Genomic DNA, 144,179 nt, shown 5'->3' on the forward strand with positions numbered 1-144,179 from the left:
CGCATCTTCATCAGCACCATCGACGAGATCTCCTCAGCAGAGAACTGCTTCTCCTCGCCCTTGTAAGTGACGACAATCATCGGCTTGTCGCCAGGACCGGGAATCACCTTAAACGGCCACAATTTCATGTCACCCTGCACTGAAGGATCACTGAACCTCCTTCCAATCAAACGCTTGGCATCTACACAGAGCAAATTATCACAAAATAAACAGCATTAGAAACAATTCTACGCCAGGCTAAACAAATCTAAACATCAAAACCAGATCAGAATCCAAAATTTTACCAAAAACAGTGTTGGTGGGGTTCATGGCGACTTGGTTCTTGGCTGCATCGCCGATCAAGCGCTCGGTGTCAGTGAACGCAACGTAGGAAGGAGTGGTCCTGTTGCCTTGATCATTGGCAATGATCTCAACGCGGTCGTGTTGCCAAACACCAACGCATGAGTAGGTCGTCCCAAGGTCGATTCCGATCGCCGGACCTTCACCTTTTCCGGCCATAGTCGCTCTCTAGAACACTCGTGCTGATCGAAAATCTTTACAGAAAAGCTATAGAAAGCACACAGAAACCTTGAATTGCAGGGAATTGAGAGAACAGAGAGTCTTGTGGACTAGAAGGATTTGATGATTGTAGACTCAGAGGGACAACGCGCGGTTTATAGAGGACTACCTCGATTTCGAGAATGTTCGTGGCGGGGTTTTGGAGCCGTCGGATCGAAGTAATTGGACGGTTCGGGATACTTCCCCTAACTGCCTTTTGGCAAACTCCCGCTTTCCGTCGTCGGACTTGTGCTTCCGGGTGGTTCGAGAAATTTCGCGACTCGTCTGTCACGTGACGCGCCGGGGAATCCAGGCCGTCCATATGTTAGAATCAGAAGCCTGTTTCGCGTCAGCATTGTGTATGTCACTATTTCCCGCTTCTACGCTTACGTCCGCTGAGGAGAACGGAAAACTGCGTAGTTAGTTTTTTATCAAAATATTAAAAAAAAAATAACAAAAAACACAAAAATTGAAAAATTTTACGAAAATATACCCAATCGACTTTTCAAAAATCGATTTGGGTTTAAAAATAAAAAAACTAAAAAAAATCATCAGTTGTCATTGTAGTTAAAAAAAAAAATTTAGATTGTCGCCAACTCTTGTCAGTGAAATAAGAAGAAAAACAAAATGGGGGAGTGGGGGACAAGGCTGACACACACGTCAGCTGCGTCAGTGGGAAACCGGGAGGGAGGGGAGAGAGGAGAGAGAGGCGATGAGGGGATGTCTGCATGCAGGAAAAAAAAAAAGGGGGGGGTGAAGGAACGGATCATTAATGGGTGTTAGGAGAGGGGAGAGAGGAGAGAAAAGGGAGTGGCAATGAAGAAATATGGGTTTCGTCGAAGTAACTCAGACCACACACTATTTTTGAAATATCAACAAGGCAAGGTAACAATATTAATTGTTTATGTTGATGATATGATTATTACATGAGATGACAAGGAGGAAATTTCCAAACTATAAGAGCAATTGGCCACTGAATTTGAGATAAAAAAATCTAGGAGGGCTGAAATATTTTTTGGGAATAGAAGTTGTTAGATCAAAACAAGGTATATTTATTTCCCAACAAAAATATATTCTAGATCTACTATGTGAAGTTAGAATGTTGGAATGTAAGCCAGCAAACACTTCAATTATTCAAAACCACAAACTTAAAGAACACCCAAACCAAGTTCCAACAGATAAAGGACAATACCAGAGATTCATTGGCAAGCTTATCTATCTCTCACATATTCGCCCAGACATTGCCTATGCAGTAAGCGTAGTAAGTCAATTTATGCATTAACCTAGTAAAGTCCATATGGAAGCAGTAATCTGAATATTACGATACTTAAAATCATCTCCAGGAAAGGGACTGTTGTTCTCAAAACAATAATCATCTCAAGATCAGTGGCTATATAGATGCAGACTGGGCAGGAAATGCTACAAATAGACGATCTACTTCAAGATACTTTACATTTGCTAGAGGGAATTTGGTCACTTAGAGAAGTAAGAAGCAAAATGTGGTAGCACTATCAAGTGCCAAAGTAGAATTTCATGGGATGTCAAAAGGGCTATGCGAACTTTTGTGGCTAAAAAGACTTATGTCTAAACTAGGTTTCACCCCTACCTTTGAGATGGATCATTTCTGTGATAACAAAACCGCCATTTCTATTGCACATACTCTCATACAACATGACCGGACCAAACACGTGGAGATTGATAAACACTTTATCAAAGAAAATTTAGAAGCTAAAATAATTCGGTTTCCATTTGTGAAGTCTAAAGACCAACTGACAGACATTCTGACAAAGGCAATATCAAACAAAGAATTCTACAACTCACTAGACAAGCTACACGTTGAAGATGCATTCATTTGAGGGGGAGTGTTAGCGTGAGTTTTAAATTAGGGAGATTATAGATACAAATCCCTTCAATCAAGGGTCATAGAATCCCAACCATAATCCTAACCTTAAGCTTTGTAAATTACCAAAAATAGAGAGTAAACTATCTCTATTTATACTTGTAATATTTCTGAGGTAAAAAAAAAAAAGAGGAGTGACCTTTCTCGTGGATGTAGGCTGGAGTCAACCGAACCACGTAATTATCACGTGTATTTTCTTCTTGTTTTAACAAGGTCCATAAATGCAGCAGGAGCATTAGTCAATCCGAAAGATATAACCAAGAACTCATAGTGGTCATAACTGGTTCGGAAGCAGTCTTTGGAACATCCTCTGATTTGATTTTCACTTGATGATACCTGGATCGAAAATCGATCTTGGAGAAGACATGTGTTCCTTGAATTTGGTCAAACAGATCATCAATATGGGGTAGGAGATATTTGTTCTTTGTCGTCACTTTATTTATTTCCTAGTAATCGATACACATCCTCATCAACCCGTCTTTCTTTTTCACCAATAGAACTAGTGCTCCCCATGGTGACACACTAGGTTTGATGAATCCTTTATCCAACAACTCCTATAACTGTTCTTTTAATTCTTTCAACTCTACTGGACCCATTCTGTATGGAGCCTCAGAGATTGGTGTCGTCCCTGAAAGTAGATCAATGGCAAACTCAACTTCACGAGTGGGAGGCAACCCAGGTAAATCCTTGGGAAATACATCAGAGAATTCCCTCACTATTAGGATATCTTCAAAATTTAATTCTCCCCCTGGTGCGTCCTTCACACAAGCTAGGTATCCCTAGCATCTCTCAAGGAGTAGCCTCTTTGTCTGAATAGTGGACAGAATTTGTCCGAATAGCCTCTCTGTGTCACTCTTACTTTACTGCTTTCTAGTGCATGTGGCGTTGGTTAAATTGCTTCATTTAAATATTGGTATAATTACTTTACTTGCACTAGATTGTCCTTAAGGTTGTAAATATACTGGTGTTAGAACATTTACCTAGGGATTAAATTTAAAAATACCAATTCACCCCCCTGTTGGGATCACGGTAAAGCTAACAATAACATGATACAATTTTAGTATTTTCACAATCCAGTTCTAGTATATACGATACAAAATGTGACGACCTGCTTATTTTTCCTATTATTTTTTTTATCAATATCATAATTCCCAGCTCAGCAGATCATAGTACACCTGGACCCATGGGTACCAAGGATAAATCAGAACACAACACAGAAGCCTAAGCAGTAGGAAACATATAATCATAGTATTATAAATACAAAACATCCATCTCATTACACAAATACCAGAGTCACTACTTTCACTGTAATCCAGTATATACATCCCCAAAAATAAAATCTGGGGACAATTCCCACAAAAACCTAATCGTCCCTACAAGACTTACCCTTCAGAAAGGGCGGGTAACTGCTCTAGATCAGCGGGGCTTTTCCCTCTCTTCTATCTAGGGCTCCTGAAAAGTTTATAAAATTTAGAGGTGAGACACCTCTCAGTAAGGGAAATAAACTAATACTAGTGTGTGGCAACATGAGTAAACTGTGTTATACATATCCCACACAGAACGTATTCAGTAACTATTTTGTCAAATCTGGGAAAACATATACATATCAAATCATGGCATAACATATTGCATTTTCATAAACATATCTCATCTTATATAGTAATAATAACATAAAAACATTCCTGGTAGGTTAGATGACTGTTGTTATGTATTACCCCCACATGACTGGGTTGTGTGGCCCGAAGGCGGGACCTGACAATGGTTGACCGACCATTGCCAAGTCAAACATACAGTCTGTAAGTCTGATGGGTTTGCTTAACCTGGTCCGTACACCAGGGGCGATCACACACACTTCTTAATAACCACATCGACCATCCAATCTCACACCACTCTGTACAGCGGCGTTAACACAAAGATCTTAATCACGAAGACCATGGACACATAGCAACGATACCGTGCAAGTGCTAGCCTAAACCAAGCCAACTAGGTTCTGATATCATATAACATATACTAAAACTGTGATACATAGATATCTCATATCATTTATTTTCACATTAATCATATCATTTTGCGTATAAATGTGTATCATGAAAATCATCGGTCTGTACGCCGGTATTACACATTTTATCATAGCTCGGCCCGTACGCCGGAAAATCATAGCACAGCTTGTATGCTGGCAAATCATATTATAGCACAGCCCATACGCCAGTAAACATATCATAGCATAGCCCGTATGCTGGCAAATCACGTCATAGCACAGCCCGTACACCGGCAAACATACCATAAAATCCTGGCCCATACGCCAGTTTTCCATCATAAAAATCCGTATCATAATCACATTTCCAGAAAACAGTATCTCATAGTCATTTCTACTCATGCCACACTAAACAAGTTTTCCATATTCAACATACGATCATATTCAACAATATTTCCCAAATATAAATCATATATCACATATAAATATATTTATTTTCCAGGAACCAAATGCTATATATATATACATACATTTTCTCAAAAAGAACTAACTTAGTTTATTCCCTTACCTGACCACTGAGAAAGCCCCCAAAATATTCTAGTCTAACTCCCATAAGATTTCCTAACCAATACCCTGAACATGAAAACTCTCAGTATTAAACTTCAGTATTTTCATGCATGCATCATTTCCTATAATTTTCGCAATACCAAATATGACTTAAAAAGCCTTACCTCAACTCAGGGATGATTTCCAACTCGCTTTCACCAACGATCCGCTCTGGCAGATTTGGAGAGAACTTCCCCAAGAGCGTCGTGGTGACTTCGGTTTGTCGATTTGGCATAAAACTGGCCCGGAATCGAAGAGAGAGAGAGAGAGAGAGAGAGTGTTGTAGAAGAGATAGAGAGGGGCGCTGAAAATGAAAAAATATCCCGATTTTCCACTATTTATACTACCAGATTCGTCGACGAATCCTTCAGTAAATTCGTCGGCAACTCCTTGTGTTCATCGACGAAATTCAGACTGCTCCAGAACCTTTTTCGGTATTTTCTCGTCGACGAATCCCTATATTCGTTGACGAATTTCCTTATGTACTTGTCGATGAAGCCCTATATTCATCGACGGGTTCAGGCAATTCCTTGAAATTATTATTATTATTATTATCCCCAATTATTATTATCTCCAAAATGCGATGTCGTCGACGAACGCTTATTGCCTCCTTCTATTTTTGTTTTCATTTCTCTCTCTCTTAGTATTTAAATATCATTATTTTCCTGGTCGTTACACAAAACATACGGTCAGTGTCGTCACACTTTTCAGTCGAAATCGTCTGCATTACACAGAGCACCCGATAACCTGGCATTAGCCGAAGCCCCACACTGATATCGCTGCTAATATGGGTACCAATAACTTGGCATTAGCCGAAACCCCACAGAGATATCGTTGCTAATACGGTGTCAACTCACACCCATCGGTAACCAACCGGAACAATAGGTGATATTTCACTCCCTCGAATATAGATTCGGACACTCTTGTCCACGGTATTTAGCCGAAACATGACGTTTCACAAAACTTGGAATAATTTGGAACTCATGTTCCTATACCTCTCAACTTACGGCAATTAGCCGACACAGTTGTTTTACAAAACTTGGAACATTTACATACAACAGTTCATTCCACACTTATTTGGTATGCAACAAATCATATCATTTTTATTTCAAGAATACAATTTAATACAAATATAGGTACGGTCATCTCAATATCATAGTTTTATACAACATACGATTTTCCAACAAAAATAGAGATGATGCCCAAAACCCCCAAATTTTCCCAAAGCAGTAACCCGAAAATCCCATATTTTCACTTGATAGATTTTCCCAAATAAGTAGTCAACTCATACATACAGTCGTAAAACTACATGTTCATTGATTCTGATTTCAAAAATAACTTATATAAATAGAATCTCCTTACCTTTTCCCAAATACTAAAAACCCGAACTCTAAGGCTCCAAAACTACGAACCGAGTTCCCAAAACCTAAACAATAAAGAACAATACTTCCTTACAATACTATTCTCTACAAATCTACCGCAACATAAACGGATTCAGAGCCTTACCTTGGTTTTGGGCTAGAACCCAAAAATCCCTGAAACAAAGATTTGATCCGCTATCCTTGAAGAGATTCTCCTCTTGATACACGTAGTAATGTCGGATCGTTGATTCCGACAACAGACGGCCCGAAATCCTAGAGAGAGAGAGAGGATGTGTTCGAGTTCTAGAGAGAGAGAGAGAGGATTTTGATTTATTAATCATTAAGCAAAGCTAAAAGATATTTATAAACAAGTTGACCAGGTTAGACTCGTCAACGAGATGACGTCCTCGTCGACGGGCCGCAGAAGGAAGTTCGTCGACGCCAAGATGGGCTTTATAAACAAGTTGACCAGGTTAGACTCGTCAACGAGATGACGTCCTCGTCGACGGGCCGCAGAAGGAAGTTCGTCGACGCCAAGATGGGCTCGTCGACGAGCCTGAGATTTCAGAATTTTTTAAAATCTTTCGGCATCTCCTCGTCAACAAACTACTGAATCTCGTCGCCGAGTTAAACAAGAGGCTTGGTCAATGAGAAAGGAAGCCTCATCGACGAGCCCTGCTGATTTTTACCTTTTAAATTTTCCTTCTCTTTTCTTGTTTATTTAATACACCTATCTCGGGTCGGGTTCTTACAGCATGTATTTAGAGCTTAAATGCGTACATATCTGCTTGTATTTAGAAGCATTTTATATGTACAAAAATGATTTTTAATGTATCGGTTGGGTTCATCCCATTAATTGAACTAGGGAGTTTCAGTCCCGTAAGTGAGACCAATTGGGTTCAGCTCATAATTTGAACTGGGGAGTCTCAGCCCCGTAAGTGAGACAAGTTGGGTTCTCCATAAGTGAGACAAGTTGGGCTCAACCTTGTAATTGAGCTGAGGTTTACCTTACCCTGTAAGGAAAAGTTGTAACGATTTCTGCTCTACCCATGTAAGCGAGCAGAGATAATGTAACCTTGAGGGGCATGTCTAAAGCGAGGATGTAGGCTGGTTTGACCAAACCTCGATAACAAATATTGTGTGTGTGTGTGTGTCTCCCTATCTCATTTACTTTCCACTTTTTAATTTCAGTATGTGTATGCTTGTTCATGTTTTGTTATAACTATCTTACATGCACACAAAATTAATTTAAATGAGATATGCAGCACATGTGTATGTATGCACACATTGCTCACTTGCTTTACATACATGTTTTATTTCGAATGAAATATGAGATGTGATGAATCGGCGTAATTGTTTAAATTAGCGAAAAATATTTAAATGTCTAATTCACGCCCCTCTTGGGATCACACGAATTCTAACATTTTTTTCACCATCTAAGACAATTCTCAAGTAATTCTTTTCATGATCTTCATTCAAATAAAGTATCATGTAATTCAACTTGTTATTTTGTTTTTAATTTTGTATTTATCGTCAAACAAAATTATGCTTGGAAAACTTAAATTGACACAAAATAGTTTTTAATAAAAAAATACAATTTATTTTAATTTGCAACTTATTGAGAGGACATGCACACAACATTCTATTGTTATGAAAGTTAAATGTGTGATTATATTACTAAGATAACTTTTATATAAGTTAAATGTTGTTTCATAATAATGCTTTAATATTTTTTATGATAGGGGGAGATAGATGTACAATATTCATTTATGTTAATTGCCAAAGATACAAGTAGTTTTTTTTTAAACAATACAAGTAATATGAATAGACTAAAAGTTAGATATTAATAAACGAAGAAAATAATCGAAATTGTTTTGGAGAAGAGGAAGAAAAAGGATAAAAATATTTTTGAAATAAAATAAAAAATTATTTTAATATAATTACAAATTTAAAATAAAATATTAGTGATGTATAAAATGAAATTTTATTGATTGTCTTGCACACGGCCACTCAACGGAGAACTCGGGTCCTTCAACCAAATACTTTACTAGAGGAGGTCTTCGGGGATCGTACAACCTTTCTGATGTGCAGGATCCTCTTAGAGGCAAGCACAGAGCATACTCGGTGCCATGCTATGATCATTTAAGGAACCCATTACAGTTTCGTTAAACTAGAGGTTTGCCTCACGCCAGCACAGTGACTCGACAGGTTACGGGTATCCATTGTAAAGATATCCCTCGTAATATCATAGAGACATTACAAGCTCATATAAGTAAGAGAATAGAAGTCCTTTGGGCTAATAGCCTTTAGGGGAAGAAGGAAATTAGAAAGCCATGGAGGAACACACAAAGGAAATTTATTTCTAACTTTGTTCGATTCTGCTCTGCCTTACAAAGGGAAGGCAGTCCCTTTATATAGAGGTCTGAGACCTTGAAGCTTACACGATAAGCAAACATCGAGAATGACATAAAGTAAACACGATAAAGACATAAAGATGGACGACGACATAAAGTAAAGTCGGTGAAGACTTTTGTGGCGTCGACTGACAACTTGACGAAGACGTCTCAACAACTAACAACAGACATAAATAAAGGTGACAGCACATGGGCGGCTGCATTTGTGCGGGAGTGACCCACCACCTTTAATTATGCAACAAACTTATGACTTTAAGCCAATTAATTCTGACTTATAAGCAGACTTATAACACACGCAGACATAGGACGGCCCACCATTGTGGACTTTTACATAAAGTAGGCTGCCATTATGGACTTTGGTGAGATGGCGAGAGGTTGAGGTTGACGTAGTCTTCATCCGTGATCTGTCCATGAATTGGATGGTAGTACGTTTCCTGTTTGTATGGATTGTTTTCATCATCTGTATCCATAGGGTCTGGATCATGAGGGTCTTTGTCAGGTGGCTTGGGAGCAGGAATCTTGTCTGGAATTGCTGTGACGAGCTCGGAGCAGAACTTTAGGTCATTCATTTCACAGAGGTGATTTAACAGTAAGGGCTTGTATCTTGGCCATGTAGAAAGGTTGTACAGTGTATCCCATTCGTAGGCTTGATTCTGGGACCATAGGAGGCTTCTGGTCGGATTGTAGAAATACGGCCTATGAAGTATAAAGATACTGTGTATTGCAGCTGCTTCAGCTGGGTCCATCTTCCAGAGGTTATGGTTACCTATAAGGGTAGTCAGTTTCTTTCTCCATGTGGATAGTGGATTGAACAGCTGGAGGAAGGTCCAAAACAGGGATTTCTAGTTGGCTGGATCATGAAGATGGGCATACGTCTCCTGTAGAGGGAGGAATACAGCATGTACCTGCAAAACAGAAAGATACCATAATACATGAGTATTGAAGGATGATGGCTCAATGACGTAGGGATTGAGAAATGGATATGCTGGGAAGGTTTGGTGATGGCCAATAGTCTTAGCATAGTGGTAGCAGAAGGGTTGTGCACAGAACTTGATTTTTGAGACATAAATGGTTTCTAGAGGTATTTCTGGCGGGAAATGAATATGGGTAGAGGCATTGAGGTAGAGGATATCTGGAGGTGATGATGAGGATGAGGCCATGAAAATCAGTGGTATGGTTCGGTGTCTGGATATGAGGAAGGATGTTTTCCGGGGGCGAGATAACATATCTGCAAGGACATTATGATCGCCTTTTATATGCTTCACGGAGAAGTTATATCGGGAAAACCAGTCTTTGAGTCTGAGAATCTGTGGATCAGGGAGAATCTTGTTTCGGAATTCAAGCATCTTTGGGAAAGATGAGTTGTCCATTTCAACTGTGAAGTGCTTTGATCTGACATAGAAGTCAAATTTTTGAATTCCATTTTTCACCGCAATTATCTCTTTGAACACAGTGTGATAGTGCTTCTGAGAATCTTTGAATTCTCCACTTGTGTGTCCGCAATAGGACCTTCTGTTGTCCTTATATTCTAACAATAAAGCACTCCAATAATGGTCACTTACGTCTGATTGGAGGATAAGATTTTCGGTGGATGGAATAGTTAGAGGCAGTGGATCCTTGGCAGCTTTTTTCAAATTCTTGACAGCATTTGTTTGGTCAGGGCCCCATGGGGGTGGTTTCTTTTTCAACAGCTATGACAGGGAGCTGGTGTGATGGCTCATATACGGGATGAAGTCTCTAATGTAATTAATTATGCCAAGAAATTGTTGAATTTCTTTGACAAAAAGATTAGCATCTGGAAACTGCAATAATTGCTCTGTGAGATGTGGACCTGGACAGATGGTTCCGTGGGAAATTTTCATTCCCAGAAAATCAATTTCTTTTTGTCCAATCACGTTCTTCTTTTCTGATAACATTATCCCGTATTGTGAGGCCAGCTAGTGGAAATGTTTAAGAAGGTGATGGTGATCTACAAGACTTTTTGAAAATAATAATATATCATCGATGTAAATCAGGGTACTATGCAGAATAGGATTAAAAGTCCTAGTCATCGCCTTTTGAAACAGTGATGGTGCGATCTTTAAACCGAAGGGCAAAATTGTCCATTGGAACTGTTCATTTGGAATGCAGAACGCTGTCTTGTATCTGTCTTCTGGGTGAATGCCGAGTTGCCAAAAGGCACCTTTCAGATCGAACTTTGAAAATATTTCTGCTTCAGCAAGATGGATGAATTGTGTTCTGACTTTTGGAATAGGGAATTTATCATCCCTGATGAACACGTTCAGTGGCTTGTAATCAATAACTAATCTCTTTTTTCCTCTGATATTTTCTAATCTTTTTTCAACATAAAATGCTTGACATGCCCAAAAGGAATTGGTTGGTTCAATGAGACCTTGTCTTAGTAAAGAATAGCATTCTTCTCTGGCTAGCTTGAGGTCTGATGGAGTCATTCCTGAATGGGTAGCCTTGGTCGGACTAATATCTTCATTGAGCTTGAAGGGAATGTGGATGAAAAAATCTGGGTTTTTCCAAAGTGGATGATCATGAATGAACTGATCATGACTTTCTGCACATAACTTCAGAAGTTTGTTTTGAATGGGCTGAAAATCTGGAGGAGAATACGAAAGAGAATATATTTTGTTTGTTTGGGTAAAAGGCTTGAATTCTCTTTTGTATTTAATTCCAGTGGGAAGAATCCTTAAGGATTTCGAAAGACAATAAACATCCCATCCTAATAAAACATCCTTTTGAGGAAGAGGACTACCGATAACCTTAGTCCAAATGATGCAATTAGGAAGGAGTTTAATCCCAATTTTCCTTTTGGAAATCAAATTAGTTGTAAAAATTTGATCATTAGCAACTCTGAAAAATTGAGTATGGGAAGACCAACAATTTGATGGTAAGACTTTAGGATTGATCATGGTCTTATGAGATCCCGTATCAATGAATGCAACAGCAGGAATGGGTTTACCATGTTTTTCTGGAAGGAGCTGAATCTGGACATGAGGACTAATATGAGAATCTTGAGAGAAGAGAATAGGCTGGACTGGTTGAACTTGAAGACTTTCGTCTGAGTGATTATCAATGTCTGAATCAGAATCTTTTGAATCAGTGAGAACGAGAATAGTTTCTTCAGTCATTTCTTCTTGCTCTGAAAGAACAGATTCTGCATCTACATCTAGTTCTTCATTCTGTAACTATTGGGCAAGATTTGCAAATTTTGTCCTATTCATCGGGCATTACTTTGCATAGTGACCTTTTTTCTTGCAAATGAAACATCGAGGAGATTTGTCATGTCCTCGTCGGTTCTTCTTTTTGAAGAATCTGAATCTTTCTTCTTTCTGTGATCTTTCTTGGAAAGTTTGTCAGAACCATAATCTTTGAAATGCTTCTTCTTTTTTGGACTACAGATGCAATCTTTTTCTTTGCATTTGATCTGCAAGTAGGGCTTTTTGCATTGCTTTGTGAATTTATGATTCTGCTTGATCATCTTTGAAAACAGCTGATGAGTATCACATAACTTTTCAAGAGCAATGAGTGCCAGTTGATGAATTTCTCCTAACGAAATTTCTTTGAGTGGTCGGGAGAGAGAAGCAATCTTTCTCTGTAAGTCTGGCTGGATATCTTCTGGTAATGAATTAATGTAAACTTGTCTAAGATTATCATCATGAAATCTACCAAGAAGATAATACCGCTTGGACATCCTTTGATAATGAAAATCAAGATCCTTTCTTTTTAAAGAACAACATCTCATTTCAAAATATTCTTGTCGAACAACATTGACATGAATGTCTGGATCTCCGACGAATTCTCTGTAGAGTGTTCCCAAAGCAAAGGAGGGAATCTGAGATTGAATGAATGTAACTTGTTTGAATTCACCAAGACTTTGAAACCAGTCTCTTAATGTTCCAGTAAATCTAGATGTAAATTCAACAAGAACTGATTGTAAAGTGTTCCCGGGCTTTGAGAGTTGGAGGTCAATCCATGCACCAAATTCACCAATTCGATCTCTCCACTTAGTTGGAGGTAATCCATCAAAAGAGAACCATGAATTTTTGTTTGAATGATGTGGAACCGATTGAGGAGTAGCCGAAGTGGCTTCGGAGGGTTCTTCGACAATAGGAATTGTGGTATCGGTCTCTTCATGGAATTCTTGAGTTCTGGATGATCCTGGTTCTGTGGGAGATGCCATCATCATATTAGTGAGATCAGTAATCTCTTGATCTGAGGAGGAGGATGATGTTTCAATTTCAATGGAAACATCACTGTTGTCTTCAATGGGTATTTCAGGAGCAGGGTCAGCAAGGAAAGATGGAGATTGATCAGGTGATATAAACGGGCTTTTGAGTTTTTGATCAATAGGTTCAGGGGGCAAAGGTTTTGCTGGAATTGGAGATCTGCGAGTAATAGGAGCTGATGGAATAAGGGAATGTTTCTTAAAGATTTCTTAAGGATGATGTTTCAATTTCAGTGGAAACATCACTGTTGTCTTCAATGGGTATTTCAGGAACAGGGTCAGCAAGGAAAGATGGAGATTGATCAGGTGATATAAACGGGCTTTTGAGTTTTTGATCAATAGGTTCAGGGGGCAAAGGTTTTACTGGAATTGGAGATCTGCGAGTAATGGGAGCTGATGGAATAAGGGAATGTTTCTTAAGGATTTCTTAAGGATGATGTTTCAATTTCAGTGGAAACATCACTGTTGTCTTCAATGGGTATTTCAGGAACAGGGTCAGCAAGGAAAGATAGAGATTGATCAGGTGATATAAACGGGCTTTTGAGTTTTTGATCAATAGGTTCAGGGGGCAAAGGTTTTGCTGGAATTGGAGATCTGCGAGTAATGGGAGCTGATGGAATAAGGGAATGTTTCTTAAGGATTTCAGCAGTGGACTTGAAATGCTTAGAATAATCTGGCTGTCGGTAGGATGGAGCCGGTGGTGAATAGGGAATGAAAGAGTATGATGGAGCATATGGAAAGGCTTTAGGTATATAGATTGGTGTGGGAGTTGGATGATACTCTCGTTCAATTTGAGATACTTCATCTTTGAGCCTTCTGATTTCTGCTTCTTTTTCATTAAACATTGGTCCAAAGTATCCTGCAATATTGAATTGTCTGAGTTCAGTATCAAGACAATCAATTCTTCTTTTGAGATCAACATATAAGGCTTCAATTCTAGAATCAAGGCTGTCAAAACGTTGGTTCATCTGAGCACCATGATGGATGAGTTTGTCAACTTTGTGATCGATGGTAGTCAACGTTGTATTCTGGGTTCTAGCATTCTGGGTTTACTAGTTTAGAACTTGTTCAGCTTATGATGGAAGCTTTCTGGAACCGTCTGGTTGGATTTCAGAGGGTTGGATGAAGGGCCTGGTATGAAGGTTAGATTCTGTGTATGATCTTGGTTCTAAGGGTGAAAGCTGTTTGTCATAGGGAGAAGCCATGAAACAAGGAATTGGCTGAGATTGTGGTAGTTTGGAAACTGGAGTTTGGTAAGGTTCTGGTTCAGGTTCTTCTGGAGGAAGGAGTCCTTCTTTGTGAAGAATCTCAAGAGCTCTATCGTAGATCCATAAGGGCTTTGGTTTTGGATCTGGGCGTCGGATGCCTATCCATGGGCTGGATGGGTCATAAGGTTTTCTGTGAGGAGAAAAGGGTTTACAGGATGGTTTAGTTTCTCTTTGGTAAGATTGGCGGCAAGTGCAATTTGGATCACACATAGCTGGATCAACATCCCATATAAAATGTCCTTCAATTTTGTCGGTATAGATGGGGGATCCGTCTGCTTCAACATGACTGACTGGAATGTCATTTTCAAAAGTAACAGGTTTTATCATCAATGATTGGAATACTGGAGGAGTGCTGGATGAAGCTGTATCTTTCGGGTTGAATACCGTCTTTACCATTCCATCTGGGAGTCTCTGGAACTTAGGATCTGAGAGATGGATGGGTGAAGATTGCTGATGAAGCTGTTCATAATTGGAAATCCACTCGAGAGGGATGAGTTGTTTCAGTTCTTCTCTAGGGATTTGTCGTGGAATCTGAAGGATGGTAGGAACATCATCTTCTCGTTCAGCAGTGATCAGGATAGTGTCCTCAGACTGTCCCGGAAGGGGGAGATCAACAGCATGATCTTGAAGTCTGTAGATGAGTTGATGGTGTAGGGTAGCCATGTAAGCTGATGAGACTTGTGGAGCACCAGTAATTTGCAGTTGAACCTTTATGCAGTTCCTCAGGTTCTTGTCTCTGAGAGGAATGTTGAAATTGGGAAAGAACGTGAGACACACGCTACCAGCTTGGAGAGTGGTAAGCGAGGTACCAATTGCTGCATGCTCATACTGAGTGTAGGTTGTGTTGAGAAGAGTAATCCTGGCTATGACTGGAAGTCCTTTACGGCTATGGAGTATCAGAAGGAGTATGACAGCACCAAAATGGAGATGGGTGTAGCCTTCTCTAATCCACTAGTTGATGAGATCTTGATCAAGCTCAAGATCAATATATTGCTCTTTGGAAGAGGCTGGGATGAGACATTTGTCAAGAGCTGTAGTCTGAACGAACTCCTTGACTTGGCGTCGGTTGTGAGAAACGAGAAGAGTGCGAACTTGGTTGGTTAGAGATTTCTTTCTTCGGAAAATATTGTAAGGATTTACAAGAGGAAGAGAAGTTTCCTGGATCTGGGCAGAATCAGGAATATAGGAATATTCTACTAGGTTGGTAATTTTGGAAGAAGTAGTTTTCTTGATGGAGGGAGGTAGAGAGATGGAAGAAGAAAGTCGAGCGGGTGTAATTTCTGAACTTTGTGAATGAGAATCCATGGTTTGCAAGTTTCCCCTTTGAGCTATTTGTTCCTCGTTCTTCTATAATTTACTTCTATGACCTTAACTTTCCAAGACTCCAGGCAAGGACATGGCTCTAATACCACACGAGAGTCGGGAGCCCCAAGATCATACACAATGATATAAAACAATAATTTTAAAATATTTTTATTTCTTTTTTCTCTGTGTTTTCTAAATTACAAAGGGTGATTAAGGTAAATTTGAATTGTCAAAACAGAAGGGGAAGAAATTAATGAGAGGAAGAGAAAAAGGAGAGAAAATAAAAACAAAATGGAACAAAAGTTACTAAACGCACAGCCATGACTTCTTAACGAGGAGTTTTTTCCCGTTTTAACTTTTTTTAAAAAAAATATATTAAATAATACCTCATTCTGGGAAGTATTTCCCAGAATGACTCTGACGTAATCTCGCTACTCCAAGTAGTGATTTTTAACCAAATCTTGCTACTCCAAGTAGCGAGATTTACCACGTGTCACTGGAGATTATTTTTGTAAAACACAGATCTCGCTACTTGGAGTAGCGATTTTTAACCAAATCTCGCTACTTGGAGTAGCGAGATTTACCACGTGTCACTGGAGATTATTTTTGTAAAACACAGTTCTCGCTACTTGGAGTAGCGATTTTTAACCAAATCTCGCTACTTGGAGTAGCGAGATTTACCACGTGTCACTGGAGATTATTTTTGTAAAACACAGATCTGATTATGTGTTGTAAAAAAATATTATTTAATATCTATATTTTAAAAAATGATAAAAAAGGAAAAAACTCGGTTCATTGTGCTGTGGTGTTTTTTGGTTCGTTGAATGGATTGTCTCGGGTGGACAGCCCCAAAAATGATAAATAAAGATGCAGTCATGGATTCTCCCGAGAGGCCACAATTACCGCGAGTAAATATTAATGACAAAGGACGCATTTTTTATACTAATACTTGTACTTGCTCCGCTATTCAGCCCAAGCCTAGCTGAGGAAGAGTTACGAGGCGTAAAACAAAAAAAATATGCAGATTGGCCCATGCATACTATATTGAATATAATGATTCCATCATTCATGATAAGATCAATAATAAGATAAATAAGTGTTGGAATATTGCTTCAAGAATTGAACAGTTGGAACTGAAATCCAAAGCTACGCAAGTTAAATTAGAAGAAGAGAAGATTAGTTAATTAGTTAGCCTGATTAGTTAGTTTTCTTTATTCTTGATTCTTGTATTATATAAATACAAACATATACTTTGTATTTGAAGCAGATAATAGAGAAGAATTTTTCAACTTATGTAAAAACTTTACATGGTATCAGAGCACTTGCTTCCCTTCCGCAATTTTTTTTAAGTTTCAAGAAACCATGAAAGCTCTGTTTTTAGCCACACTGCGCCTCCAAATTCTGAGCAGTACGAATATTCAGAAAAATTCTGACGCTGATCAAGAGAAGCTGATAGATTAGTATTCTGTATCGGCATTTTTCTGGTATCAAATTGCAAAGCCTCAAGTGAATTGCTTTTATCTCTGGTCTTTACAAAGAAAAATTCTTTGATCTGCAAATTTTTTATATTTCTTGGAGAAATTCCAGATATGACTTCTACTGATAATTCTACCAATTCTCAAAATTGTCATCGTATGATCAATCTTTCTGATGATTCATCCAGTCCATATTACTTACATCCAAGTGATAATCCTGGTGCATTGCTGGTTTCTGAAATTTTTAGTGGTGATAATTACATTGCATGGAGTCGGTCAATCACCATTGCTCTAACAGTTAAAAATAAGGTAGCATTCATTGATGGCTCGATTCTTGCTCCTTCTATAAATCAGTGTTCTCTCCATACTGCATGGCTGCGTGCAAACAATCTAGTTCTTTCATGGTTAATGAATTCCATTTCCAAGGAAATAAGAAATAGTCTTCTCTATGTTACATCTGCTGTTGATCTTTGGAATGAGCTGAAAACAAGATACTTACGAAGTGATGGTCCCAGAGTTTTTCATCTTGAAAAATCTCTTAGTTCTATTACTCAGGGTTGTTTATCAATTACTAAGTATTTTAATTCATTCAAATCATTATGGGATGAATATATTAACTACCGACCATTCCCTACATGTAGTTGTGGTAAAATGGTAACTTGTACCTGCAACCTGTTTGATTTTTTGTTGGTTAGACAACAATCTGATTATGTGTTGAAATTTTTGATTGGTCTGAATGATTTCTATGCTCCAATTAGAAGTCAATTGCTTATGATTTCGCCATTACCAAGTATGGCCAAAGTATTTTCTTTACTACTTCAAGAGGAAAGTCAAAGACAACTAAATAATGTTGTCAACAGTGAAACTTATGCTTTGATTGCCAAACAAAACATTCAGCCATCTGGTTTTTTGAAATTCTCAAAGGATAAACAGAAGAGATTTTCTCTATACTGTACACATTGTGGATACAATGGGCATACAATAGAAAAATGTTTTCATCTTCATGGTTTTCCTCCTGGCTGGACTGGACCAAAAGGAAAAAGGAAGCCACCTACTGCACATGTTGCCATGACAACTCCTGAGCTTTCTCTTCAACAGAGTAATGAGGATCCAAAGTTTTCTTTTACTTCTGAGGAATTCAATAAATTGCTAGCACTTGCAAATTCTACTTCATCTCCAATATCTCATCAAACATCTTCTCCGGCTGTTAACATTGTTACTTCTCAATTTTCTGGTAACCCTTCAAATTTTTGTTATTTAGTTTCTTCATCTCTGCAGAATGTACATTCATGGATTCTAGATACAGGTGCAACAGATCACATGATATGTTCACCTTCATTATATTCTTCTCCACCTACACCAATCAACACTTCCATAAATTTGCCAAATGGAAACTCTTTTCCAGCTTCACACATTGGCAGTATTTGCATTTCAAATATACTGTCTTTACATAATGTGTTGTGTGTTCCCAGTTTTTCATTCAATCTGTTGTCTGTTTCTAAACTAACAAAACAATCTAACATTTGTGTTTCTTTCTTTAACTCATATTGCCTTCTACAGGACCAATTAACAAAGAAGATGATTGGGATTGCATTTGAGAAACATGGACTGTACCATTTATCTCAAGTTCCTTCAAAGGCTGCTACTCACAATCAAGCCAAGTTTCATTCTTCATCTTTGGCTTCAACCATTACCCAAAATCAATTAGATACTTGGCACTACAGACTTGGTCATGTTTCCAACTCAAGGTTACCTTATCTTAAACAGCTGGAGTCATCCATATCTTTTAATACCACACATGTTTGTGATGTATGTCATTTAGCAAAGCAAAGAAAACTCTCATTTCCTGTATCTTAGTCTAGTTCAAAGAACAAATTTGATTTGATCCATTATGATATATGGGGACCATTCAATGTTGTTTCCTATTTTGGTTTCAAGTATTTTCTTACTATAGTTGATGATCATACTCGTTGTACTTGGGTATACATGCTCAAGATGAAATCTGAAGTTTCTTCTATCGTTAAAAATTTTTGCACAATGGTAGTAACCCAATTCAATGTTCCTGTTAAAATAGTGAGATCAGATAATGGTCCTGAATTTCTTTTAACTCAATTCTATGATGACCATGGCATTATACATCAAAGATGTTGTGTAGAAACTCCACAACAAAATGGAGTTGTGGAAAGAAAACACCAACATTTGTTAAACACTGCCAGGGCCTTACTGTTTCAAGCAAATATGCGTTTACCTTTCTGGAGTGACTGTGTATTAACTGCAGCTCACATTATAAACAGAATTCCAACTCCAAGTCTTAACAACCAAACACCATCTGAAATGCTTTTTGATAAACCTCCTAATCTTTCTCATCTCAAAGTATTTGGTTGCCTTTGTTTTGCATCAACACTTACAACCCATAGACATAAATTTGATCAAAGATCTACCAAATGTTTATTCTTGGGTTATCCTTCTAACATAAAAGGTTACAAATTAATGGACCTTAATACTAATAAAGTTTTCATCTCAAGAAATGTAGTTTTTTCTGAAAATATTTTTCCTTTTAAGGTTTTTTCACCTAATCCTGAATCACATTCTTTCTTATTCCCTTCATCAGCTTCTACATCTGATTTTTTTTATTCTTCTAATCAAACTCCTCCATCCTCTTCACATTCAACCAACAATCATCTAACATCTTTGAACAATGTTCCCATCCCAGATATTATTTCACCACAACTCAGAAAATCTTCAAGAATTACACGACGGCCAAGCTATTTGCAGGATTTTTACTGTGGTACAGCTTCCAAGGTTTCACTTGCAACTTCTTCATCTGATATTGCTAATTGTTTTTCTAATAAAGGTATTCTATATCCCATCTCTGATTATCTTTATGAAAAACAATTATCTCCTTCTCATAAAGCTTTTCTAGTCTCCATTTCAGCTTCTAAAGAACCCAAAACTTACAAATTAGCTGCTCAAATACCTGAATGGCAAGCTGCAATGCAAAATGAATTAAATGCCTTGGAATTAAATAAAACTTGGGAACTTGTAACTCTTCCTCAACATAAACAGACTATTGGTTGTAAGTGGGTATTTCGAATTAAGTATAAGGCAGATGGAACTATTGAAAGGTACAAAGCTCGATTAGTAGCTAAAGGTTACACTCAACAAGAAGGGTTAGATTTCTTCGACACTTTTCTCCTGTAGAAAAAATAACTTCTATTCGGTTATTACTTGCTATAGCTGCTATTAAAAATTGGCATCTTCACCAGTTGGATATTAACAATGCATTCTTACATGGTGACTTGAATGAAGAAGTTTACATGGACTTGCCCCCTGGTTCGGTTGTCAAAGGAGAAAATAAAGTTTGTCAACTTTTAAAGAGTTTATATGGTTTGAAGCAAGCATCTAGGCAGTGGTTTGCTAAATTATCCACAGCATTGCTTGCTTATGGCTTTACTCAAGGTACTTCTAATTGTTCTTTGTTTATCAAGAAGTCTACATCATCTTTCATAGCTTTATTAGTCTATGTAGATGATATTCTTTTGGCCAATGATAGTTTAAATGAAATTCAGTTGCTAAAATCTTTTCTCTATGACAAGTTTACAATCAAAGACTTGGGGGAACTCAAATACTTTCTCGGTTTGGAAATAGCCAAAAGTAGAACTAGTATATCTGTTTGTCAAAGGAAATTTATTTTGGATACACTTGAACAAGCTGGAGTTATTGGTGCTAAACCAGTGGCTTTTCCCATGGATTCCAATTTAAAACTTACTACTGTAGATGCTGATTTCTATGAGGATCCTTCAGCCTATAGAAGATTAATTGGGAAAATGTAATTCACTTTTTTAGTAATTCATTTTTGAAAAAAAAAAAAGTTTCTTTAATAGGGAGGCCTAAGGGTGGTTATCTCTTAAGAATAATTAAGAAAGAGGAAGAGGAGGTCATCTGTAACACAATTCCTTAGTCCCAATTTTAAGTCTTAGTTACTTTTAAAAATAAAAATAAAATAATTAAATATAATTTTGTTTATTTTAGCCTATTTTTTTAAAAATATCTTTACTCATATTAATATTTAAATTAGAAGGATCCGACAGTTTCATTTATTAAGTCAAATGACAAAAATACTTATCATAGATAGTGCTGGATCTTGGGGATAATAATAATAATAATAATAATAATAATAATAATGCAATTATTATTTTACAAAAAATTCATTAATATTGTATTGCTGCCCCCTTATGTTTTTGGATCCATTTAAATGTTTATTAAGATCAGGCAAGAGAACAAAATTAAGAAGTGTATCTCATTTCAAAATTGTTTCATATACTATTCAAAATTTTGAATTTAATATTTTTCATATCAAATTTGTATTATATCCCCCCCATAGTACAAGCATGAAGTTATCTCTTACTTTAGAAGCATGAAGTTAGACTTGAGTTCATGGACATATTAAACTATATAGAATGTTGAATTGAAGACCATTCAGTGTCAACCTAAAATCTTTAAGAGTTCAGACTTTAGACTAGACCAATGACATAATAAAAAGGATAAATGGCATGGAGTCTTGCATGCATGCCTTTCAGAGATAGCCCCATCACATATCATGATAAAATCAAGAATAAGCCTGCAACCTATAATCCCCAAGACTTGCAGCTTCTAAGCACCAGTCCCATGCATGATGATTAATGGCGCTAAATTATTGAGATTGATCTGCTCTTACCTTCCATATTTAAATATATTTGGGTTCAGCATATAGAGTTAGGACAACACTGTCCTACATTTAATGTTTTGTAACTTTTACTTCTTCATCATATATGTATCCATTATCGATAGGAGTTAATACAACTTCCTCCTTTACAGATCATAGGTTATTATTTTCGTCTGGCTTATGTTTAACTTTCTACATTTTGGATTGTCATTACATTTCTGATTTAATGATTGGTTCTATTGTGCCTTTGCTTAGCATTTGGTTTGTGCATTCAATGATTCCAAAGTATTCCAATGTTTTCCCTCGTTTAGTTCGAATTCCATTTCTTCGAAGCTGTTCATTCATATCTAAATTCGCAACCTGGTATTAATTAACAACAACTCTTACTTTATATGTAAAATAAGAAGACATACCCTCCTTTCCATATCAATCTTATTATGAACAAAAGATTAATGCTCCATGCGAAGGAATCTCTTAGCAATATGTTTGTGGTCAAAACATTAAAATTCTTATGTTCATGAAAATTTTGTATATTTCGTAACACAATTCTGAAGCATCCGAAAGTCGAAGGATACAATGATGCCACGAACCAACTGTTGTAGAAATACAAATGGCTCGGTATACACTTTTTAGGATTATATTTTATTTGGTAGTTCTAAAGATAAATCATCATATCATACAGCTCTTTTACTGAGTATACATTTCAACCCTATTCAAGTTGAATTGCACCTAATTGACTTCTTTCCTTTTTCCTCGGGGGTCCGTTTGGTGTTACTTTCAATATTGTGAAATTAAAAGAAGAAATAAAACCTAAGAAACATACATAGAGAGACTAAATTATATTTCACAACGTTACATTCACGAGACTCGTATACATTGAACCTGTCAAAATAGTATACTAATTTCGGCAGAGTCCTGTTTAAAAATTGAGCATATCCATCCACGCACCTGTGCAAATAAAACATTCTTCCAATACAGTTGATACCAGTATGTTCACAACATTACATTCACGAGAATCACATTAAACCTATCAAAATAGTATACTAATTTCGGCAGAGTCCTGTTTACAAATTGAGCATATCCATCCATGCACCTGTGCAAATAAAACATTCTTGAAATACAGTTGATACCAGTATGTTCAGAACGTTACATTCATCAGATTCGTATACATTCAACATATCAAATTAGTACATTAAATGATACCTGCTTGTCACTTTACCTATTGCTGCTCTATAGATTCAGAATTAAGTAAATTACATTATGTACAAATGATACTCCAAACAATTACATTATGTACAAATGATACTCCAAACAAGTTGAAATAAAGGAGAAATGATATATTCTATACAAATAGATACTGTACAAATGAAGTCATTACTAAATACATTATGCTCAAATGAATCATGAATAAATACATTATGTACAAATGAAGCTGTAAACATATATATGATGTACAAATCAAATTATGAACTAATTAACAACTACATATATCGGCTACTCGGTACCGCATGGAGGTCGTCTCCGGTGTCGGGGTGGCTGCCGTCTGTGTCTGCCCTCACCTGGCTGCTCCTCCGCGTCTGGCGTCCGGTCACGTCGAGGGGCTACATGTCTGTCGTCTCCGCCCATACGTACTGGATAATCCCTCTCTAGGTGAAGCCGACGGGGAGCTATGTCGTATGTAGTCTCTGGACAAGTCCGAGCTGGCAAGCCGGGTGCGTCCACCTCCTCCGCATCGAGAGGGTCGTCTAGTAAGTACGACATCGACGGCGTCGCGGCAGAGTCAGATCGATAATCTGCCGGTCTACTGGAGGGTCCCGCAAAATCAGCAGCGGACGGCCCAAACACATACTCTTCATGTACAATGGGCGGTGAGAAGGTCGGACTCGATGGACGGCTGGAGGTAGCTGCTCGACCCCCTCGTACTGGAGTTGCTCGACCACCTTGTGGGGCCGGCGTCCGGCATGGGGTAGGGATCCGTCGCCCGTCCTCGTAGACAATCTCTAAACTAACTCTCGCTAAATCGCTCACAACGGGGTCTGATGATAGCGAGTTGACCTGGTGTAATATGTTAGCCTGCATCATACGAAAATAGTGTTTAAAACATTGAACTACTAATCATCACGGTAACAAATTAGGTATACGTTTGAGTAAGCGTACGAGGCTCATGTAGACCGCCGCAGTCCTATCTACGAAGTGACGTGTGATCGACCTGTACCACGTATAATATGGATCCTCCGGACGCATCGGGCCATCTGCCCGGACTCCCTCGACAATGTAGTCGTGCCTATGTACCCACATACTCACGTACATGGCGTGCTCCGCTGCCCAATCTGTGTTCCCCCGACCGCGACCATCAATCTCGTGCAAGTCCTCCCAACGTACATCGACCCCCGAGGTACAGAAGCGACCGGGAATGCCTTGTCGAAAGCCAAACTGGCGCATCACTCGGTCTGGGAGATGCCACTCGACAATATGGAAACATATGAGTGGCACTCGGGCAACCCAGAGGTCCGACCCAACTGCATAACCAGGTGGTAGGTCGGCAACAATCTCATCCGTGTAGGGCGCCCATACGAACTGCGCATAGACATATAGTAAATGTCAGAGGTGGGATGGGAATATATGCAAATCTTGAAATAGCCCTAAATACACATAACAGAGACTACCTCGTGCTCTCGGTGCATGTCCAGCTCGAATCTGTACCAGGGCAGTGTGTGTTGCGCAACATTAGGCGCCAACAACTGATCCCTCCACCTGTACACAATAGAACGTAAGTTAGCAAGGTGTAACCACTACTACGTACTACAATTGAAGCAAATTATTTTCAGTTGAGTTACTAACCTCCACGCGAGTGGAGCTGGGTCAATCGGTCGTTCGTCCTCATCCCTCTGAATAAGACGTCGGACACCGCGGCGCGTAGGAGCTAACGACGTGAATCTCTCCCACGCCCAAACCTGCAATAAGCGGAGTGCTCCTCCGATCTATGAGTGCGACACGTTAGCAGCGCGGCACATCTCCCGGTACAGCCAAGCTAACGTCGCAGCACCCCAACTATAATGACGTATCTTTGCTCGCTCCGCGAGCAGTGGAAGGAGCATCAAGTGTGCGTAACTCCCCGATAGGTCGCAAAACAACGTCCCACGTATCAATCGTAGCATGTGGGCACGTGCGTGACACGCTATAGTCTGATCATCAGCATCAGCCGGAAGCTGGCGAAACATCTCCTCCTCTAGAAACCGCATGCGAATGCGGGCACCAACAAGCTCACTATCTGGGGGCACTACTCCTAACAATTTCTCGCACATGCGGCGAAGTCCTCCCCCCTGACCGACGCCTCCATCCTGTACTGGTCCAGCTGTACGACCAGTGACGAGCAACCCATCAATCGGTAGCCCAAACAACACCGCGACATCCTGTAATGTGATAGTCGCCTCCCCGTGCGGCAAGTGGAAAATGTGTGTCTCTGGCCTCCATCGCTCGACCAACGCGGTCACAAGATGCCAATCCAACTGGATATGGCCAATCTGATATATCCCATAAAAACTCGCGTCACGTATCCAATCAATAATGCGAGGGTCTGCGTCTATCCTATCCTGTACGCTCTGACTGCCCCCTCGGCAATATAAGACGTCAGCATGCGAATCGGTCCACGCCCGACTGGACCGGTGCCGATCGCCCATACACAGTACAGTAGTATCGGACGGCCCTGGATCGATCCTGCAAACAAGCCAGAATATTGAAAGCATTAACATAGAAAGCATAAGAATTGAGTATCTGTCCCCGGTGCTTTGTATGGTAGAAATGAACAAAAATCTCAAGGTTTATCCTATATGTGTACAAATGAAAATGTCTCACCAAGTTTTCATCTGAACATACACTATTCTCAATTGATGGACACAATGACTCAATTGCTCAGAGACAAATTGAGCATGGAGCATTCGCGTGTTCACCGAGAAATTAAAGCGGTTTGAGGATTTAACATTTGGAAACAAATTTTTCATAAGGAATTAGCAGGTGAAAACTTGTCGTGACGCGAGGAGTAAGAGTACGCAAATCCCGGATCACCTATAAGTTATAGGTCAGTGCGAAGGTCCAGCTGCATCCCCAGGTTGGGTCCTTCTCGGACATCTTGTGCGGTTATGTCCTTCTTGACGGCATATGCTACACGTGATATGTTTCCGACCTTCCCGAGCATCCATCTCGTTATGTATACGTGAGCTCCTAGGCTGACCTTGATGTCTAGCGTATGCAGGATTTGCCTGCAAGTTTGGCAACAAACAAGTTGGCCAATATGCCTCATGCATGATTGGATAAAATTCTGCAGCATATGTTGCATAGTGCTCTTCAGTGCTCCAATATGGCTCAACAAACTGGCTCGCATTTAGTCGTGTCTCGGCACAGGCTGCAAGAAGGTGCGAGCAGGGATAGTGTAAAGATTGCCACTTCCCGTATGAGCATTCGCGCCTTTGGATGCTCAAAGTTTGGACATTGTTTCCTTCATGGGGTCCCCGCTGCGCGGTCGTGATGCTAAAAGTACCCCTAGACCGGTTGAACGTCGTGACTCGTTGTCCGGTTGCCTTCAACTTCCTTCTTTCCATCGCTAGCAATATATGCGGAGTTAACGTATTTCCTCCAGATATTGCGTTACGAGCAGACTCCCGTCGGCTATTAAAGTAATGTGCAACGCGATAAAATGTTAGTTGCACGAGAGCCGTAATGGGAAGGCTACGTGCGCCTTTTAGGATGGCGTTGAAACATTCGACCAGGTTGGTGGTCATGTTTCCATACCTCTTTCCACCGTCGTGGCACTGAGTCCACATATGAGGAGGGATCTGATCGAAGAACGACTTGGCTGGCTCTCCACCCTCGTCGAATATCCTCTCCATCCAGGTGTCAAATTTTCTCACCTGATGCTCCCTTCCGGCTCGCTCAGTCATTCGCTTCATATTGACACTCCGCACTTTCGTATTAAAGTTGCTGACGACATGTCGAAGGCAAAATCGGTGGTGCGCACGTGGTGGTTGCCAATCAGGATTGTGCTACACCGCAGCGATAATCCCTGGATGTCGATCTGATATGAGGCAAATGTCGTCTCTATCAGTAATCAAACGCAGAGAACACAGAAACCAATTCCATGTGTCGAGGCTTTCCTCTTGCACAATAGCGAATGCAAGGGGAAATATTTGCCTATTTGCATTAGGCACGTCGCAATAAGGAGTTTGCCCTTGTACTTACCATACAAGTGTGTCCCGTCCACACATATAACGGGAGGGCAGTGACGAAAACCCTGAATAGATGCTGCAAATGACCAAAATACAGATACAAAGGTTACGCTGTTAGTGCTACCTGGAACCGGAGTTGACCTCCACCTGACTGTAGTCCCAGGATTGTACGTGCGCATCGCTTCCATCCACTTCGGTAACGTTTCATACGATTTCTCCCAATCACCGAAGACTTGGGCTATTGCCTTCTATTTGCCCAACCAAACCTTCTTATAAGATATTGAATACCCGAATCGACGATCAATGAACTCCTTCAATGTAGCGATCGACGTCGACGCATCTCCCCTGATCATATTCACTATCTCCCCAGCAATGAGGGATGACGTGATTTGGTTATGGTCCTGCGATATAAGTTCATTTAGACACGTATGCGGACCACTATATTGGGTGATTTTGAAAAAACGGTGTATCATCCGATACATGGCACGCAATCTCCACGCGTAATCGTGGTCCTTACACCTAGCAACCCACAACTCAGGAGTAGATCGCACCACATGGAAGTCATGGTGCGTGCGAGCGTGATATATTCGCACTGCGGCGATCAGCTGATCCTTCGAACCGAAGAGCATCCCCTTACTCAACTCAGAGGATTCTTCCCAACGAGTGACGCGTATGGGAAGCTCATCGACCGCAGTTAAATCTGCAGCAGCTAGGTCAATTTGATCTTACATCGGAAGCTCACCGATGAATTGCGCGTCAAACGTTGCGTTGTTCGTGTCATGGTGAGGTAAGTTCACATAATCGGGAACATCATTTAACCCTTCACCCATTTCCTGCTTGTGCATGTGTTCGTCTTCAATATAAACATCATTCGTAATGTTCATGCCCTCATCCAATGCGTCGTTTGCAATGGCAAACAACGATGTTGGTACCGCACTCGGGATGTCTTCGCAACCTCCCTGCGGAAACGTGTGAGGAACAGGTGCTTCGTACTCCAACGACTGGAATGACGATCCCGGATATTCATTAAAATCGACCGTGGACATAGCACGAACCTCCCCACCAACATCGACCTGATGTGTTTGTTCGGTGTCTTCACCGACTTCACCCAATTGCTCTGCGGGCTCATCTGGTTGCCTAACTGCAATTACACCTATTTGAGGAATAGTCTCGACATACAATTGCATCATTAAATATGTCTCACCGACACAGTGTGCGTCCAATACAATACGCAACCCATAATCATCTGATATCCGAACAGCCTCGTAGAACGCTGTATTATTTAACTCTCGCGCAGGGTATCTTGCGGTCACCTGCAATGCATATTGATCTGGATCGATATGCAAATATTTATATATCTTCGTATATAATTTACTTAATTTACACCTACGGCCAATTCGAATAAGTCGAACTGGCCGACTACTATACCTAACACCATCTAATGCGGTTATTATGTTCCCCCCTATATATAAAAATACCGTGACTGGATCACTGCTTGAGCTTCCTGCCATTTAGATCAGCGATCAGGAAATAAAACAAACCTACGCAACACAAAATTGTATGTATAAGTGATGTGTAAATGAGACGAAATAACTAATAACTATAAACCAAATAGATGTATACAAATTCTAATGAATGAATGAACTTAGAGTTTGGACCTAACTTTCCCACGAAGAAAATAAATAGATGAATTCAACGTCTATGAATAAACAACATGAATATGTATTGATTTTCCCCATATGACATATACTTCGGATTTTCCCAAAATTGTAATTCAACTTAGAATCCAAAGAACTATGAAATGGTGCTCTTAAGAGTAATTTTTCCAAAATGGTACTTCGTACTCTGCCTCATTATGTGTTGGGTTGCCACTTAATTTGAAGTTCAATTTTGTTAAGTAGCATTTTGAGGATTCATTGCTAATCCAAACAGCCATACTCAAAGGAGTTGAACGGATCTTTTGGAAAAATGTTACTTAGGACGCATAACATCCCGATTCATGAAATGGGAATGGGATTGTCTTATGGCAAGTGCTTTAAAATGTGAACACTACATTTATATCGATATATTGGTGAAAAATACATAAATTCGGGGAGAAAAAAACTCATTAGTACTCTCCTCTAATAATGTGACCTTTTAGCTATCATCTCTACAGTGTTCCCAGTCAGCGTCATCGACGGTGACTAGTCGAGGCCGGCTTCGCCCTCATACCATTGGATCTTTAATGGTGCTCTGTCGACTGTGGCCTCCTCAGGCACCCCCACCCTAGGATCTTATACATATGGGGCTTTTTTCATGGAATATTTTATTTTAATTTGATCCCTAAGGAACCGCATTTTTTAGAACTGCTGCACCCACCAAATAACTCGAGTAATCCAACTAATTGTCTTCTGCTACTTTAGGATTCTAATGATGGTCAGCTATTCAAGCACCTTTCTTTTTTGGCATTTTCTGTGCAGTGTAGCAGTTACCTCTATTTATATATTGGTTAAAGCCATTGTTCTATTACATAGGATGGACTAATGACAGAGGATGGGTGAGATAACCTTTCATAGCTAGAGCTGTGATTCTGTGAACATTGCCTCTGTGTATGTGATTTTGGGTGAGTTAGAATTGAGTAGATTGTTGGAAACCAAGTAGTAGGCTTGTGAGTATTGGTGAACAAAATACAAAAGAAATTTAAGCTATGAGCTTGGAGAACTAAGAAAACTCTTCACTCAAATAGAACTTGTCAAACAATACCAAAACATGATCATCTGAGTCTAAGAGAGGGAGAATTCATTGATGTCCATACAGCAAGTCACATTATAGCTGGATTCTTGAGTAGGCAGACAAAGAGGTAATAAATTTTCTTTCATTTTCATAGCCTACACACACACATTCCCAAAGCAACATTTTTTTCATAGCCTACACACACACATACATATATATATAAGTATGGAAAAAATCTCACCCCAAATACTAGTGTCAAAAAGAACTAGTTTCTTGAAGAACTAATTCATAAATCTAAAAATAAAATAAAATTATTTAGTTAAAGATTAGAAAAGTGAAAAAGAAAACATATTATATAAATATGTTTCTTTATGTGGTCATTTTTCAGTTTTTATTTTCAATTTTTAACTGTTTATGAAAAAAATTTAAATAGAATTCAAAGTAAGATATATATATATATATATAAAATTATAAAAGCAATAATATAATATTTTTCACAATTTTTCAATTGTCATGTAAAAAAAAGATTTTATTATAAAATAAATTTGGATAGTACAACAATTAATTAAAATAATTATAATAAATTGTATTTTTATTTTTATAATATTTTTATTATATATTCTTTGTAATTTTATTTTTTAATTATATATTTAAAATATCAATTGATTTAAAAATAATACATAAATATTTTTTAATTACAAAATTTAAGTTATATTAATTTTCATAAATATTAACCAAACATATTGTCAAATTTTAATTTTTCAAATAGCCCTAAATTAACTGGAAAAAATAAAAAAATAAAGGGAAGAGAAAAGCCTAAGGATGTGTTCAATGTTTAGAAAATAGTTCTCAATTTTCAGATTCTTTTTTTGTACATTATAAAAATATCACATTTTTTTTTTTTCAGTTCTTTAGCATTAATATAAGAGTCGGAATTTTTTATTTTAAAATTTTCAACATAATTATTAATAACCCGGAAAATAAGGTATAAGATCCTAAGATCTTATACATATGACAATACAATTTATAATTATAATGTGCACTCACATTAACTGAAAGTATCAATTAAAATCATACAATTTACATATTATGTTCACAACTTTAATGGATGTGCCCAATTATATTAAAAACAGTACAAGAAAATTTAAGAATTGAATAACAAAATTTCCCATTTTGAAAGTAAACCTTATGATCTAGTTATAATTGCACAATTATATTCAAAAGAGTAGAAGGAAATTTAACAAATTTTGTGAGTGGATGAAACTTCAAAAATTTCTAGGGCAGGAAAGATAATGCATTTTACAATGAAACAACAATCCAAAATAAATAAATAAATATTGAACAACAATTTGAATGGAAAAAATAAAATATTATCAGCAACAAATTAAATTCAAATACCCAAACAATAAAATACAAATAAAATATTATCAGCAAAAAATTAAATTTAAATACCAAAATAATGAAATACAAACCTTAAGAGTAGTGTTTGTCCATGAATCTTTTAACACAAATCACAAACTCTCTCTCGGATTATCAAAGTTTTCGATGAAATAAAAATAACGTAAAAATCTAAACACTGAACATGGAAAACATAACTTACCCCATCTCCTTATATAACTTGTAATGTGATGAAGTCCGCAACGGTCACCTGCTCGGCTGTCTTCTTTCAACGGTCACCTGCTCTGCTGTCTTCCTTCAACGGTCACCTGCTCGGTTCTGCAACAAGCACTCTGTTCGCACAAGAAAGGAGGTAGAACTGGCGAGGTTATTCTGAAGCAAATCTCGCTACTTGGAGTAGCGAGATTTGCCACGCGTCGAAATCCGGGTGGGGATAATTCAAAAGGAGATGGCAGAGCATTAATTCACAACAAAATCTCGCTACTCCAAGTAGCGAGATTTAACACGCGTCAAATTATGGTTCGCAGACAGTTACACGCATCGAAACGTGGCTGCCATAGTGTTACTCTCCCAATTAAATCTCTCTACTTGGAGTAGCGAGAATTGCCATGCGTCACTACGAGTCCTTTATGAAAGAGTAAAACTCGCTACTTGGAGTAGCGAGATTTGGTTAAAAATCGCTACTTGGAGTAGCGAGATTACGTCAGAGTTATTCTGGGAAATACTTCCCAGAATGAGGTATTATTTAATATATTTTTTTAAAAAAAAGTTAAAACTGGAAAAAACACTCTTAACGAGTCATCGTTTCGTGACGTGCAGTGGTCTGATTGGCTCTAATGGCCACGATATACGAACCGCGCAACAAAACGGATAATTCGAATGAGATTCTTTCCACCATCGCTATTCGCTAAGCCTCCTCATCTCCTCACTCCTCGGTTATCGGTCCTCACAGGCTCTTTCATGAAAGTCTGAACTGAGCGGAAGCAGACCATCTCCGTCCTCCATCCATGGCGAGGACCTTAATCTCTTCTTCTCCCTTCACCGGCACCTCTCTCCCTTCCGTCTCTCGCCACTCCTTCCCTCGCCGTAGACTCATCACCACCACCAGAGCGAAGCTCGTGAGCTTCCCCCATGACATCCCCCCAATCCATTCCCTCGATTACTCGGTCGATGTCAACGCCATTGTTAGCCGCGCCGAAGGCTTTCTCTACACGCTCGCCGATGCCGCCGCTTTTGTCGACTCCGCCGGCGCCGCTGATCCCGCTGCCGCAGTCCAGAAAAACCAAGGGTGGTTTGGATTTATCTCGGACGCCATGGAAGTCGTTCTCAAGGTAACTTTAATCAAATTTTACGCCCTAAAAAGGAACGGACGAGCGTTTCTTTGTCAATTGGGGGAAATGAGCATCCTCTTCTTTTACCTTCTCCTTGCTAATGAAATAATTGAATGAGCGTTGTTAAACAAAAGGGAATAGTTTCGATATAGTACGAAATTTTTAGCTTTATTTTCTGGCGACGACATCACTATAATTTCGTTCCATTGAAGTTTTAATGTCACCGCACTGACTATTGAACTATATTGAATTTCATATCTGTGGAAATTTCTCAAAATAGTTTATTTGTAATAGTTTTTGGAATGATTATAAAATTTGGCTTATTTTATTATGCTACTTATTTTGGTATACACAAATTTATTTATTTCTGTTTTTCGTTTTCTGTGTGAGATAATGAAAACGCGCTATTTTTCTTTTCATGATGTCAGTTTTTCAATTATTTTCGAAAAAAATAAAAAATCAGATTTTTTGATTTGTTTATTGTCAGAATACTTTAATTTCCAAATTTAACTTTTGTGGATTAAGTCATATTTATTTTATGCATAGTCTTTAATTAAAATAAAAAAAAAGGTCAATGTGAATTTAAAATATAACTAAAATAAAAAATATTCACAAATTTTCTAAATCTTTTTATAAAATAATAAAAGGCTTTTAAAAAATAATTGTCTTATACAACAACATTATTCTTGTAAAGTTTGAATTTTAAATATAATGACTATGTAAAATAATTATAATAATTTATGTTTTTAGTATAATATCTTTTAATTTTTATAATTTTTATTATTTTAATCATACCTATAATTTTTATTTTATTCAAGGACAAAAATAGCATTTTGTTCAATCAAGTTTTGAATTTGTTTTAATGTTAGAAATATTAACCAAACAAGTTAATGCTTTTTTGGTTTTTATTTTTTGCTTCTACTTTTTTGTCTTTGTTTTTTGTTTTTGTTTTCCATAATTTTTTACTATGATACAAACCGGCCCCTTAGCAATCAAACTTTATATATGCATCCATTTTACATGCGAGATGGGAGATGGGAGATTGGGGATGGGCTACCTAGCCTAGGCCCAGCTTGGGCCTCCAATGAAAAAATAAAATAAAAACAGCATGTTAATTAATGAACATGTAAAGCAGCTTGTGGAGAATTGGATTTATTCACTTGGAATTCTCTTTTGATTAGTGATGTTCAATCCAGTAATTGGTCCTTGGAAGTACCTTTTGTTTCTTTGCAAATCATGCTCCATCTACATCTAATGCTTTATGTGTCTGCATAGTTTTATGTTGTATCCTCAGGGAATTCAAACGGTTTAAAACAGCTGGTTTGTATAGATCAATTCAAATTCCTTATGATTATTTCTCTCTCTCTCTCTCTCTCTCTCTCTTTCCCCAATCCACATATAATATTTACTGCAATACCACAATTGTATTAGCTTGTTAATAAATTCTCGTGAGGATCCCTTCTCTGTCTCAAAATTGCCACGAATCCAAGTCTATAGTTTTGAGCATGTTTTTGGTTATTTTGGTCATTTGGCATGTGTTGTTGCTATGGTAGTAGGCTTGAGTTAGTAAGTGTATTGTGGTCACCATTATGTACTTGATATATATTATTTGTAAAGAGAGAGGCCTCTCATTGTCATTAGGTCTTCCAAATTACCAGATACTTTACATGGTATCAAAGCAAGATCTGACCTAATGCCAAAGTGCATAGTCGCCAAATTAACGAAATCCTAAACCTCATAATTCTATGCAAACATGCTGCTGTAGGAGGATAGTTCACACCACTGGAGACCAAAAGCCCGTCTAGGAGTTGCCGGAAAACACTGTAGTTGCTGGAAAATTCTTGGACACTGCTGCCCTTTCAGATTCCCGAGAACCCCTTCATATTTGTTGTAAAGTTAGAGATGGAGGAGAGAAGAAGAGAAGGAGAGAAGAGAAGAGGAGAAGAAGAGAAAAAGAGAGGAAAGGACTGGGTGGTAGTTTCCTGAGAGTCTACGTCCAACTCCAGGCCTGCCCTCTTATATATTACTAATAATAAAAAGTCTTAAGGACAAAAATAACCCCATTAATACAACCTAATTATTAAAATAACATATTCTCTTTAACGTCCCCGCTTAAGTTGGAGGTGTATAAATATCACCTAACCCCAGCTTGTAACAAACATTAGACAAGGCGGACTTAAATAAAGACTTCATACAAACATTGCCTCACTAATTAAAAGATTTAACAAAGGGAGTCCTCACGACCTTCTTCAACACAGCATCTTTTACAAAATGGCAGTCAACTTCTATGTGCCTCGTCCTCTCATGAAACACTGGATTGCTAGTGGTATAAATGGCAACTTGTTTATCACAAAACATATTTGTTGGCTTCATTACCAAGAATCACAACTCTGACATAAGAGACTTCAGCCACATAAACTCACTCACTGAGTCGTTGCAGTAGTTTGTTTCTTGCTATGCCAAGTAACTAGATTACCTCCCACAAATGTACAATATCCAGTTGTAAACCTTCGATCATCAACAGAGCCAGCCTAATCTGCATCAGAGTATCCCAGAATCTCACAGTTTCTATTACATTTATATATCAAACCTTTGCAGGGAGAGCCTTTGAGATACTGAAAAATCCTACAAAGAGCAACCCGTTGTGGTTGTTTGGGATTTCTCATAAACTGTTTCACCACCCCCATGGCAAAAGATATGTATAGTCTAATGACAATCAAGTAGTTAAACTTGCCAACCAACTACCCATATTGACGTTTGTCTTCAAAGTCCGGTTCAACATCCCTAGACAACTTCACATTGGGATCCATAGGAGTATCAATTGGTTTAGCTCCCAACAAACCAGCCTCGATTAGCAAGTCCAATGTATATTGTCACTGATATATTGATTCAACCCTTTCCTATACTGTATAATCTTAATACCAAGAAAGTGACGCAGATAACTCAAGTCCTTGAAATGAAATTTTTCTTGAAGCCAGTGCTTAACATCTGCAATCTTACTATGGTTGCTGCCAGTGATGATGATATCATCAACATAAACTATTAGAAGTACCACACCTGTCCTTGTTTTTCGGACAAAAATTGAATGATCAGAGTTGCACTGGATAAAGCCAGCAGAAACTACACAACTAAATTTGTCAAACCAAGCTCGAGGACACTGTTTAAGACCATAAATGGCCTTATGCAAGTTGCATACTTTACCATCCTCCCCCTAAGCAACATAACCAAGAGGTTGCTCCAAGTATACCTCCTCCTCTCCATACAAGAAGGTATTCTTTGCATTCAATTGACATGAGGGCCAAAATTAACTGCCAATGAGATCAATACACAATTTGAATTTAATCGAGCAACTAGAGAGAAGGTCTCAAAATAATCAATTCCATATGTTTGGGTGTATCCCATGGCAACCAACCGAGCCTTAAGTTGTTCAATAAGTTGGGAAGATATTTGATGGTGTAGATCCAACGACACCTAACCAACTCTTTACCAGGAGGAAGATCCACCAAGTCTCATGTCCCTTGAGTGGTCAAGGCATCCATTTCTACATCCATCGTATGCTTCCACCTCAACATGCAAGGAAGAGATAGAAATTGAGGAAGCAAAAGAACGCATAGGACTAGGAATGTGAAGAATTAACACATGGTGAGTGATAGGATAAGAAACTAAGGATTATTGAGCACATGTTCAAGTTCTTTTTGGGTGAGCAATGGACAAATCCAAGTAACATTGGGATGGATCTCGAAAACCTTAAGTCAAAATAGTGATAGGAAGAGGGGGCGTTTGCATGGTGTAGTGATGTCTGTGCTTGCTTTCTGTCATTTATAAACCTTCAATTTTTCCTCTAGATCAATAACTAATGGATTTGGGAGAGAGGTAGAAGATTTCTCGAGAGGGATAAGGATAGGAATAGGAGGATCAACACAAGTTGGGGGACCACAAATCGTTGATTGAATCAAAATAGATTCTTCCAAGGAGGACCCGACACTTGAAAATAAGGCGTCCCCTAAAAAAAGGTGACATTAGCACTAACACATTTCCTATGAGTGTGGGGATCATAACATCTATATCTTTTCTCTAGTACCCAACGAGGACATAATTTTAATAGCACAAGGAGATAATTTGTCTTGACCAGTATGTGGAGCATGAAGAAAACATGTGCACCCAAAGACACGAGGCACAGAGAACATGGATGTTTTTGGTACATGACAGAGAAGGGAATTTGTTCCCTTAGAGCACTTGATGGCATCCCATTGAGCAAAAAACAGGCTATAAGAAGAGCATTGGTTCAAAAGGTTTTAGGAACATGCATATGAAGGAATAGAGATTGTGCTATGTCAAAGTAAATGTCTATTTTTTCATTCATCTACTCTATTTCGCCGATGGGTGAGTATATATGATGTTTGATGAATAATCCCTTTGGCCAAGCAAAAAGTGAAGCTCATTTTGAACAAATTCAAGTGCATTATCAGAAATTCAGACCTCTCTTTTAACAATAGACCCAAGTTATATGCAAAAAATCAACCACAAAGGACACAAAATATTGATGGCTAGTCAAATTCTTGACCCTACATGGACCCCAAATATCTAAATGAATAAGAGAAGACAATGATTTACTATGAGACTCGACTCTAGAAGAAAGTAAAAGAGAGAGAACTATACAAAAGGAAGTGATTGTCACTTGATGTACTTAGCTTACAACTTTGAGATGTATATATAGTTATACAAGAGAGTGAGGTTATCCTAACATTCCGATGTGGGACTAAAAACTATACACTATGTTCAATACTCCCCCTCAAGCTGAAACGAAGATGTTGACAAGTCGAAGCTTGGAGAGAGCAATCTGTAATAAACCTGGGCCAACAGACTTGGTGAAGACATCAGCAACTTGGCCTTTGTAGGAGATAAAGTGGGGAGAGATAATCCAAAACTAACTTTTTCCCTGATGAAGTAATTATCCACCTCAATATGCTTGGTCCTCTTACGCAGAACTAAATCAGAAGAGAGAGATATAGCAGACTTGTTGTCACAAAACAACAAAGAAAAGTCTGTCATAGGAAAGCCAATCTCAAATAGGAGACAGCGTAGCCACAGGATCTCATAAGTACCTTGTGCCATAGCATGGTACTCAGTCTCAGCAGAAGAACGTGAAACCACCGCCTGCTTCTTATTCTTCCAAGAAAGAAGATGATCACCCTTGAAAGTACAAATACTTGAGGTAGATCGTCTGTCAGTCTTGGACCCAACGTAGTCAGCATCGGTAAACATGGAAAGACTTGGTTGTATTCTAGACGAATAGAATAATCCCAGTCCAGGTGAGGTCTTCACATACCGTAAGATATGATAGACGACATCAAGATGTGAAGTACGGGGAAAATGCATGAATTGACTTACTAGGCTCACTGCATAGGCTAAATCAGGCCGAGTGTTGGGCAAATAGATGAAGCAACCAACAAGTCTTTGATACACCAAAGGGTCTGTTAGTAGATCACCAGACTCTGCAGAAAGGGAAATATTAGGATCCAGGGGCATAGAAGCAGGCCGACATCCCAACATACTAGTGTTCATAAGGAGATCTAGGGCATATTTCCGTTGAGAGAGGGAAATGCCCTTGCGGGAGCATGCTAGCTCAATGCATAAGAAATACTTGAGGGGTTCCAAATCCTTGATGTCAAAGGTGTCCCCCAACTCCTTTCTAATCTGAGCAATTACAGACAAGTCATTACCTGTAACAATAATATCATCGACATAGATAGAGATAATGGTGCAAGGACCATGGGAGAGACGCCTAATAAAGCAAGTGTGGTCTAACTGGCATTGAATATATCCTATAGAGAGAACCACATCACTGAATCTTCTGAACCATGCACGAGGTGATTGCTTAAGCCTATATAAGGACTTGCGCAATTTACACACCTTTCTAGTATTCTCCCCCTAAGCAAAAAATCGGGAGGGGGATCCATGTAAATAGTATCAGTAAGATCACCATTCAAGAAGGCGTTCTCGACATTAAGTTGATATAAAGGCCAAGTGAAAGAAGTCGCCAAAGAGATCAAGAGGCTTCGCCACAAGAGCAAATGTAGCATGGAAATCCTGACTTGGAATCTGCGTAAAACCCTTTACCACCAAGCGGGCTTTATACTTGTCAACATTACCATCTACAAGGTGTTTAACTGTGAACACCCATTTACAGCCCACCGTGCGTGCACCTGAAGGAAGGGGAATAAGATCTCAAGTATGCTGATTGCAATGCACAACTCGGGGTACGATTGAGAAGATAGGCTGCAATGAGAATGGCGTGAGGCCAATAAGACTTGGGGACTTGCATTCCCTGAAGAAGACAACGGACAATAGACATGATGTGGCGATTTTTGCATTCATCCACACCATTCTGTTCGGGAGTGTAGGGACATGTCAGCTGTTGGAGAATAACCTGTTGACTCACAACCATTGTCAGACCTCAAGATACGAACCACGGTATTGTATTTAGTCTTAATCATTCGCAAGCAAGCTTGAAAATGAGTGAAAACTTTGGATTTATTTTTCATGAGATAGACCCAGGTACAACGGGAGTAATCGTCAATAAAGGTGACATAATATTGATGCTGAGTGAGTGAGGAGATAGGGGAGGGACCCCAGACATCACTATGAACAATATCAAAAGCTGCAAGAGAACGGTGCATACGAGACATATAAGATGAATGAACATGCTTAGATAATTCGCAAGTAGCTCACTGAAAATTAAAATTCTTGCAAGCTTTATTAAATTCTGGAAATAGCCAACACAAATATTTAAAATTTGCATGTCCCAAATGGGCATGCCACAAATTGAAGGTTTTTTAAAGAGAAAATAGAGGAAACATCAGAAGGAAAAATAGATGCCTAAAAGCCAGAAGAGGATGTAGGACAGGAAGGCGGATCGCCAAAGTAGTAGAGCCCACCCCTTTCAAAGCCCTTGCCAAAAATCTTCCTCGAGCTCAGATCCTGCGAGTAACAAGAGTTGGGTAAGAAAACCACAGCACAGTAATATTGTTTGGCAACACGGCTAACTAGATAACAAGTTATAGGAAAATTGTGGAACATAATAAACAGGGAATAAAGATAGAATCGAGGATAAATAGGCCGTGCCTTGGGTATGAATGGAACGAGAGGTACCATTGGCAACGAACCAATGAAGGGACGGGGGATGTAATGAAAGATGTCTCACCAGTCAAATGGTTGTTCACCTTGAGTCTTGTATCCAAACGGGTGTGCCACCAGGCGTGCCAGACTTACTTAAAAGGGTTGTAGGGTTACCTGCAACAAAGGTGGCTATAAAGGAGGATGCAATTGGTGCAGCAGAGGCAAGGAGGCTAATCTGAGACTAAAGCTGAGTAAGTTGAGCCTGGAGTTGGGAGAAATCTAGAGTAGCAGCAGGTGCAGGAGTAAGAGAAGTCGGAGGTGCAGTAAGAGATTTTGCAACAGCTCTAATGTTAGAAGGTCCCTGACCTTTGCCACGGCCACGACCATGAGAGGCTTTTTTGGAGTAACGCTCCTGCAGCTCAGGGTGGAGAATGAAGCTGCGCTTAATGGTGTGATTATTCCGTTGGTAGTGCTGGCAGAATCAAGTCTTGCGGTCAACAGCCCTAGCACCAGTAGGGGCTGCAAAGGCAACCTGCTCGAGCACACTAGAAGAAGCAAATCTAAGGAGAAGACGTTGTTGCTGATCATCACCATCAATCATTGCAAATGACTCGTACAAAGAGGGCACTGGGGATGTGTTCAAAATCTGAGTTCGGAGTGATTCGAACTCAGGATTTAAACCCATCAAGAACTGATAGGTATGCCGATGATCCTGGCGGTTTGCCTTAATAGCAGCTGTCTCAGTAGGAAACTCAGAAAAAGGCTCAAATTGGGTGAGCTCCTCCCACCAAGACTGGAGATAGCCAAAGAAGTCAGTCACAAATAAACCCAAAGAAGCCTGGGTTGCCTGGTGGAGCTCCTGATAAAGCTAAAAAATCCGAGCCTCACACCTTGTGTAGGCAAACATTTTGGTCAAGGCAGACCAAAGGCTATGAACAGTATCGTGAAACATAAACATCCTGTAGAGGCGGTCTTCCAATATCCAACTCAAGATGACAGTTGCCAATTGACCATTGTCGGTGAGCCGGATCAGTATTAGCAAGGCGAAACACCAATCCTAACAACCACTTAGCCTTGCCATGGCCCCCAAGATATAAGCGAAGGGACTGTGACTAGGCATGAAAGTTGCCGCCATTCAGAAGAATGTTGGTGACCTTCTAAACAGGAGCAATCTGAGCGAGAGATAAGTTAGGGCATGGAAGGTTCAGATAAGAAGAGGTGGATTTACTGTCCTTGGTAGGCATATCACTGTCCTTGGTAGTTGGTAGCCATTGTAAAGAAAAGGAATAGGCTGCAAAAGCATCAACACAGCTAAGCAAAGCAAGTCTCCGAAAAAAGGACGTCAGAAGCCATCGGAGTCACCGGGAAAGTCGCCAGAAAAGCCGACGGAGTCATCGAAAAAGTTGTCGAAGTCGCTGGAAGGCACCAGGAAAGTCAATGGAAGTCGCCGGAAAAGGGCAATGGAAATCGCAAGAAAAGTCGACACAGTCATCGAGAAAGTCGCCGGGAAGTTGCCGGAAAAAGGTCACTAGAAAGTGACAGTATGAAATGATGCACCGGGAAAATAGTAGATTGATTTTTCTGATGTTCAAGATCCACTAAAAGTGGCAAGTACAGAGCATATGACTCAACCTACTACCAATAAAGCTTTCTGATGCACAAGCTCCATATACGTGGTGAGTGCAGAGCATATGGCTCAATTGAGAACCTGAACCTTAAACAATGAACCCAACCTTGTTCTGATACCAAGAAGAAAGTAAAAGAGAGAGAACTATACAAGAGGAAGTGAATATCACTTGGTGTACTTGGCTTACAACTTTGAGTTGTATATATAGCTATACAAGAGAGTGAGATTATCCTAACATTCTGATGTGGGACTAAAAACTATACACTATGTGCAATAGCTCTAGACAGAAAAGATGTCTTGATATGCTTTCCCAACTAACATGCAAAACAATAAAAAGGAGAAACAAACTTGAACATAGGAAAAACTTCTTGTAGTTTTTGAAGGGATGGATGACCCACACGAGCACGCCACTAATCAAGAGAAGCAACATGAATTTAAATTGGGGAAGCCATATGATAAGAATTGGACCCACCATGACCACCATCGAATAGTACATGCCATCCTCCCCAGGCCTTCCACCAATCTTCTTCTTCGTCTGGAGATCTTGAATAGCACAATGAGATGGAAAGAAGCTCACAGAACAGTTATGAGACTTAGTTAATTGACTAACTAATTGCAAGTTCAAGGGAAATTAAGGCACATATAACACAAATGAAAGTAGGAGGAATTGAGGGAATATTACTAGGACTAGAAACTGGAGTTACCGAACCATAAGCAAAAGTAACCTTAGAGTGTAAAGTAGTGGGGTTCAAGGACTCAACAAATTAGTACGACTTGTCATATGAGAGGAGGCACCTAGAATCTTTAAACCAAGGCATGGAGTATGAAGGGGCAAGAAGGCCGGTTGTACCTAAATGGACCATAGTAGCACTAGATGTAAAGGACTGAGTTTGGAGTTGTTGAACCATGCAAAAAAGATTCTTAAACTCCTCGAGACACGGTGGATGATGTACTCAACTTTCAGTGGAGTGGCTAGGTACATTTGAAGTGTCAACAGAAGAATCGCCCTTCGCAAGAGACTTATCGAAAACCCAAGATGGTTTCCCAAGGAGATCCCAACAATGAATAATGGTATGATTTTCCTTGCCGCAATGTGTGCAAATGTGAGACTTGCCATGAAAAATACTCCTCGTCATATTACACAGCCACTGCCATGAACACATTCCAAACCTCGTCCTCGTCCTCCAAAACTTCCCCTACTACAGTTGGAGGTGGTATCCATGGCTGACTTATCATGGGAAGGAGCTTGAGTAGTCAGGCAGCACACACTAACACAAGCAGGACTTTTAGGACTTGAAAAAAAAAAAACCAGAACTTACAACACCTTAAACTATCAAAAATCCAGAACTTCAATAGGCAGTTATGACTACAGAGTGGAGCTTACAATATACTAGGAGGAATTATTTGACCACCAAGAACAGGGCAGACCACAGCAAAAAGTGCAGGCATTTAATCAACAACCTGGAAGCAGCTGCAGGCATTATGGCTGGTGGCAACTGGAAACGGATGTAGGGAATAGGAAATAAATATTTGAACACCAATTGAAACCAACCAGCAATCAGTACAAGATTGCAAGCAATCAATCATGAATACACGTCATCAAAACGGCATCATCAGCGGCAGCAGAGTATAACTGACTTCACATGAGCGAATCACCATGAAAACACACAACTTCCTGCCAAGGACGCTGCACAACCTGACCCAGAGGGATTGTGTCCTTAATCGACTCTCAAACCAACCAGAAAATCATATTTTAGGACTGATTAGGGGTGGATAAGGAAAAAAAAAAAAACACGAAAAACAGAGTATCAAAACCCATTCAGATAAATCAGATTTGAAGGAGATCAATGCTCTGCTGATTGACTTGTTTGCAAAATTTCACAGCCAGACCCTCAGGTGCCGCCAAGTGCCTGTTTAAAGCCAGCAGCTCAAATTCCATGTGCTGGTGCGTGAGTGTTTTGAGCATCATTTTTGCTTCCATTGATTCCAAAATGTATTAAATACTCCCATACATCTTAATATCAAGTTGCTGGTCATGTATTTTGTTCAAAGATCTTATCGGTTTTTCACTCGTAGAACTTTGTTAATGGTTGTTATCGTTAGGGCTGTGTGTTGGTTCCTTTGGGCCGCTTGTTCGTTTCTTGGGGCTGTGGTAGTATAATGCTGGTTTGTTTGTGACTTTTTTGTGGTTTTCACCTTGTTTGAGGTTTTTCTGGTTGTTCTTTAACCTTGTTTATCGCTGGTCTTGTTTGTGTGTGTTGGGATGGAGTCCATAATTCCAAGAGTTTGTTTCCTTCATCATTGCCACAGATAACAGCCAAGAAGTTAGATGGAAAAAATTATGTGCAGTGGTCTAAGGCTATCGGTTTCAACCTAGGCCTAAGGATGGCGAAAGGAAAAAAAAACATGGATTTAGGAACTTCCATTTTTTGTCTCCTTATTGTGGAACCAAACTCCAGATCGCATGCATGTGCATGCATTTGGATACATGCAAGGAGGTTTGGATTATGTCAAGCTCTTATATTTTAGTAAGATTATACGTATGTACAATCTATCCTTGGAGTATTTTTAGTTACAGTAGGGAGATAGGGGTGTGATATAATACTTTGCATAGATGAAGCGCATCCACAAGAAACTTAACATCGTGCCACTTGCAATTGCCGATGTCCATGAGATGCAAAATCAAAGCGACCAGATGATAGTTCTTTGGGTCCTAGTGGGTTTGAAACTTGAGTTTGAGGCAGTCTTCAAAGTGGTAATGTCCACGAGCTTCACATCCTCTCCCAATCGTCTTCCTTGTCTTTAAATCCTAAATGACAATAGAATCAGGAAAGAAAGTTAATAATAATGCATGATGGTTTATTGTGAAGATCCCAAAATTGCTTGATCATGTGACCTCCTCATCCACAATGAGTGCATTGTGAGGGGGACCTTTACCACATTCTTGATTCATCCCTTCCACCACAATCACTCGAACCACCTCGAGAACTTTTGTGATTGTTTGGTGAAAAACTAGAATCACCTTATGTAATGAAAACAGTCTTCTTAGAAGGTGAACGCCAGAAATAGGGGCAAAGGAATGTGTACAGAAGGAAACACAAAGGATGCAAGAATAAGCATAAGCAAAGAATCATAACTCTGTCCTACCAAGGATTTGGGACCAAATTGTCTCAAATTTGAGATTCAAACATGCTAAGACTCAAAAACTCCCTCTGCTTTTGCATCTTATGGACATCAACAATTGTGGGTTGCACAATATTAAGTTCCATGCACTTCATATCTGCAAAGTTCTTTGTAACACTTATGTCTCCCTATTTTAAATGAAAATGCTTCACGGATAGATAGTACATACGTGATATGTTTAATGTTCATGGAGTATAAGAGCTTGACATAATTCCAAACTCCCTTGCATACATCCAAATGTATGCACATCTATGCGAACTAGGGTTCCATTAAGTTCCATTATAGGGAGACAATCAATGCATCTTCCTGAATCCATGCTTCTTTCCTTCTATTGTTTGAAGGCTTGCCCTGTTGCCAAGGGATATACTCAAGTGTACCATGTACGGCTTGGATTATTTACGCACATTCTCCCCAGTTGCTAAACTTGCCTTATTAAGTTTTTTCATCTCTTTGTTACTACCGCTGCGTCAATTAGATGTGGAGAATGCCTTCCTATATGGTTATCTTAAAAAGGTGGTTTATATGAAGCATTCACTTCGATTTATTGTTTAGAAGTTAGGCTTAGTGTGTTGGCTCAAGAAATCATTGCATGGTCTAAAGTAGACTTCCAAAGTGTGATTTGGGTGATTCAATGTTGTAATACTTGAGTTTGGCCTATGGTAGATCACTTTTAATTTTATCATAGTTTTGTATTTGGTAGGATTTTGCTTATGTATATGAATGGTATTGTGATTGCTAGTGATGATCATGATATCTAATGCCTAAAGTATTTTCTATTGACTAAATTCTAGACTAAAGATTTAGGACCATTGAAATACTTCTTGGGTATAAAGCATCCAAATTTCACATGGAATTGTTTTGTCATAGAAAAAGTATGTACTTAACCTTTTGAATGAGATTGATATATTGGAATCCAAGCTAGTGCCACGCATGGGTGATTTGTTGGCCAACCTTGGATGGTATGAGAGACTTGTTGGAAAGTTGAACTGTCTTACAGTTGCTCCACCGGATACATCTTTTGCAACAAGTGTTTTGAGCCAATTTCTAGATTCGCTTAGAATGATTCATCACAATGTTGTAATTTGCATCTTTAGATACCTCAAAGGAGCACTTGGGAGAGATCTCTTATATCACAATTAAGGTCACACATATAGTCAGGAATATACAAATGCAGATTGGGTTGGGTCACCTTCCGACATTTGATCCACAACCCGATATTTTAGTTTTATTAGTGGTAACTTTGTATCCTAGAAACAAACTATGCTGACCAAGTCGAAGCGCTGAGTAGATTATCACACTATGGCTACATGTGAACTTGTTTGGTTAAAGAACATGTTGGAAGAATTTGGTTTTCCACATTCTCGGTCTATGTAGTTGTGTGTGATAATTGAGTTGCTATTGATATTCTTTACAACCTAGTCTCCTATGAGCATACAAAGCACATTGAAGTTGATTTCACTTTGTTCATGAGAAACTTGCGCAGAAGGTCATTACCACCACTCATGTGGAGTTTGAATTGCAACTTGAAGATTTATACATGAAGGCCTAGGGGTTGCTTGTGTTAAATTCATTTGTAACAAACTAGGAGCATATGATATTTATGTTCCAGCTTGAGGGGGGTTGGTATTGGCTGTTTTTTTCAATTAGTATGTGCTATTGCTATGTTACTAGGCATGAGTTAGCTTGTGGTCATTGTTATGGGGGGCAGCCTAGACCTTTGGCTGCTATGGAGGAGTTTAATAATTGTTTAAACAATTGTGGTTTTGTTGATTTAAAATTTCATGGTCGGCACATGTCTTTGTTTAATGGGCATGTTGGTCCGACTAGGAGATGGGCGAAGCTTGACCGGGCTCTTGTGAATGTGCCGTTCATTAATCGTTTTCAAACTGCTAGGCTGGAATACTTGGCGAGGAAGACGTCGGATCACAAACCTATGCTAATTCACTTCTCAAATGACTTGACAAGATATGGGCCACCTCCTTTCAGGTATCAAAATATGTGGAGTTCCCACGAAAATTTTTTCCCTTTTATACGTCAGATTTGAATGCAACCAGTTTAGGTTTCGGGCATGTGTAAGTTGGTTGCTAAGCTTAAAATGGCAAAAGTTGCTTTAAAAAGTTAGAATGTAGAGGTCTTTGGTTGGATGGACCTTAATATCAAGGATTTAGAGAATCGAATGATAGACTTGGAGGAGCAGTTACAAACGGGATATAGTCAGGAGGTGGAGATAGACTTCGTGGTTACAAAATGTGAACTAGATTATTGGGAAAAAAGAGAGGAAACTCGTGTTGCTCAGCTTGCGAAGAAGTGATGGTTGGTGGAGGGTGATTAAAATTCCAAGTTTTTTCATGCGGTTATTAATCAAAAAAGGAATTCTTCGTTGATTAATTCTATGGTCTTAGAGGATGGTACGGTTCTGGTGTCCCCCAATGAGACTCATGAAGGTGCGGTTAAGCATTTTCAAAATTTTCTCTCGGAACAATCTAATAGAGCATTACTTGATTTGAGCCAGCTTATCTCTAGGGAGATATCAGATGAAGAAAATGAGTATTTTGGTCAAAGATCCTTCAGAAATGGAGCTGAAAACAACTCTAAATTCTATCCCAAAAGATAGTAGTCCAAGACCTGATGGTTTTGGATCAGGATTTTACAAATCTTGTTGGGACTTTGTTAAAGAGGATTTGCTAGAAGTTGCCAAGGAATTTTTCTATGGAGTGTCTCTACCCATATTTTTCACGTCCTCGTATTTTGTTCGTATCCCTAAGGTGAAGGATCCAAGAAGCTTTGAAAAGTTCAGATCAATTAGCTTGTGTTCTGTCGCATACAAAATTTTTTCAAAAATTATTGTTGGTTGATTGACGCATTGCGTGAACAGAATTATCTCTCTGGAGCAAGGGGCTTTTCTCTCGGGTAGAAGTATTTTTGAAAATATTACTCTGGCACAAGAAATGGTTCACTCAAACAACAGAAAAAGTAAAAGGGGAAATGTAGTATTTAAAGTGGATATGACAAAGGCTTATGATAGGGTTGACTGGAGATTTTTGATTTGGGTCTTGGAGGGTTTTGGCTTCTCTAGTAATGTTTGTAACTTGATAGCAGAATGTGTTAAGGCCCTATGGTTTTCGATCATGATGAATGGTACGAATATGGGTTTCTTCAAGTCTCAATGGGGCCTTCGGTAAGGTGATCCACTATTTCTATATTTATTTATGTTGATGGAAGAAATTCTTTCTAGATTATTTAAAAAAAAAAAAAAATTGAGGAAGGCAGGATTGGAAATTTTTATCTTCCAAAGGAGCTCCTTTAATCTCTCATCTATTATATGCGGATGACTTGCTTGTTTTTGCTAACGGGGAAAGAAGATCTTTGAAGATGCTTTTGAATACGTTGGATTTGTATGAGAGTTGGTCTGGCCAATTAATCAATAAGGAGAAATCAACTCTCTTATTGTCCAACAAGATCAGCATTTCAAAAATATTAATTTCATTCTCTCTTCTTTTCTATGGGAGGGAGAGTAATGTAGGGCAAAAATGAAATGGTGTGCTTGGTCAAAGGTTTGTATACCCCTAGATGAAGGGGGTGTTGGCATAAGGGACGTTAATGATGTTCAAAGATCTTTTCACATGAAGTTTGCTCGAGGAATGATGACATTAGATAATCTTTGGACTTGTTTCTTTAAGGCTAAATGCGTTAAATCAGGTCAAATGGCTTCAATCAAATATGCTCCTACGGGCTCTTGATTTTGGAAGACAATCTTAAAGGTCTTTCTAGAAGTCAATGAGAATGTTTATGTGAAGGTTAGATAAGGAAAAACTTCCTTTTGGTTTGATAAGTGGTTGAGCAGTGGTCCCCTTGCGGAGTGTTCTCACACGGTCCAGCATCCTAAGTTTAAGATTCAAGATTGTTGGGAGTCTGAGAATTGGGATACTGATATGACGGAAGATTTGGTAGGGGTCCCCAAAATAGATGAAATTTTGTTGTCGTCTATAAAGCACAAAACGGGGCCTGATGTGTATGTTTGGAAGCCTTTCATAAATGGAAAATTTTCAACTGCCTTGGCTTGGGAGGTGATAAGAATTAAAGGGGAGCAGTACCTGTGGATGGATTGGGTCTCGCATAAACTTCTACCTAAGAAAGTATCGATGTGTATGTAGAAAGTCATGTTCCAATGTCTTCCTGTAGATGAGAGAGTGTGGAAACTAGGAGTTGATATGGTCTCATGTTGCAACTGTTGCGTGGATAAAAAGGAGGAATCTCTCAATCATGTTTTGAGTACGAGATCCATTGAAAGTATGGTTTGGAAGAAAGCAGTGTCTGTCTTGGGAATTTTAAACTTTGATGATGAACCTTGGAGGGTGAAGATTAGTAGATGGTTCAAATATGCCAAAAAATCAACCCAAAAAGGTACGATCATCGGTTTGTTACCTATTATAATTTCTTGGAGACTATGGCTCAAACGTTGTAAAGCTCGCATGGAAGATAAGTATGAGTCAAGATTGCAGTTTGGTTATCGGTGAGGTTTTGGCTTGCTAAAATTGCAAAAGGCGTGAAGGGTTCTCTGCCTTCTATTGATAAGAATTTATTGGAAGAGTTTCAAGTGAAAATGATAACACCAAATGTTAGAACTCCTCGAAAAGTAGTATGGGAAAAGCCTCCTATAGGTTGGTTGAAGCTAAATATTGATGGCTCTTGTAGAGGAAATTCGGGTTCTTGTGGTGGTGGTGGTATCATCTGCGACTCATCAGGTAATATTAAGGCTGCTTTCTCTGAAAAATTTGAGTCAGGTACTAATAATAGAGCGGAGTTGTAGGCTTTTACTATTAGTGTTTGGCTCTATAAAGAGTTGGGATATCAGAATATTTGTATTGAAAGCGACTCGGAATTGGTGGTGGGATGGATTACATCTGGAATTTGCTCTTCCTGGTACTTATGAGACTTTTGGGAATTGTTAAAGGAGGAGCTACAGGGCCTTCAGTTCTCTATAAAACACCAATTTAGAGAAGGTAATCAGGTGGCGGATTACTTGGTTCGTCAAGGCGAGGGAGGCAACACGAGGAGATATTTTGTAGGTGATTGCTGCCGAGTAAAATGAGAGGTCTAATTCGTATGGATAAGATGAGTATTCCAAGCCTTCATTTTTAAATGTCATCATTTGGTTCTCCTATGTTTTCCTCAGGTTTTTGTTTTTTAGGTAATTGACATCAGTTTGCAGGTATTTTGTTTTTGTTCGTGTTTGTTTTGTTTTGATTTCATATGAGCTTGTTTAGTTTGTTTTAGTTGGTTAATAGTACAGGTTTTGTTAGGCTTGTATTGGTTTTGTTGCCTGGGCTGGTTTTGCTAGTTTACTTGGAAATCCCTTGTGGCATGTTTGTAACCACGGTTTTCCTCTGCCATAAGTGAGCACTATCACTAAATTTGAGGTTTTCGAATATATATATACATATATATATATATATATATATTATAAATAGAGGGAGTGGCCAATCATTGTGATTAGTTACCAAATACTTCAATAGAGCATGGTAATATGACTTATAGGACAACAAAATTTCAACATTGTAAAATTTTCTTGTTCATTGATTTTTAGCTTTGATGCTGATTGCTTTTTTTTGCCAACATGTTTCATGGCCCTTAATATTATTTGGATGCAATGAAGTGCACTCTAAATTTCAATCCAAAAGAACCTAATAGAACAACCATTTGAGTTGGAAGAATAGAACGTGAGGGAAATCAACATGGACCTGTAATTATATCTCATCTGATACAATGGAAATAAACAATGCTTGCAGTTCCAAAGTATGTAGTATTGGGGGGTATCTCACTCCATAGTCCATGGTGGAAATCCAGCAATGAAGACATGTTTTCAACATCTTTTTGGGTATGTTAACTTTCAAATAAACATTTTTTGGCCCCATTTTGGTGAACTCTTTTTTGGTGATGATTTTTAGTGAGTCATAGTATGCCACCATACACAATTTGCCGTATAGTCTTTTACTTTGGTTTTTTGGTAAAAAATTGTTAGAGGTAATTTATGTCTTTTAGTATTATTATCATTATTATTGAATGTGTTAGTATGTTAATTAATGAGAGTTAGTAAGGGTATTATTGTCATTAGAATGTAACTAAATTGTATTATAAATAGAGGGAGAGACCTATCTTCAACTTAGATCATTCATTTTAATCAAATCTTAGCATGGTATTAGAACGTGATCCAACCTAAACCATATTCCCTCAGCTGTCGCCGGAAGACACCATTCCCGCGGCTGTCCTTCCCAGATCCACCTCCATCCCATATTTTTTCACAAAACCAACCATACACCCCTAAACAAACCCCCCCGATGACTCACCCCACAAAACCCCATCGCCGGAGGACCCCCCACGCTCCCTCACGTGCCAGACAAATTCCGGCAGGGCTGACCCCATGTGCTGGCTTGTGTCTGAAGTTCCGGCTACTTTTTTTTTTTTTTTCCCCTCTGCCATGCTCTGATTCCTTCTCTAGACTATATTATCAAGCTGTTAGGCCAGTTTTTTGCTAAAAAATTCAACCTTTTTCGACTATGCACTCATGGCATTCCGTTAATTTCTGTGCAAGGTTTGTGAAGGCTTCTTTGTTAGTTTTTTTGGAGTTGTGGCAGTGTTCGCATGTTCAGTTGTGAGGCTGTGGCAATGCTATATCCGTTGGTGAGTTGTTCACCTCGTTCGTGGTTGTGTTGGTGCTTCACATAGTTTGTGATTTTCCTGATTAGTTTTAATTTTTAATTTTTTTTTTTTGTGTGGTTGCTGATTGTGAGTGTTGGGATGGAATCTATGAATCCCAAAAATATGTTTCCTCCATCACTGCCACAAATAACGACTCAAAAGTTGGATGGAAAGAACTATGTTCAACGGTCTGAGGCTGTTCGTATTTATTTAGCAGGATTAGGGAAATCTGACCACTTGCTCCAATCTAATCCTTCTTATGAGAAGAGAAAAGATGTGTGGGTTCAAGAAGATGCCTTGATTGTTACCCTTTTATGGAATTGATGGAGCCACAGATTGCACGGATGTGTATGCATCTAGATACGTGCAAGGAAATTTGGGATTATGTCAAATACATGTATGTATGATTTATACTATGACTCTAGGAGCACTTTCAGTTACAACAAGGAGATAGGAGTATCGCAGATTATTTTGGAGGGATAAAGCGTATTCATGAGGAAAGGTCTTTATATCATGATCAGTCACACTTATATCCATAGATATATAGATGTAGATTGGGCTGGATCGCCTTTCGATCAGAGATCCACCATCGGGTGCTATATCTTGGTTGGTGGTAATTTGGTTTCTTGGAAGAGTAAGAAACAAATTGCGGTGGCAAGGTCAAGTGCTAAATCAGAATATAGAGCTATGGCTCACACTGCTTGTTAACTTTTCTGGTTGAAGAACATGTTAGAAGAATTGGGTTTTTTGCATTCTCAACCTATGAAGTTGATATGTGACAATCAAGCTGCTCTTCATATTGCCTCCAACCTGGTCTGTCATGAGCGGACGAAGCACATTTTGGGAGAAACTTGTGTAGAAGCTCATTACAACTGCTTATGTGAAGTCAGACATGCAGCTTGCTGATTTGTTTACCAAAGCGTTGTGGGGTGCTTGTGTTAAATTCTTTTGTAACAAACTAGGAGCATATGACATTTATGCTCCTGCTTGAGGGGGAGTGTTAGAGGTTATTTATGTGTTTTAGTATTATTATTATTGAGTGTGTTAGTATGTTAATTAATGAGAGTTAGTAAGGGTATTATTGTTGTTAGAATGTATTTAATTTGTATTATAAATAGAGGGAGAGACCTATCTTCAAGTTAGGTCTTTCATTTTAATCAAATCTTAACAAAAATAAATGCCTTTCCAGCAAGAATTCCCATTAATACAGTACTAGGGAAGTAGTCATGGATGTTTGCTTATGAAAAATTATTGTTGGTGTATTGGCTTATTGCTGATACAGGATGATTCCCTTGTAACAGCATTTGGAAATGTAAAATCCCTTCCAGAAGTTTCTTTTATTTATTTATTTATTGTTTGGACAGCTATGCTAGACAAATTCTTGACCATAGCTGATTTTTGTAAGAGGGGGTTTACATTGGCAAATGGGGGGTTACATCATTACATGCATAAAGCTCATGGTGTGAGTGCAACTACTGCTCAGCTGCTTCTGCAGGACTGCTGTTTATTTGCTCCTGCATTTGTCCATTTGCATTTGTTTGATATTTTGTTTAGGCTCGAATTGAAGTTTCCTGGTTAATGTCTTTTTATGTGAAGGCATTCTGTGTTTTTTTGGATAAAAGAAGAGGGTATTTCATTAAGGAGGAAAGAATGTACAAAGCAGAGAATAAGAAATCCTCCTAAGAAGATAAGTACAAAAAAAATAATGAAGTGTGTCAATCTCATTGTAAATCTGAGAAGCAAACCCCTCTAGAACTCCTAGCTGCGATTGACCAAAGCAAATCCAAAAATGAATCCTGTCCTAGAGCAAAGAACATATCATTATCTTCCCTGTAAAATCACATGCATTTCCTTTCCTACCAAATTCTCCACAAAGCTGCAAAGATCCGACATCTCCTCAAGGCTGAGCCATCTCCGCTCCTACTAAAATCTATATAAGAAATAGCCAGCGAAATCCTCCACTGAATGTGGCAAACCTAGTACTCTCCAAACAAAATGAACAACTTATTCCAAATCCTTTAGAAGAACAACGCAAACAAAGATGAAATATAAAGGAAACTCATCCAGAGATAAAGTCTTCAAAGGCCTTATACTTTGCAACAGATGGATGGTGTTAACTCTATTCAAAACAAGCAACCAAATAAAAGCCTTGATCTTATAGGGGAATTTAGCCTTCCAAATAGTACAACATGCCAACATGAAGTAAATGCTCTAAAAAAATTTACAAGAAAAAATCTATGAAGAATCTAAAATGTAGGACTGAATACCTTCCCTATTGGAACATTGATGACCTTCCAACAACAACAAAGAAGAGAGCTCCTCTATCTCCCTATCATAAGGGACCTATTCAAATAGAAATCCCAAGAGATGCTTTGCCCATTTGAGATTAAAAAAAATGATACCGTTATGCACCAAGGATAGACAACATGAACAAGGAAAAGAATGAAAAGCTCCCAATCACTCAACCAAACATATTCCCCAAAATGGATGTGGGGATCGTTGCTCCAAATCACTTAACAAAAAATATTTCTCAAAATGAATGCGAGGATTGTTACCCACAACAAATTTGGTATAAGGGATAAAGAGAGGGTAGATATGTGAAACACACCTTCAGGGACTCCCAAAAGAACATAGTATTCCCAAATTAACATCCCACCTATTTATCTACATTTCAAACTTACTTTAAATAACTTTGTGCCAAAGGAATTTTTCCTTTAACGGAAAGCACCAAAACCATTTACCCATTAAAGTTGTGATTTTAGACACCAACTTACCAGCATCCAAACACCCTTCCTTCTTTGACCTATGAATGACCTCCTAACTAACCAAATGATCTCTCTTCTCCTTAACCCAAATCAGAGGAAGTCTCTCAAAATGCTCTCAATCTTACTGGCTTACTCTTCTAGGAATTCTAAAACTAGACAAATAAAGAGGTTACTAGAAAGTCAAGCCTGAATAAGTGTGATATGCCCACCTAAAGAAAATAAAGCACCCTTTCACCCATCCAGATGCTTAGATACTTCGTGTACCCCTGAGTAAGTCAAAAGACAAACATGCTACAGCTCACCAAAAAGGTTGTTAGAATACCACTGTACCTAAACCTTAAGCTATTATGTTGTGCGCCAACTCAGTTCGATAGCATATGGAGAGAGAAACAAACTATAAGCAGCACCCAATATAGGGAACATGTTAGAATACCACTTTGCCTAAAAGCTTAAGTTATTAGGTTGTGGGTGAACAATGTATATCAGGCCTTTACAAAATTCAACTCCAAAGATCTATTAGAATTAAGATTAATATATGAAATCCCACTCTTCCCCAATTTTAAACTTAAAACCCCTCAAGCAGTTGCAAAGTAGTAAGCACATTCAAAAGACTTTTTTTGTGATTGCCTAAGAAAATAGTATTGTCTAAAGATGAAGAAAATAGTATTGTCTAAAGATGAGACACCACCACCTCCTAACTCCCCACCCCAATCCCTCTCACAAAACCTCCACAGCCCTATGTACCAATCTACTCAAGCTGTCTACAAGAACAAACAAAAATGGAGAAAGTGGACCCCCTTGCCTAACACCCCTTCAAGCCTTAAACCACGCCTTAGGTTTTCCTTGACAAGAACTCCCTCATCCAAGCCTTTCACCTCTCACCAAAATCCTTTCTAGCAAATATCTTATCCAAAAAATTCTGACATGGTCGTAAGACTTTTCAATGATCTGAAGGTATGCAACTTAGTTGGAGAGGAATCATAGTGATGAGAAAAGAGTTCTGAAGTTTAACCTATGGGTATTATGTGGAAGGTTTGGAGAGAACAACATCAGAGAATTTTTGAAAGAGCTGAGTTATATTCTTCCAATATTTGAATGGTTGCTGTTAGAATACCACTGTACCTAAAAGCTTAAGCTGTCAGATTGTGGGCCAACAATGTATATCAAGCCTTAACACTCCCCCGTATGTGCAGCCTGACAGCATGTGGAGAGATAAAACACATGATAAATTACACCCATGATAGGGAATACAGTCATTTTTTAAACACCACACAATAAACACAGACAAAAAAACTAGAACACAGGACCTCCTGGTAACTAGTTATGATATCATGTTAGAATACCACTTTACCTAAAAGTTTATGTTGTTAGGTTGCGGGCCAACAACTTATATCAAGCCTTAACAGTTGCAAACTTCAGAAGGGATTAGGTTATCTTCTATTTGACATTTTATTAGATTATTTGTGTGTGGATTAGGGGATTTATCCTTGTCATTGTTGGTCTTTTTGTATTGTTGGAATACCCATTCTATCTCCCTGTTTTTTTTTTTAAACAAAACTTCATCAAGATTTGAGAAAAAATTATGATGAAAAAGCATACTAAGTGATAACAGCCACCACCTATTGACGTGAATCTTTTTTTAAAAAATTAATTCTTGTCATGAAGCAATTTTGGATTTGTGGTCAGCTTAAAGCTTAGTTTCACATGCTAATTTATTTAGACTAGTATTCTCGAAACTTCCAAGGGAATTATATGAAATAACTTAAGAATAAGAATGCGCGAGAAAGTTGTAGGATTTTCATTTTTGTATGATTATGAAAAAAGAATTTTATTTATATGTGGTCTTGGGAAAAATTATATTATTTTATTTATAATTTCTAGATTGAGAGAGGCTAACCCAATATTATCAATTTTTTTCCACCATTGTGCTTGAATTAAGGCAATAGCTGCCAAAAGCTGGAGGTCTGTCAAATCATTCTTAACTGCATTAATCCATGCTTTGGAAAAAAAAATGAAAAATGAAAAAACTGTGACTGGGTAAATTGTTTTAAATAGCTTATTTAACTTCCTGCACACAAGAGTTGCAATCCATGGTTTAAACCACTATTGTATATATATATATTTTAAGATTCTAGTCTATTTATGCAATCCATGTCTTTTCATTTTTTTCATGTTTGATCCAAAATGGTAAATACCGGCGGAAGTTTTGTTTTTGTTGCAGCTTGCTGGTGCATCATATTTTTACTTCACAATTATATTATTTTAAAGGCCTTTTTTGTGGGATGCTTGCTGTTGGTTTTCATTTAATGTTTAAAAATTATAATATAAAAAAAAGGGCATCCCGGTGCTCAAAGCTACTGCCTATGTGGGGTCCAGGGAAGGGACGTACTACAATGGGTCTATAGTACACAGCCTTACCTTGCATTTTTGCAAGGGGCTGTTTCCATGCCTTGAACCCGTAACCTCCAGGTCGCGTCGGCTATATGAATCATGTTCTGCCACTATGCACAATCTAGGGCAATATCCTTTGACAAATGGAGCCTCTCAAATCCTCATTCACGTAATCCAAGTTATTCTAGGTCTACCCCTCCTCCTAAAGGCACTTACATTAACTAGCTCGCTCTTCCTCAGTGGGGCATTATTTGGCCTAAATTGTTAGAGCTAAAACCATCTTTCTTCCCTTATCTCATCTTGTACAAGTGTTATGCCTAACTTCCACAAACATGTTCATCACTTTTATTTTTTGGAGTTATACCATTCATCCTCTTGAGACTCATTTTGTAGCAACTTTTACCTTTTGGATATGTTTAAAAATTATAGCATATATGAAAAACAAATTAATTTGTGTTGATAATATGGTTGTTTTGTTTGTAGGTGTTGAAGGATGGACTTAATGCTGTGCATGTGCCTTATGCATATGGATTCGCTATTATTTTGCTTACTGTTATTGTTAAAATTGCGACATATCCTTTGACAAAGAAGCAGGTAATTGTTGCTCCCTCTTGATTTTAAGAATTTTAATTAGAACAAAATCTAAATGCTATGTGTACAATATTCAACATCCTTAGTTTAACAGTTAAAATCTTAAATTCTTAATTGTGGCCTCTGGGCCCCTTGCTCAGATTTTCTAAAAGACTTTTAGGTCACAAGTTCAAGGCATGGAAACAGCCTCTTGCAAAAATGCAAGGTAAGGCTGGCTGCGTACTACCAACCCATTGCCATCTGCCCCTTCCCCGGACCCCACATATGTGGGAGCTTTGTGCACTTGGCTACCTTTTTTTGAGATGTTTAAAAAATATTAGCTAAAATTCTTTATTTCTTTCTTCTTTTATTTAATTTTTTTCAAAAAAAATAAAAATAATACTGAAGCAATTGGTGAATCATATCCATGCATAGGATGTTATCTGGTGCCCTTTTGGCTGTGTTGACACTTATGTGATGGTGTTTATTGTATATGTAGGTTGAATCAACATTGGCTATGCAAAACCTTCAACCAAAGATCAAAGCCATCCAAGAAAGATATAATGGCAATCAGGTTACATTCTCAGTTGTATTCTATCAAAATTTTGAGGCCAACCTTGTATTTGTACCTTCCTTTTTAAAATTAATAAGTGCATGCCCTTTCATTCTGTTTAAAACAGAACATGTACGTACAAAAAAAAGAAATAATTTTGGGTTCATGGAAACTTGGTTCTGAAATATTGGTCCTAGAGAAAAATATCTTATTCCATACTGTTTTGTTCATCTGTGATTCTGTGCCTTTATTATATTTCTTAAACAAATTGTTGTCTGTACCAGACTTTCTGTCTGGAAAATTGCATGAAGCCATGGACTATATGAGGACTTCCTCTTAGTGTTTATGCAGGGAGGTCTGTGCAAGGAAAAATAAAAATCTTCATATCTTTTCCTTTAAAACCTAAGGGCCTCTTCAAGTGTGGAAAACAGTCTTATTTTCCATTTCTATTTTCGTTAAAAAAAAAAGAGCAAAAAATCACCTCCTTTTCCAGTTTTCTGGCATTTGAACAGATTTTTTTTTTTTTTTTTCGGAAAAAAAGTAGAAATGTATTAGATTACAAGGGATATGAGAAGGAAAGATTACATGAACAGTTACCATAAGTCAGCAAATCCCCAAATCCTAGATATCCTGCCTCTTAACATCCTCAATAATCCTTTTCCAAAACATCATCAGAGTCACAAGGAAAGCTCTCAAAAATAAAATAGTTCCTGGAGTTCCTATATATCATTCGCATCTTGTTAGAAATCAGGCCAACCATATTATTGTTGCATTTGCTGCTGGTTTTGTTCCTATAATTTCCTCGCCAAAGGGAAGTCAATATCAAATGATTCTTGTTAAAAAGCATTCTGGTGCATTGTGTGCTTAACTTCATGCTACTTATTTCTATAGGATATTAATTGACCATGTATCTCAAATCTCAGTTGCGAACTCAATAATTTCCACTGTATTGTTGTGTGGATGAGAGATCACATGAAAAAGTAATTTCATATTCTTTTCTCCTTGAAAATGAAGTTTGGTGCTCTCTAATTTCTTTCTTCTGCAATTGTTTTTCCTTTTAGGAAAGGATACAACTTGAGACATCAAGGCTTTATAGGCAGGCTGGGGTTAATCCTCTGGCAGGTATACCTTTCATTTGCTTTTAAAATAGTAAAAGTGCCCCATGGTTAAAAGTATGATCCATACACCTATCAGTTTTGGCGGTCACAGATGCAGACTCTTGGTTCAACAAATCAATTTTTTTTTAAAAAAAAAAATAAGGCATTGGACAGTACATGGACTATTATGATATATATTTCCAATACCAAAACATATTATCAAATATCTAATCAATACGAGCCCTAAGAACTGGGAGTGATTTGGTTGAAGTTGCTAAAAGACCTAGAGGAAGGCCAAAGTAAACATGGGTTGTAGTGGTGAAAAAAAAAAGGACATAATGACCAACAACTTAATGGAGCACATGGCCTTTGATAGACTCAAATGGAGAAAAAGGATTAATGAACATGACCTCGAGTAGTTGGGAATTGGGATTAAGGCTCATTTAAGCAGGAAAGTTTCATAATTTCCCCAAAAGCTAATGGCTGAAGCAAAGGCAGAAAAACAGCAAAGGATTATTTATTTTATCTTGAAGTATCAAAGTAGTTGTTTGAATGACTCATTGATAAAAAAGATTCTGATGGTGAAAAGGAAGTTTCTATTTTGTTCCTTGTATCAAATTATTACGCTTTTAAGATATTTTAACTAATTAGTATTGTTTTTATTTTATGTGTTCCTAAGATAGACCAATGCATTAGTGTGCATGGTGAACTTTTTCTAATAAAATTTTTTTATGGTGATTTTTAAAGTTCATATATTTCATTTTTATGTTCGATTTTCTGTGCATTATTTTGTGACCACATGCTTGTTAAATATTGAATTGCTTATGGGATTACTTTCAAAAACATTAACTGCATTACTTGTATCTCGGCCATGATCAAGCAAATTACTTTCAAAATATTGAAGTGTTTACATGCACTTCTAACATTTGTGCATTGATTGTTTATATGCTATCAGTTGATGAACACCTTCATTTATTGCTATACTATCATTACTAAAATTAAAAAGTTCGTTCTTTCATTTCTTCCCATCCAGGCAGCAAAATTGATGAAAAAAATAACAAGAATAATATTCATCTGGCGGTATTTTCTTTTGCCATGAAAAGAAAGGCTAGACCTAGCTATCTCTGCATGCCAGTCAAGATATGACTTCATGTCATCATTATTGAGTCATATCAGTTTATGTTGGCTTCGGCATGGTCTATGACCAGTAGAGAAACATTTCATTAAGCTCCTCCTTCAAACCCCAACCCCCCCCCCCCCCCCCCCCCAAAAAATCCAAAAAAAAAAAAAAAAAAAGAGAGGAATAAAAAATCAGAACAAGAAAAGTTTAGCATTTAATGTTTTTACTTTCAAAAACATTGAAGTGTATTACTCATATGCTTCTGACATTTGTGCCATTGATTATATATATGCTGTCAGTTGCTGATGCACCTTCCCTATATTGCTGTATTATCATTATTAAAACAAAAAATTTCTTTCCTTCTTTTCTTTCCTTCCAGATGGCAATACTGGAGAAGATTAACAATAGTAATCTTCATCTGGAGGTGCTTTCTTTTGCCATGAAAAGAAAGACCAGACCTAGCTATCTGTGTATGACCTTCACCAGACAAGGATGTGACTTCATGTTATTACTATTATTGAGTCTTATCAGTTTATGTTGGAACAAGTTATTGCTATGACCAGTGTAAACATTCAGAACTTAGTAAAAAATGTGGGTCTGTGACTTTTCTATCCCTTGGTCAAAATGCTGTTATAATCTAATGCCTATCAAAATTGCTTTTGTGAGCAGGATGTTTCCCAACTTTGGCTACTATACCAGTTTGGATAGGTCTATATCAAGCTCTTTCAAATGTGGCAAATGAGGTTAAAATATTTCATTCTTGTATGGGAAATGATGCATAAATTTTTGTTCTTTTAATATGTTGAAGACAAATTTTTTAATGCTGATTTTTCAACCTTCCTGCTTAAAGGGACTGCTGACAGAAGGTTTCTTCTGGATTCCATCTTTGGGTGGCCCAACAACAATTACAGCTCGACAAAGTGGATCAGGAATTTCTTGGCTGTTTCCATTTGTGGTAATAAACTTCATACTGAAATTTTTGAAGCTAAGCATTGTCTTTGCTCCTCCTTCTATGTCTGCCTGTCATTTCAATTCTCTTAATTTATTCCTTCATCATTTGTATGAGGGTTGTTTTATCCCAAACATCTACCAGGCAATCCACGTAATGACAGCTCTAAATTTGTGGCGCATATTTGCAACATTTAGAGATATGGAAGTCGTCGGCCTTTATTAGAAAGCATATATTCTCTCCATCTTCCATTACCTCTTAAGAATTAACAAGATGCTAAATTTTGACTTAACAAAATTGTGTGGGTGAATATACGTGTTCAAATGACAGGTGTGTGCCCACAGATGAAGCAATTTTCATTCACCAATCACTCTCCTCCCTTACCCTACCAAATCAGCATCTAGGAATTTCTTTTCCTTTTTTCTCTTTTACCTTTTGTTTTGATTCCCAAATAGTGGGAGGGAGACTGCTGATCATCACCACTTCCAGAAACCTCAATGGAAGGTTATGTTTTCCTGATTAGTTTAATGTCTTGTTTGCTGTGAAGGTAATCCCTAGATTTGTTAGATCTGGATGAGGGGTCGTATACTGTTCTAGGAAGCATTTGTAGAAATATGAATGCATTATATTCAGTGTTAATGTTGTAGGTTTTACATTTATACAGTTTTTGAGTTTGTATTGAATTCTTATGCTTTGGGCTCACAAATATTGGGCTCATTCCTGAGGGATGGAGCCAAAGGGTAATGCATTTCACGCATTTTGTTGCCACTACATAAGCTTTCCAGGGATGCAGGGGCTTGATCTTAGTGGCATGGACTGGACTCAACCTGTACATTGATCTTGCATTTGCGGGTTAGTTGGGCTTGGACAGTTTTTTCTTTCATTTGAATGAGGTTGGGTGGGTTTATTCTTTGATAAGAGATGCTTGCAATCTCAACATAGATGGATCTTGAAGATGCTTTGGGAAGGATGGAGAAGAGGTTAGAAACCATTAAGAAATAAGAGAGGGATAAGATAAATTGTAAATGCCTTGCTTAGATTGGGTTGCATTTGTCAAACAAATTTTTGTTGGATGTTTTAAATGAGACCTCTTTTGCTCCTCTATGACTCATCTTGGAGTTCTTGTGTATGAATAAAAGCCTCATAAACAAACTTTCTCTGAAGTAGCATTTGTACTCCTACCATTTGACTAAAGCTGAATCTGTTAAATCCTATCTTGATGGATTCAAGGCAATGGTTGTAGATTTGAAAATTTTGGATGTGAAATATAATGATGAGGATTTAGCTTTGTTGCTGTTGTGTTCATTGTCTACTTCATAGATCAATTTTAAAGAAACTATGTTGATTGGTAAGAGATGCCATCTTTGGAAGATGCTTGAGCATCATTACTATCAAAAAGAAAAGATTGGTGAAGATATGAGTACTAGACTACTAGTGTTTATGAAAACAAGAGAAGGCAAAGTTGTTGGAGGAGGGGCTAAAGAAAGGAATTCTAGTATAGTAAATAAAATTCTAGATGTGAGTATTTGATCTGTATTTACTACAATTACTGCAAGAAGGGACATAAAAACCGATTGGTTCAAGCTGAGATAAAAAACCACCATGCACTTCAAATCATGTAATGAGACCTCAAAAAAGGGGGTTTCACTAGACAATCTGCCTCTAGGAGTATAAAATGAGGTCTAAGTACTTCTATAAGCACATTTCCATTATAGGGCACTCACCCACATGGACATGCAAAGAGATAGATTACACACCAAAAGACATCAAACTCATAGAAAAAGGTTCTAGGGGGTTAGATATTTTTTAGAAATTTTTCCAAGATTTTGAATTTTTCTAGAAAATTTGAGATTATTAAAGTTTTTTCCTGCAATTTTTTTCCATTTTTTGGAAATTTGAAATTTATGAATTTTTATGAAAATTCTGAATTCTGAATCTTAAGATGTTTTCCTAGTTTTTACATATATATTTGGAATTTTCTGAATATTTTTCTGATTTTTTTTGTGTTCTCTATGAATTTTAAAGGAAAGGAATAAAATAAAACAATAGAATGATTAAAAGATAAATTGAAAAGGGTACTAGGTTGGGTCACATCCGACCAAATTGGTTGAAAGTTGAAACAAAGGAGTGGAGAGTCGAATCAACTCGGGTCAGATTGAGTCAACCCACCCAAGCAATGGTTTAAGTTGGCTCCAATTGGAGCCTGGCACCTAGCAAATGCCATGCGTTAGAGAGTTGATGTTTCCCTCCTCTTTCTCCTTCTTCCTCCCCATCTGTGCATGTTGAAACAAAAAGGGGGGGTTGGGGGGGTGCACCACCTCCAATGGCCATGGCTGCCGCCTTGGCTGGCCGGCCAACTGGATGCCTCCATCCATCATTTCCGCTTGTCACCAGTGGCCATGCACATGCTGGAGCTTCAATTTTCTTCCTTTTTCTTTGGCTCATCTCCTTCTCTGTATTGTCACCATACTAGGAACCTCCACTATTTTCAATGAGCAGAGCTTGTTTAGGCATTGTGCTTGCCTGTGACCACTTGTCTTTTGTACATGAGACAGTAACCATCATATAAATAGAAATATAGGTTTTATTCATTGAGTGTGATATTGCCTTGCTGTAAAATGGGAGCATGTCTCCTTGGTCGGTTTTATGTTTCCTAGTGTCAGAGCTAGAACAATGCAGAAAGTTCTTTAGGGGATGGTGAATGTTCATCAATCATTGTAAAACTCACTAGCATTTGTAAATGCATTTAGCCTACTTGCTTCCCTTGCTAAACACACTTTACCTGTGGGGGTGTTAAAAATGAATCACATTGCTTTACTGTTTACTGCGTGACTCTTGTCTATTTGCTCACATCATTGCTTACTGCTTCTGCTTACTTTGCATTCGATGGTTGTGAATGTTTTCTTGTGGTAAACTGATGTATACTTTTGGCTAACTAGTCAAGCAAGAGTGCTGTAACTAGTGCCACGTGACGTGGCCCTTCACAAGGTGTGAAGTGTTCTGCCCGTGACAGCCAGTCATGCTTTGCTTTCAGCCACCTCCGGTGGCTCTTAGTGCACTCTGTGCTTCTATTTTTCTCCCCCCTAATCAGCCCCTCTGAAATCTCAATATTTCTCACTCTCGGACCAAACACACTCTCTCTCTCTCTCTCGTGAACTTCCATAGTTTTGCCTCTCATACTCTGTAAAACTCCTCTGGTTTCTCACCATGCTGCTCTCTTACATGCCTGTTTTCTTTTTCCACAGCAAAAAAATTACAGCCACTCTTTTTCTTTCCTCACTCTTGGACATGCTCTCATGACTGCACTGTGCTCACGTGGCCTGCACTTGCAGACTTCCTAACTTTGAGATTCCCAAATGCAAAACAAACATTCACTGTACTAGCACCGACTCTGACACATATTCTCAAAGAAACCACACAAGCACATATCTCCATTAATTTTCTTGCATTTCTTTGTAAACACAACACTACATACCCTGATTTTCACCAAGAGCGCACACAAAAAACAATAATGCATTTTTATTTTTTTTTGCTTTAGATTACACATAATCACTGTCATTCTGATTTTTGCTTCAAAAAAACAAATAATCACCAATAAACACATGCAAATACACACATCGATTCTCACAATATGGTCAATCACTCAATATTTTTGAAAATAAACAAACACACATGCACACTCATTAATCTTTCAAACTAAGAGCACCTGGAAGAACAAATGAGAGTAAAAAAGATGCTGTAAAACACACAAAAAATGCATGATCCTAGCCTAATAAAGATCAAGAAAGGTATCAAAACAAGAGCACCTAGATGAACAAATGAGAGTTAAAACCTGAAGTAAAACATACAAAAAATGCATGATTCCTATTTTAATAAAGGTCAAGAAAAGGTATATGAACCTCCAAAATCAATATAAAAGAGAGCTACCTAGTATAGAAATGAGCTTTTTTGCTTGGGAGAAAAATAAGGGAAGGGAAGAATGGAGGAGAGAAATGGTCCAATGTGTGTGGAGCAATGTGAGAGAGTGGCCCCTTTTTGAGCAATGAGAAAGTAGCCCTTTTGCCCAAGCCCAAGAGTTACTTTTGTAGATGAGGCAAAGGGCAAAAGCAATTTCTGTGTTGGAGGCTTTCCTTGGAGAGTTTATTGAGCCATTGGATGAGGGGCAAGTGTCCTGTGGGATGATATATATAGGAGACAAGTGTCCTCTGCCAACTAAGGGTGTACTTGCCCAATGGGAGAGTGACACCTAGGGGGCATGTGTTGCAATTTGATTGGGGCCAAGTGGTCCCATGAGAATAGGCCAACTTAAAATAAAAGTAAGGTTAAGGGTGATTAGAGTATTGAAATGGGATTAGGGTCAATTAGGGGTTTATAATGGGATTAGGGCTTGATGCGTGAAACTGAGTTTCAATTGAATCCAAATTTCACAATTAAAATCCATTTGATTCTCAGTTTTATAGAATTAATGTGTAATTAGACTTTAGTTAGAGAATTGAGCTCAATTAAACCTTCTTTAGGAGATTTTGAATTTAAATGGGTTTTAGGTTGGAGTTTTCAATGTGGATTCACATTGAGGTTCAAGTTTTGTGCCTAATTCAAATTGAGGTTCAATTTTGTGATTAGGACTTTGGTTGGGTGCAATTTTTGGGGAAACTGAAATTTGAAGGTTCAATTGGGGTTTTAATTGGGCTGTCTAGGGTTTTAATTGGGTTGTTTTGGAGGTTAATGTTTCAATTTTGGTTTAATGTGACATTTTAGGGTCTCAATTGCATTCAATGTGTCAATTTAGGGTTTCAATTGTGTTCAATGTGTCAATTAAGGGTTTTGATGGTGTTTGATTTGATTTGATGTGAGAATTGGGGTCTCCATTTTGCTGAATTTGATCCAAAGTAAAGGTTTCGATTTTCAATTTGGTTTGACAGTTCAACGGTTTATTTTGGTTCAAAATGATCATTTAAGGTTTCAGTAGGCTCGATGATGTTTCGATGATGTTTAATGGGGCTTGATGCGAGGATTTGGGGTATCCATGGTTTCGAAGTGGTAATTTTGGGTCTCAGCAGTGTTTAGGGTGATGTTTGGGCTTTGGTTGGGTTTTTGTTTGGATCAAGGTGATGGATCAAGGTTTGATGTGAAGGGATGGAGTGTTGTGGTGAAGAAAGATCCTTGGGAAATAACTCTCATTTTGATTTTAGCGAGTTAGGAGGAGAGAGAGTTTGAGGGCGATCTTAGAGAGAGGAATTGGCCATGAACACAAATCTCTATTTTTCAATTTTTTTGACTTTGGATGAGAAAACGGCTCAAAATCCTATAAGGCAATATGAAAATGATTTTTTTAAGATTTTGATAATAATAAGGGCAGTTTGTCAATTATTCAAGGAAAATCTAGAAGATCTCATTTTTTCAAGGAAGGTAGAAAAAAGAATTTAAAAAAATTGTAATTTTAGTGAAATTTAAGTTAGAGAGAGAGAGAGTGTTGGGCTCAAAAGACCTTTAAAAGATAAAATAAGACCCTGAGTAAGGCATTTGAGGGCACAAAATTGGCCCAGACAAAATAGAGTGCATACATAAACGGTGGAAATACGCACATATAGAGGCAATACATATGCACACCAACTTAGTATAAAATTATAATTGAATTGTGACATTTCTCAACCTATGCTTTTCAATATTTGTTTTGACTAATAATAATAATAATAATGTTAGATTACCACTTTATCTAAAAGCTTAAGCTATTAGGTTGTGCGCAAACAATGTATTCAAGCTTAACATTCCCCTGCACATGCAGCTCGAGAGCACAGAAGTGAGAAACACACGATAAATAACACCTATTAGGGAATGCAACAATTTTTTAAGCACCATCCAATAAACGCAGGCAACAAGACTAGAACTAAGGACCATCTGGTAACCAACTTTGATACCATGTTAGATTACCACTTTACCTAAAAGCTTAAGCTATTAGGTTGTGGGCCAAAAATGTATATCAAGTTTTAACAATAATAAGTTTCAAGAATTTTTAAGAAAAATATTAAAATTAGTACAAATTTTATTTTAGATGTTTGCCAATGTTTTTTATTCCTATTGGCTAATAGGTGATTATGATTTTTGAACAACATATTTGTACTATTGTACAGAATGGTGTAATTTTAATTTTCTGTGATATACATATACATGAATAAAATAATATATATATATATATGTGTGTGTGTGTGTGTGTATCATGAAGTCATGCCAACATCACTGCTCCTATTTGGCCCACTGATCTGACCAACCTAATGGCTTCACTTGGTTGGTGACTGGTCCAAGTTTGAAAACTATGGGTACATGTACACTGGTAGAGGAAGAGTTTTGATTTTGAAATTCTGGAGCTACTGGTGGTGCTATTGTTTCCTCTTCATCTCTCTGATTCAAATGTCACCAGGTTAGGACATATGAGGCCAGGATATATGAGTGAGAAAGGGCTGACTGTGTTGAGTAGAAGGGATCTTCTATGTGGCTGAAGTAAAAGTGGGGTAGACACCTGCGAGCATTGTGTATTTAGGAAGTAGAAAGTGTTGAATTCTGTAAATTACTTCACAGGGCTAAAGCAATCACATTCAAACTTTAGGGATCCAACTTGGGCGCCCTTCAAAGGTGGTGCAAGAAACATGCTTCTAGAAGGGTATAAGCATGCTTCTTGAAGCATAAAAATGATGTTTTTGTCACTGTCAAGTAGTGGAAGATCTTAATTAAGAACAAGACACAAAGAAAATCATATTTTTATGAATTGATAATGGACTGAAGTTCTGTTATGACGAGTTCAATGAGTTTACAAGACTAAGGGCATTGTGAGACATAGCACAGTTGTTAAGACACCTCAGCAAAATGGTGTAGCTGAGTGCATGAACAGAACCTTGATAGAGAGAGCATGGTGCATGCTCTTAAATGGGCTTGTCTAAGGAATTTTGGGCTGAGACAACTACTACAGCTTGCTCCTTGGTGACTGCAGTCCACAAACTTCTATTGAGTTGAAAACTCCTCCAGAGATATGCTCAGACAACCATGTTAGTTATTTTGTTGAAAGTTTTTAGATGTCTTACATGTGCACACATTGATGATAGAACCTAGATCCAAGAAATGCATTTTAATTCATTATGCATCTGGTGTTAAGTGATTTAAGTTGTGGTGCCCATAGCATCCAAAGTCACTACCAATAGGGTGTTAAAATTGATGAGATAGCTATGCCTCACCCAAAACAGAGGACTATTCTGTTCCGACTATTCTGTTCCTCCTAATGTCGGAATCAAGTTAGTTGAGCAAGTGGAGTTGCAGATTCGGACCAGACCTTTATCACAACAGTTTCCAATCATCCTATCCCATTATCAAAGTCCAATTCATTTCAAAACACCCTATGAGATGTTCCAGAAAATGTAGAAATTGAAGAAGCATATCAAAAGGATCAGCATTCCATTGCCAGACACAGAGAGGAGATTAAACTACCTGAGAGATACTTCAGTGCAGATTTTGTTGCTTAAGCTTTAGCAGTGGTGTGGAGACAGATTGTATTGATGAGCCTTACACATATTCAGAAGTTGTCACTTGAAGTGAATCTCTTCAGCAGTCTATTGGTAGGACTATAGAGTTAAGGGTCTCTTCACAAGAATCATGCATGGGAGTTCGTGAAGCCACCAATTGATCAATGGTTGCAAATGGGTCTAGAAGAAGAAGTCAGGAACTCAAAGATTTGAAGATATTGGGTACAAAGCACGCCTAGCTGCCAAGGACTATAGTTGAAGGCACGTGGTTGATTTTTGTCAGGTCTTCTCTGCTATTGTGAATCATGGTGCCATTCCTTTGTTACTTGCCATGGTTGCTTAGTTGTACCTGGGCTTGAGCAATTTGGTGTGTAAACTGCTTTCTTGCATGGTGGACTTGAGGAGACTATTTATATGAGATGGATTGAAGCAATCTCCTTGATGGAGGTACACTGTCTTCCATAGTTTTATGATTGACTTTCACTATATTATACCATGATGTATGTGCGTCACAAAAGAGTCAAAGACTCATATGGTTCATTAACATATTTGTTGCTGTATGTAGATGACATGGTGATAGCTGCCAAGAGCATTTCTGAAATTAGCAAATTAAAATCTCAATTGAATTGAGTTTTGAAATGAAGAATTTGAGGCTGCTAAGAAGATTTTGGGTATAGAAATTCGTAGCAATCACAGCCGGGGGGGGGGGGGGGGGGGGGGACTGCACTTGTCTCAGAAGTAGTGCATTAAGAAGTTATTTGAACCCTTTGGTATGCGGAAAGCAAAACCTGGATGCATTCCACTTACAGTGCATTTCAGGGTATTAGCAGCTTGTTACCATAGACTGACAAGGAGGGTCACATGTCTCATGGCCCATATGCTAGTGTTGCTGTGAGTATTATATATGTCATAGCTTGCTGTCTAGAAATTCGTAGCAATAGCCGGGGGGGGGGGGGGGTGTTGGGGGGAACTGCACTTGTCTCAGAAGTAGTGCATTAAGAAGTTATTTGAACCCTTTGGTATGCGGAAAGCAAAACCTGGATGCATTCCACTTGCAGCGCATTTCAAAGTATTAGCAGCTTGTCACCATAGACTGACGAGGAGGGTCACATGTCTCATGGTCCATATGCTAGTGTTGCTGGGAGTATTATATATGTCATAGTTTGCTGTCTACATCATACGTCACATGTTGTTAGCATTATGAGTTGGTATATGGCTCATCCAACTTGAGGTCATTAGCAGGTTGTGAAATAGATCATAAAATATCTCTAAGGCACTATCAATTTGAGCTTGATGTATGTCACAATGTCCAGCAGGTTGCTCTACTAAAGGTGGAGTTGTTGGGTACTATTAAGGCTTGACATACATTGTTGGTCCACAACCTAACTTCTTAAGCTTTTAGGTAATGTGGTTGCTTAACATGGAATTAGAACCATGACTGCCAGGTGTCCTCCATCTACTATATGGTTGTTAAAGATTAGCTAATTCCTTTTAACTGGTGTTATTGCTTGTTTGAACATATCTTTCCATGCAACGAAGCTGCATGTGCGGGGGAGTGTAAAGGCTTGATATACATTGTTGGCCCACATCTTAGTTGCTTAAGCTTTTAGGTTAAGTGGTTGCTTAATAGATACATTGACTTTGATTTTGCTAGGGATTCTTTGACAAAATATTGCAGTTTCCACTATATAAGATCGAGCAAACAGTGATAGCATAGGCAGTAAAAGAAGCTTTCTATTTGAAAAATTTTTGGTTGGCAATTTGGCTATGCAGCAAGAACAATGGACTGCCAACAACAACAATTACAAGCCTTAAGTCCCACTAGGTGGGTTTGGCTACATAAATCCTTTCCCACCAATTTAAACTATTGAGGGCATTTTCCTCGGCTAGCTTGAGATATATTAAATCCTTCCTCACTATCGCATTCCATGTTATTCTAGGTTTATCCTTACCCCTTCTAATACCAGTAACAATAACTAGCTCATTCCTCCCCATTGGTGCACTACTAGGCATTTCAAATATCCAAACCATCTAAGCCACCCTTCCCTTATCTTATTTTCTACTGGTGCTATGCCTAATTTATTGTGATATATTTGTTCCTTAACTTATCCTTTAATGTTCTACCACTCATTCACTTTAGCATTCACATTTCTACAACACTTTTTGCATATGTTGCTTCTTAATTGCCCAACATTCGGATCCATAGAGCATGGCTGATCATATTGCAGTCCTATAGAATTTTCCTTTAATTTTTATGGGTATTCTATGATCACACAACATGCTGTCTCAATAACACATTCACAACTATCAAATGCAAGGTAAACAGAAACAGTCGGAAATCATGTAAGCAAATGAGAATCACATGATAAATATTAAGGTTACATTTGGTTTGTGTAATGCCTATTCCCAAGAATATATTAATTTTAATAAGTTAGTTACAATTAGTTATACAAGATTGTGTCGTTACTATAAAACAAATAACAATGTGAAACATTTTATGAGTCCAATAATAAGGAATAGATATGAAATAACTATTCCCAAATTTCATCATGGGGATGTCTATTCCTTTCTTATTATATGTTGAATAAAATAATTAGGAACACACAAGGAATAACGATTCCCTTAATTCCCAAAATTTAATCTATATTCCATCTTATTCCAAGGAATAAATATTCCGCCAAACCAAATGAGCCATAAAGCAATGCAATTCATTGACAACACCTCTGTTGGCAACGTGTGTTTAGCAAGGGAGGCAAGTAGGCTAAGCACGTTTACAAATGCTAGTGATTTTTACAATTACCAATGAACACTCACCCTCCCCTAAAAAGCTTTCTATAGCTCTAACACTTGGAAACATAAAACTGTCCAAGGAGTCATACTCCCTTTTTACACGAAGGTATTGACACACTCATTGAGTAAAACCTATACTACTATTTACATGATGATTACTCATACCATGCACACAAGGCAAACGGGAGACAAGCATAATGCATTGAACAAGCTTGGTTCATTTTTTCACCCAACCTACTTTAACTATATGCATTATATCCTCTTCAATTCTAGGCGATCATATTCTACTCAAAAGGTTTATAATAAGGGATTTGTCTTTGGAAATTTTGATAGTTTTTGGAATTTTAGTTAAGTTAGGGTTGCTTTTTTTTATTATTTATTTAAATAATAGAAGGAAATGTATTAAAAAAAGGAGAGTAATTGCAATGTAGTGTAGAGTACAAGAAATCCTCAAAAGACAAGAAAAAAAATTAAAGAATAAAAAGAAACGGCACATCCAATTAAAGAAAGCCCCTTCCTTGCCGTTATAGTTCACGGAACACTATAAATTTGCTAATTCTTGCTGGCCTTTCATTGCCTTACTTTTACCACCATCCAAGTGAACTTCTTGTCCTAAAAGATTAGACATCCACAAACCCAACTTATCCATCAGCTGTTGAGCTTCAATAATCTTCCGACCAATCTCCTCCATATGAGTGGCAAAAGACTAACTTACTAACACCTCCTTCTCCAACCCATCCTTCTCAAAAATAGAGAACCCCCTCCAAACTTTCAATGGGAGATAGTGGCACATAAGAAATGTCCCCAAGTGAATTAGAATAAGAAACGTACCCAAATTTTTTGTAAACCTTATTTTGAATAGAAGTCGTTTTCAAAAACAAAATCACCATCAAACTCACTGCTGTTGTCCAATTCATTTCCAATTCCTTTTTCTCCTCAATACAAACCATCACAAACAAAATCACTATCAAACCCACTGCTGTTGTCCGATTCATCTCCAATTCCTTTTTCACCTCAATACAAGTTGTTTCTTTGCCCTTGTTATCCAAAGCTGACTTTGAATAATTCTGCCTTCAGTATAATGATTACCATCTATATCCTCTTTTTTCAAACTTACTCCCATGCACAAATCCTCCTGCCCTACAGTCCAATGAAAGTACACCTTATTCAAATCAGTCTTCATACTAGACTTACCAGCATTTGATTTTTCATCCGTCCCCCAACTTGCAATCTACCTCTTTATGCAATCCCTGACCAGCTTGAACCAAAACTCAATCCCCTACAGGTGGATGCATCTGCTCCAACTTAGAATTAATGTTCCCCAAAGGAAAATCTGTAGCCAGTCCATAGGTATTTTGCCCATTCCTCTTTTATGCTCCACTTGACCCACCAGAAATATATTTGACTAATTCAGTTGCTTCATTTGACGGCTCCATAGGTTTTCACATCTTTTCCACCTGCACATCCTTCAATTTTGTTGCATGATGCCATGATTGTCACCGCAAGTCGCACCCTCAAGCGGATGACAGTAAATCTTACATGAAAAATTATTTTCGGCTGCATGGCCTTCAAAAATTCTCTAGGCTTGCTACCAATCAGTTCCTCAAGTGGACTTTGTTTCTTATTTGGAATCCTTTTTACTAGAGTTTGGTCCTGGTAACAATTAAAGACATTTGGAAATCATTACTGATCACAATTAAAGATATTTGGGAATTGGGCACTCAGCTGCTGCAAGTCCTTAAATCCTCTTTAGTACCCCAATTCGGGCCCAAGTCTAACATAATCATCAAACATCCAGGCCCACTCCTTCCCATAATCAATGCACTCCCAGACACAATGAAACCCTAGTCACCTCTGCCATCGGTGCTGTTGAATAATTGGGGAAAATGAAAGACCTTGTCTCAATGACAGGTCTCTCCCTCTATTAGTCTATTTATGATACCAATGACCATAAAATCCTTATTCGCACTTACTAACATAACACTAGCACATACTAATAATGCTAAACGATCAAAATAACCATTAACAGGTGCTGTAGTCTCCCATTCAGAGATGTCCTGCCCACGATGGACAAACAGGCTGTTGCTGCGCCTGCTGTGGTCATGGCTGTGTCTGCTTTAAAGCCTGCTGCTGCTTCGTCTGCTGCTTCATGGCAGAACCACATCTTTCACAGACCTTGCTGGCTCCATGAATGAATGCCTCTGATCTTTCACCTTCACTGTCATTACCATTAAGAAAAATCTGAACCAACACACAGAATCCTTTCACGGACTTTTGCCATCCATTTCGTTTTGGTCCACAGGAACAAACACGGAAAAGCGTCTTCCTCTCCACCCAACCTTATATCCAAGAACTTCCCTAAATTTTTTTGTTCAAACTGCCAACCATTATCTCACATTATCGATCTTATACTTCAATCCCCTTCCCATCCTGCTAAAAATCGACACAAAATTGCCAATCCATCTGAGAACCACTTCACTGCCACCAAAGAAAGCCTCACTCCCCAGTTACAAGTCAGGTTATATTTTGAGAACAAACAAAAATGCCCCTTCCCACTTTAACTAGTCTTAGATCAAAGGTTTTCCCTTCAATTGGAACATTTGAAGCAAACGCCTCCTTTCATGTCCTATGGCAGTGATGATGTCAAGGATTTATGAGAGACGAGAGGACAGAGCCGAATTGGAGTCCAGGGAGTGTTTATGGTGCTTTCCCTTAGAACCTAACTCTATATCAGTCTTGTTATGTGATTGGATTAATTTAGGGTTTCTTTGGATTATTTTAGTTATTTTGGGGTTTGATATTTAATTATGTTGGGGTTATTTTATAACTTTTGATTACTTTGAGATTATTTTGTAATTTGAAATTGTTTTATTTTTAAAATTTTTGGTTGCCTGTAAATCTAATCTTATGATTTAAGGACTTATTGGATTTGCATGAAGAATTAAACTTTTGCCTAAGCTTTCTCAGTCACATCTGAATCTCTCTCTAATTCTTATGTTCCTTGTCTCTACTTCCTCCTTTTCTTATTTTCTTTCTCTTTCTAATCTCTTTTCTCTTCTCTCTATATTCTCTTTAATCTCCCTATTTTCTCCTCGTTGTCTTCTATTTCGCTCTGTTCTTTCTCTTTCTTCTGTTTTACCTTTCTCTCCTACATCAAAGAGTCTACTCTTGTATTTGTGATAGAATGTCACCCAACACTGACACTTTTGGAAGCATTGGTATTCAAGACTTGTCGAATATTAATACCTGCTTGACACTCCTTGACATGTGATGAAAATTAGTTAATTTGTTTTTATTTTTGGACACAACTAAGATACTTCTAGACACTTTTGGCAGTGAAATGCTGCATTTTGTTGCCCTCTTCAATTTTGTTAACAAAACCTAGAAAAAAATTGAGGAGTCGTCGAGAGACTAAGAGTCAAGAGGTCTTTTTGATATTGGAGTGGTTGGACTTTGGAGCCCTAGCACCACTATGGCTGCCTTTATATAGCCCACTAGACCTCCCAGACCCCAGAATTTCCCTGCTATATTTAAAGGCATCACCAGGTCGCCACCCTATTAACCTTTTTTTCTTTTTTGCCTCTTTCTAGTTTCTCAATGAGCCATGCCCATTGGCCACCATCAACCACGCCGTTGAGTTTTTTTTTTTTTGGTTGGACCATTATTCTCTAATATGAATGTAATTAATGATTGAGAAACTGTAGTTAGTAAAATGTGCAGTTTATAATTATGAGCATGAATGATGCTTATATTTCATTTTAAACTAAAATTACCTCAACATTTGTCCTAAAAGGAAAAACATGCCTGGATGTATATATTTTTATATTAATTTATTGAAGTATCCGTGCCATGTTGTGTCCTCATTTTTCCAAAATTGCCTTACCGTTGTTTTAGTATTGTGTCGTACCTGTATTTTGTGTCATTGTCAATGCATCCTACATGTCATTCATTTGACTCAAAATCAATGTTTTATGAGAGGACACAGCGTATTTCTTTTAGATGTCACTTTGTGCAGGATTGTGTCTTGTGGTGATTTAGTTGTTAAGAAGGTTTCTATAGAATATAATTGTGTAGATACAATGACAAAGCTAAGTTCCCACAAAGAAGTTGAAACATTGTGCAACTATTTTGGCCCAACTTTGGTTAGGTATTATCAATTTTGGCCAATTGGGCCTCAGGGTTCTGCCCTATAAAAAGTGTCTCACAAGATTGAAGCCTAAACCATCCTTATATGGCCAAGATCTCTCTAGTACACGCCCAATGTGGGATTGTGATAGGCTTCCCTGTCCAATCTCTGATGCCCTTGCCCTTATTAAGTTGGCTCCACACAAAGATGTGGGGCCTATATTTTCGTATAAGATCTGCTTATCCACCATAGAACCCCAATGTTGCTTTGATACCTGATGTAACTGCCTTGGCCCAACTCTAGTGAGTTATTATCTGCTCTGGCTATCGAGCTTCAAGTTCTGCCCCAAACAGCGCCTCAGAGGTTGAAGCTTAAATAATCCTTATATGGCCAGGGTTCCCCTAGTGCACGTCCAACATGGGATCGTGACGCATTTCTTGTTCTAGTTTGGTCTTTCTTATGTTGGGTTTATCTTGATTAAGGGCTTGAGTGTTATGTGATTCTGATTTTTCGTGTACCTCTGTTTCACTGATAGTGAAAATTTCTCTCTTTCCTCACCCATGGACATAGGCTTCAAAGCTTTGTACTCCAAGCTTAACCACTTAAATCTTGGTGTTTGTTTTGTGGAGTTCGTCATTTTTTTTATTTATTCCTTTACAATTGCATTGTTTTGGAGTTCCATTGTAAAAATAGAAATTTAGATATTCCATTACATATGGGTATTCTCATTCTAATTTGCCAATCTCAAAAGTTGTAATTGAGGAAGAATTTTTTGTTTATAATTATGTAGGATGGACATCCACCACTGGGCTGGCATGACACTGCAGCATACCTTGTTTTACCTGTTCTCCTCATTGTTTCTCAGTATGTTTCAATGGAGCTTATGAAGCCTCCCCAGGTAATACACGAAATCTCTTCTGATTGCATCTCTATTTTGTTTTCTTTTTGGGCAGCTTGAAGGCTTGAAAATCCCCTTTTTTTTTTAAACTGGCAGACTGATGATCCATCTCAGAAGAACACGCTTCTTGTTTTGAAGTTTCTTCCTCTCATGATTGGTTACTTTTCGTTGTCCGTCCCATCTGGGTTGTCAATTTACTGGTTGGTTTCTAATTATCTATTTTCATGTTTCATCGCTGTCTGATTCAAGCAATTTCCTTTAATGCATTTAACCATAATCTACTAATTTTCTTGGTCATTCGCAGTTATAATTATGCAAACTTTGTAGTTAAGAGTGATTTGGGCCAAGGTGAATATTTAGGTTGGCCCTAGTTCTACTGATTTTGCTGCATCTGCTAGATTCTCTCATGTTTGGTCAATGAAGGAGATTTGATAGTTGAAGAAAAACCACAAAACAAAAAAAAAAAAAAACAGGAAGAAACATTTTGTTAGAGGTTATATATGTCTTTTAGTATTATTATTAGTGAATGTGTTGGTATGTTAATTAGTGAGAGTAAATAAGGGTATTATTGTCATTATAATGTATTTAAATTTGTATTATAAAAGAGGGAGAGACCTATATTCAAGTTATGTCATTCATTTTTAATCAAATCTTAGCATGGTATCACAGCATGATCCTATCTAAACCATATTTCCCTCAGCCATCGCCAGGAAACACCATTCCTGCGGCTGTTCTTCCCTAAACCTCCATCCCATACTAAATCACAAAACCAACCATTTGCTCATAATTAGACCGAGCACCTCCACACCCCCCCCCCCCCCCAAACAAAAAAACCGATGACCCACCCCACAAAACCCCATTGCCGGAGGGCACTCCATGCGTGGGTTAAATGTCGGCAGGGCTGACCCCATGCGCCGCATGAGTGCAATTCTGGCCACCTTTTTTTTTTTTCCTTCTGCCAAGCTCTGATTCCTTCTTTAGACTCTATTATCAAGCTGTTAGGCCAGTTTCTTGCTAAAAAATTCAACCTTTTTCAACCATGCACTTGCGGCATTCCGTTAATTTCTGTTCAGGGTTTGTGAAGGCTTCTTTGTGAGTTTTTTGGAGCCGTGGCAGCGTTCGTATGTTCAGTGGTGAGGCTGTGGCAGTGCTATATACGTCGATGAGTTGTTCACCTCGTCTGTGGTTGTGTCGGTGCTTCACATGGTTTGTGATTGTTCCTATTATTGATTGTTCTTCTTGTTTTTGGTGTGGTTGCTGATTTGTGAGTGCTGTGGCTGCGCTATATCCATCGGTGAGTGGTTCACTTCGTCGTTGTGCTGATACTTCACATAATTTGTGGTTGTCCTGATTAGTTTTGATTGTTCTTATTTTTTTCGGTTTGATTGCTGATTTGTGAGTGTTGGGATGGAATCCATAAATCCCAAAAATTTATTTCCTGCATCGCTGCTGTAAATAACCACTCAAAAGTTGGATGGAAAGAACTATGTTCAATGGTCTAAATCTGTTCGGATTTATTTAGCAGGATTAGGGAAATCTGACCACTTGCTCCAATCTGATTCTTCTTATGAGAAGAGAAAAGGCGCGTGGGTTCAGGAAGATGCCTTGATTGTTTCCCTTTTATGGAATTTGATGGAGCGACAAATTGCATGGACGTGTATGCATCTAGATACATGGAAGGAGATTTGGGATTATGTCGAACTTCTATACTCCAGTAACATTACACGTATGTATGATTTATCGCAGGAGTACTTTTAGTTACAACAAGAAGATAGGAGCCTTGCAGATTATTTTGGAGAGATGAAGTGTATTCATGAGGAGCTCAACATCGTGCAACCTATAACTGCCGACGTTGGTGAGATGCAGAAGCAGAGAAAGCAGATAACATTTTTTTTTGTGTTCTAGCAGGTTTGAGACCTAAGTTAAAATTGAGGCAATACGGTCCGATATACTTAGTAGTGCCGAGCCGCCATCATTTGATGATGTTTATTCTCGTGTCCTTTATGCTTCCTTTAGCACGCGTTCTTCTACTCTTGCATCTGGCTCTGAGAGGACAACCTTTGCTACAGAGAATGATTCTAGTTCTCTACCAAATAACTGCAAAAGTTATCGTAGTGGTTCAAGTAGTCGTAGTGGTAGAGACGGACGAGGCAGAGGTACTCCGCAAATGCACTAATTGTGGATGGAATAATCATAGTCTTAAGCAGTCTTAGGACCTTCATGGTAGACCTCCACATGTTGCCAATGCAGCCACCACTGACCTCACTTAGGGGCAGCCAATGCAGCTTCCACTGACTCCTCACCTTTGGGATTGAGTGGGGGAAAACGTACTGTAGCTATGTCATAGGAAGAGTATTCCAAGTACCAACAATATCAAGTGTCATAACAAGCTTCTCTTACCATCGCATCTCTTGCCCAAACAGGTAATCACACAGTATGCATGTCATCCAGTAGTTCTAGTCCTAGTCTTTGGGTCATAGACTCCATTACCACTGATCATATCACAGGCATATCTAGCTTTTTCTCCACTCTTCAATATCTTGCAAATCTATCTTGTGTTACTCTTGCTGATGGATCCACTACTACAGTCAAGGGAATTAGGACTATAAATCCCATTTCTTCTATTTCTCTTCCTTCAGTTTTATATATTCCCAAATATCCTTTCAATCTTATGTTCGTTATCAAAATTATTACATCCATGAATTGTTCAGTGACATTCTTCCTGCATTCTTGGTTATTTAGGATTTGAAGACGAGGAAAACGATTGGCGGAGGGCGTGAAGCTAGTGGATTGAGCCGCTATCTCCTTCTACCGCATGCACTACTGCTGCCACACTTTTCCAAATTCATAGTCACTTGGGTCATCCTTCATTGGAAAAGTTAAAATGTTTTTTTCCTAGTTTGAGTTCTGTGTCTAGTCTCGAATGCGATTCTTGTCAATTGGGAAAGCACCATCGTGTTTCTTTTGCTTCCTGGGTCAATAAACGGGCTACAAGCCCTTTTATGTTGGTTCATTCAGATGTATAAGGTCCTAGTAGGGTTGTGTCAAAGTTGGGTTTCGGTACTTTGTAACCTTTGTGGATGATTATTCAAGAATGACTTCGTTATATTTAATGAAAGATCGTCATGAGTTATTTCATGTGTTTTGTGCCTTTTGTTTTGAAATAAAGACTCAAATTGGTTTGCTCGTTCGATTTCTTCGAAGTGATAATGCTAAAGAGTTTTTCAGTGCACAATTCACTACTTATATGACTCAGTTTGGTATTGTTCATCAATCGTCCTGTGCCCACACTCCTCAACAAAATGGGGTTGCAGAGCGAAAAAATAGACATCTTCTTGAAATTACTCGCACTTTACTTTATCAAATGCATGTACTTAAAAGTGTTTTGGAGTGATGTTGTACTTACTACTTGTTATCTAATCAACATAATGTCATCCTTTGTTAGTGGTAAAATTCCCCTACTTCATTCTCTTTCCTAATTCACCTTTCTTTTCTCTTCCTCCTCGTATATTTGGGTGTGTGTCCTTTGTTCATCAACTAACTCATGGGGTGGATAAGTTGGCTCCTCGTGCTATAAAATGTGTCTTTATGGGCTACTTATATACTCAAAAGGGATATCCTCATTATAGTCTTGTGCTGCATTGCTTCTTTGTTTTCACTGATGTTACCTTCTTTGAGTCTACACCTTACTACACCTAGTCACTGAGGGCTTCTGAGCTCAATGAGTCTTTTCCTTTGCCTAATTTTCTATATTCTACATTGCTGTCCTTGCTTAACCAGCCATCCGAGTCTCCATGTAGTTTGTCTTTTCTTATCGCCTTGATCATCTTAATTTGCAAGTGTACTCACAATAGCAACTCCAAGGAAGAGAGTTCCCTCTAGCTTCTACTACCACGCATTTCATTTCCTCATCTGATGATCATACTTCCCATGATGTTGATCCCCCTATTGCTTTTTTGCACATGTACTCAACACCCCATTTCCAATTATGTTTCTTATGACTCCTTATCACCCTCTTATTAATGTTTTGTCACTGCTCTATCATCTACTACCCTTCCTAAATCTGTTTGGAAGCCTTAGCCCATTCAAGGTGAAGGGATGCTATGGTTGAAGAGATGAATGCTTTACATGACAATGATACTCGGCACCTCTTCCTCTCGACAAGTCTGTGATTTCTTATGGCTGGGTTTACACTATAAAAGTCAATCCTGATGGTTCTGTGGTTCGTCTAAAGGCCTGTCTTGTTGCTAAGGGATACACTCAGGTGCATGGTCTGGATTATTCTGATAACTTTTTCTCCTGTAGCCAAAATTACATCAGTACGACCATTCATCTCCTTGACTACTACTTGTCACTGGCTTTGCATCAGTTAGATGTAAAAAATTCCTTTTTGCATGGTGAACTTGAGGAAGTTTATATGGAGCAACCACATGTGTTTGTTGCTCAGGGGGAGTTAGGCTTAGTGTGTTGACTCAAGAAGGCTTTATATGGTTTAAAACATTTTCCTAGAGCATGGTTTGGTTGTTTCAGTGCTGTGGTACTTGAGTTGGTCTTCGACGGTGTGCTGTGGATCATTTCGTGTTTGTACTTCATTGGGTGGGATCCTTCTTGTTGTTTATGTGGATGATATTGTCATTACAAGTGATGATGATAAAGGTATTCAGAGTCTCAAACTTTTTATATAGACTAAGTTTCATATGAAAGATTTGGGACCATTGAAATACTTCTTGGGTACAGAAGTATCAAGATCTCATATTGGAATTGTTGTGTCACAAAGGAAGTATGTTCTTGATATGTTGGATGAAACTGGCTTGTTGGGATCTAAACCGGTTGAGACACCCATGGTTCCTAATAGTAAGTTAATGCTGGATATGGGTGATTTGCTACCTAATCTTTGACAATATCGGAGACTTGTTGGAAAGTTGAATTATCTCACAGTTATTCGGCCGGATATATCTTTTGCAACAAGTGTTGTAAGTCAATTTCTAGATTCTTCGAGAACAAGTCATTAGGACGCAATAATTCGCATATTGAGATATCTCAACGGTGCACCTGGGAGAGGTCTTTTATATCATGATCAGGGTCACACTTATATCCATGGATATACAGATGCAGATTGGGTTGGATCGCCTTCTAATCGGAGATCCACCACTAGGTACTGTATCTTAGTTGGTGGTAATTTGGTTTCTTGGAAAAGTAATAAACAAACTATGGTGGCAAGGTCAAGTGCTGAAATAGAGTATAGAGCTATAGCTCACACTACCTATGAACTTGTCTGGTTGAAGTACATGTTGGAAGAATTGGGTTTTCTGCATATTTAGCCTATGAAGTTGATGTGTGATAATCAAGTTGCTCTTCATATTTCTTCCAAACCCGGTCTTTCATGAGCGGACAAAGCACATTGAAATTGATTGCCACTTTGTTTTGGAGAAAATTGTGCAGAAGCTCTTTACAACCGCTTATGTGAAGTCGGGCATGCAGCTTGCTGATTTATTTACCAAAGCATTTGGGGGTGCTCATGTTAGATTTATTTGTAACAAGCTAGGAGCATGACATTTATGCTCCAGCTTGAGGGGAGTGTTAAGAGGTTATATATGTCTTTTAGTATTATTATTATTATTGGGTGTGTTAGTATGTTAATTAGTGAGAGTTAGTAAGGGTATTATTGTCATTAGAATGTATTTAAATTTGTATTACAAAATAGAGGGAGAGATCTATCTTTAAGTTAGGTCATTCATTTTTAATCAAATCTTAACACATTTGACACAAATTTTATCTTCTCAAAAGAGTTTTTATGTCAATAAATGTGATATGGACATGTTGCTTGTTGATATGACAACCAATACAAGTAATTTAAGCTGTTAACTTGTTAGCTATATATTTATCTAGCATTCTTTATCCATTTATTCTTTGTTAGGTCATCTGGTGAACATCCCTGTTAGATTACCACTTTATATAAAAGCTTAAGCTTTTTGGTTTTGGGCCAACAATGTATATCAATTATCAAGCTTTTAACACTTCCCTGCACATGCATCCTGATTGCCCATGGAGATGCAAACAAGGATAAATAACACTCATTGCAGGAAATAAGATAATTCTTAACGATCACAAAATAAATGTGGGCGACACGACTAAAATCCATGACGTCTTGGTGATCATAGTTTCGATATCATGTTAGATTACCACTTTACTAAGAAGATTAAGCTTTTAGGTTTTGGAACAACTATATATATCAAGATTTTAACAATCTCAATTCCCAACAACAAATCCATGTGCTTTTTTTAGGTTCACCAACAATGTCCTCAGCACTGCACAACAAGTATGGTTACGAAATTTGGGTGGTGCAAAGCCTGTTGTGAGTGAAAATGCAAGTGAGATCATTAGTGCAGGGCGTGCAAGACGATCGGCTTCTCAGGCAGTACGAAGTGGTGATAGGTTGGTGTTCTATTTCTTTGAATTTGATGCTCTGATCTTTTCATCCGCTTCAAAATTTTTCTTACTGCCAAATAAATGTTAGAAACAGGTTCAGACTGCTGAAAGAGGAAGAAAAGAAAAAGAAATTGAGCAAGGCACTGCCAGCAGAGAACCTTGAGACTCCAGCTTCTGCATCTGATTCTGATGATGGCTTAGATGAAGAGACAACAGACAAGGTAATCTTAATGTATTCTCGTCACCAATAGAAAGTAGAAGCAGCATGTGCATGTCCCATGAGTGCTTCAAAACCTTCTCATCTCATTGTATGATGACTATTGTATGCATAGAACAACTTTTTCGTGAACTCAACCTAATTTTTTCTCCGTGTGAAGAAGTTGAGTTGCATGTTTACCCACATCAAGCTGTTTCTGGTCAATGAGGTATTTTTAGTGGGACCATGGAATTGAAGGTTTGTGCCTTTGCTTGTTGCACATCTTCATTGGTGGCAGCAACCATAGCACCACCATGTTGATGAAAATATGCATGGATCTTCTGAAAAGCCATTACTAAAAGATAGTAGCATAAAGAACTCAAAGTTAAATAATTGGTGACAGAATTAAAAGTTGAATGCGTGGCTTTTTTGGTGGAAGGAGAGAGTGGATTCCACTACATCAGGTTAATTTCTTTGTCAAGTCAATGTTGACTTCAATTGTTGGTTGCATCTTTTTCTGTGAAACTGGTAGTAGGCTGCATGCCCAGATCATTCCTCCCCAAGATCATGGTGGTTTTGCCATGTTCCAAAGGGGTTCCCAGGCAATTGTGCCTTTGTAGTTCCCTACCCTCCTATTCTAGAGAGGGATGTTTGTAGACCTACCCCCAAAGTGATGGAAAGGATGTTGATGGAGAACTTCAAAGCAGTCAAAAGTAGATTTATTGTTTTTGATGAAGAACCAAATTTGTTGAGTCCTTGGCATGGTGGTTTAACTCCTGGGGGGTTAATTTTCCAATGCAAGTTCAAATTGTTGATGAACCTGTAAAGGAGTTCTCTTTTGTTTTTTCCAAATAAAAATACACAAAATAAAGAATTTTGCATAAACCAAATGAAATGCTATTTTCTGTTACAGAATCATAGGCAATTATTATAGACTAGTAGATTACGAGGTTCAATAATCAGGTGACATGTTTGTTTAGTACTGTATTCAACCATTTTTGTTTTAATTTTTTTAGTAACCACTAGAAATCCTCCATTATCCTGGAATTCTGATAAATAATTTGATCTCCCTAACAGGGCGAGGAAGTTCTAGAAGGGGCATATGGTTCCAGTAGTAGTAAACGAGTTCCAGATTATTCTGGTCCAAGGAGAAGCAAGCGATCAAAGCGGAAGCGTGCAGTATGAAAACTATTGATTTGTGTGTAATCTACGGTGAGTCTTGTATGTTTTATCAAACTGTAAATTGTATCCTAGTTATTTATAGTGGCCATTTTTGTATGTTGGCTCATTCCTTCCACAATGTCCTATCGCAAATAATGAAAGTCTATTGTCCATCCAATCAGAAAAATATCCACATTCAACATCACTTCTACAGTTAGTGAACTCCATCATGTTCATTTACTGAAAGTGGGAAACCATAAAACCCAACAGTCCCAACCAAAATCTTTGAAGCAAGAGCTGTTGGAGGGTTTTGTTTAGTGGCTTCTCATGATACTCAACTCAGGTCAACTCAATGAAGCCTTCGGTTATTTTTTGTATGAATATGAAAGCTTAAATGTATCGCTCACTAAAGCTTATCTGGACATGCATTGCAACAAAATCAGCACAGATGGAAAACTTTTATCAGTGAAATCGAAGGCGCCCACATGACTTGCAAACGTGGGTTGAAGTTTGAGAAGGTGAAAAGGTTGAAAACCCTTTGGGTGTTCCATCTCAGCCAAAATGCACAAAAGTCTGGTTATCCAGATATCAATCTAGGGAAATGGTGGGAGAATTGCATAGGAGATTATTTGTTGTGGAGACTTATCCCTTATTTTTCACTCAAAATTGTTTTTAGTTGGAACAAAATGAACTGTCATACTTCTTCTTGAAAGCTTTTGCAATACATTTGCAATATATAGCTTACACTAATAATTGTTCTATGAAGTTTACCATCTAAAGGCTTATGGGATACAAACATTCAAATGAACTCCATTTCGGACAAGTGCAATACCCCACACCTGTTTCTAACTTATAACAATATATTTGACCTTTAACGCCAAAGTCAACTGTGACTATCAGTTACCCTCCTTTTGCCGAACAGGTGCAACCATCAATTCATGGTGTTGTTGGTGGGTGCTGGTTCCCAACGGGGTTAGGCCCCGACGGTGCTTTCCGAATCTTCTCCTCTTCAACCTGCTTTTTGTTGTTTCCCTGTAACCAAACAAGGAGTTCTGTTTCAACACATTTGCATTAACTGAGATGAAGAGGGAAAAAAAATTTAAAGGAAGGAAGGGAGAAGAGACCCTTCTTTATACTAACCCAATCTGTTAATACATGCTCTGTGGGCAACTCTGAGTTGGGTTGTGCAGGTCTGAGCTCGAAATGAACTACTGGCAGCAATGATGAAAGGTAAGAACAATTTGCATTTCTAGTGTTGATTAAAAACTGTCCCAGAGTATGCTTTCTCATCCTTCAATGTTTTATTATATATATATATATATATATATAGAACTAGACCTGCTGTGTTTGCTGTTCCAATTATATAATTAATAAGAAGAAAGAGTGATGACTTGCCTGATTCCATCGCTCGAATCTTGATAGAGTAATTGTGTCGTGGAGCTGCAAGGAGGAGGCATGCTAAGAGGAGATGGATTAGAATCCGTCTTCTCATCTTGTGCATGAGCCAGTGCAGGGTGGAAATGAATAGAAGAAACTTGGGGGGTGTGGTGTGGCAGGAGCTTTTAATTACAGCATGAATTAGAAGCATTCTTAAGTAATACATGCTTGGTAATAATAGGCAGACTTGAAAAACATGAAATGTTTGTTACAGTTGCTAGGGAATCCTATGCCTTTACATGCCGCAAGTGATAAGATTAGAAATCTGGATTTCTCCTCATTATAGGTTGACTTCTTCTCTGTTATCATTGCATCCATCATATACTCACAAGTTCTACTATTATTTTCTTGTGAGTGCCTGAATCATGCTGTAAGGCATGGGATATCAGGACCCACAGCTGCACATTCTGTAAAATATAATACATAGGGGCCTGCTTGCGAGGGTAAGGGGAGGATTGTCACAATATACTTTTATGCTGAGAGACTCTCTCTTTTAACTCGATCCTATGACCAGACCGGTCACAAAGGAGCAACCTAACCGTTGCTCCAAGGCCCATTCTCTGTGTATAATATATTTATTTGTTGAAATTACGGAATGTTTCAATTCTTCCTTATGCCGGCCTAGGAACAAATCTCCCTTCTTAATAATAAAATGGTGGGAAAACAGTTTTAGTTCTAGGCTGGCAGAGTAACTTTTTAGAGTTGTAGCCACTTTCACCTCTGAAAGCAGAAGAAAACAGGCTCTTTTGCATTTTTCTACCTTCTTAATAATAAAATGGTACAGAATATTTTGTATTCTACCAAGTTTTCTTATTTGCTGGAGCTCTGCCCTTTCTTTTATTATTTGAGGGACATTATCCCGAGCCTTTTGAAATATTGGATGTCCATGTTTGGAGCTATAAATTCCCCGTGAATATTTGATAACCCCAAAGCATGGGTATTCAATCCTTGGGCGGAATCATAGATCTATTTCATGCGACTCCAACTTCGTGTCATAAAAATTCTCATATTATTTAATTTTTCCATAGAAATCCCCTTCCCCCTTTATTCATCATTTCAAATTTTTTTATTTTTTCAAATTATCATCGTCACTTTTATTATTGTAGAAACTACTTTTTTAAAGAAAAATTATTTTTCATTATTATGATTATTATCTTAGAAAATGTTATTAAAGGTTAAAACTATTATTTTTGTTTTTTTCAGTACAATTATCTAATAAAATTAGTTAAAACGAAAAACAAAACAATTATTGTTGTTGTGGTTGTTGTAATGATAATAATGTATATTATTATTATTATTATTATTATTACTACCAAACAACCACACAAGAGTGTATATATATATAACCATGTATTTAATAAGTTTATCATTGAACATTTTAAGGGGATTTGCTAATTACATTGAAATAGCATAATCGATATATTATGTCAAATGCTAAATTTTATATGTTTGAAAAATTTATTAGCGAGTTAATCTCATTCCCAAACATAAAATACTTACCAAAAAAAAGCACTTAAAAAAGTAATTTGATCTAAATATCCCTTGGTTCTTTACTTGCGTCTATATTATATTATATTATACAAAAAGGCATTTCATTGTTGTGCTTGTGCTTAATGCCACATTGACCTTAATGAGGCACTTAATAATAAAATAATGGATGATTTCCCGCATTCTGGGGTTGCTTTCCCGCATTCTTAAGATTTTAATCAATGATTGGGGATGTGTTTGTGGTGTTTAGGCTTCTCTACAGGTTTGGCAATACTTCATTGCAAAATATTTGGTAAAATCGTTTTTTAAAAGCTTTTAAAAATATTAATTTATAGTTTTTTTTTACCTGATTGCATCTGGTGGGACTTGTTGTTGTTGTTGTAATTTATAGTTCTATTTTTTTTAAAAAAAAATATTAATCCCTTTTTTAAAGTTACCGCATTCATAATTGTTAAAGTTAATTAATTAGTTACCTAATGAGTGAATCACTAATCTATCAATTAAAACCTGGATTTGTGCTATGCACAAACGGAAATCATTTGAGCAGACCAGTAAAGACAAAATAAGTATTTTGATTATCACAAACGGCACACAGATTAATGTAGTCACTCGAGACAAACACCCCTGGCCTAGTAAGCATGTGGGCCCTCACGTGCATTTTGGGCTTGATGTAGCCTAATCTGAATGGGCCCAACAGATTTTCTTGATGGGCCAGTGGGCTGTTGAGTTGCATTATGTAGTTAGCAATAGCAATCTTTGATTCTGTGATTTTGGTCAATGTATCAGTTTGTGTACCTTACATTTTTAAATTGAACAATGAAGATGATAGAAAATCTTTCATTGGTATGTTTTAATTTTTGTTTGTACAAGACAAGAACACAAGGCCCAACAACTTGATTAACTAAAAATAAATAATAAATAATGCCTAAAGAAAAAATGAAACATGAAAAACCAATGGTATTTTTACTGCAATAATGAACCGTGAACACTAAGTGCTTAAGGAGGATACTAGCTGAGATATTTAAATAAGTTTACAAGATATAATTCACAATAAATAGGATATCATAAATTTCATGATCTAAGATAAAATATGCATTGTTGACATATATGCTTCTTCTGAATCAATAGACTTTGATTTGTTAGCACATATGATCTTCAGACAATTGACTTTGAATCTTTGACGCTCTTTAGTCTTTATTGTGATGATTTGCTTCGAATCTTCATCATTTAAATCTGTAGAGGACAAATGAAATCGTCGATGATTTCCTTCTGAATTTGTTTGTCTAAAATTTTCATAATTAAGTTTATGAGAGAGAGAGATCAGATATGTCTTTTCATAATTTGTCTAAGTGAAGTGTATAATTTATGGGTTTAGATTTTTATGCTTGCTGGCATTTTTTATGGCTAGTCATTTTTCTCACACACGTGAATAACTGCAAACAAATAATATTATGCTTTATTGTGGTTATATATTAAGTTTTTACTTTAAAATCTGAGCTCATGTTTTTATTCCTACAAACGATGATTATATTGAATTATCGCTATTTGGCAATAAAAATTTAAAGATTCTATGAATCCATAGCAGAAAAAAAAAAAAAATGAAATAATCATTACAGAATTTAGCAAGTGAATATCTGGGCCAACCAAAACAGAGCAGCTCAGGCCTGAGAGGTCCGAGAGTGGACAGTCACCTCCACGTACAAATCTGTTTTTTCTTCTTTTAAGTTCATCCACATTTGTTTTGCCAGCGTGGTTCTCGTGTTCTCTCTCTCTCTCTCTCTAGCAATTGACGCACAAATTATCTTCTCCGCTAGTTTTATTTGAATTAATCCAATCCAGCTCCACCTACTTGGGTTGAGTTTGAATTTTTTAATATTATTTGTATGATTAATTAGTTAATTGAATTTTTATAGTTATATTATTTTAAAGCTATATAAATTATATTATTTATTTTATACATATATTTAATATTATACACATTAATGCATATATCTAATATTAATTTACAATAAATCGAACTATTTTTTGAGTTTTAAGAATTAGTAGTAGTCAAGTCAAGTCTCGAAAATTTTTAAGTTCGTATTCAAATATATAATTTGATTTGAAATACCCTAACACCCCCTCTCTCATTAATTACAAAGTATGAATTTGTGTACCAATGTATATAATGAATTCATCCTTTTGTATTTGATTATTAAAAATAAGTGTGTGTGTGTATATATATATATTGTCACACTCTGAATCCGGAAATGGGACCCAAGGATGAAAATGTAATCTAACATGTCTCTGTATCACACAAACCGTCTATAAATACAGTACAAAGGATAAGGGACCAACCCCGTGGGGTTCCCAGGCACCCTATACACATCCAACCACAACAGAATATATGCAGCGGAAATAGGTCTTTCTATACAAGCATAGTACCATACCAGAGTCTATACAATGACAGAATTAAGGTTTCATCATACAACGTACAATTGGGTGTCTCACATATCTCAAACGGCAACCCACCAAAATACAAGTCCTAGCACTTACCCAAGCGCTAGTCGCAGTACACTAGCCACTACGCTCCCGAAACAAGGACGTTAGTTTCGGTTACTCGAAAAACCTGTAAAAATGTACTTACAGTAGGGGCGAGACACATCTCAGTAAAGCAAATACAGTTACATTAGTGTGTGGCATTTGAGTGTTATCATGACAGCAAAATATAAACACAGTTATAAACATTTCTAGTGGTTTCACAATGCAATTCCAGTACAGTGCATACACGCACACACACACATATGCACGCCTATGATCTACCCGGTGTCGTCACACCCCTCGGCCTGAAGCTGGTCCACGATATCCGACGTTAGCCCGTAGCCAACCCGTGACACACGGCGCCACCGGCACATAACTAGTCTCGAACCACCATGGCATCATACCGGCGCTAACTGGTGGATCCACACCCTTCGGTGATCAGCCGGTATAGGCTCATGCCCTCGGATATAGAGTCGGACACTCTTGCCTACGTTGCAGGCGATAAACACACGCCCTCGCATATAGAGTCTGGCGCTCTCGTACCTGGAACAATTCGGAACCCAGTTCCTACTGCATTTCAACCAAAACACAACATACATACTCATATAACCAAACAAACCACACCCATTTGGTAATAAAAAATCATGGTTTTCCAAACACATACAGTATAAACAAGTAAAGGCACAGCCATCCTTATATCACAGTATAAATCATCATATACACACGGTTTCCAACAAAACCAAGGATACGGCCCGTCGCCCCCTTTTCCCAAAACTGTAATCATGAAAAACAGATAGTTTTACCCGTTATATCCCCCCAAATAAGTAGTCAAAACACACACAGGATCGTGGACCATAGTTCCACCTAGTCCGATTTCGAAAATAACTAATATAACTGTATTCCCCAAATAGCAAATCCCGAACTCTAAGGCCCCTAAACAGCGAACCGAGTTCCAAAACTTACAACCAATAGTATAGAATATACTCACAACACTGTTCCCTACAAAACTATCGGATCATAATTGAAAACCGAGTCTTACCTCGATTTTATGTCGAAACTCGAAAATGGCCGAACCGAAAATCCTATCCGTAGAACTTGTAGAGAATCCTTCCACGATCCTCGTGGTAACTTCAGATTAACGATTCTCGCAACAATCAGCAAAGAAATCCAGAGAGATGAAGTGTAGGAAGAGTTTCTAGAGAGATAGAGAAAGAAAATGAGATTTTTTAGCTGAGAAGTAATGAAAAATGATATTTATAGCCCTTTGACTCGGGCATCTTCGTCGACAAAATGGTGTCCTCATCGACGAGGCCGTATAGATAGCTCATCGACAAGATGGTGGATTCGTCAACGAATCCTAATATCACCGGTTTCCCGAAATCTCTCAGCTTCTTCTCTTCGACGAGCCTCTAAACTTCGTTGACGAGACTTACATGGACTTCATCGACGAACTCTGGCTTCGTCGACAAAATCTATTAAATTCCCAATTTGCCCCTTTCTTATTTAATTAAACCCACCTATCACGGTTCGGGTTCTTATAATCTCCCCTTCTTACAAAAATTTTGTCCTTGAAATTTGCAATCTCTCATTTATGAACTCATTCATACAGCTGAATACATACACACAATTTTAGGAAAAAAAAATTTGGCGACTACTACAGCGCAGCCCCACCATACACATACATACACACCCTCACTTATGGTGGAGGAATACCGTGGTTACATATACAACCGTCTCAGGAGTTCACAATACACATACTTCCGATGACTAACCACCTATTCCAACCCAAAGCAGGATAACATACAAGTGTTCAAAATAATTGTGGATGCTTCCGGCGTATTTCCATTTCCAGTTCCCAAAAAGCTTCCTTAGCCTCGTGGTTCCACCACAATACCTTCACTAACGGTATATCCTTGGTACGAAGCTTCTGAACTTTACAGTCCAGAACCTGAACATGTATCTCCTCATACGCTAAAGTATCCCCAATTTCTAACTCATCATAACTGATAACATGTGATGGATCTAGTACGTACCTCCTCAACATGGATACGTGAAACACATCGTGGACCTCGAGAGTGCTGGGGATAGTGCAATACTGTAGGCTACCAGACCCACTCGCTCAAGAACCTCGAATGGTCCGATATACTCGGGTTCAGCTTGCCCTTCCTCCCAAATCTCATCACCCTTTTCATCAAAGCGATACGCAGAAATACCCTACCCCCAACCTCGAATTCTAACTCACAGCGGCGAATATTTGCGTAACTCTTTTACTGACTCTAAGCTGATTTAATCCTCTCCCAGATCAAACCCACCTTCTCAGACGCCTGCTACATAAGTTCAGGTCCTAACACCTGATGTTCACCAACCTCATCCCAACATAAAGGATATTGACACCTCCGACCATACAAAGTTTCGAGCGGTGCCATCTCGATACTAGCCTAGAAGCTGTTGTTATAAGTGAACTCTACTAGTGGCATAGACTGTATCCAACTACCACCGAAATCTAACACACAAGCTCGTAACATATCTTCTGAGATCTGTATCGTCCTCTCCGGCTGTCCATCAATCTGGGGGTAGAATGTTGTACTGAAAGTAAGCTTTGTCCCCAATGGACACTAATACTCCGTGCATTCTCACAATCTCATGCACATACATATCTGCTAGCCTACTCAAAGGATAGCCAACCTTCATCGGTATGAAATGAGCAGATTTCTTCAACCTGTCTACAATTATCCAAATAGCATTCTACCCGTGAAGCGCTGGTGGCAATCCGATCACAAAATTCATGGAAATATGCTCCCATTTCCACACCGGAATAGGCAAAGGCTATAACGGCCCTGCCGACCTCTGATATTCAGTTTTCACCTGCTGACACGTCAAACACTGCTCCACGAACTGAGTGATCTGCCTTTTCATACCAGACCACTAGAAGGTCTCGCGCAAGTCCCGATACATCTTTGTACTACCCGGATGTACCATATACAAAGAATGATGCGCTTCCTCCAAAATCGTCTTTCTAATCTCGTCTTCGTTCGAAACACATAGCCTAGTCCTAAACCTCAACACACCTCCATCAGAGGTGTTAAACTCTGTAGCCAGTCCCTGTAGTACCTTTTCCATAACCTCTGCCAACTCTGCATCACTAGCTTGCGAGACATTTATACATTCAAACAAAGTCGACTGGACCACCAAACTAGCAAAATAAGCATGATGATCACCAACCACCAACTTCATGCCAAGGCTTCCCATATCTCGTCTGATATGATGTTGAGCTACAACTGCCGATACAGCCGCAGGCTCCGACTTCCCACCCAACGCATCAACTACCACATTAGCCTTCCTCGGGTGATAACTGATCGTGCATTCATAGTCCTTAATCAACTCAAGCCACCGTATCTACCTCATATTCAACTCCTTCTGCGTGAAGAAATACTTGAGGCTCTTATGATCAGTGAAGACCTCACACTGCACACCATACAAATAGTGTCGTCAGATCTTCAGTGCATATACAACAGCAGCCAACTCTAGATCATGCCTAGGATAATTCTTTTGGTACTCTTTCAGTTGCCGAGAAGCATATGCTACTACCTTACCCTGCTACATAAGCACACATCCCAGACCTTTCAGAGACGCGTCGCTATAAATCACAAGCCCACCATCCCCCGAAGGAATGGTTAAAACTGGAGCAGTAACCAGCCGGTGCTTCAACTCTTGAAAACACTGCTCGTAATCACTGGTCCACTCAAACTGTACTCCTTTCCTGGCCAATCGAGTCAAAGGCCCAGACAGTTTAGAAAACCCCTTCATGAACCGATGATAGTAACCTGCCAGTCCTAGAAAACTCCGAACCTCCTGCACATTCTTCGGCCTCACCCAGTCGACCACAGCTTCAATCTTGCTAGGATCAACTGATATACCATCACCAGTCACCACATGGCCTAAGAATGCAATCTGACTCAACCAGAATTCACACTTCTTCAGTTTAACATACAGTTTCTTTTCCCGTAGAATCTATAGTACTAACCTCAGATGATTATCGTGCTCTTTCGAACTCCTCGAGTATACCAGAATGTCGTTAATGAACACCACCACGAACCGATCCAGGTACTCATGGAAGACCCTGTTCATCAAATCCATGAACATCGCCAAAGCATTTGTCAACCCAAAAGGCATGACTAAGAACTCGTAGTGGCCATATCTAGTTCAGAAAGCCGTCTTCGCAACATCCTCTGACCTAACCCTCACCTGATGATATCCTGACCGTAAGTCGATCTTCCAAAGGACCCGCATTCCCTGCAACTGGTCAAAAAGATCATCGATACGAGGTGAAGGATAACGATTCTTCACAGTTACCTTATTAATCTCACGGTAATCAATGCACATCCGCATCGACTGGTCCTTCTTCTTCACAAATAATACTGGAGCTCCCCAGGGCGAAACACTATGTCGAATGAATCCCCTGTCTAGTAATTCCTACAATTGCTCCTTCAACTCCTGAATTTTTTGCTGGAGCCATCCGGTACTGAGCTTTAGAGATCAGCGCCTTACCAGGCAGCAACTTTATCGCAAACTCACCTCACGATCTGGAGGTAAACCGAGTAAATCATCTAAAAACACATTTGGGAACTCGTTGACTACCCGAATGTCCTCGAGTCTCAACTCATCCCACGGCGGTTCCTTCACACAAGCTAGGTATCCCTGACATCCTTCCAAGAGTAGCCTCCTCGCCTACAATGTTGATAGAATCTATAGCGCTAGACGCACACATGATCCCACAAATTTATACTCCTACTCCCTAGGAGGTCTGAACATTACTACCTTCCTACAAAAGTCAATCACAGCATAACTGGAGATCAACCAATCCATCCCCAGAATGACATCGAACCCTGACATGTCGTATACCACAAGATTCGTCGATAGCAGCTTCCCCTGAATTACCACTGGACAGTCTTCCAACATCTTCCTACAGAATGATACACTCCCAGATGGCGTAGTAACAGATAACACCTCGTTCATGACTTGGGTATCAATCCCACATTATCCAACAATACTCGCAGATATAAACGAATGGGTTGCACCCGAATCAAACAAAACAGTAGCTTTATTTAAAAGCAACAATAAGGTACTTGTCACCACGTTCCCTGTATGCTCATTGTCCGCTAGAGTAAGAGAATATACTCTGGTCGGAGCTGTATTCGTTTGAAGGATTCCCCGAGGTATCTGATTGCTTCCCCGGTTCATACTAGATGCAAGCATGTCTCACTTCGGTGCATAACAATTGCGAGCCATGTGGCCAGGTTGACCATAGTTATAGCAGTTACCTTCAAAAGACACTCACCCTCGTGCCGTCTGAGACACCTGGTGCAACGATCACTAGTCTGGTTCCCCCAATAACCCTGGTGCTCGGTATTTTGACGGTAACCTGAGCCCTTGTTCCTCTTCTTCCACGATCCCTGACGAGACCTAGACTGAGAACCATAAGGTACTGTCCTCTTCCTCGATTCCTGCTCCACCTCATCCTCTCAGATACCGATTTTAATCATTGTGGCTTTATCCACCAACATCAAGAACTCGAGAATCTGAAGCATACCCACTAGTCTGCAGATATCCTTCCTCAGGCCCTTCTCGAACCTCCGAGTCTTCTTATACTCACTCGAGAACAAACACGGCGCAAAGCGGGATAGCTCTATGTACCGAGCCGCATACTCCTGCGCCATCATACTTCCCTGAGTTCAGAGCAGAAAACTCATCCGCCTTCGTATCATGTACTGAAGCTAGGAAGTATCTGTCAAAGAACACCTCCTTGAAATAGCTCCACGTCATCTCTTCTGGACCGACTCTCTGCTTCTCCAGCAGATTTACTGCAGTCCACCATCAACCCGCCTCCCCAGATAGCTGGAAGGAAGCATAGAGGACTCGCTTCCTATCCGTGCAGTGCAGGACCTTCAAGATCCTCTCAGTCTTCTCCATCCAGTCCTCCGCTATCGTTGGGTCATGTCCCCTAGAGAACGTCGGAGGATGCATGCGCGTGAACCTCTCAATGGTGCACTCCGCAGTAGTAGGAGAGCGCTCGCGTCTTCTCACACTCCACCCGATCTCCTGTAAAACCTGCCTCGTCAAACCTCGAGGCATAGAAGGAGACTCATCACTCGCAGTCTCCTCGGAGCCACTTCCTAGGTCATTATCCTTGGGCTCCATTCTGCAATACAATAGGAATTTATCAATATCCCTACAACACATACAGTTAACACAATGATCTATCACTACTCGTGTTAACTACTCCCTACTAGGTTCAGGTCTGTCCTACCACACCGACACAAAAGTCATCAATGGTCTTCCCTGCTTTTACTGGAATCGTCACTCCAGGAAAAACACGGAATTCCGCCGACAAATCTCGGTCTAGCAACAAAACAACCCTCAACCAACTCTACCCACATCCAACATCCTATACTCTGGTATGTACTCACAGCTAAGTCTAACCAAGTCTACAAGACCAAACAACCTGGTTAGCTCTGATACCAAGCTGTCACGCCCTGAACCCGAAAATGAGACCTAGGGGTGAAAATGTAATCTAATCTGTCCCTGTATCATGCAAACCATCCACAGATACAGTACAAAGGATGAGGGACCGACCCTATGGGGTTCCTAGGCACCCTATACACATCCAACCACAACAGAATATACGCAGCAGAAATAGGTCTTTCTATACAAGCATAGTACCATACCAGAATCTATACAAGAACAGAATCAAGGTTCCATAATACAACGTACAACTGCGTGCCTTACATATCTCAAATGGCAACCCAACAAAATACAAGTCCTAGCACTTACCCAAGCGCTAGCCGCAGTACACCGGTCACTATGCTCCCGATACAAGGATGCTAGTTCCAATTACTCGAAGGACTTGAAAAAATGTACGTACAATAGGGGTGAGACACATCTCAGTGAGGCAAATATAGGTTACATTAGTGTGTGGCATTGGAGTGTTATCATGACAGCAATATATAAACACAGTTATAAACATTTCCAGTGGTTTCACAATGCAGTTCCAGTACAGTGCATACATGCACACACATGCATACGCACGCCCATGATCTACCCGATGTCGTCACACCCCTTGGCCCGAAGCCAATCCGCGATATCTGGAGTTAGCCCGTAGCCAACCCGTGATACACGGTGCCACCGGCACATGGCTAGTCCTGAACTACCATGGCATCATACCGGCGATAACTGGTGGATCCACACCCTTCGGTGATCAACCGGTATAGGCTCACGCCCTCGGATATATAGCCGGACACTCTTGCCTACATGGCAGGCGATAAACACACGCCCTTAGATATAGAACCGGACACTTTCGTACCTGGAACAATTCGGAACCCAGTTCCTATTGCATTTCAACAAAAACACAACATGCATGCTCACATAACCAAACAAACCACACCCATTTGATAATCAAAAATCATGGTTTTCCAAACATATACAGTATAAACAAGTCAAGGCACAACCATCCTTATATCATAGTATAAATCATTATATACACACGGTTTCCAACAAAACCAAGGATGCAACCCGTCGCCCCATTTTTCCAAAACTATAATCATAAAAAACCCATAGTTTTACCCATTAGATCCCCCTAAATGAGTAGTCAAAACACACAGAGGACTGTGGACCATAGTTCCACCAAGTCCGATTTCGAAAATAACTAATATAAACTATATTCCCTTACCATTCTCCCAAATAGCAAATCCCGAACTCTAAGGCCCCTAAACAGCGAACCGAGTTCCAAAACCTACAACCAACAGTACAGAATATACTCACAACACTTTTCCCTACAAAATTACTGGATCAGAATTGAAAACTGAGCCTTACCTCAATTTTACGCCAAAACCCGAAAATGGTCAAACCAAAAATCTGATCCATAGAACTTGTAGAGAATCCTTCCACGATCCTTGTGGTAACTTCGGATTAACGATCCTCGCAACAATCAGTGAAAAAATCTAGAGAGATGAAGTGTAGGGAGAGTTTCTAGAGAGATAAAGAGAGAAAATGAGATTTCTTAGCTGAGAAGTAATGGAAAATGATATTTATAACCCTTTGACTCGGGCGTCTTTGTCGACGAAATGGTGTCCTCGTCGACGAGGTCATATAGACAGCTCATCAACGAGATGGTGGATTCGTCGACAAATCCTGATATCACCGGTTTCTCGAAATCTCTCAGCTTCTTCTCGTTGACGGGCCTCTGAACTTCGTCCACAAGACTTACATGGACTTCGTCGACAAACTCTGGTTTCGTCGATGAAATCTATTAATTCCCTATTTGCCCCTCTCTTATTTAATTAAACCCACCTATCACGGTTCGGGTTCTTACATATATAATAAATTAATGAATAAAAATTTGATTCTACATGTTTCTCTTTCTCTTTTTATTACACTAGAACAAATTTTAATCATTAATTGTACGTCATAAAAAAATACGATGAAAAATAATTTTTTTTCTTATTTTTATCATTTTTTTTCATAAAAATAATTCTTAATACAAATTGGGAGCTACTAAATTCCATGCACTTTTGGTAATGAATGAAGCTTATAGAAAAAAAAAATGGCAATGATATATGCATTGTATACACTAAAATTTCACCTTTAATAGATCATAGATCATCAACCTTCTTCCTTTGTATACGTGTTCCACTCGTTATGACGAATTTTTATATTACCTCTGTATGGTTAGGATTAATATAAATACATATGATATAACCAAACTTTCATATAGTGAAATTCAACCGCACTTGCTCTTGTGGATGTAGACATACTACCGAGCCATGTTAAATCTGTGTGTTTTTGTTATTTTATCTATCTTTGTGTTTTCTCTCCATATTATTCATCATAATTGCCCGTGTCACGCCCTGAACCCGGAAATGGGACCTGGGGGTGAATTTGAGTAACCTAACGTGTCTCTGTATCAATTTAAACGTACATGATACAATACAAATAGAGGGTCCAACCCCATGGGGTGAACGGATGCCCACATACATACATACAACCATCCATACTCATCCATAATACGCAGCGAAAAACGGTCTTTTATACATAAACAGTATCATACCAGAGTCTATACAAACTAGGATATACATTCCCATAATTACCACACATACTCCAGGTGTCCACAAAACCATCCCGACAACCTGGATACCAAAACTCGTACCTGGTAGGTACTAGCAGTAGCTACGACACCCTTGCTCCCAGATGCTCGGATGCTACTTACGGCTACTTGAGGGACCTGAAAAACATTGTACGTACATTCGGGATGAGACACCTCTCAGTAAGGAAGAAAACACGTTATATCAGTGTGTGGCATACCAGTGTTATTTTACATACTTCATAACACTATAAAAGATACGATACAGTTGAAACATTTCCATACAGTTTCATACATATACATACAGTTCCAGTCTTTTCACAAAAACTATTCCAGTACATACGATACCCAAAACATACGGTCAATGTCATCACACTAGTTCGCAACTACACAAGGTCACCTTGTCTCACAGCGATTACATTGCTACATACGCAACTACGCTGCGACGACCGAGGCCCAATAGTGATTACATTGCTCCATACGCAACTACACAAGGTCACCTAGTCTCACAGCGATTACATTACTACACACGCAACTACAAAGTGACGACTCAGGCCCACAGTGATTACATTGCCACATACGCAACTACACAAGGTCACCTAGTCTCACCACAATTACATTGCCACATGCACAACTACGCTGCGACGACCTAGGCCCACAGTGATTACATTGCTACATACGGTGTAGAACACACCCTTCGGTGACCAGCCGAAACATACTGGTGATATTTCACACCCCGGATATAGATCCGACCACTCTCGGCCACGGTAGTTAACAGATACATGGCTGTTTTACAAATCCCTAGAATCATTTTGGAACTCACGTTCCTATACATTTCAGCGTACGGTAATTAGCCGCCACATAGCTGTTTTACAAATACCTGGAATAATACATTCATCCGTACATACCACACTTATTTGGTTTACGGCAAATCATATCATTTACAATTTCAAGTATACATTTTATGCAAATATGGATTACGGTCACCTTAATAATACAATTTTAGCATAACCAACAATTTTCCAAACAAAGTAGAGATGATACCCGAAATCCCCAATTTTTCCTGAAAACTGTAACTCAAAAATCCTGTATTTTTACCCGATAGATTTCCCTAAATAAGTAGCCAAAACATACATACAATCGTAGCCTATAAGCTTACCGATCCTGATTTCGAAAATGGACTGATATAAACTGAATCCCCTTAGCTTAACCCGAATTCTAACTACAAACTCTACGGTCCCCAAAACTATGAACCGAGATTTCAAAACCTACAAACCACAGTACAATACATACTTACAATCCGTACCACTACACATATACCGAATCAAAAATGAAAATCGACCCTTACCTCGATTTTAGCTCGAAATTCGAAATCCTCCGAAACGAGATTCCGATCCGCTAGAAACGTAGAGAATCCTTCACTGATCCTCGCAGTAACTTTAGATTTGTGATTCTGGCAACAAACGGTGAGGCAATCGAGGAGAGAGAGAGAGAGAGAGAGAGAGCTTCGAATCTTATGGAGAGAGAGAGAGAGAGAGAGGATTTCCAAACTTAGCAACTAAGCAACCCCTAACAGATCTTTTGTAGGCCTTTGATCCGAGGGATTTCATCGACGAATTGGTGTTTCTCGTCGACGAAATCTTCAGGGATTTCGTCGACGAATCAGAAATTTCGTCGACGAATCCTAATATTTCCAACTTCCGCCTCTCAACTTTTCCTCGTTGACGAACCTCTGAATTTCATCAACGAGAAGCCTTCTACCTTCGTCGACGAATTATGACCTCATCGACGAAGTCTGCAGAATTCCATTTTTACCCCTCTTTTACATAATAAAACCACACCTCACGGTTTGGGTTCTTACAGCATGTTTCACAACACATTGCAATTATTTACCACAATTTGTTAAAATCTATATAAGTTCAAACTCAATACTAGAAATCTAATTCCAAATACAAGGTGAAAATAATATATTTCTAAAGTAACCAAAAAAATCTTAAGTTGTTAGGTTGTGGGAGACAACAGTGTATATCAAGTTTTAACACTTCCCCGCAATAAATAGCACCCATGGTAGGGAACATAATAATTTTTTAAAAAATACACACAGTAAAAACAGGAAATAAGACTAGAACCTAAGATCTCCTGATAACCAGCTCTGATACCCTACTAAATTACCACTTTACCTAAAAGTTTACACTGTTAGGTTGTGATACAACAATGTATATCAAGCTTTAACAGATAATTTAATTATATGAAAGCATACATGGTGCGGTTTTATTAATTGAGCGGGTATGGCAATACGGTACCCTCGTGGCACCTAAGTTTTCTCCCAAATTGTGTGTCTATATATATATACTTTTTGTATAATTATATTGTTTATAAGCATTCTAATTAATTTTATAATTAAAAAATTATTAGCCCTTAAACCCTTTTTTTTTTTTGTTGGGTTACTCATTCTTTCTTTCATAGCTATCCTAGGTAGGATAGTATATGTAATGAGCTGCTTAATTTACTACATAACCAATCATATTAAATACCCTAATACCATTAACTAATGATATAGCGAAGTCGACCCGAACCTGCGGGTAATGGGACACACTTGTCATTCACAGCGGACACCTAAGCAAAGGTAAATATAAATTTCATCCACCTAATCATAAAATACAATACCAGAGTTACTTTCATTCCACCATATTTCTGTAGATGTATATATACAATCCTCGAAAACACCAAAAGATAAAACTAGGATCTTACTTTAAAAACCTACTGACCCTAGTTCAAAAACTCATCCTTCTAACGGGGTAGTAAAAACTGCCTCTAATAGAGTGGAGCTCGGTCCACGTTTCTATCTGGGTTTTCTGAAATAATTTTAAGCTGGGTTGAGACACCTCTCAGTAAGGGAAATAAACTAAATACAGTTGTGTGACAACATGTATATTTACGTGCTATAATAGATATACAGTACATATTAAATGCCTGAAAACACTGATAATATCATAACTAGATAAATATACAATTTCATAGTTATACTAAATCATACTGTATCTCAATGTTCATAAAATCATCTGCTATAAATAGTAATACTGAAATATACCCAAGATGAATAGCTAGTTGATATCATGTATTACCCCCCATGACGAGTTGTGCAACCTGAAGGCGGAACCTGGCAATGGCTGGTCGACCACTGCCGAGTCAAAAATGTCTATAAGTACGATGAGCCCGCCACACCCTGGTCCAAATTGCTAGGTGAAAGCCTACAACTCTACACTGAAAGCTACATTGACTATCTATCTCTCACCCCCTCTACTGGCAGGGGTAGTTAGCACAAGTCTGAACTGAACTGTATAGCTACGGTACCGTGCTCCTGAAAACTGATCTGAACTATCATCCGGGTTCTGATAATATACAGTATATGATCATATACTGTTTTAACATAAATAGATTGATAGCATTTTCTGAATTTTGTCATAACATAAATAATCACGGCCTTGTGCCAGATAACATACATAACTGCGGTCTATCGCTGGCTATCAATCACGGCCTTACGCTGAACATATCATAGATACTGAACTGAGCATATGTACTATTTATCATATATTCTAAAACCATAATTTCCTGTATTATCCGTGTTATTCCTTAAAATAACTGTAAACATGCTTTTTCTATAAATATGACTCAACATAATACAATATATATGAAATAATATTCATGTCACACAAACTGAATAAAAACATGAAATTTGTTCTAGAATTTCATTTTCTGACATTTTACACTAAAAACATATTCTTGTGTAGCAACAGTATTTCCCAAATATACCCATACATAATACATGCTTTCTAAAAATTAATCTACTATTAATTAATAATAATTTTCATGCAAAATTACTGCTTACCTGACTACTGGAAAGCCCCTAAAACGACTACTCCTGCACCCGCAAGGTTCCCCGCTCAACACCCTAAACACGATATTGCTTTAAACAAAACTTTAGTATTTCTTTGAATAATACTTTTTCTACAATTGTAGGAATGTCAAATACTTAATAAAAAGCCTTACCCTGAACCTAGGATGAAGTCCAAATTAACCCTACTAACGATTTACTCCAATAGATTTGAAGAGAACTTCCCCAAGAGTAGCCTTTAGATCGTTGATTTGGCAAAAAACAGACCCAAAATCTTAGAGAGAAGGAAGGAGAATTGAAGAAGAGAGAGAGAGAGAGAGAGAGAGAGAGAGAGAGAGAAGTTCTTCACGTGAATTCTGCGATGAAAACTGAGTTCAGGCTATTTATACACCTACACTCATTGACGAGACACTTCACCTCATTGACGAGGCCACGAAGGGAGTTCGTCGACGAACGCTTATTTTTCGTCGATGAAATTTAGAATTGAAAATAGCCCCTCGGTAACTTCTCGTCGACGAGATGCGTGTCCACATCGACGATACTATCAAGCATGTTCGTTGAAGAATGTAGAGCGTTTGTCGACGAGACCCTATTGAATTCCAAATTTACAATTTCATTTTCTCTCCTCCTCCTATTATTTAATTAATATAATTCGCCGGGTCTCTACAGTATACATGATTGGTGCATGCCATGGGAGCAAAAAGGTACATTTCCAGCCATAATTACGTACTCTATTGGGAGGGATATCAACAAACAACCACAACAGAATAATTCTTCTCCCTGTATGCAAGAAAATGTAGTGTATCTCTACTTTTATACATACTGAAAATAATAGGAAAAAAATTAATCACACCAAGCCACAAGAACACAAGCAATTTTTTACGTGGAAAACTTCCCCAGTGTGAGGAAGAAAAATCACGGGACCTAGTCCCGTTGAAACCTCTACTATCAACCAAATAATTGGTACACAAAATCTTCTCTAATCGCAATTAGAGGTTACAAATATATCTCATCAAGATATCATCAATCTTGACAAATACAAAGAGAATTGGAAAGAATATACCAAAATCGCAGTTACTATTCATGGGCAAAAATCTCTACTCTTGTGCTCAAAATCCGATCTCTTTCGTTCAAATTGTAGCTCCTTGAGTCATGAACCTCTCCTCCAAATTTCAGCTTGATCAAACCACAGACAAAGCAGAATCGTAGTCTTGATGAAATATGGGCAGCATGAGAAAAATCACATTTTTCTCTCTTTCTTTTGAGAAGTGACGGCTCCTTCCTCCTCCCCTCTCATTTTATAACTTCCTTTAGGTTATCACATTAAAGGGCTTGGCTTTGGCCTTTTAATAAAGCCCACTTGGGCTTTCCTCCACATGGAAGGAAATAATCCAACAAATCTCCTCCTTTCCGACTATGTGGAGGGAATCGCCATCCCATCGATCGAACAACAAACTTCAAGTTTCTCCCTTGGTAGTGTCTTTGTAAACATATCAGAACCATTATCATCAGTGTGAACCTTCTCAAGTTCCAGTAACTTATCATTTAATGCATCTCAGATCCAATGGTATCATACATCAATGTGCTTCGATCTTGCATGGAAACTGGAATTCTTAGTAAGATGAATAGCACTCTGTCTATCACAAAACAACACATACCTCTACTACTTGAAACCAAGTTCTCTTAAGAACTTCTTTGCCCATAGCAACTCTTTAGTCGCTTTCATTGCTGTGATGAACTCTGCCTCTGTCATAGAAAGAGCAATACACTTCTGATGTCTCGATTGCCAAGTTATAGGCCCACTTGTAAAAGTTATCAAATAACTCGAAGTAGACTTATGAGTAACCACATCCCCATCCATATCTGTATTTGTGTAGTCAACTAACAATGGTTGTCTATTACCCAAAGCAAGTGTCAAACTGGAAATGCCTCGAAGATACCTCATAATCCACTTTACTGCATTCCAGTGCTCTCTTCCCGGATTTGACAAGAATCGGCTAACTACACCAACTGCATAGACTATATTTAGTCTTGTGTAAACCATTGCATACATCAAACTTCCTACTGCTGAGGCGTAAGGAGCTCTTTCCATATCTTTCTTTTCCTTATCTGTAGAAGGACATTCCTTTGTACTTAGTCTGAAGTGGGTAGCAAGAGGAGAGCTAACCACTTTATCTTTGTTCATATTAAACCTCTGAAGCACTTTCTCCATGTACTCCTCATGTGACAAATATAACTTCTTGGCACTCCTGTCACGACTGATTCTTATGCCAAGAATTTTCCTTGTTGGCGCCAAATCCTTCATAGCAAATGACTTACTCAATTTCTTCTTTAACTAGTCAATCCTAGAAGCATTCCTACTAACAATCAGCATGTCATCCATATAAAGTAGTAAGAAAATAAAATCATCATCAGAAAATTTCTGAACAAATACATAGTGATTTGAAGTTGTCTTCTTGTAGCCTTGCTCCCCTATAACAGACTCAAACTTCTTATACCACTATCTCAATGCTTGTTTCAAATCATATAGGTTTTCCTTTAGCTCGTACACATAATCCTCTTTCCCTTTCACTCCGAAACCCTCTGGCTGCTTCATATAAATCTCTTCCTCCAAATCACCATGAAGGAAGGCAGTTTTCACATCCATCTGCTCAACTTCCAAGTCAAGACTAGCTGCTAAGTCGAGTATTGTATGGATCGATGACATCTTTAAAATTAGAGAGAAGATCTCATCAAAGTTAATACCTTTTCTCTGACCGAACCCTTTTACAACCAATCTAGATTTGTACCATGGCCATGAAGAGAACTCATTTGGCTTCTTCTTGTAAATCCACTTGTTCTCCAAAGCTCTTTTTCCTTTAGGTAGCTTCACTAACTCAAAGGTGTGGTTATCATGCAATGACTGCATCTCATCTTGCATGACCTCAACCCACTCTATCTTGTGTTCATCTTCCATGTCTTCTGCAAAACACTGGGCCTCTCCTCTGTCAGTCAATAACACATACTGTTCTGCTAAATACCGAGTGGAAGGATGTCGGTCTCTGGCTAACCTCCTAGATGGAATCTTGGGTGGAATCTCTGGCACTATCAACTGCTCATCAGTATCAACATCTCTTTGAACCTGTAAAGGAACATCCATATCACATCTACTTTGGTGGTCATCCTGAGCATCATTCTCAACCTCAAATGGAAAATCCTTCAACGAAACTAGATCCACATCACTTAAACTGTCACCTTGCTAAGATATAGATTTCTTATCCCAGGAGTGGTGCCTACAACGCTCCTATGACAAATCCACTCCAGTTAAAATGTCAATGGAAAAGATTGGAACCTAGGGTTATTTTCGAGTTCTCTGATCAGTGCATGTTTGGCTGAGAAAATCGAGGAGAGAGAGAGAGAGGGGCGAGAGAGATGGAGATGTGAGGAGGGAGAGAGAATGCAGAGAAGCTCTTTGCACCTTCAAATTTAAGTTTACTAACTCTTAGGAAACTTAACTTATATTATAATATAATATATTATATTAATATATTATGTAGTGACCCGGAGAATAATAACATTTTAATAATAAAAGGGAAAGAAAATAGATACAGAAATGGAAGGAGGTCGTAGACTTCGTCGACAAACGTTCCACGTTTGTCGACGACATTGCATTTTGAGGGAAATAAAAATTTCAGAAAATTACCAGGCTTCGTCAACGAACATAGGGTTTCTTCGACGAAGGTTAAAATAATTTCATCGACAAACACAGGGCTTTATCGACGAGAAAATCTCGAGAGATGGTTCGGGCTTCTCTGAATTTCATCGACGAATACAGGGCCTCGTCGACGAATTTACTGAAGGATTCGTCGATGAAGTGACATGTCTCGTCGACGAACCTGGCCCTATAAATAGTGGAAACCCAGGATTTTTATCATTTTCACCGCGCCTCTCTCTCTCTCCTCTCTCTCTCTCTCTCTACATCACTCTCTCCCTTCTCTCTTCGATTCTGGCCCCACCAGTCACCGGATCAACGATCCGAAGCTACCACGATGCTCCTGGCGGAGTTCTCTACAAGTTTGCTGGAGCAGATCGTTGGGAAAATAGAGTTGGATTTCATCGCAAATTGAGGGTAAGGCCTTTTAACCTATTTTTGGCCTTATGGTAGTTATAAGAAATGATGTAGGCAGAGAAATACTGATATTATATTCTGGTATATGTTGGTTTCAGGGTGTTTTGTAGGAGGCCCTGCGGGTGTTAGGCTTTTATTCCCTAGGGGCTAGTAGTCAGGTAAGGGAAATATGTTATGCTAGGTATTTCTTAAAATAGTATATATCTTATTTAATTATGAAAATTATGTATTTAAGTATGGTGTGGCTTGTGAATATGAATATGGTACAGGTATATGTTTTACGAATGCTAGTTTCATGATTTTACGAATTTTAGTACCATAATTATGTGAATTTCAGTACTATGATTTTATGGATTTTAGTACCATGATTATACAAATCTCAGTACCATGATTATACGAATTTTAGTATTATGAATATGCAGTTTCAGTGATATGAATGTATAATTCTCAGCAGTACGACGTATGAATTACAGTATAGTTTATGCAGTATCATGGTTATTACGATCACTTCAGGAATCATGGTAAATCAGTTAGATATTTATAGAAATATATTATATGATATCAGACCCTGTTGGACTTGCAGTTACAGAGCACGGTACCGTTGCTACAGATACTATGTTACTTTATGAGTGCAACCACCTATTCAGATAATACGTGGTAAGGTCGATCACCTAGGCCCTTGAAAAGGTTAGGCTCCCCATCCAGATATGGGTTGAGGTGGGCAGATCAACTGAAGGAGTACGATGATTTATTCATGGTTGGCCAGCTAGGGTAAATCCAGCCTAGGGGCCGCACAACCTTGTCATGAGGGGGTCATAACACACAGATAGCCACAGGGAACAGTTTCAGTTACTATTACATACGTACGAATTTACAGAAATAGGGACCCTACTTATGTATACTAGAAGTACTTTGAATTATAACCTATAAAACTGCTATGTTAAACAACATGGAAAGGGGTGGTGTATTTTGTTATTTGTACTGTACTTTTGTATTCAGTAATTCATGTTTATATGAAAATAGATTTCATGATATATAGTAGCTCATTTGCCACACACTAGTAATAACATATTTCTTCTTTCTGAGCGTTGGCTCATCCCAGTGTTGAAACATTTTTTAGGTGATCCAGGTAGGCGAGCAGATCAGGCTCGCAAATAGAGGGGCGTTTGTAGTGCCCTGTCAGCCAAGTGAGTACAGTGGAGGATTTTTGTATTTGCCCTAGTTAGCTGAGGGTAATTTGGGGATTCAGTGATATGTGTATATTTTGGGGAACATGATAGTACTCTGGTATTGGTTTTGTATTGTATGTAATGATTCATGGTTATGTTTATTCAGTTTCTGTTTCTTACTGCTTAGGTTTATGGATGAGTTTATCTCAGTATGGTATCAGAGCATGTAGATTATCATAGTATATGTAAAAAAAAAACAGTTTATTAAGCAGGTCGTTACATATTATATTATATAATTTAAGTATAATAATTATTATTTAATTAAATAATTGATTTAAGTTAATTTTAATTTTAATTTTAATTTTGCTTTTAATTTTATTTATTTATTTTTTGGAATCACTACCTCTAAATATTTTTGGAGTCGTTACAGATACCTTACAATCCAGAATATAAAGGATAATGACCACTTCATAGTCTTGGAAAATGGAAATCATGTATCAGTTGTTGGTGTTGGAACCTTTCGGTTGTATTTAGAGTCAGTTCATTATTTAGACCTGTATGATACATTATATGTTCCAACTATTTCTAAGAACTTAATTTCCATGTCCATACTAGATAATGATGGTTATGGTTTTTACTTTGAACATAAAAGTTTTCTTCTAATGAAAAGTGGCTTGTATGTTGGTTCTGGTATTTTATCTAAGGGGTTGTATAAATTTAATCTTAATGAAAAGTTTACTGAAACACTTCTCACCTTGCATCATAATGTGGGAACTAAACGTAACAGAGTTAATGAAAATTCCTCTTTCTTGTGGCATAAAAGACTAGGTCATATATCCAGAGAAAGAATTGAGAGATTAGTAAAAGATGGGATTTTATCAAATCTTAATTTTACTGATTTCGATGTATGTATTGATTACATTAAAGGAAATCAAACCAAACATACAAAGAAAGGAGCCACAAGAAGTGGGAGTCTTCTAGAGATTGTTCATGCTAATGTATGTGGACCTTTTGACTCACCGTCTTTTGGTGGAGAAAAGTATTTTATTACCTTTATTGATGATTTTTCACATTATGGTTATATCTATTTGTTGCATGAAAAATCTCAAGTAATATATGCCTTAAAAAGATATATTGTTGACGTTGAACAACAATTAGATAGAAAGGTGAAGACCATTCTATCTGAAAGAGGTGGTGAGTATCATGGTAGGTATGATGGTGTTAGACAATGTCCATGAGCATTTGCTAAATTCCTAGAAGAGCATGGTATTTGTGCACAATACACAATGTCTGGTACGCCTTAGCAGAATGGTGTGGCTGAAAGGCGTAATCATACTCTTATGAAAATGGTTAGGAGTATGTTAAGTAACTCCACAGTATCCATTTCATTATAAATGGAGACCCTTGAAACAGCTGTTTATGTGCTTAATTGGGTTCCTAATAAGGCAGTTCAAAAAACTCCTTTTGAATTGTGGACGGGAAGGAAACCGAGTTTAAGGCACTTTCATATTTGGGGTTGTCCAATAGAAGTTAGAATCTATAATCCACATGAAAAGAAGTTGGATTCTAAAACTGTAAGCAGGTACTTTATTGGATACCCAGAAAAAGTCTAAGGGGTATAGGTTTTACTATCCTAGCCATAGTATGAGAATTGTTGAAACCGGTAATGCCAAATTCCTTAAGAATGGTGAATTTAATGGGAGTGATGTATCACGTAATTTGGTCATTAAAGAAATTCGAGTTTCTATCCCGATATCTAAACCTTTAATTGATATTGTTATTCATTCAGTTATTTAACATTATGATAACGTTGAACAACAATTTGGTGATCTGTCACTTCATAAAGAGAATGTCACCATTGAACTAATTGCAGAACAATCACAAGAAATAGCATTAAGGAGATCTCAAAGAGTTAGGAGATCAGCTATTTTAGATGATTATTTGGTATATCTGCAAGAATCTGATTATGATTTAGGGACTAGTAAGGATCCGGTTACGTTTTCACAAGCTATTGAAAATAATGATTCTGAAAAGTGGATCAATGTCATAAATGATGAGTTGAAATCTATGGAACAAAATAAAGTCTAGGACATCGTTGATTTGCCAGAAGTTTTTAAAATAGTTGGGTGTAAATGGGTCTTTAAGACCAAACACGACTGTAATGGCAATATTGAATGATATAAAGCTAGACTAGTAGCAAAGAGTTTCACTCAAAAGGAAGGTGTTGATTACAAAGATACGTTTTCTCGTGTATCTAAAAAGGACTCTCTTAGAATCATAATGACTTTGGTGGCTCATTTAGATTTAGAGTTATACTGTGAAAACAACTTTTCTGAATGGGAATTTAGATGAAGATGTGTATATGGATCTTCCTGAAGCTTTAATGATTGAAGGAAAGGAGCATATGGTTTGTAAATTAAAGAAGTCAATATATGGAATTAAATAAGCTTCCAGAAAATGGTAATTTAAGTTTTATGATACCATCACTGTAACGATCCGAATAAAATGGTAGTTAAATAATGAAAGAAAAGGGATATGGAAACCGGAAATAGAAGGAAGCCGTCTTGTCAACGAAATTTGTGAAGGACTCGTCAACAAAATCCTCTGTTTTATAAGTATATAAAATCAGGGGAAAATGTCATTTTTAAGAAGCCTCTCTTTCTCTCTCCTCTCTCTCTCTCTCTCTCTCTCTCTCTCTCTCTCTCTCTCTCTAGACTCTCTCTCCCTTTTCTCTTCCTTTCCGGCCCCACCGATCGTCGGATCGACGATCCGAAGCCACCACGACACTCCTGGCGGAGTTCTCTCCAAATCTGCTGGAGTGAATCGTGGGAGAAAGCTAGTTGAAAATCATCCCAGAGTTGAGGTAAGGCTTTTTAAGTCATATTTGGTCTTGCGCTAGTTATAAGAAATGTTGTGCGCATGAAAATACTGAAGTTTAATACTGAGGATTTTCAGTTTCGAAGTATTGGTCAGGAAACCTCCTAGGTGTTAAACTTGAATACTTTTGGGTAAAAACTTTCTACTCAATATGTGAGTTTTTGACAGTTGAGAAAAATATTGTATGCTTAGAAATACTGAACTTTAATTCTAGAATTTTTCATTTTCAGGGTGTTGAGTTAGGAACCCTGCGGGTGCGGGATAGTTTTATTAGGGGCTTTCCAGGAATCGGGTAAGGGGATAAACTAAACTAGTACTGTTTTGGAAAATGCTTATACATATATATAGTTATCATTTGATTTATAGAAAATGTATATATTTATATATGTATGTTTTATATTTGCAAAATACTGTGAAAAATGATCGTATGTTGAATATGTGGAAAATCTACTGTGTGGCAAGAGTAAAAATGTTGTGAAATGTTGTTTTCTGGGAATGTGGATGATATGGATTTTTATGATGGAAAACTGGCGTACGGGCCGAGATGTTTTTATATATATCTATGTGGATATGTTTGCCGGCGTACGGGCCGTGCTATGTGATTTGCCGGCGTACGGGCCAAGCTATGTGACTTGCCGGCGTACGGGCTGGGCTATATGATTTGCCGGCGTACGAGCCGAGCTATGTGATTTGCTGGCGTACGGGCCGTGCTATGTTAAAATGTGTAATACCAGCGTACGGGCCTATGATTTTCATGATACACGTATATATGTGAAATGATATGATTGATGTGAAAATAAATGATATGAGATATTTATGTATCACGTTTTTAGTAAATGTATATGATATCAGAACCTGGTTGGCTTGGTCTAGGCTAGCACTTACACGGTACCGTTGTTATGTGTCCATGGTCCTCGTGATCATGATATCTGTGTTAACGCCGCAGTATGGAGTGGTGTGAGATTGAATGATCGATGTGGTTATGTTCGAGAAGTGTGTTGTTATCGCCCCTGGTGTGCGGACCAGTCTGGGTAGACCCATCGGACCTACAGACTAGACTATCGACTTGGCAGTGGTCGGCCAACCATTGTTAGGTCCCGCCTTCGGGCCACACAATCCAGTCATGTGGGGGTAATACATGACAACAGCCAGCTAACCCACCAGGATGGTTTTTATGTTATTATCATTATCATGATATAAGATGAGAAATGTTTATGAAAATGCAGTATGTTCTGCCATGTTTTGATATACATATGTTTTCTCAGATTTGATAAACAGTATTGAATATGTTATGTATGGTATATGTAGAACACGATATACTCATGTTGTCACACACTAGTATTAGTTTATTTCCCTTACTGAGAGGTGTTTCACCCCTAAATTTCATTAACTTTTTAGGAGTCCCGAATAGGAGAGCGGGAAAAGCCCCGCAGAATTAGTGTTGTTTATCTGCCCTCTGTTAAAAGGTAAGTCTTGGTAGGGACAATTAGATTTTTGAGGGAATTGTCCCTAGATTTATTTTTGGGATGTATATACTGAGAGTTAGTAGTTGTAGTACTCTGGTTTGTATTGGGCACATTATGATGAGATGTATATAATTTTATACTTTTTGTTGCGTAGGCTTCTGCTGTATGTTTTGTTATATCCCTGGTACCCACGGGTCCAGGTGGATGGTGACCTGCTGAGTTGGATTGTGGGATATGTAGTATAGATCTTATGATATTGATAATATAAAAAAAAAATGTGAAAAAAATGAGCAGGTCGTGACAATCACAACCTTTAGATTTAAGGAAAATACCGTTGATCGGTGTATACATCTAAAGGTCAGTGGGAGCAAGTTTGTCTTTCTGATTCTATATGTTGATGATATTTTGCTTGCCAATAAAGATCTTGATTTACTGAATGACACCAAGAGATTTCTTTCTATGAACTTTGAAATGAAAGATAGGGGTGAGGCAACTTATGTGATAGGGATTGAAATATTCCATGATAGATCACATTAAATGTTAGGGCTGTCTCAGAAGGGATATATTAATAAAGTTCTAGAAAGATTTCATATGCCTGAATGTAAGCCTACTCCTGCTCTTATTAGTAAAGGGGACAAGTTCAGTGCAAAGAATTATCCACAAAATGAATTAGAAAAGAAAAGTATGGAAAATATTTCTTTTGCATCTATTGTTGGGAGTTTGATGTATGTGTAGACTTGTACGAGTCCGGATATTAACTTTCCAGTTGAATGCTCAGGAGATACCAAAGTAATCCTGGAATGGAGCATTGGAAAGTTGCAAAGAAGGTTTTAAGGTATTTGAAAGGAATGAAACATTGTATGCTCACATATCAAAGATCAGATCAATTGGAAGTGATTGGTTACTCCAACTCAGATTTTGCTGGATGTGTTGATAGTCGAAAATCAACTTATGGTTATTTGTTCCTATTAGCTGGAGGAGCAATATTATGGAAAAGCGCCAAACTATCATAGCAGCATCTACTATGGAAGCTGAATTTGTGGCATGCTTTGAGGCTATAATTCATGCTTTGTGGTTGCGGAACTTTATCTCAGGACTTGGAATTGTCGATAGTATAGCCAAGCCGCTGGGAATTTATTGTGATAATTTCGCAGTAGTCTTTTTCTCCAAAAACGACAAGTATTCTAATGGCGTTAAGCACATGGAGCTCAAATATTTGGCCATTAAGGAGGAAGTTTGGAAACATACGGTGGTTATAGAACATATAAGGACTGAGCTCATGATAGCAGATCCTTTAATTAAGGGGTTGGCACTGAAAACATTTAAGAATGCTAATCACATGGGTCTTTGTTGTAATCCTTGATGTATAATTGTGGATTTTTATGTTTTGTTCAATAACATGTATGTTGATATCGCTAATGGTGTTTCTGAACATTGTTTCCTGTTTACCATCAATCACGTATTTATGGAGATGAATTATTATTAACAGGAATGGCCTTTGACAAAAGACATTACGATGACATTATGGTTACTTCCTATTATGGATTATAGTGAGATGATTTGCTAGCATTTGTAGTACATGGAAGGGAAGATGTCGCTTTAATGATATTTCCCACCATGACTCGTGTTAGAAAGATATTAATTATAATATTATGGTAATCTCACTAAAAGTATGAATAAGCTAACAATTGTGCACATATTATGGTTACATTGTTAATTCAAATTAAAGTCATTCATATAGGCCAAGTGGGAGAATGTTGGATTATATCCCAAAGGATATGTCCCACATGAATAACACATGAAAGATAAGTGTTCCATATGATAAGTGAAATGACTTATGATAAGGAAAATAAAATGACTTATCTATGAATAATGAAAAGTCTTATAATGTGAGATTAATGGTTGGAAGATAAAAATGTTTTCCTATATAAGTATTGTTATGGGGAGTAGTTGTAAATGAGAGTCATTCTTGTATGTTTATGGAATGATATAAAGAAAATAAATATAGGAATCGTCCTCTCTCTACCTTTATTCTCTATTCATTAGGCTACTCTCATACATTTAGTGATATATAAAAAGAGATCGGGGTTAAGTGAGAGAAATGATTCTTATCGGTTTGTATACGTCATGAACGATCCCGACTCATATATCTTATGCTTTCCGCATTATAGATTATACACGTATGTGAAGATCATGATGATGAAGATCCTGTATTTAGCTAATAGTAGCATATAGATTTCTTACAGAGTTATGCAATGAATCACAAGAACAAAGCTCGGATTTTCCTGTTCGAGAGAGTATTAGGTGCACCATATGACCCGATATCAAGTTAATAAAAAAATTAATACTTATATAAGAGGTGAATCTATTCTTAGGAAGTCGAATACTAAATCAAGAGAACTCCCTTCACGTGATTACGAAGGTGCGATGTATGCATACGATGCACTCAACAATTTTTCTCTTGTTCTAACTATCCACTCATTAAATATTTACTGAACTATAATCGAACTATAATCTACTTAAATTTAAATTTAAAACTCAAACTCATACTATTAGACACAACATGAATGCTTTTATTGACTTCGATCACCTTCCTTGCTCTCCAAATCAAGGGTTGGAGGCTGAAGCCTCATCGGTGCCGCTCTAGGAACCGCCAAACTAGGGTTCATCCCATCATGTTTAAAAAAACGAGAGAGAGAGAGAGAGAGAGAGAGAGAGAGAGAGAGAGAGAGAGAGAGAGAGAGAGAGAGAGAGAGAGCCTTAAACAAGGAATCACTTTGGTCTAATCTGTGTGTGTGAAAGAGAGTATATCATATGATATCTTTTCCCATGGGGAATAAAATAAAGCACTCCATCGCTGATGAGGCTGGCCTGTTCATGCCCATGGACCACGCAAGCTATATCTTGGCCCCTCCTCCTCCTCCTCCTCATTTTTCTTTTTTAATACAATAATGTTTTGGAAACTTTTAGGCTATGTTTGGGAGTATGATTTCAGGTTTTAAATTAATATTTGAATGATTTTAATAAATTTTGATATAATTTTATATTATATTATAACCAAATCCAATACAATCCTTATGCTATGATTAATAATTAGTTTGTCCTTCCATTTTTCTCTATTCCTATTTAAATATTTAGGTCTAAATTTATTCTTGCCTTAACTAATACTCAAAATTTATCTAACAATGCAGTGGTTTTTTTCACCGTTAAATTTAGAAAAAGAAAAAAAGTACTCATGTAAGATTTTTACAATAGCAAATCAATCGGCTAATGTAAAAAGTGAAATCAATTTGCCAATATAAAAAAAATTTACTATTTTTTATATTAACTTATGTTTGATTCAAAAAAGTATGTTAAGTACCTAGTTGTTAATTTATCTAATGATTATATCCAATTATTATTAATTTTATAAAAAAAAATTATAAAAAATTATATCTAAACCACATGCTATATTAAATATATGTTTTTTATTAAATTAAAATGAAATATTTTTTCCATAATATTATGCTCTTACATTGTACTAACTCTTAATTCAAAAAACAATTTTAGTTCTTCATAAATTATGAAAAAAAAAATGTTTATATATCATCTTATTTCATAATTTCTTTTATATGATGATTGGAGCCGTAAATTAAAATAAAATGTTTATCTTCTTCTTGTAAGTGAATTTCTTATAAGTAAAATTTATATTTAATATGAAAGTTCATTGGTAAATTTGTAATAGTTAAATGAGTAATATTGAATGCAAAAACTACTCATCTAAATATATATAAATAATATTAATTGATGGTTTAAGAATCTTTGATTATTTTGTAATATTAGAAAAAAATTAAAGATAATAATTAAATAGAATAATCTGTTGGAGATAAAGTTAACTTTTAGTTTTTAAAAGTTTTAAATATGTAACTTTTAAAAGTTTTTCGGAAAACCTAAAAGCTTTCATTTGAAAGTTAAAAAACTAAATATCAAACATTTTAGATCTATATTTTACTTTTAAAAAGGAAAAATTGTTATAGAAAATGAGAACCAAACTCACCCTTAATATAAACTAAAGCAAAAGCATAACTTGCAATATACATGGTATACACATATTTTTCAAGAAGATGGTTTTTTGAGACGATGTTTTTTTAAATAAAATGTGTTTATATATGAAATTAGAGTCTTGAACTAACGAAAGCCCACTCTCTCTAAGGCTATGCTATATCCTCTTGAGATGTTGCTAAAATAAAATGATCTTATTAATCTCTTGAAGGGTAAATCATATACCAAATCGCCCAATTAGAAAAATTTGGTACTATCATGTCATATAATTTTGTTTTGACTAAGTTTACGAGTTGAAGATAAGCGTACCCAAACTGCTGACATCCTCCATAGGATAAACCACAATCTTATGGTCTTCAGATAATTCTATCATAGAAGCCAACGATAAATATTGACTCCCACATCCACCCTCATCCGGTCATCGTCAACATATAAAAAAAAGAATTAGGTTCTTTAAGAGGATCAACATGACTCTCCTATTAAAGTCTCTTATCCAATGAAAATACAATAAATATGTAGATCTTATAACATAATACTTATTATTTGATATATTTTCATTAAATGAAAGGACCTAATAGCAGGACCACGTTAGTTGGTTCTCTTGAAAAACTTAATTTTTTTAATCTTCTTTAAAAAGCAATTCTTTTTCAAAATTTCAAAAGTATGTCGTGTAATTAATTCCAATTTATAAACATGAAATTTAATTTTTTACATGTAAAAAAATTTTAAGTTGAACTCTTCCAGTGCAGCAATACTTATATATAGTTGGCTATTGAAAAGTTGACCCAGCTGGCAGAGAATTCCTAATTAATTAAGTACCCTGCGCGCGCCGTGCTCTGGTTGACGAAAACAATTTCCGGCCACCGATTCTCCCTTGTTTGGCTGCAGATAAAAAAACTTCCCAATCAAACCAGAGGAAATCGCAGCTGGGAAATGCTAACCCACTTCGAGTGCAGATAAAAAACGCTTGTGAAAAAGATCAAACCAAATGGCCCCACTTTTTTGAACGCTGGCCCTGGCAGCACCTAGCTACTGAGAAAGCCAGGGACGTACAACGCACGTCCCGTCGTAAAAAGACACAGAAATACACTGCAAAGAGCATGCTTTTCACAACTAATAAGGGCAATTTAGTATTTTCACACCGCACCGCACCACAAAGGCCCATGCACCGCACGCACATGGTGCCCTTTCCACGCCTATAAAATGCCAAGGCCGAGCTTATCCTTTTCCTCAATCTCCTCTCTCTCCTCTCTCTTTCTCTAAAGTCTAACAATGGCCTCTGGAGCACCATTGTCTTCCTTTGTCTGCTATTTGCTTGTCCTGTGCACCGTCGCCCAGGCTACGCACCCTGGGCTCATTTTAACCGTGGTCAACAACTGCCCCTTCACCATCTGGCCCGCCATTCAGCCCAACGCCGGCCACGTCCTGCCGGAGCGGGGCGGGTTCGCCCTCGAGACCCTGACCCACCACTCCTTCTACGCCCCGGCCCAGCACTGGTCGGGCCGGATCTGGGGCCGCACCGGCTGCACCCACCACAACGGCCATTTCACCTGCGCCACCGGCGACTGCGGCGGCCGCATCCAGTGTGAGGGCTTGGGCGGCGCCACCCCCGCCACGCTGGCGCAGTTCACCCTCCACCACGGGCACGCCGACTTCTCCTCCTACGGGGTGAGCCTGGTGGACGGGTTCAACCTGCCGATGACAGTGACGCCGCACGAGGGGAAGGGGGTTTGCCCGGTGGTGGGGTGCAGGGTGAACCTGCTGGAGACGTGTCCGCCGCAGCTGCAGGTGAGGGGGGCGGCGGGACACGTGGTGGGGTGCAAGAGCGGGTGCGAGGCGTTCGGGACCGACGAGCTGTGCTGCAGGAACCATTACAACAGCCCGCAGACGTGCAAGGCGTCTATCTACTCGGATTTCTTCAAGCACTCCTGCCCCAACACCTTCACCTTCGCCCACGACAGCCCCTCCCTCATACACGAGTGCTCGGCGCCGCGCGAGCTCAAGGTCATCTTTTGTCACTAAAAGATTACACAGAGCAAAACTCCATCCACTGTTTTTTTTTTTTTTTTTTCTTTCTTTCTTTCTTTCTTTTCAGTGTCCCTGTGTTTTGTTTTGTTTTGTTTTGTTTTTTTGGATTATGCATCGTGTATCCGTGTCTATTTTACGATTCACGTAACTAAGGGGTTTTATGGATGTGTATGGTATGCAAAGGCACAGTTCGACACTTGTGTAGTTAGTCTCTTGAAGCTGTAAGCTGTTAAAGTGTTAAGGCCTGTTTATGTTTGGACTTTCATTATTACGTGTCTGAAAGTCTGTGTTCCACTTTACTTTTACGTGTGTTTTTGTTATATGGAGATTCGAAAAAGAAGGGATGGTGAGGATAACGTACGTGGATGGAGCAGTGGAAGAGTGAAAAGGTGCGCAGTGCGCTTCGCCGTGGAATTCAAATAAATAAATAATTTATATATAAATATTATTATATGCATTAATATATGACAGTGATGTGGGTGATCTGTTAAGTGGGGACGCGAATCTCTGACCAGGGGGAGGGGGGGAGGGAGACAAAGGGTGACAGATTGAGTGGGTTGCATCATGGATGCGCGAGGGGTCCAACGTCTCTCTGCATTTGAAAAATCAAATGCCAAAAAATTTAATTTTGTACTTCTCAATTTTTTAAAAAAATTTGAAAGGCCAATAATTAATTAGAGTCCTTTTTAATTTAAATTCTTTTTTTTTTTCTGGAAAATTCTAGTTTTCGATATGTGTGTTGGTGTTGGTGTTGGTGTTGGTGTTGGTGTGTGGGTCACGTGCTCGCCTTTTTTTCTTTTTTCCTTTTTATCTTATTTTTTAATCTCAGTCGCCGTAGGACCCTGTTTGTTTCCGTGGAAATTGGCCTTGTTCCAAGTCAAGAGCCAAAAGAAAAGAAAAGAAAAAAAAGTAAAATAATTCAAAGATAATTCACTTGTAGAATAGCTATTCAATCGATAAAATGGAAAATAATTTAAATTTTAGAAATAAAGTAAATAGTTATTTTATAAATATTTTTAATTATTTTATTTAATATATAATTAAAAAATGTATAATAAAATTTTAAAAATAATTAATTATTTATTATCTATTCCTTATTAAAACTCATAAAATATTTCACATTATTATTTATTTTATTGTAATAATATAATTTTTTACATAACTAATTATAACTATCTTACTAAAATTAATTTATTCTTATGAATAAATATCGTGCAAACTGTGTAATCATAATTAATTTGTATATATTAAGGTAACTTTCAACTCCCATAAATTTTTTTTAAAAAAAATTTCATATAAAGTGAAAATTTTAAAATATACATTTTATGGTCATAATTATTTTTTTTTATTTTTATCAAATCATTCCAAAGAGAAGATATTTTCATAGTAAAATTTACAACAATACAACCTTAAGTTTTATTATGTGAGATCGGGTATATGAATTCTTTTCTTTCAATTTGCAAGATCGATGATGTTTTCATCAATTAAAAAATTGTTAAACTCTTTTTCATTACCTCATTTTAAATTAATTTATCTTTATCCTTACCACTTTTAGTACCATTAACAATAACCATCTTGCTCTTCCTCACTAACTTGACCTATGTTTCAACTACTTAGACCATCTAAATTGCTCTTCCCTTTTTCTTTTATTGTATCGATGTTGTAGGATGGCTCATATCGAGTGGAACACGTGTATAGAGAAAGCAGACTTATATTTTGAGAATTTTTTCTAATACCTCAGTAAGGCTAAGATTAGTATAAATACATATGATATAACCATACTTTTTACAATAGTGAAATTTCGCCACCGCTCGCTCCTGTGGATGTAGGCATACTACTGAATCATGTTAAATTCATATATTTCTCTTGCTTTCCTTATTACTATGTTTTTTTGTATTATTCATCATAATTGTCGCACGTTTCACATCAATTGGTGATATATGTTTATTTCTTAATTAATCCTTTAATGTTAAAAACTCTCATCTAACTTGACATTCGTATTTCAACAACTTAACTTTTTGAACATATTGTTTCTTGTCAAGCACTTTGATCCATATAGCATGACTCATCTTGTAACAGACTTAAAAATTTTCCTTTTAATTTGAATATTATTATTATATATATGATCACTCAACGCACTTAAAACACTCCTTTAGCTTATCAAACCTATTTTAACTATGTAGAGACTCGGAAAATAGTAATAATAAAAAATAGCAATAAAAGAGGAATTTGGTTTGGTGTAGGACCAAACCGTCGACGGTTTGAGAGAGTCTCAGAAAAATCATTGATGATTTTGTGTAGTGCCCTGAACCCGAGAGTGGGCCCGGGGTGTTATTTGTGAATAAAATAAACTCTGATACCATAATACCACCACCCGCCCTAACAAGGGAAAACTAGGTGGTCCTGTCATAACTAAAAGTAAAATCATACAGCGGAAGAAAACACCTCAATCATATTACCAGAGTTCTAATTGTCCCCAAATATACATATAAACTTCTTGTCAATATATTACAACCCTAAAATATCAAAACATAATAATTGGTGTCTCACCAGCTCTGACTTCTACTAACAACCGTCTAGTCCCAACCCCTAGGTAAGTTACGCATGGTTCCCTATAGAACCTGAAAAATGAGATAGATAATGGGGTGAGACACTTTTCAATAAGGTAGATTAGACTATCATCAATGTGTGGCTAACATGAGTTTTCTTGTGAATTTAAAACTTCCATTATTTGAATGTATCTGAAATGACATTTAAAACTGTATTGATCTATAATACTGAAAATACATAATTTCTTAATAATGTACTGTCGGCTCAGTATAGCCAATTAATAGTAAATTTGCCCATATATGCATAAAAGAAATCACCCTATACCACTGAAGTAGCATTGTCATGCTTTCCCATCGACATGCTTCCCCCCGTGACGGGTTGTGCGACCCAATGGCTGGACTTAGCATATGACCGACTGACCATAACTAAGTTAGAAAAAGGTAGTAAGTACGATTGTGCCTACCCTATACCCAGAACAGCATTGGGAGTGTAAAGACCCGAAAATTTAAAAAGGATTAAAATAATTTAGAAAAAAAATAATAAATAAAATAACAGATAAATAAATAAAAGGAATGACGTGGGAAAAGAGAAAAAAAATTAAAATTAAAGAAATTAAATTAAATTAAGATAAATTAAATAATTAAATAATTTTTTATTAAATTAAATATTTTTATATTGGATTTTAAAAAAATAATAATTAAAATAAGATATATATATATATATATATATATATATATATATATATATATATGTAAAGTTAAGTTATCTGACACGAAGAGATAAGAAGAGAAGAAAGAAAGAAGAAAGAAGAAGGAAGAAGAAGGAAGAAGAAAGAAGAAAGAGAAAGTCAGAGGAGTCAGGACCCCCCCCCCCTCTCTGCAAATCTCCTGTGTGTCTCCGCGTCTGTCTCCGCCTCTCTCTCTTCTTCTCTCAATTACTCGGCGAGTTTGCGACGGATCGGGAAACTGAAGGTGCCGTTGGAATCCTGGTTCCGCTACTGACATTTCTACTGGAGTAGATTTTTCATAGGAACGACTTAGGTACTGCTCCTGGGGAAAGGTAGTTTTTCCCCATTTTCTCAATTTTACCGTTAATATGTGGTTAAATCGACGAACGGACACCACCACGGGGTTCTAGTCGTCGTCATCGTCATTTTGACATATGCAATTTTCCAATTGGGGTTTTTTAGGCCCTACTCCAAAGCGAAAGTGGGATTTGGAAAATTTGGTAATTTTGCTAAATTTAAGGGTATTATTATTTATTTAGGAATTATGACCCTAGGAAGTATTAAATTAATATTTTATTCAGGAATAATTTATTGGAACTAGGAATTTAATTTCAGGGTCCGGGTGAGCGCCGCAGGTATTTTTCGGAGTCCCAGTTGGCGTAGTTCAAGAAACCAGGTAAGGGAAAAAATATATATTAAATCAGAATTTTTATGAATTTAATGGAAAAATAAATTGTGTTATATGTACGTGTATATGTTTTGATATGGGTAAAATGCCAACTATTTAAATTATATTTTTTTCCAAGTTTAGGGTTGTTTATTAGATATGTATATGCGAAAATGAACTGATGAAAGTGGGAAATATTTTCAGGATAATTAAGTAAGAAATGAAAGGTATTTTTAGTATATAAACATTAAATGTTGATTGGCTTATTTTACAAGCAATGTATGAATTTTACTGTTAAATTGTGTGGCATGAGATTCTGTGTAAATATATGTTAAATGTATGAGATGCAGGTTAAGTAAGTAAAATCATGAAAATAAAATATGATATGGACAATGTTGCCTATGTGTGTTAATGCAACCATGTAAACAGCTGAAAAATATTGGGTAAACAACTGATAGATGCTGGGTAAAATAGTTAAAAGTGGCTGGGTAAATGTGTCACAGCTAAAAGTGACTGGGTAAATGTGTCACAGCTGAAAGTGGCTGGGTAAATGTGAAACAGTTGAAAGTGGCTGGGTAAATGTATAACAGCTGAAAGATGCTGGGTAAAATAGCTGAAAGATGCTGGGTATAAAATGAAATAAAATGAAATGAAACGGGAAATGAATGAAATGGAAATGAAATGTAAAATGTGAACAATATAAAATGGGAAAGAGTCACTTAAAGTGAAATACAATGCAATGTTAAGCCATGAATATGAAGAGATGTGTATAATTAAATAATGATAGAAAGAATGATGTATTATGATATTAAAAGTATGTATGTACATAGAACATGTTACGATTGGGCAAGACGTACTTTTCTCCTGAGGGCTTGCTGAGTAAGGCGAGTGCACTAGTAGCTACAGATGTGGCAGTAGCCGCATAATGTACTAGGGCAGAGGGAACCTACTTGTATGAGCGGGTAGATTTCCCTATTCTTAGGGCCTTTGCCGGTAAGCTATTGTTGATCAGTGTGAGTACGAGATTAATTTATCACTTGAGGGCTTACTGAGTAAGGTGAGTGCCCTGGTATGCTTTAGCTGCGACCTTTGGGTTGCCTAAGTATCAGAGTAGAGGGGTGCTACTTGTATGGGCGGGTAATCACCCCTATCCTCGGGTAATCTTGTGGGTTAAACATTCGCATGTGTTTGATTAGGATCAGGGAATGCTTTTGAAAAGCATGTTAAGGATTTTCAAATGTTAAATATTATGTTATATATAAACTCATGTTGGCCACACACTGCTTTAATATATGGTTTCTTCCCTTACTGAGATGTGTCTCACCCGAATATGAGTGTATTTTTTTTTTCAGGATTTTCTCGAGATCGAGCTTTGAGAGCTCGAGGTTTTTATAGCGTTATTGGGGAATATAAAAAGTAAAGGGTATATTTCTATGTTAATTTTGAGATGTACAAAATTTATGTTTTACGTCCTTATATTTTAAGTCTGTGGAGAAAAGAAAGTTTGCGAACATACTGAATTATTTTGGGAGTTATGTAGATTTATGGAAATGCAGGTGTTGGATGATTTAATATAGATTATAGTTAGAATTAGTAAACTCTGGTTTTATGTTATATGGAGATTATGATCATGTTTTCCGCTGCGTATGTTATGTTAATTATGGATGATCAGGTATAACGCACTGGACCCGGGTTTAACGGTTCGGGGCGTTTCAGGGAGGGTCACCTGAAATTACATCGGGAGGGGTCCCCCGGAACTACATCAGGAGTAGTATTGTACCCAAGCCACAAATCAACTATCCCACATCACACTTCCATCCCTGTGTGATTGCACTCACTGCCAACACATAACTACAGTACCGTACTCATAACATAACATCTGATCCTTAGGATTCTTAAATCATATATGACAATTTACTTAATAAAATTGTAATCATGTATTCACTTTCATAAAATTGTATAAAACAAAAGTTATTCATAATTCTGTAAAATATCTATCATATACTATCTCGATATAAAGCCGACATATTAAACTTGGCATCCAACCGTTATATCAACATCTCGGCCTATAGTCGTCATATCACATATCGGCATATAGCTGTCATATCACATCTCGGCATATAGCTGTCATATCATACTGTATCATAACTATATAAACATTTTGTTCATTTATGCCATTTTAAACCGTTCTCATGCCACACAATTTTCATCTAATAAATCATAAATATATATAACTGTTTGGAAAACATATAAGTTATTGAAAATAAAGGTATGAGCATATCCAAGCTTTAATTTAACTCAAACTATACATTTTACTAAAAATAAGAGATGTTCAATCCATTCACGTTAGTTTTCCGCAAAACATATGAAAATAAAAACAACCATTTTCATATGTTTGATTCGTTTAGAAAATCATATATACCATTTCTGTAAACATATATTGCAATTTAATCGGTTCATATTTCAAAAATAACTGACATAATCTAATCCCCTTACCTGTTCCTGAAGAAACTGCCTAAAACTTTCAAAACCACGAAACCTAGCCGCTCGAATCCGTTAAGGATCAGCGACCTAAAAGCCGAGAGGAGGATCGAGTAGCACTCATGAGTGATCCGGGAGGCTTAGAGGGGAGAGAGAGAGAGAGAGAGATGAGAGAGACTAAGAGTTTCCCAAAAACCCTAATTAGAGAGAGAGGGGGTTGTGAGAGTTATGAAAAAAAAAAAAAAAAAAAAGCATTACTTAGCCCTTAAGTAACTTAGCTTGCAGGAAAACTAACGGTTTTCCTGAGACCGTTGACGATTTGGCCACTTACCAAACCTGTTTTGCCCATGTAATGCTCTCGATTGTTTGCCCCTGCAGGAAAATCGTCGATGATTTTCTTGAGAATCCTCAAACCGTCGATGGTTTGATCCTCTACCAAACCGTTTTCTTTTTTCCCCTTTTTCTTTCCTTTCCTTCTATTTATTTCTTTATTTCCGTGGTTCGAGTTACTACATTCTCTCCTCCTTACAAAAATTTCGTCCTCAAAATTGGCTAACTGACTTTTATCTCATCTACTAGATTATTGCTGATCTGCTGATCCAACTCTAGGAAGAGCTGATGACCACCCACATAGTAGGCCCATCCCAATTTTATTAATTGCCTTCACTTATGGCGGAGGAATACCGTGGTTACATACAATGTCTCGAGAGATTACAATAGCCATACAAAACTCTCCCAAAGACCATCCATATACTAAACTAGAAATGACAGATAACCAAGAAAACCTACTGTAAACACCCTATATATACAAAACCAAACACTTACCTATTATCATACTTACCGGTTTAGCGCTGAGCCTCTCTGAACAACTGTGGATACTTCTGACGTAATTCCGTCTTCAATTCCTATGAAGCTTCCTCAATTGCATGATTACACCAAAGTACCTTCATAAGCAGAATTCTCTTAGTACATAGCTCCTGTTCCTTATGGTCTAGAATCTGAACCAGCATTTCATCATATGCCAAAGTGTCCTTGAGCTCAGACTCATAACTAATCACATGCGAAGAATCTAGAACGTACTTCCTCAATATATGCATGTGGAACACATCATGGATTCTAGAAAGTGCTGAGGGTAATGCGATCCATTACGCCACCGAACTAACTCTCTGAAGAATTTCGAATGGTCCAATGTATCTAGGGCTTAGCTTACCTGTAATAACCTGAGAAATTTTTTTTTTTAAATAATAATTAATTAAAATTATTAATTAATTAATTGGTTAAAAACTATTAAATTAATGTATTAAATAAACAAATAAAAATAAATAGTATAAAAATAATAATAATTATTAATTAATTAATTAATTAATTAAATGTTATTAAATTAAATAAATAAATAAATAGTAAAAAAAATGGAATAAAGATATATATATATATATATATATGTAATATATATATATATATATATATATATAAAGGTTAAAGTATAAGTTATATATATATATATATATATATATATATATATGTGTTAAGAAAAGTTAAGTTAAGGTAAGTTAAAGAAAGAAAAAAAAAAAAAAACAAACAAACAAGATAAAGAAGCTTATTGAAGCGTCTTCTTGCAGATTGGAATTTGCAGAGAGCCTCTGTGCTCCGTCGCCACTCCTCCGTCTTCTCTCCCTCTCCCCTTATTTCTCGATGAATATTCAATAATCGAAAAACAAAAGGTGTCGTTGGGTTCCTAACTCCGCCACCGACATTTCTACTGGAGCGGACTTGTCGTAGGAATGACTTAGGCACTGCTCCTGGGGAAAGGTAATTTTTTCCCAATTTCTCAATTTCTGGTTAAATCTGCTGTTGAATCGATGATCAGACACCACCACCGGGTCCTAGTCGTCGATATCGTCATTTTGACGTAGATAATTTTTCAATTGAGATTTTCTAGGCCCAACTCCAAAGCGAGAGTGAGATTTAGGAAATTTGGCAATTTGACTAAATTTAAGGGTATATTTATTTATTTAGAAATTATAACCCTAGGAAATATTTAAATAATATTTTATTCAGGAATAATTTATTGGAGTTAGGAATTTTTTATTCAGGGTCTGGGTGAGCGCCACAGGTATTTTTCGGAGTCTTTATTGGCGTAGTTCAAGAAATCAGGTAAGGGGAAAAATATATATTAAATCAGAGTTTTTATGAATTTAATAGAAAAATAAATTGTGTTAGATGTATGTGTATATGTTTCAGTATGGGTAAAATGCCAACTGTTTAAATTATATTTTTTTCGAGTTCAGGGCTGTTTATTAGATATGTATATGCGAAAATGAACTGATGAAAGTGGGAAATATTTTCAGGATAATTAAGTAAGAAATGAAAGGTCTTTTTAGTATATAAATATTAAATGTTGGTTGGTTTATTGTACAGGCAGTGTATGAATTTTATTATTAAATTGTGTGGCATGAGATTCTGTGCAAATATATGTTAAATGTATGAGATGTAGGTTAAGTAAGTAAAACAATGAGAATAAAATATGATATGGACAATGTTGCCTGTGTATGTTAAATGCAACCATGTAAATGTAAGACAGCTGAAAGACAGTCATGTTAGCAGATCTAGCATACTTCTGTGTAGACTAACTAATGATAGCTTAAAGGAGTTGTGTTAGCAGATCTAGCACGTTTCTACGTAAACTAACTGATGATGACTAAAGACCAGCTGTAGTACGAAGTAATGAAATGAAATGTTATGCAATGAAATGACGATGAAATGAAATAACAAAGGTAAATGATGTAAATGGGAAAGAGTTACTTAAAGTGAAACGAAATGCAAAGTTAAGTTATGAACAGGAATGAATGTGCATGAATGTATAATGACAGAAAAGAATGATGTATTATGATATTAGAAGTATGTATGTACGTAGAACATGTTACGATTGGGCGAGGCGTACCTTTCGCCTGAAGGCTTGCTGAGTAAGGTGAGTGCACTAGTAGCTTCAGATGTGGCAGTAACTGCATAACACACTAGGGCAGAGGGAATCTACTTGTATGGGCGGGTAAAATTCCCTATCCTTAGGGCCTTTGCCAGTAAACTATTGTTGAATGCATGGGTACGAGATTAATTTAACACTTGAGGGCTTACTGAGTAAGGTGAGTGCCCTGGTATGCTTTAGTTGCGCCCTTTGGGTTGCCTAGGTGTCAGAACAGAGGGGTGCTACTTGTATGGGCGGGTAATCACCCCTATCCTCGAGTAATCTCGTGGGTTAAACATTTGCATGTGTTTGTTTAGGTTCAGGGAATGATTTCAGAAATTATGTTAACGATTTTCAAATGTTAAATAATATGTCATATATAAACTCATGTTGGCCACACACTGTTTTAATATATTGTTTCTTCCCTTACTGAGGTGTGTCTCACCCGAATATGAAATTATCTTTTTCAAGATTTCCTTGAGATCGAGCTTAGAGAACTCGATATTTTATAGCATTTTTGGTAAATAGAAAGAGAAAATGGTATATTTTTATGTTAATTTTGATGTGTATATTTCATGTTTTATAATTTATGTTTTAAGTTTTATAAGATATGGATGGTTGTGAAACATAGTGGTATTAGTAGATAATGTTTTGGAGACATGTATATATTTGAATACTGGTGGATGATTAATTTATTATGGTTGGTAGTTAGAATTAGTAAACTCTGGTATTATGTTATATGGAGATTATGATTATGTTTTCCGCTGCATATATTATGGATTATGGATTATCAGGGATTTTATCAATTATAACGCGCTAGACCCGAGTTAAAGGGTTCGGGGCGTTACATTACCCCTCTTTCCTAATCTTATCACTCATTTCATCGGAGCAATCCTAAAAAATATCACATCTCCTATCTCGAACTTCAGCTCTCACCGGCGTGTATCCGCATAGCTCTTCTGCCAACTCTGTGCTACTTTAATCTTTTCTCAGATGAGCTTGACCTTCTCAAAGGTCTATTGAACAAGTTCCGACCCCAAAATCTGCCGCTCACCAACCTCATCCCAGTATAATGGTGATTGGTACTTTCGACCATACAATGCCTCATACGGCGCCATTCCGATATTGGCCTGATGACTGTTATTATATGCAAACTCAACTAATGAAAGATATTGAATCCAACTACCCCCGAAATCCAGTACACACGCCCATAGCATATCTTCTAGAATCTGCATGGTCCTCTTGTACTGTCCATCGATCTATGGATGAAATGTAGTACTAAAAGTGAGTTAAGATCCCAATGCTTCCTATAGACTCTTCCAAAATTGGGAAGTGAACTGTGGATCACTATCTAAAACGATGGACACCGGAACCTCGTGCAATCTGACCATCTCCTGAACATAAAGCTCTGCCAGCCTATTTATGGAGTAATTTAATTTAATTGAAACGAAATGGGCAATCTTCGTCAGTCGATCAACAACTACCCAGACAGCATTTTGTCCATGAAGTATCGATGGCAATCTCGAGACAAAGTTCATGGAAATGTGCTCCCACTTCCACTCAGGAATGAGAAGTGGTTGTAACGGTTCTACAGGCCTCTAGTGCTCGGCCTTCACCTGCTAACATATCAGGCACTGCTCTACAAATATTACAATCTCCCTCTTCATGTTATTCCACCGAAAAGATTCTTGCAGATCCATGTACATATTTGTGCTCCCTGTATGCACTATAAGGAGAGAGCGATGTGCCTCATCCAGAATGACTCGTTTGATCTCGGCCTCATTCGGTACATATATCCTAGTGAAGAACCCCATCACCCCGTCATCTAAGACATTGACATCTGTCCTCAAACCACTATGTACGCCATTCATAATCTCTACCAGCTCTGCATCTTTCGTTTGAGCTGCCCTAATCCTTTCCTGTAAGGTCGGTTGAACTACCAGACTAGTAATAAACACCTAGTGATTACCTTCCAATAACTCCACACCCAACCTTTCTAGGCCCATCCTGATCTGATGCTGAGCTACAACTGCTGAGACTGATGCACCCACTGATTTCTGACTCAACGCATCAACTACCACATTAGCTTTTCTTGGGTGGTAACTAATGGTACAGTCGTAGTCCTTTATCAACTCAAGTCATCTCCGTTGCCTCATGTTCAACTCCTTCTGGGTGAAAAGTATTTAAAACTCTTATGATCAGTAAATATCTTGCACCTTTCACCGTATACGTAGTACCTCCAGATCTTTAACGCATAAACCACCACTACCAATTCCATGTCATGCGTGGCATAGTTCTTCTCGTACTCCTTGAGTTGGCGAGAAGCGTACACGATGACCTTTCCCTACTGCATTAAGACAGACTCGAGTCCTTTTTAAGATGCATCACTGTAAATCACGAATCCACCATCTCCTGATGGAATGGTCAAAATTGGGGCAGTGATAAGTCGCTGCTTCAATTCCTGAAAGCTCTGCTCGCACTCACCAGTCCACTCAAACTTTATGTTCTTCCTCGTAAGCCATGTTAGAGGACTTGATAGTCTAGAAAATCCCTCTACAAATCAGTGGTAATATCCTACCAGACCCAAGATGTAACAACCCGAAGAATAATAGTATTTAAATAATATAGAGGGAGGGAAATGGAAACAGAAATAGAAGGAGGCAGTAGGACGTTGCACTTTGAATGTAATAACCTAGAAGATTTTTACACAGGGCCTCATCGATGAACACAGGGAGTTCGTCGACGAGCACATAAGTAGGCCTCGTCGACAAAGCCACACCTCGTCAACGAGAAGATACCGAGAGGGGTTTTAGGTTGTCTGAATTTCGTCAACGAGGAGGTAGGGTTCGTCGATGAAATTACTTAAGGACTCGTCAACGAGATGACGTGTCGTCAACGAATCCGGCTCTATAAATAGTGAAAACCCATATTTTTTATGAAAATTCAGCGGCTAAAACCTCTTTTCTCTCTATAAACGCCTCTCCCTCCTTCTTTCTTCGATCGCGGCTACGTTTCATGCCGGATCGATAATCTGAAGCCACCATAACGCTCCTAGTGAAGTTTTCTAAAAATCTGCCAGAGCGGATCGTCGGTGGAAGAGGTTTGAAATTTGTCCCAAATTCAGGGTAAGGTGTTTTATTCAGAATATGATTTCCTTGCAGTTATAGGAAATGTTGTATGTAGGAAAATACTGATATTTTATTTTTGGGGATGTCGTTTTCAGGGTGTTGAGTGGAGAACCCTGCGGGTGTAGGGCCAGAGTTCAGTGAGAGCTTTTCAGAAACTAAGTAAGGGAAATATGCTATGCTAGAAGGTTTGATTATATTAACAGGAATTTTACATATGTGCATGTATACCAGTTATTATGTAACTTTTACAGAATATGAGATTCTAAAGTATGTGTGGTCTGAGTAGATATTATTTAGTGTAAAATTTTATATAGTTTTTCTTGTATATGATGTTATACAGAATATACAGATATAAGTACATATATAGTTTTTATTCAAATAGCTTCATAGATATATATATATACGCAGATATTTATTCAGATCAGTATACATAGTATTTATAGAATGTTATGTTTTCCTAAATGCCATAACACTCAAAGTATACAGACAGATTACCCAGATAGAAAGTATAGATAGATTATATAGTTATAGCATCAAGATGCTACAGATATTACAGCATTTACAGTACAGATTATTAGTGTTATGGTTATTTTGGGAACATAATGAAAACAGTAAAAAGAGTGTATATATATAGATATATATATATATATATATATATTATCATATCCCCGTGGAAAGATTACAGACAGATATAGTTTATAAAGCACGGTATTGTTGCTAATACAGATAGAGTGCAACCACATATCACAGATAGTGTGTGGATACCGTCAAACTGTGCTCTGAGAGGATGCAGCTCCCCGATACACTGGGTTGAGGGGGCCAGCTTGACGAGGTAGCAGCCAGTCCTGAGCTTAGGAGTGGATGCAGTTTGATCGGGCTGAGTTAGTGTAGAGTATGATGATTTACCTGGAGGGCCAACCAAAGTTAAGTCCCGCCTATGGGCCACACAACTCTGTCATGAGGGGTCAAATCATGACATACAAAATCCTAGGGAAAGAGCACAGTTATGTATATGTATACAGTTTTACAGCTTTTGTCGTATATAATATGATATAGTAGTATGAATGATAGAAAGTTTAGATGATACAAATTTTTTAAGCTATTATACATGTGTTTTACAGATTTGTCAGATCATGCAGTTTTATATATTATTGTTATAGTTTTACGACTCGGTCGCCATACAATAGTAATAGCATATTTCCACTTACTGAACGTCGTCTCACCTTATTACTTTACCACTTTTCAGGTGAGCTAGCTAGGCGAGCAGATCAGGCTCACGGATAGAGAGTTGACTTGATTACCCTAGTTATAGGGTAAGTTTGTGACAGGGTTTTGGATTTTTGGGGTAGATGATAATGGAGGGAATTATTGTATATGGCTATGGTCTGAATGTATTGAATTCTAATATTATTAAATATATGTGGTTGTATGACTTGTATATCCGCTGCGTAGATATGGTTATATATATATAATGGTGAGAATTTTGGGGACGTTACATAAGAAACTTTTAACCTCATGCACATTCTTCGGCCTTGCCCAATCATTTACTGCCTCTATTTTGCTTAGGTCCACTAAAACACCTTCCCTGAACACTACATGTCCTAGAAATGCAACTTGTTCCAACTATAATTCGCATTTCTTGAATTTAGCAAACAACTTCTTTTCTTTAAGTACCTAAAGTACCAGCCTCAAATGAGTCACATGCTCCTCGAATAAACCAGGATGTCATCAATGAACACAACCGTGAACCGATCTAAGCACTCGTGGAACACCCTATTTATCAGGACCATGAATGCCACAGGAGCATTGGTCAATCCAGAAGGCATAACCAGAAATTCATAATGGCCATACGTAGTGCGGAAAGCCGTCTTTGGTACATCCTCTGATTTAACCCTCACTTGATGATACCTGGATCGTAAATCGATCTTGGAGAAGACATGTGTGTCCTGTAGCTGGTCAAACAGATCGTCAATACGGGGTAACGGGTACTTGTTCTTCACTACAACTTTGTTGATTTCCCTGTAGTCAATGCACATCCTCATCGACCCATCCTTCTTCTTTACAAACAACACTGGTGCTCCCTAGGGTGATACGCTCGGTTTGATAGACCCCTTTTCAAGTAGTTCATGTAACTGCTCCTTTAACTCCTTTAGTTCAGCTGGAGCCATTCTATATGAAGCCTTAGAAATAGGCGTTGTCCCTGGAAGCAAATCAATGGCAAACTCCACCTCGTGATCAGGAGGCAATCCCAGTAAGTCCTCAGGAAAAACTTCTGAGAACTCCCTTACCATGGGGATATCCTCCAGTTTAAGTTCTTCCCTCGATGCTTCTTTCACAAATGCTAGGTACCCCCGGCATCCCTCCTGAAGTAACCTCTTTTCCTGAATGGCTAAAAGAATCCGTGGTGCAGAGCGCACACATGACCTGACAAATTTAAACTCCTGCTCCCCTAGAGGTCTGAACAGTACCTCCCTCCTGTGGCAATCAATACTTGTGTAACTAGATGTTAACTCGTCCATCCCCAGAATGACATCAAAACCATGCATGTAAAAAACAATCAAACTAGCAGGCAACATTCTCCCCTAAATCTCCACTAGGTAGTCTCTAATCACTTTGCTACACACTACCACTGACCTTGTTGGTGTGACCACATCTAACTCGGCATCTAACAACTATGTCTTTACCCCGCATAATTTGATGAACCCCGAAGATACGAAAAAGTGCATTGCTCCTGAGTCACACAATACAATAGCTCTATTTGAAAGCACATAAATGTTACCTATTACCACATCTCCTACATTCTTGGTGTCGCCCGGAGTTGAGGAATACACCCGTGCCTGGGTCATGCCCCTCTGGTAGCTCCTGCACAGTGCCTGGTTACCTCCCTAATATTGTTGTTGTGGGGGTGCATTGTTCAACGTCGCGCGACAATCTCGTGCCATATGTCCAACCCTACCACACTGGAAGAAGTCAACTGATCCTCCCCTGCACTCCCTCAAATGCCTCTTGCCATATGCAGGGAAAATAATGTATGATGAGGAACCCTAAAATGTTCCACCACCCATCTCCCGTTGTTGGCCTCCGCCATTACCATACCTACTTCAAGGACCTTGCCTCGCACCCGTGTGAGAACTAGAAGACATAGGCCTCCTCTTCAAGTTCTAAACCCCCACATCTCCCTATAGGCTCGTCTCTGCCACGGTGGCCTTATCCACTAGTGTTGAAAAATCTTGCACCTGCAATATAACCACCTAATTCAAGATCTCATGCCTCAGACCCCTCTCGAACCTCCAAGCCTCCTTGGACTTGTCTAGTACCATATAGGGAGCAAAATGTGACAGCTCTACAAACCTAGCAGCGTACTGCTGAATAGTCAGGTGTTCCTGAGTTAGGTTCAGGAACTCTTCCGCCTTAGCATTCCTAACGGAGGTTGGAAAATACCGGTCAAAGAAAATCTCTCCAAAGCGGCTCCAAGTCATCATTACTGCTACTAGTCTCTGCTCCTTTAGTAGCATTACTGCTTGCCACCATCTCTCGGCCTCTCTAGTCAGCTTGAACGTGGCATAGAGCACTTTCTGCTCATCCGTGCAATGCAGTACAACCAAGATCTTTTCGATTTCACACACCTAATTCTCTACAACGATCGGGTTGATGCTAGGGGTGCACATAATTCGGTGAAAATCGAATTAACCGGATTAACAGGCCGAAGTTGGCCGGTTCGGTTCGGGTAAAAAATTCAGTTCGGTCGGTTCGGTTAAAAATCTATAATTTTTCGGTTAATCGATTTCGGTTTGGTTAATGGTTAAAAAAATATCAGTTAATCGATTAACCGAATTACTAATACTTTATATTTTTAATATAATTTATAATAGGGCAATCAGGGCCGTCGGGCTCGGGTGACTCGGTTTCTCAATTTCTCTGCGCTCTACTGAGTATCGATCTGCCCCGCATAGCACACGCCCACAGGCTGCAGCTCTCCTGCCTCTCCATCGGAGTCCTCGACTCATCGGACCACCTCTCGGAGAGTCGGAGTCGGCAAATCCCCTCTGGCCTCTTTGCCGTCTTCGAGTCTTCGGCAGCTCGGCTCTCCAGAGTCCAGCCTCTCTTCTCGATCCTTAGCGTCTCAGACTCTTAGCCACCAGCTCGCCGTTCAAACCCGGACGGCTAGACCCCAATAACTCAGTGTGTGTGTGTGTGTATTTGGGAAAAACTAAATATTTGAGTTTAACCAAATCCTAGAGATGATTATAAGTTTATTTCTCAACAATATATATATATATATATATTTCTCCCAGACAGTTATTATATTATGATTTATCACTCAATTGTGTGGAATGAGAATAATTATTATTGTATGATTAAACATGATGATTTTTATATAATAATGAAATAAAATGACAGTTCATATGGCTGTGTGCCGAGTTCAGACGACTATGTGCCGAGTTCAGATAGTTGTGTTCCGAGTTTAGACTGTTGTGTGCCGAGTTATGAAATAACAGTTTTATCAAAAATATGATATGACAGATTTATGGAAATGTGATCATTATATTGTTTTATTATACAAATTATATTATATGGTAGCAGAACCTTGATGGACTAATTATGATTCAGAGCACAGTATCGTAGCTAATTTGATATAGTCAGTGCCACCACACTACTCAGATAGAGTGTTGGTGAATGGATAGTCGATTGGGCCAAAGAAGAGTAGAGTACCCTCCTGGAGTCCATACCAGTTTGGGTGGCTTAATCGTACTTACAGAGGCGCTAGTTTGACTTAGTTTGGTGGTAGGTCAACCATTGCTAAGTACCGCTTTTAGGTAGTACAACCCGATCATGTGGGGTTATTACATGATGTTATATGACTATCCATTCAGGGAAAATTCTTTATATATATATAGATATGATGATTTACATACGCAGAGAAATATGTATTGCAATAAAGCATGTTTTGAAAAAGGAAGTTTGTGTTTTTAAATATATATACACGTGTGAGTACAGATTTACATGATTTATCAGTTAAAATTAATTATTTAAAGGATGAGCTTATACCACATTAAAACTCATGTTGTCACACACTGATAATAATCTACTCCACCTTACTAAGAAGTATCTCACCCCAATATTTTAACATTTTTATGAAGTAATGAAATAAAATGATAGTTCATACGACTGTGTGTCGAGTTTAGATGGTTGTGTGTCGAGTTATGAACTAACAATTTTATCAGAAATATGATATGACAAATTTATGGAAATGTGATCATTATATTGTTTTATTATACGAATTGTATTATATGGTAGCAGAACCTTGATGGACTAGTTATGATTTAGAGCACGGTACCGTAACTAATTTGATATAGTCAGTGCCACTACACTGTTCAAATAGAGTGTTGGTGAATGGATAGTCAATTGGGCCAGAGAATAGTAGAGTACCCTCCTAGAGTCTGGACTAGTTTGGGTGGCTAATCGTACATACAGACGCGTTAAATTGACTTAATTTGGTGGTAGGTCAGCCATTGTTAAGTCCCGCCTTCAGGTCGCACAACCCGATCATGTGGGATTATTACATGATGTTATATGATTGTCCATTCATGGAAAATTCTTTATATATATGATGATTTACATACGTAGAGAAATATGTATTACAATAAAGCATGTTTTGAAAAAGGAAGTTTGTGTTTTTAAATATATATATATATATATATATATATATATATATATATACGTGTGAGTACAAATTTACATGATTTATCAGTTAAAATTAATTATTTAAAGGATGAGTTTATACCACATTAAAACTCATGTTGTCACACACTGATAATAATCTACTCCACCTTACTGAGAAGTGTCTCACCCCAATATTTTAACATTTTCAGGAAGTACCAAGAAGCAAACCCAGAGAGCTCAGGGGCAGGATTAGTTAGGGTTGTATAGGTAAATTTTGGTGAGATACTGTAATGTGTATGTTGACGTTCTTTTGACAGTTTGGGATGTAAATAATTTGGATTTTAGGGGCAGGATTAGTTAAGGTTGTATAGGTAAATTTTGGTGAGATACTGTTATGTGTATGTTGACGTTCTTTTGACAGTTTGGAATGTAAATAATCTGGATTTTAGGGATTATGTATAATTATGATAGTATTATAATCTGGTATAGTTATTGTGGTATTTATGTTTTCCGCTGCATGTATTTTATTGAGTTATGGAAATGTGTGACCGATGCCCACTTCGGGTATCGGGATGTATAGATTGGTATCAGAGATGTATGCATATAGAATAACTCTCCGAGCCCGACCGGGTTCGGGATGCTACAAACTATATGTACTACATCCTCTTTAATTTATCATTTCAGGTGCATAATAGATCAAAGATATCAAAATCTACTAACTAGAATTGTTTATTTCTTAAATATCAAGTATAATCTTATCATCAATATTCCTCTTTACATGACTGAAATCACATTTCATATATTTTTATCTCATTTCTACTTTTATATATATATATATATATATATATATATATATATATATCCTAAAACTTATAAACTTTAAAGTTATTTTCTACAGTTATAATTTAGATTCTACCTCGTTTGAATTTTCATCAATCAAAGAAGTATTGCTTGCAAACAACATACCAAGGAATCTCGTTCACTATATTTTTAATCGCTAAAGCAAGCAATAGAGACTCAAAGTTGAACCTTCATATTAAAATTTAGAAATAATTATTTCTTATATATTCCTTCTAGATTTATAAAAAATTTTCCCTTATTATTTGTTTTATATTAATTTCATATTTATATAAATTACCAAATTATTCCACTATTAGCTATTCTACTTTACAAGTAGGCAATTTGTGAAAACTAAATGTAACTAGACCCAATAAAATAATGTAAAAAAAATACACTTTTTACCGGTGTATGAGTTCAGAATGATAAATTGATAATTAGTGAATTTTAAATCTTATACAATTTTAAAAAACATGTTGAGTGACAGCACACTGAAAATTTTCATTAAGGGGGCTGGAAATGTTCAATCACAATTCTCCTCTTAAGAAACTCATGTGGAATTTTGAAGAAGATATTTACTAAAGCAATTCTGAATATTTTTTTTTTCATTAAAGAGAATAAATTTGTATAAGTATACAAGGAGTACTTTTTTCATTAAAGCAATTCTGAATATTTAATAAATTTTGCCTCGAATATGAATATTCCCACCTGTAGTATTAGACTAGCATACTTTTGTAAAATACATATTACACTATTTTATAAATTTCCAATAGGGCAATTCCCCTGTTTTGGTCATTAGACTAGCCTAATCTAGGCGCGCCACCTACTCATCAAGTGCACCCCCCAAGTCCAGAGACCAAGCTGGAATGCAATTGAGTGGAGCGTATTTTCATATATGGCTAGGGCTAGGAGCCTAGGAGGGTGAAAAATGAAAAGAGGAAGATGGGCTGGCCACTTGGAAGAGTCATCGCAGCTAGATAGTTTAAAAATCATTTCATAATTGTGAAAAACAGTTCATATATTTTTAAAATAATTACAAATTTTTTTTATTTTTTAAAAAATTAAAAACACTTATATGAAAGATATGATAAAAACCCCCCATGTCATTGAAAGCTCAATTCAAAAATGGAAGCATTCTTTTATATCGCAATTTAGTTCTTAAAAAATTCAGGTTCTCCTCCTTTGCCATTTCCAATTCATTCCTTAGACAAACTTGCCAATAGTCTCAAACTTGGTAATTCCATGGTCATTTATACTGCAGATGAACTGCATAATGAGCAAATAAGGGACTTTTATCATGCCATAATGAGCAAAATTCCTTGATGAAGTGAATATCCACCTCGACAATAATAGAGTTAGAGCCAACTACATACTTTATATAAATGTGAATGTAAGAATTGAACATTCTTAGATTTCCCAAAAATTCCTCTCCTTGATTTTTGTAAAAATGGACCCAAGCAACTCATAGAAGGAGCAGGATGTGTTCTTCCACGAGATTCATTTCGATATTTTTAATGATATTTTAAAGGATCAATTGTCAAAAAATTGTAAAAATAAAAATAAAAAATCGAAAACTGGCACCCTTTGGTGTTACCAGTTGTTTTCATTTTAGGTATATTGTCTCAAAGTTTTTATTTTCATGCTACCCAGTATATTATAAAACAACCCATAATTTCATTTTAAACGTATCTTATTTAAATTTAAAATACTTTTATAATATTATAAAACTTGTAGGCCCATACATCACACATCATTCATAATCCCTAATGTTGGAGTGTCAAGCTTGCCTGAACGAAATCTAAGTCGTCCGTTCTTTTCAGATTTAACAGCTGCTGTTGGGGGGGGGGGGGTGTTGTTGTAATTTGATACTTATGTGTTGTAAATAAAACAACACAATAAAAGGGGGCGGGGGTTGGCTGGGACTTCATTTTTCTGTTTGCAGCTTTAGAGAAACAGTCGCAAGGCTTCTTCTTTTCTCCAGCCGCGAGAGACTCTTGCAGAGCCGCAGCGAGTCTTCTTCTTCACCCTGAGCGCAGGAGAGACGTCTTCACTTGCAGCCGCATGAGAGAGCACCTGCGACCCGAGGAGGCCATCACCGCCGAGAGAGATCCTTCAACCGCAACACGCGGGAGAGGGAGACGGCAGGAGGTGGATGCGGCGCGGGTATCTCTAGCGGAGGTTCACGCGCAGGTAAAGTAAGGTAAAAGCTCAGATTTAGTTTCTTGGGGAGGATTTATTTTAGGGAAATCAGGGAGGAATATAGGGAGAAACCTAGGGCTATTTGCAGGTGCGAAGGGGGGGTTTCTTGGATTATTCTTGGGCTGATTTTCAGAGGAGATCAGTAAGACAAGAAAGGGTAAATCTGTGTGTACTTGTATTTATTTCCGCCGATTTAATATAGTGTCTCTGGAGGTGAGTTTCTGTCATGGATGTAAGCCAATTTTTGGACCGAACCACGTAAATGTGTTCTTGTGGATTGTGCTTGTGACATGTTTACATTTTGCTGAATATTGGATTGGTGAATATATATTTTTCTTGATCAGGCTTAGCACACACACGTGTCAAAATAAACAAGTTTAAGTTTAGGTGTGATTGTGGTTGATGCTTGAACAAAATCAAATTTTTATTGTGGTTTGTTTGGAATTAATTAAAATCTGAAAATAGAATTAGCAATCAGTTGAATTGCACACAACAAGTGGTATCAGAGCCTGGCTATGTGATGGGGACCGCTAGGTTTGAAATAGAAAAATTCACCGTGAAAAATGACTTTAGTTTATGGAGGATTAAGATGCGTGCCATCTTGGTACAACAAGGGCTTGAGGAGGCTCTTCTTGGAGAAAAGAAAGGGGCTTCCACTTCACAAAAGGGGAAACTAGGTTTACCCTCCACCAACAAAGTGAAGCTCGAAATCCTTCAAAAGGCACATAGTGCCATTATCTTGTCCTTAGGGGACAAAGTGCTTAGGGAAGTTGCCAATGAGGATACGACAACTGGAGTGTGGTCAAAACTAGAAAGTTTGTACATGACAAAATCCCTAGCAAATAGACTCTATAAGAAGACTAGACTCTACACCTTTAGAATGACCCCTGGAACATCGATTGATGAACATTTAGATGAATTTAATAAAATTATTTTGGATCTTGCTAGTATTGATATTAGTATAGATGAAGAAGACCAGACAATTCTTTTATTGAGTTCTCTTGACTTCACATATGAAAATATGAAAGAAACTATGATGTATGGGAGAGAGAGGCCGACTTTAGAAGATGTGCAAGCCGTTTTGCACTATAGGGAATTGCACACTAAGTTTAAGTCTAAATCTGGGTTAAGGGAAGAGTTAAATGTGAGAGGTAGGTCTGAAAAGAGGAATAAGAAAAGAAAAGACAAGAGGTCTAGATCAAAGTCTAAGAGCAAGACACTTAAGTGTTATGCATGTCACAAGGAATGACATTTTAGGAGGGACTGCTCTGAGAGGAAAAATGGTGCAAATGCCACCACCTCTGAATCAAAGGGTAAGACAGCTGTAGTTTTAGATGGGTATGATAGTGCGGAAGTGTTGAATGTCTCTGATAGAGATTCGGGAAAAGAATGGATATTAGATTCAGGATGTTCCTTCCACATGTGTTCATTGAAAAACTGGTTTGAGTCCTTTACATGCCTAGAAGGAGGTCATGTTATCCTAGGAAACAATAAGTCATGTAAAATACAGGGTATTGGGACTGTGAGACTTCTAATGCATGATGGGATGGAAAGAGTGCTAAGAGATGTGAGGTACATACCTGAGCTGAAGAGAAACTTGATTTCTCTTGGTAGCTTAAATAAGACAGGGTACATGTTTAAGTCTAAAGGAGGTAGCCTAAGAGTTTGTAGAGGTTCACTGATAGTGATGAAATGGGTGCTAAAGAATGGGTTGTACACCTTGGTAGGAAAGACAATGATTGGTGAGGTTTCACCTATCAATCACAGGGTAGAAAATTAGGTTTCCTTGTGGCATAAGAGGCTAGGACATGTTAGCCAACAAGGCCTAAAGGAGCTGGAGAAATAGGGGCTCCTTGAAGATAGGAAACTTGAGGAATTGTCATTCTGTGAGGAGTGTGTCTTGGGTAAGTCTACTAGGGTTAGTTTTAAGAAGTCTACTCACACCACGAAACAGACTCTTGATTACATACATTCAGACTTATGGGGGCCTGCTACGGCTAGTTCTCATGGTGGTTCTAGGTATTTTCTGTCAATTATAGATGACTTTTCTAGGAAAGTATGAGTTTATATTCTAAAATATAAAAGTGATACTTTTGAAAAGTTTAAAGAATGGAAAACCTTAGTTGAAAATCAAGTTGGCAGAAAAGTTAAAACACTGAGAACAGACAATGGATTAGAATACTTATCAAATGAATTTTCTAAATTTTGTAAAGCTGAGGGCATAGCTAGACATAGGACTATTAGGGATACTCCCCAATAGAATGGATTAACTGAAAGGATAAATAGGACTATTTTGGAAAGGGTAAGATGGATGTTAGCCACTTTAGGTCTGCCCAAGACCTTTTGGGCAGAGGCAGTGCCCACTGTTGTATACATTATTAATAGGTGTCATTCCACAGCTTTAAATTATGAAACCCCTCAAGAAATCTGGTCGGGTAAGCCTACTGATTATCAGGGTTTAAAAATTTTTGGGTGCATAGCCTATGCCCACATTAGAACTGATAAATTAGAGCCTAGGGCTATTAAATGCATTTTTGTGGGATGCCCAGAGGGGGTTAAAGGCTATAAGCTCTGGGTTGTAGAACCTGGAAAACAAAAATGTATTATTAGCATGGATGTAGTTTTTAATGAAACAAAAATGGGGGGAAAACTAGAAAATTCAGATGAAAGTGTTAGGCACTCTGATACTAGTGACCCGCAGCTTGAGGCGGAGCAACCCTCCACTTCTCATAGCCATTTAGAAACATATGTTGTAGATTTTGAGGAGCAAAACTTAGAAATGGAAACCTTTGAATTAAGTAAACTTACCTTCTAGCACGGGATAGGGAGAGGAGGGTCATAAGACCTCCTCAAAGGTATGGGGAAGCTGATATGACAATTTTTGCTCTTTCTGTTGCTAAAACAGAAATTGAGGTGGAGCTTAGGACTTTTAAAGAGACCATGGATAGTAAAGAGACTGAAAAATGGATTCTTGTAATGCAAGAAGAAATGGAGTCTCTAAATAAGAATGAGACATGGGTGATGGTACCTAAACCGGAAAAACAGAAACTCATAGGATCCAAATGGATCTTTAAGAGGAAAGAGGGAATCCCTAAAGTTGAACCACCTAGGTATAAAGCTAGGTTAGTGGCTAAGGGATTTACACAAAAGGAAGGGGTAGACTATAATGAAATATTTTCTCCTGTTGTGAGGCATAGTTTTATTAGAATTCTATTATCTTTTGTTGTTGTACATGACTTACATTTGGAACAACTTGATGTTAAAACTGCTTTCTTGCATGGTACTTTAGAAGAAACAATTTATATGCAACCTCCCGAGGGCTTTGATATGGAAATGAATAAAAATCATGTATGTTTATTAAAGAAATCTTTATATGGGTTGAAACAATCACCTAGACAATGGTATAAACGATTTGATTCTTACATGATTCAAAATGATTTTAAATCATGTGATAAATGTCATATATATGCTATTATATGTTGATGACATGTTGGTTGCTTGTCAAGACATGGATATGTTAAATCAAGTTAAGTGCATGCTCAAATCTGAATTTTAAATGAAAGACTTAGGACTTGTTAAAAGAATACTTAGTATAGAAATAACTAGAGAAAGGAATAAAAGGCTTCTCTACTTGTCTCAAAAGTCTTATATTTCAAAGGTATTAAAAAGATTTGAAATGAGTCATGTTAAATCTACTTCTATTCCTGCTGCACAGCATATTAAGTTGTCTAGCAAACAGTGTCCTGAAACTAAAGATGAGTCATTGTTTATGAATAGAATACCTTATGCTAGTATGGTTGGTAGTGTAATGTATGATATGGTATGTTCTAGACCTGATCTATCTTATGTTGTAAGTCAAGTGAGTAGATTTATGAGCAAACCTGGAAAACCATATTGGCATGCTTTGAAACAAAATTTTCAATACTTGTCTGGAACAAAACAGCAAAGATTAATAATATTTGGTAAAAAGGATATGCATTGTGAAATAGGATTAAAAGGATATATAGATTCTGACTATGCTGGAAATCTAAATACCAAGAAGTCTTTGTCTAGTATGGTCTTTTGCTTTTTAGGTAGTGCTATTAGTTGGAAATCTCACATACAGTCGGTAGTAGCCTTGTCTACCACAGAGGCTGAATATATTGCCATGACTGAAGCCTTTGAGGAGGCTATATGGATAAAAGGACTATGCCTAGAATTAGAAATGTATAGTGGAACTGTTACAATTTATTGTGACAATTAAAACACTATTCATTTGGTTAGGAATCATGTTTATCATGATAGGTTCAAACATATAGATGTTAGGCTGTATTTTGTGAGAGATATTATTTCTAGTGGAGAAATAGAAGTAAGAAAAATTCCAACGGAGGATAATCCTTCGAATATGATGACTAAAGCAGTACCTAAATCCAAGTTTGAACATTGTTCGAACTTGATTAACCTTGGAAGTTTCTAATGTCTGTTTTGTAGGAACCGCCATAGGAGATGCTAAGGAGGTGCAAGGGTTACAAGCTTGCCAAGGTGGAGAATTGTTGGAGTGTCAAGCTTGCCTGAAGGAAATCCAAGTCGTCCTTTCTTTTCAGATCTAACAGCTTCTGTTTGGGGGGGGGGGGGGTGTTGTAATTTGATACTTATGTGTTGTAAATAAAACAACACAACAGAAGGGGGCAGGGGTTGGATGGGACTTCATTTTTCTGTTTGCAGCTTCAGAGAAATAGCCGCAAGACTTATTCTTTTCTCCAGCCGCGAGAGACTCTTGCAGAGCCTTAGCGAGTCTTCTTCTTCACCTCGAGCGTAGGAGAGACATCTTCACTCGCAACCACGTGATAGAGCACCTGCGACCTGAGGAGGCCATCACCGTCGAGAGAGATCCTTCAGCCACAGCGCGTGGGAGAGGGAGACGGCAGGAGGTGGTGCAGCGTGGGTATCTCCAGCGGAGGTTCACGCGCAAGTAAAGCAAGGTAAAAGCTTAGATTTAGTTTCTTGAGGAGGGTTTCTTTTAGGAAAATCAGGGAGGAATATAGGGAGAAACCTAGGACTATTCACAGGTGTGAAGGGGGGTTTTTTAGATTATTTTTGGACTGATTTTCAGAGGAGATCAATAAAACATGAAAGGGTAAATCTGTGTGTACTTGTATTTATTTTCGCCGATTTAATATAGTGTCTCTG

General features: G+C 37.9%; 3 protein-coding genes across 4 annotated transcripts in view; 2 read left to right on the forward strand and 1 right to left on the reverse strand.

Annotated features, from left to right (window-relative positions):
* The window catches only part of LOC131149549 (heat shock cognate 70 kDa protein 2), a 2,645-nt gene extending 1,775 nt beyond the window's left edge, over positions 1-870 (reverse strand). Inside the window, exons 1-2 of the mRNA XM_058100092.1 lie at positions 285-870; positions 1-181 (exon numbers count right to left, since the gene is read on the reverse strand). The exon at positions 1-181 is cut by the window's left edge and continues 1,775 nt beyond it. Of these exons, the coding sequence (XP_057956075.1) occupies positions 1-181; positions 285-498 (395 nt within the window). The 5' untranslated portion in view covers positions 499-870. The remainder of the gene's footprint in view (positions 182-284) is intronic.
* A 31,117-nt stretch (positions 871-31,987) lies between these two features.
* LOC131149550 (inner membrane protein PPF-1, chloroplastic) lies at positions 31,988-83,835 on the forward strand. 2 transcript variants are annotated; one of them, XM_058100093.1, is made up of 11 exons: positions 31,988-32,446; positions 56,714-56,824; positions 57,300-57,374; positions 58,415-58,475; positions 60,240-60,313; positions 60,421-60,525; positions 75,737-75,844; positions 75,941-76,044; positions 82,130-82,279; positions 82,362-82,494; positions 83,547-83,835. In XM_058100093.1, the coding sequence occupies exons 1-11, from the start codon at positions 32,123-32,125 to the stop codon at positions 83,652-83,654; spliced, it is 1,353 nt and encodes a 450-aa protein (XP_057956076.1). In that variant the 5' UTR covers positions 31,988-32,122; the 3' UTR covers positions 83,655-83,835. The 2 variants fall into 2 exon arrangements, with proteins under 2 accessions (XP_057956076.1, XP_057956077.1); XM_058100094.1 differs by having other exon boundaries at positions 82,368-82,494.
* Positions 83,836-116,993: 33,158 nt separating this feature from the next.
* On the forward strand, positions 116,994-118,060 carry LOC131149551 (osmotin-like protein). The gene has a single exon (XM_058100095.1). It carries the CDS (start codon positions 117,040-117,042, stop codon positions 117,787-117,789), a length of 750 nt encoding a protein of 249 aa, XP_057956078.1. The 5' UTR covers positions 116,994-117,039; the 3' UTR covers positions 117,790-118,060.
* Positions 118,061-144,179: the final 26,119 nt, after the last annotated feature.

The sequence above is a fragment of the Malania oleifera genome, chromosome 2, assembly GCF_029873635.1.
Source record: "Malania oleifera isolate guangnan ecotype guangnan chromosome 2, ASM2987363v1, whole genome shotgun sequence".
NCBI classification, from domain to species: domain Eukaryota; kingdom Viridiplantae; phylum Streptophyta; class Magnoliopsida; order Santalales; family Ximeniaceae; genus Malania; species Malania oleifera.

Bases quoted from the DNA above. Each gene is read 5' to 3' on its own strand.
- LOC131149550 (XM_058100093.1), top strand. From the start codon at position 32,123: ATGGCGAGGACCTTAATCTCTTCTTCTCCCTTCACCGGCACCTCTCTC. The intron at 60,526-75,736 runs GTAATAAACTTC...ATAATTATGTAG, and splicing joins CTTGGCTGTTTCCATTTGTG to GATGGACATCCACCACTGGG. The intron at 76,045-82,129 runs GTTGGTTTCTAA...TGCTTTTTTTAG, and splicing joins TCTGGGTTGTCAATTTACTG to GTTCACCAACAATGTCCTCA.
- LOC131149551 (XM_058100095.1), top strand. From the start codon at position 117,040: ATGGCCTCTGGAGCACCATTGTCTTCCTTTGTCTGCTATTTGCTTGTC.